Source organism: Salmo salar, chromosome ssa09 (genome assembly GCF_905237065.1).
Source record: "Salmo salar chromosome ssa09, Ssal_v3.1, whole genome shotgun sequence".
NCBI lineage: Eukaryota > Metazoa > Chordata > Actinopteri > Salmoniformes > Salmonidae > Salmo > Salmo salar.
Genome location: NC_059450.1, coordinates 39,862,290 through 39,984,378, shown reverse-complemented (window position 1 = coordinate 39,984,378; position 122,089 = coordinate 39,862,290). Strand labels below are relative to the sequence as shown.

General features: G+C 44.4%; 3 protein-coding genes and 1 long non-coding RNA gene across 9 annotated transcripts; 2 read left to right on the top strand and 2 right to left on the bottom strand.

Annotated features, from left to right (window-relative positions):
- Positions 1-436: 436 nt before the first annotated feature.
- smc6 (structural maintenance of chromosomes 6) lies at positions 437-34,872 on the top strand. 3 transcript variants are annotated; one of them, XM_014211480.2, is made up of 27 exons: positions 437-691; positions 1,839-1,991; positions 2,077-2,194; positions 2,441-2,546; positions 2,706-2,842; positions 3,661-3,722; positions 4,686-4,766; positions 4,959-5,060; positions 5,921-6,040; positions 6,197-6,292; positions 7,892-8,038; positions 8,324-8,412; positions 10,395-10,565; positions 11,463-11,641; positions 11,829-12,030; positions 12,355-12,469; positions 19,715-19,875; positions 26,152-26,287; positions 26,602-26,682; positions 26,820-26,990; positions 27,190-27,327; positions 28,641-28,786; positions 30,656-30,781; positions 31,064-31,169; positions 31,495-31,647; positions 33,559-33,656; positions 33,772-34,872. In XM_014211480.2, exons 2-27 carry the CDS (start codon positions 1,860-1,862, stop codon positions 33,848-33,850), a joined length of 3,252 nt encoding a protein of 1,083 aa, XP_014066955.2. In that variant the 5' UTR covers positions 437-691; positions 1,839-1,859; the 3' UTR covers positions 33,851-34,872. The 3 variants fall into 3 exon arrangements, with proteins under 3 accessions (XP_014066955.2, XP_014066957.2, XP_014066956.2); XM_014211482.2 differs by having other exon boundaries at positions 681-835; XM_014211481.2 differs by lacking the exon at positions 437-691 and adding an exon at positions 704-1,145.
- A 264-nt stretch (positions 34,873-35,136) lies between these two features.
- Positions 35,137-44,081, bottom strand: LOC100196798 (visinin-like 1b). Its single transcript, NM_001141820.1, is given in 4 exon segments — positions 35,137-37,319; positions 40,813-41,028; positions 41,312-41,478; positions 43,971-44,081. Coding segments are annotated over 3 exon segments (576 nt in total). The 5' UTR covers positions 41,474-41,478; positions 43,971-44,081; the 3' UTR covers positions 35,137-37,121.
- Positions 44,082-44,933: 852 nt separating this feature from the next.
- Positions 44,934-62,498, bottom strand: LOC106611342 (sex comb on midleg-like protein 4). 4 transcript variants are annotated; one of them, XM_014211477.2, is made up of 9 exons: positions 62,222-62,475; positions 54,811-55,029; positions 54,413-54,636; positions 52,829-52,958; positions 50,102-50,302; positions 48,249-48,410; positions 47,277-47,495; positions 46,901-47,046; positions 44,934-46,490 (listed from the first exon to the last, which is right to left on the bottom strand). In XM_014211477.2, the coding sequence occupies exons 3-9, from the start codon at positions 54,629-54,631 to the stop codon at positions 46,365-46,367; spliced, it is 1,203 nt and encodes a 400-aa protein (XP_014066952.1). In that variant the 5' UTR covers positions 54,632-54,636; positions 54,811-55,029; positions 62,222-62,475; the 3' UTR covers positions 44,934-46,364. The 4 variants fall into 4 exon arrangements, with proteins under 4 accessions (XP_014066952.1, XP_014066950.1, XP_014066953.1 ...); XM_014211475.2 differs by lacking the exon at positions 62,222-62,475 and adding an exon at positions 55,363-55,524; XM_014211478.2 differs by lacking the exon at positions 54,811-55,029 and having other exon boundaries at positions 62,222-62,498.
- LOC106611343 (uncharacterized) lies at positions 61,837-63,517 on the top strand. The gene is made up of 2 exons (XR_001330092.2): positions 61,837-61,967; positions 62,423-63,517. It is a non-coding gene; the product is annotated as an uncharacterized lncRNA (long non-coding RNA).
- The last annotated feature ends 58,572 nt before the right edge of the window (positions 63,518-122,089 follow it).

The window sequence follows — 122,089 nt, the reverse complement described above, 5'->3', positions numbered from 1 at the left end:
TCGGATATGTCCGGTGCGAGAGAGGCAGGTTGAGGTGGCTAGAGTCAGAGTAGTGCAGAAGGTGTTGTATGCTGAGGTAGTGAAGAAAGTAGAGGAGGATGGGTCAAGGTTGAGGGATTCTGAGAGGATCCTGGGTGAGTAGTAGATCTATGCCTCCATCGAGGGATAGGCCAACGAGTGAAATATGATTCTCTAAGGTTGGCTTCTTAGCGTTCATAGCAATGGTTATCAACTGTACCGCAGAAATGGAATGCAAATCACAGAAAATAAATGTTATGGTGGCAGCTGCAGAGAAAAGTATTTGGGTATATGAGATTTGACGTCAACAGAGTGTGTTGAGTGGTGGTGTCCTGGCCTCCCAGGCTGTTGGCACGGTGCAGGAGTAGATGGGGTACAAAGTATTGGAGTGGGCTAGTGGGTTTTGAATGAGTGTAAGGTTAGTTTGAAGGTTGTGTTTTATTTTAGATTTTTAAATGTTGTTTTTTATTTTCCCCTTTTCCTATTTTGTATTACAAAGTATAATGGATTTATATTATAGTCCAGATGGGGGCGGTAATGCAACATATTTGACGCAAACCGAAGAAGAATGTGTTCCTCTTTGAAAACAGCCTGATACAAAGTTAACACACTCCCACACATTTCTCCTCCTCCGTTTCGCAGTACGTCCACCACACCAGGAAGTCAGAGTCGGGTACGTACGCGCTCTATTTTCGTCTGTTCTTGAAGAACACATAATGCATAATTCAACCTCATAAACGGACATTTAGAAGTTAAGACTATCCGGAACGAAAGGCAGTAGAATAAGACTGCTTGTCTGGACCTGTGACTGACGGGGGTGAACGCTTTTGTCTCTTCAGTTTAAAACTTTAATGCACTGATCTTGCAAACAAAGATAGTCTATGCTTCGCAAAGAAAGTATCGAGTAGGCCTATTGTAGCTGTATTTGTCATATCACCCCCTATATGGAACTTCAGCAGCCCTTATATAGTTGAATACGAAACGTAAAGATGTTAGATTGTATCAGATTGGAACGTTACGGTGTTAGTCTGCACCTGCGCGTTCTTATGGAAGATGTGTCAAGCTTTGTACTTTCATGGCGCCTTCCTGTGTGGTAGTGGTCTACACTGAAGCTTACCCTTCCACCTGTAAGACAAGTACACATTTTGTAATATCTACAATGATTTGTTTTTTCTGAGGATCATTTCAAGCCACCAATTTCAAGACACCAAACGTCAAGTCACTTACTCAAATCAAATGTAATTTTTCACATGCTCCGAATACAACAGGTGTAGGTTGATCTTACCGTGAAATGCTTACTTACAAGCCCTTAACCAACAATGCAGTTCAAGAAATGGAGTTAAGAAAATATTTACTTGTTCAATTTTTTTGGACTTTATTTTATTTAGTAACACAATAAAATGACATAACGAAGCTATATACAGGCGATACCGGTAACAGGTTAGTCGAGGTAATTTGTAAAGTGACTACACATAGATAATAAACAGCGAGTAGCAGCAGTGTAAGAACAAGGGGGGGTCAATGTAAATAGTCCGGGTGAACATTTGATTAATTGTTCAGCAGTCTTACGGCTTGGGGGTAGAAGCACCGTTGGTTAGGAGCCCGTAAAACGGCAGCCTTCCCTTCCGGCGCCATCCAGAGCGACTCAAACGCGATAGCCACATCTGTAGTGTGGCCTACAGCAAGCCAGGCAACATTGGCAACAATCCATTTCAGACCCATATGTCCCTCCAGAATCTTCCCTATGTGCTCTGCCAGTAAACTAACATGAATTCGGCATGTAATTACTAATATTTATGCAGATGTTTTTGTTTCAACAGCGTGGACCCAATGTTACTAAAATGAAGCGGAAAAGCAAAGTACTGAATGATGAAAAATTCACCAAGAAACGTAGATTGGAAGAGGTTAAAGAGGAAGAAGATGGCAGAGAGGATCATGGGACATCATTTAATGACCACTCCACCTCTCCCTCGGTCAGTGCCTCCCATCAATTATCTGATCGATAGATTGATTTATAATGGCTTACGGTTTTCTTCTATTTTTGTTGTCCATTTTTAGGGTTTGGGAGATATTGGAGTTATCGAAAGCATCACCATAAAGAATTTCATGTGTCACCATTTGCTTGGTCCGTTCCAGTTCGGGCCCAATGTGAACTTCATTGTTGGCAACAATGGAAGTAAGAAAGATGTTTAAACTGATGCTTTGTATTGGCTAAAGGACTCCCCATAGACATGTTTTCGATGCTTTCCCTTAACTTTCTAACCCTTCTCCAACAGTCATTATAACTGAATTTGAATGCTGAATTCAAGTTACAGTTTTCCCCTGTCTATAATGGCTTAGTTGCTATTCATTGTACTGTGAGTGGGACCTATTTCTGCTATGTTGTTGTGCCATGGGATTGTCACCTGATTTTGTTTTGCAGGTGGGAAAAGTGCCATACTGACTGCTCTAATAGTGGGCCTTGGTGGAAAGGCCACCATCACAAACAGAGGAGCATCTTTGAAGGGTTTTGTGAAAAATGGTGAAAGGTCAGTTCTAGTTACTTATGGAATGGGAGTCAATATAATATATCTCTTTTTTTATGGACAGTGTAAATTGTCATTACCGCTGAATTTGCAAATAGTTCATTTGAATGTAATGTAAACAATAGACCAATACACTGTCCATGTGGGTGAACTTATTTCCAGCACAGCGGATGTTACAGTGAAACTGAGGAACAGAGGACCAGACGCGTACAAAGGGGATGTCTACGGAGAATGCATTTCTATTGAACAAAGGATTTCTAGTGATGGTGTTCGGACGTGCAGGTTGAAGAGTAAAACAGGTAATAGTTTAAATCTGTCAGGTCTGTCTGGCCGTCAGGTCGTTCTGTCTGGCCGTCAGGTCGTTCTGTCTGGCCGTCAGGTCGTTCTGTCTGGCCGTCAGGTCGTTCTGTCTGGCCGTCAGGTCGGTCTGTCTGGCCGTCAGGTCGGTCTGTCTGGCCGTCAGGTCGGTCTGTGTCCGGCTGGCCGTCAAGTCGGTCTGTCTGTCCGGCTGGCAGGTCAGGTCGGTCTATCTATCTGTCGGTCTGTCTGTCTGTCCGGCAGGCCGTCAGGTCTGTCTGTCTGTGTCTGTCTGGCCGTCAGGTCGTTCTGTCTGGCCGTCAGGTCGGTCTGTCCGGCCGTCAGGTCGTTCTGTCCGGCCGTCAGGTCGGTCTGTCTGGCCGTCAGGTCGTTCTGTCTGGCCGTCAGGTCGTTCTGTCTGGCCGTCAGGTCGTTCTGTCTGGCCGTCAGGTCGTTCTGTCTGGCCGTCAGGTCGGTCTGTCTGGCCGTCAGGTCGGTCTGTCTGGCCGTCAGGTCGTTCTGTCTGGCCGTCAGGTCGGTCTGTCTGGCCGTCAGGTCGTTCTGTCCGGCCGTCAGGTCGTTCTGTCCGGCCGTCAGGTCGTTCTGTCCGGCCGTCAGGTCGTTCTGTCCGGCCGTCAGGTCGTTCTGTCCGGCCGTCAGGTCGTTCTGTCCGGCCGTCAGGTCGTTCTGTCTGGCCGTCAGGTCGTTCTGTCTGGCCGTCAGGTCGTTCTGTCTGTGTCTGTCCTGCCGTCTGGTTGGTCTGTCTGGCCGTTCTCTTTATCTCTTCTCTATTTTAATCAACCTTTACCTTCTATTCCAGGGCACTTGGTTTCAAATAAAAAGGATGAATTGACTGCAATTTTAGATCACTTCAACATCCAGGTAGTGTGTGTGTGTGTGTGTGTGTGTGTGTGTTGGTGTTTTATTGAAAGTAAATGATGTTATTTATTTGTAATTACACTACCGTTCCAAAGTTTGGGGTCACCCGCAAAGTCAACAGTGAAGAGGCGACTCCGGGATGCTGGCCTTCTAGGCAGAGTTCCTCTGTCCAGTGTCTGTGTTCTTTTGCCCATATTAATATTTTGTTTTTATTTGTCAGTCTGAGATGGGGCTTTTTCTTTGCAACTCTGCCTAAAAGGCCAGCATCCCGAAGTCGCCTCTTCACTGTTGACGGTGAGACTGTTGTTTTGTGGGTACTATTTAATGAAGCTGCCAGTTGAGGACTTGTGAGGTGTCTGTTTCTCAAACTAGACAGTAATGTACTTGTCCTCTTGCTCAGTTGTACACCGGGTCCTCCCACTCCTCTTTCTGTTCTGGTTAGAGCCAGTTTGCGCTGTTCTGTGAAGGGAGTAGTACACAGCGTTGTACCAGATCTTCAGTTTCTTGGCAATTTCTCACATGGAATAGCCTTCATTTCTCTAACAAGAATAGACTGACAAATTTCAGAAGAAAGGTCTTTGTTTCTGGCCATTTTAAGCCTTTAATCGAACCCACAAATGTTGATGCTCCAGATACTCAACTAGTCTAAAGAAGGCCAGTTTTATTGCTTCTTTAATTAGAACAACAGCATGCCATTGGAACACAGGAGTGATGGTTGCTGATAATGGTCCTCTGTACACCTATGTAGATATTCCATTAAAAATCAGCCGTTTCCAGCTACAATAGTCATTTACAACATTAACAATGTCTACACTGTATTTCTGATCAATTTGATGTTATTTTAAATGGACCAAAAATGTGCTTTTCTTTCAAAAACAAAGACATTTCTAAGTGACCCCAAACTTTGAAAAGGTAGTGTATGTCCATATTTGAAAAGCCTCTTTTGCTGTTTTCTGTAAATCACAGGTGGATAACCCAGTCTCAATTCTTAACCAAGAAATGAGTAAGCAATTTCTCCATTCAAAAAGCGAAGCAGATAAGTATAAGGTACAGTTGTAATTTAAGCTCTTTGTCCTTGTTTTGTAATTTAAGCTCTGTCATTTTCTTGTCTACATGTTTGTGGTGCTTGTTTTTTTTGTCATCCATTTTTGTCCCATATGCAATTCTAATTCTGTGTCCACTTCATCATGCGCAACCAAAGTTCCTTCTGGGGATTTAAAAAAAATTATATTTATGTAGTTCTTCATGAAAGCGACTCTACTGGAGCAGATGAAGAGAGACTACATCCACATCAAACAGACTAAAGCAGTGACCAGAGAACAGGTTGAGAGGCAAGAGGAGGTAATGCTATCGCATGGAAATGACATTTTGTGGGGGCCCAAAAATAAATGTATTACATTTTTAAAGTGCATTTCATACATGGTCACACATACACTTAACACATTTTTTTTTTTATTAAATAAAAAAAAAGATAACCTGTACATATGTAGTGTTACATTGTTTTCAATTAAATTACCCTGTACAAAAATATAAATGCAACATGCAACAATGTAAAAGATTTTACTGAGTTACAGTTGATATAAGGAAATCAGTCAATTACAATAAATTCATTAGGCCCTAATCTATGGATTTCACATGACTGGGAATACAGATATGCATCTGTTGGTTACAGATACCTTAAAAAAATAAGGTAGGGGCGTGGATTAAAAAAAAAAAAACAGTATCTGGTGTGTCCACCATTTGCCTCATGCAGCGGGACACATTTCCTTACATTTTCTGGTAACTGCTGTGGTGAACATTCCTGCAGTCAGCATGCCAATTGCACACTCCCTCAACTTGAGACATCTGTGGCTTTGTGTTGTGTGACAAAACTTCACATTTTAGTGGCCTTTTATTGTCCCCAGCACAAAGTGCACCTGTGTAATGATCATGCTGTTTAATCAGCTTCTTGATAATCCATCCAGCTGACCGGTGTGGCATATCTTGGCAAGGAGAAATGCTCACTAACAGGGATGTAAACAAATTTGTGCACAACATTTTAGAGAAATAAGCTTTTTGTCCGTATGGAACATTTCTGAGATCTTTTATTTCAACTCAGGAAGCATGGCACCAAGACTTGACATGTTGCATTTCTAATTTTGGTTAGTATATAAATAGGACAGTAAGTTAGACTCTAACCATGTTTTAACTTTTGCTTTTAGTGTCTAAAGGATCTCAAGCAGGAGTTTTTGCAGAAGAAGGAGAGGTATGAAAACCTGTCATCTGTTGGTAAGATGAAGGAGACTCTGGAGGAACTCAAGAAGATGATGGCATGGTGCTTGGTAGGACTTTCCCTGGTTGTTTCTCATTCACCATTTTGTTTAGTTTGGGCTAAGTCAAAGCCATTCAAAAGTGTTGGAAATTCTTCGAAAAACTGCATAAATTATTTTCTGCAAGAAAATAATATGGTCATATCACCTCTGTTTTGTTACTTTCAGGTGAGAGAAAAGGAGCGGTTGGTCCAACAGCTACAGGAACAGATAGACGCAGAGGAACGTAATCACAAACACGAAGAAAACCTTCAACTCTGTCAGGTATATTTGTCTAAGTACACTACATTACCAAAAATATGTGGACACCTGCTCATCGGAACATCTCATTCCAAAATCATGGGTATTAATATGGAGTTGGTCCCCCCTTTGCTCCTTTAACAGCCTCCACTCTTCTGGAAAGGCTTTCCACTAGATGTTGGAACATTGCTGCGGGGACTTTCTTCCATTCAGCCACGAGAGCATTAGTGAGATTGGGCACTGATGTTGGGCGATTAGGCCTGGCTCGCAGTCGGCGTTGCAATTCATCCCAAAGGTGTTCGATGGGGTTGAGGTCAGGGCTTTATGCAGGCCAGTCAAGTTCTTCCACATCGATCTCAACAAACCATTTCTGTATGGACCTTGTTTTTTGCAGCGGGGGCATTCTCATGTTGAAACAGGAAAGGGCCTTCCCCAAACAGTGGCCACAAAGTTGGAAGCACAGAATCGTCTAGAATGTCATTGTGTGCTGAAGCGTTAAGATTTCCCTTCACTGGAACTAAGGGGCCTAGCCCGAACCATGAAAAACAGCCCCATATCATTATTCCTCCTCCATCAAACTTTACAGTCGGCACTATGCATTGGGACAGGTAGCGAACTCCTGGCATCCGCCAAACCGATATTCGTCCATCGGACTGCTAGATGGCGAAACGTGATTCATCACTCCAGACTGTGTTTCTACTGCTCCAGAGTCAAAGGTGGCAAGCTTTACACCACACCAGCTGACACTTGGCATTGCGCATGGTGATCTTAGGCTTGTGTGGGGCTGCTCGGCCATGGAAACCCATTTCATGAATCTCTCGACGAACAGTTCTTGTGCTGACGGGGCAGCTCTAGCAGGGCAGAAATTTTACAAACTGACTTGTTGGATAGGTGTCATCCTATAACGATGCCATGTTGAAAGTCACTGAGCTCTTCAGTAAGTCCATTTTACTACCAATGTTTGTCTATGGAGATTGCATGGATGTGTGCTCAATTTTATATGTCAGCAACGGGTGTGGCTGAAGTAGCCGAATCTACTAATATGAAGGGGTGTCCACATACTTGTGTGTGTATGAATGAATGAATGAATGAGTGTATGTTGTCAGTTGGATCTGTTGAGAAATCCATTGGAGAAACTCTTATGATTTTCTTAGAAATCCTGCCTGTGTTATATCTTAAAGGTCCAATGCAGACAGTTTTATCTCAATATTTAATCATATCTGGGTAACAATTTAATAAGTACCTTGCTGTGAATGTAAAAAAAAGAAATGTAAAAAAGATTCTTAGCTTGTTCTCAAGCAGGAATTTTGCTAGGACTGTCGGAGTGGGGAGGGGAAAACTGAAATGGAAATCTTATTGACAGAGGTTCAGAACTCTTTTTATTATTGGTCTATTAACTCATTTATTGCATGGTGATGTCACCATGGAAGGCCAAAACTCCATCCCACCTAAACATCCTGAAATTTCAGGTGGTCTTTTCAAACAGCTCTTACACTAAAAGGGCATATAATTATTTTCACAGTATTATTTCAACCTCATAGTGTGGAAATGCATATAAAACACATGAAAATCTAGTTTTTCACTGCACTGGGCCTTTAATGTTTTCCTCTCTTTCCCTTCCAGAATAAGGTGACAGTAGCTGAAAAGACATTGCAGGAGATCCAGAGCAGGCTTCACAGTCGGAAAGAAGAGGAGGAGTCACTGTCAGAGGACTGTCGGAAGATAAAGGAAGAAGTAAAGTCAAAGAATAAAGCTCAGAAAGAGCAGGAGGTAAGAGGCTGGGTTGAGGTCAATCCCATTCCAGGAAGTAAATGTAGGCTTACGGCCCAAATGGCACCTGTTACCTATGTAGTGCACTATTGTTGACCAGGGCCCATAGGGCTCTGTTCAAAGTAGTGTACTTCATAGGGGATAGGGTGCTGTTTAGGACTAACATGAAATGTACATTTTCCTCACCAATATCCTTGCTTACCGATACTTTTTCTGCATGTTTGCAGCACTTTGATGAAATGAAATACCTTTGTCTGAGCTGTATTTAATGCTGTTGTATTGTAGGTGGTGTACTTCCGTGCTGTGAACAAACTGAAGCAATCAGAGAAGGAACAGTCCCTTCTTCACGAGAGAATTCACAAAGTGAAAAATATGTGAGAGATTTTTGAGTGATAGTTAGTCAATGTTTGGTAGAGTATACTGTGAAAGGATTAACTGCAAGTGTTGGATAGTAGTAATTGAACTACGTTTTGCAGTAGCTAGGTGGTAGTTAAACTAAATTAAAATCTAGGTAGTGTTTTCAGTAGTTCATTACTTTTTAGCCATGTAGCGGTCTAGCTAACTACTGGAACTTTTTTTTCCCAAAAAGAACTGAAAGTATGGGTATCACATCTTCCTAATTCTGACTCCATCTGTTCTTTCAATTTGTGGTTTATAACATCTCAGATTTAGATAGAAGAATTTATCACGAAGTAGTTTGGATGTAGTGAACTGCTTTTTCAAAGTAACTTAAGTAAACTATATTTTTCTTAACTTCCCTGGGCAGCCAGTGGAATCGCGTGGCGCGAAATACAAATACATCAAAAATGCTGTAACTTCAATTTCTCAAACATATGACTATTTTACACCATTTTAAAGACGAGACTCTCGTTAATCTAACCACATTGTCCGATTTCAAAAAGGCTTTACAGCGAAAGCAAAACAGTAGATTATGTCAGGAGAGTACCCTGCCAAAAATAATCACACAGCCATTTTCAAAGCAAGCATATATGTCACAAAAACCAAAACCACAGCTAAATGCAGCACTAACCTTTGATGATCTTCATCAGATGACACTCCTAGGACATTATGTTATACAATACATGCATGTTTTGTTCAATCAAGTTCATATTTATATCAAAAACCAGCTTTTTACATTAGCATGTGATGTTCAGAACTAGCATACCCACCGCAAACTTCCTGTGAATTTACTAAATTACTCATGAATAACGTTCACAAAATACATAACAATTATTTTAAGAATTATAGATACAGAACTCCTTTATGCAATCGCGGTGTCAGATTTTAAAATAGCTTTTCGGCAAAAGCACATTTTGCAATATTCTGAGTACATATCACGGCTAGCTAATTTGACACACACCAAGTTTGGCCCTCACCAAACTCAGATTTACTATAAGAAAAATTGGATTACCTTTGCTGTTCTTCGTCAGAATGCTCTCCCAGGACTTCTAGTTCAACAACAAATGTTGTTTTGGTTCCAAATAATCCATAGTTATATCCAAATAGCTCCGTTTTGTTCGTGCGTTCAAGTCACTATCCGAAGGGTGACGCGCGAGCGCATTTCGTGACAAAATATTCCATTACCGTACTTCGAAGCATGTCAAACGCTGTTTAAAATCAATTTTTATGCTATTTTTCTCGTAAAATAGCGATAATATTCCAACCGGGCGACGTTATATTCATTCAAAGGCTGAAAAAAAAAATTGAATTCTCGTGAACGCGCCTCTCAGTCTCACTGTTCCCAGGTTGACCACTAACAAATTCTCCTGCTGTTCTTCGCCCAGAGACAGCAGACACCCCATTACACTTTCTGGCGCCTTCTGAGAGCCAATGGAAGCCTTAGAAAATGTCACGTAACAGCACAGATGCTGTATTTTCGATAGAGATGCAACAGAAGGATAACAAATTGTCAGACAGGGCACTTCCTGTATGGAATCTTTTCAGGTTTTGGCCTGCCATATGAGTTCTGTTATACTCACAGACACCATTCAAACAGTTTTTTTAGAAACTTGAGTGTTTTCTATCCAAATCTACTAATTATATGCATATTATCGTTTCTGGGCAAGAGTAGTAACCAGTTTAAATCGGGTACGTTTTTTATCCGGCCGTGCAAATACTGCCCCCTAGCCCCAACAGGTTAACTTCTTCCAGTGTGAAGTAATTGGTAGCTTAATAAACTATGTTTTCAGAGTAGCTTCCTCAACACTGTTAACTGCGCACACTGATTTATGTAAGCATGAATAGTCATTGCATTGTGGTCTGGTCCACATTTTTTTAGTTACATAACTACTGTCGTTTTGATTTCCTTGCATACGTTCAGCTTTTGTTGAAATTATCTTTTGATGTAACCCTGTAGTGGGAGTGAGAACAAGAAGGCCGAGGCAGAGCACACCAAGAGACTGCAGAAGATCTCCAGTCTGAGGACGCAGTTGGAGAAGCATGAGACGCAGTGCACCGCTCTGAATCAGGAGATCAAGGACAGGCAACAGGCGCTGTTCAAAGGGAAGGAGGAGCTGGACAAACTACGGTAATGGAAAACGATTCAAAGCCTATTTTCTTTCTCTTCCAAGAATGTGGTCTTATCATATTGTACAGTATGATAAGATTAGATAAAAACCTGTTATTTTTAAATGATTAAGTCCGATGGATTCTGTTTGCATTCTTCTACCTGTAGCACTCTTCTACCTGTAGCACTCTTCTACCTGTAGCACTCTTCTACAGTATGAAACAAGTACTACAACAAATACCTACGGACCATTAGCAATTTTACACATCCTCACGGTGTTGAGACCTAAGGGGCCATGGTTCCGGTCTAGAAGCACTGTTTCCACTGCTCCTACAGTTTTGCTTCGGTACTGCAGTTTAGTTGACGCCCGGCCCAGAATGACCATTTCCGTACACGACCACATAGAGAAGTCAGATTTGGACATTCCTAATAAGACACTTTAGTCATCAACTTTGTGCACAAAACATCCATAAATTATTCATATAATTGTCACTGAAGCCTTTTTATTTTATCACTCTTTGCCGATGATATTAACATTTTATATTCATCCAATGTGTGCCATGTTTTTGGATGATGTCGTCGCTGCACACTGAGTGCTCGTGCACATGTGATGTTGAACCGTATAAACCGGATGCAACCCGTATATGGACGGTCCATGAATCCGTGTATGCGAACGTGAGTAGATTACCTCAGAAACCACGGTCAGACATCTTTGACACAGTCTCCAGTTCTTATATACATCAGTGGTTGAGACCGAGAAGCTTGGTGTTGGAGTAGGGTGTGGCCTGGAAGACTCACATATAGGCCTCAGCAAAGTGATCACCACCACTTTCTGCATCAACCATTTGCTCTCACGTTCTTCTTTTAGTATGAGTACTCAAACTTCTGTAATGCTCATGTGTTGATTGAATGCTCTAGGTTGGAAGAGAAGAATATTCAGGTGTCGATGGAAGCCAAACTGAAGAGGAAGAACCAGCTCCTGGCCAGTAGATCCAACAAACTGAAGCGCTTTGGAGATAACATGCCTGACCTGCTAGACACCATAGACAAGGCTTACATCCAAGGACGTTTTACCAAGAAACCTCTTGGCCCTATAGGTCAGTGGTTCTCAACCTTCTATGGTTTCATATAGTGGTCTGGCCGAATCGCACGGTCATGTGCAATAGTCTTCCTAATTACCCCCTGCGGGGAAACCTCAGAAAGATGTACTTAACATTAATTAATCTGTTTTTCGTTCATTCATCCATCTACCCATCCATCCATCCATCCATGGTTTCCCCTCAGGGGCATGTATAAACCTGAAGGACCCTGCCTTAGCTGTAGCAGTGGAGAGCTGCTTGAGGAGCTTCATGAAGACCTTCTGCTGTGACAACTACAAGGACGAGGCCGTCCTCCAGGATCTGATGTCACGCTACTTCTCTAAAGGCAACAGACCCCAGATCATCGTCAGCCCCTTCTCTGGCTCCGTCTACAAGGTTCAAGGACGGTGAGACACAGTCGCTCCATCTGAAATGGCAACATATTCCCTACATGGCCCTTGTCAATAGTAGTGCACTATGTAGGGAGTAAGGTGCCATTTGGGACATTACCACATATTGTTTTGTTGTTGAATACCGGTAGCTACTATGGACCGTATTTGATCCTTGACCATATTTAGTTACAGATATTATTAGAGTGCAACTGTGTGGACTTATAAATACATTGTCTCATTGTTACCAAATTGTTTTGTTAGATGTTCATAAAAACTGTATCTATACTTTTTGTTGTTGTCAGTAAAGCTAATTTGTTTTTGTTTTTGGTTGTGTTTCAGGGGAGTCAATCACCCAGACTACCCCTCAGTACTGGACTCTCTGAGCATAGCCAACCCAGTCATCACAAACTGTCTCATCGACATGAGAGGCATAGAATCCATTCTCATAATCAAGGTTAGTTTCTTCCCTGATTTAAGCTCCTAGTTGAATGTGCAATCCAACAAACTGTTTGTTTGAAGGAGTTTGCATTGAGGCATGATACGACAAAGGTAAATTGGAAGATAGAAACAACAGCATTTACCATGTTTCTAACTGTACCGTCATGGAATTGATCAGGCTGTCTTGCATAGAGTGGGAACCAGTGGTGGTTCTAGCTTGTATGGCTCCCTGGGCGAAGGACCCTGCCTTAGCTGCTTGAGGAGCTTCATGAAGACCTTCTGCTGTGACAACTACAAGGACGAGACCGTCCTCCAGGATCTGATGTCACTCTACCTCTCTAAAGGCAACAGACCCCAGATCATCATGGCTCCCTGGGCGAAACCCCCCTTAAAACTATAAAAATGTATACAAAAATAAGATTCATAAATATCAAAAAGAAGTAACAAAGACCAATTGAAACAAATTGTAGCATATAAATACAAATAAAAAAGAGAATCTAATTATTACGCTATTACCCTATTGCTAACAAAAAACAAACAAATAAAACTAAATTGCACAAAGCCTATATCACACAAATACACAATTAGAATAACACACTTATAAAGAAGAGAACCTGATTATTACACTATTGCACTTCAAACAAGAAACACACAAACTAAATTGCACAACTGCCATCTAAACCCTGACCTTTCTTGCCTTCCTTGATGCAAAGTCATCAATGACATCATCATAAGAAATCTGCCCAGCAATTGCATAGTTAATACTGATGACAGCAAGGCCACCAAGGCGTTCCTGTGACATGGTGGACCTCCGGTAGGATTTGATGAGCTTCAGCTTTGAAGAGCTCCGTTCTGCTTCAGCTATGGTCACTGGAAGAGTAAGACCAATTCTGTCTTCGATGGCAAGTTCTTCAGTTCCTGTGCAAGCTCTCTGCCATCCAAGTCTGAGTGTTCTTATATAGTGCAGTGTCATATTAAGGGCCTCACATTGTTCTGTCAGCTCCTCATTTGAGAGACTTAGGAAGGTTGACAGCACTTCAAACTTCTCTCCCACATTTTCCAGTGTGGAAAATCTTTCCTGAAGGGCTGAGGTTGCAGCATCAACAACGACATTTAAAAATGTCATCTCCAGCTTTTTTTAGACCTTTTTTGTTGTAGAACGGCCTCTACATTCATACCCTCGCAAATATCCTTGGCTGACGTTTGTACAGTCATAAAGCCTGTTGCCCTGTAGTTGCTGAGACCTCTCTCTGTCTTTCTGAGAAGACTGACTGCAACATCCACATGCATACTGGGAGACTGTATTAGCTTGATCACATGTTGGATCTGGCTCAAGATGTCATACCACACCACCGTACAGGTGCTGAAGCGGTATGATCCCACCTCCTCTGACAAGGACTGGGTCTCAATCTTTATCATAGGGTCTTTGGTTTGATCCCTCACCTCAATCAGTGCCTCTCACTGCTGCTGCCTGACACCTTAGTGGCTCGACACTTAACTTTACTCTCCCGCCTTGTCTCAGTCCACATCTTCAAAGTGATGTCCACATGTTTTTTCAGGATGGCCCACCGCTGTGTGGAGCCTGAGAACAAGGTGTACAGTTTGTAAGATGCCAAAGTAATGTGTGGCATCGACAGAACTTTTAGCAGCATCAGCCACAACCAGGTTCAAAGTGTGAGCCCCACATGGCACAAATAGAGCTCTTGGATTCATTTCCTGGAGTCTGGCTTGGACCCCTTTGTTTTTGCCTCTCATGTTGGCCCCATTATCATAAGACTGTCCTCAGCAGTCCTCAAAAAGAATTTTTAGCGCCTCCTAATCTTTTGTGAATCAGGGATGCCAAATGTTGGCCCATGGACTCCTCTGCCTCCAAAAACCCCATAAAATGTTCCTTTATGTGGGCTCCTCCTTCAGTGACACAATTCTAATCACAACTGACAACTGTTCAGTGTGGCTGACATCTGAGGTGCAATCTAGAATGATAGAGAAGAATTTTGCCAGCTTGATGTCACTCACCATTATTGAAATGACCTTGCTGCTCAACAAATCAATGAGTTCATTCTGTATTTGCTTGCCAAGGTAGCTGGTGGTGTGACTCGAGGTCCCTTTTTGGACTCGGTTAAGGTGCTCTTTCATGACTGGATCAAATTGTGCCATCAGTTTAACCTCTTTGAGGAAATGTCCATTTTGATGGAGAGTACAGTGTTCCTGTGTGTCCCCTTAGTGCCAGATTTCTAATTGCCAGAGACTACACAATAGCAGTCAGATGGGTCAACACCTCTCCATCTTATCCTCTCAGCCTCCATAAGTGCCATCTCATGCTTATCAATTGTTTCCTCTTTTTTGACCCTCATTGCCAGTTCTTTCCGTGTTTTCATGAAGTTGCAGTTTTGGTGTTCTGGACTTCTGTCATGTGAAGTCAGCAAAGAACTTGCATGTTCCCAGTCTGTCAGTCCTGAGTTTGCTAAATACATTTTCTTCTTAGAAAATAGTTTGAAGCAGAAGAGGCTGTTGTTTCTTTCAGAATACACCAACCAACTTCTAGGGATTTTTTTTCACCACACCAAGGTCTTCCTGAAATTCTGGTGGCGACAACTTCTTCCATCACTCTCATTCCTTAGGAAAACAAAGTTAGGCGGTACCTCACTTGGTCCTCTGCAAACTAGTTGTGTCTTAATTCTGTCAGTCAGAACTGAAGGCCAGTCAGCAGGGTCTGTAGACAGTGGTTCATCCTCAGCAGAAGGATTTGGTGGGGATGCTGCTACAGGTATTTCTAATGGAGAGCACATGGGCATTAGTTTACACATGTTATTCACAGCATTTATACTGGTGGAACAGCCCACACACATACCCAGTAATAATAAAATCATCATTGTTACCCACAATATGGAAACTTTGCAAAAGGAAATTATTTATTTTCTGTTATGCAGGGATGCACACACAAACACATGTGCGTGTACACACACACACACGCGTGTGTGCACAAACACACCTGAAGAATCCTGACGGGGAGAAGTGGAAGCAAATGGGTCTTCATCCTCAGGCTCAGACAACATTTCTGAAGAGGCCTGTGTGGCTGAGGAGGTGGATGGCTCCTCATCCTGAGGCTCTGAGATCATTTCTGAAGAGGTCTGTGTGACTGAGGAGGTGATGGCTCCTCATCCTGAGGCTCCGAGATGGTTTCTAAAGTTTGTGACTGAGATATGGCTCCTCATCCTGAGGCTCCGAATCTGAAGTCTGTGTGACTGAGGAGGTGATGCTCCTCATCCTGAGGCTCCGAGATGGTTTCTGAAGAGGTCTGTGTGACTGAGGAGGTGGATGCTCCTCATCCTGAGGCTCCGAGATGGTTTCTGAAGAGGTCTGTGTGACTGAGGAGGTGGATGGATCCTCATCCTGAGGCTCCGAGATGGTTTCTGAAGAGGTCTGTGTGGCTGAGGAGGTGGATGGATCCTCATCCTGGCCAGTGCCAGAGGGTGTTACAAAATATTTCAGAAGTGCCCCTGAATTTGCATTGAAATACAGTATATGAGCTTAACACCCTAAATACATTTGTTGCACAATTAAATATACATGTCATTATGCACAATGTATCAAACTGTCAGAATAGGAACCAAATGAGCTATTCAACCTCCTTGGCTAATCCTAGGCATAAGACACCCCAAAAGACTCAATATATCACAAAATATACAAAATATCAGCATAATATAGACGTCTTTTAAGTTAGCCTACCACATTAGAAATTCCCCTTATTGAGCTCAGGACCAAGTCAATACAATCACAGAAAACCTTTATGATGTCACCTCAATGAAAGTTAACCAAATCAATAATGTGCTAGTTAGGTTGTAATCATTTAGCTGCAGGCTACACGTTATCATGATGAAACTGTGTGAAATGATATCCAATGTTATGTAAGGTAGTTGGACAGAAAACGGAATATTGTCACCCTGTGTAATAGCATAGCAAGCAACATAGACTAACAAACATACTTTTTTCCCCTCACTGTATTTGATCCCCTTCTGATTGTGTATGTTAGCCCACTGACAAAGAAATGAACAGTCTATAATTTTAATGGTAGGTTTATTTGAACAGTGAGAGACAGAATAACAACAAAAGAATCCAGAAAAACGTATGTCAAAAATGTTATAAATTGATTTGCATTTTAATGAGGGAAATAAGTATTTGACCCCTCTGCAAAACATGACTTAGTACTTGGTGGCAAAACCCTTGTTGGCAATCACAGAGGTCAGACGTTTCTTGTAGTTGGCCACCAGGTTTGCACACATCTCAGGAGGGATTTTGTCCCACTCCTCTTTGCAGATCTTCTCCAAGTTTTTAAGGTTTCGAGGCTGACGTTTGGCAACTCGAACCTTCAGCTCCCTCCACAGATTTTCTATGGGATTAAGGTCTGGAGACTGGCTAGGCCACTCCAGGACCTTAATGTGCTTCTTCTTGAGCCACTCCTTTGTTGCCTTGGCCGTGTGTTTTGGGTCATTGTCATGCTGGAATACCCATCCACAACCCATTTTCAATGCCCTGGCTGAGGGCAGGAGGTACTCACCCAAGATTTGACGGTACATGGCCCCGTCCATCGTCCCTTTGATGCGGTGAAGTTGTCCTGTCCCCTTAGCAGAAAAACACCCCCAAAGCATAATGTTTCCACCTCCATGTTTGATGGTGGGGATGGTGTTCTTGGGGTCATAGGCAGCATTCCTCCTCCAAACACGGCGAGTTGAGTTGATGCCAAAGAGCTCCATTTTGGTCTCATCTGACCACAACACTTTCACCCAGTTGTCCTCTGAATCATTCAGATGTTCATTGGCAAACTTCAGACGGGCATGTATATGTGCTTTCTTGAGCATGGGGACCTTGCGGGCGCTGCAGGATTTCAGTCCTTCACGGCGTAGTGTGTTACCAATTGTTTTCTTGGTGACTATGGTCCCAGCTGCCTTGAGATCATTGACAAGATCCTCCCGTGTAGTTCTGGGCTGATTCCTCACCGTTCTCATGATCATTGCAACTCCACGAGGTGAGATCTTGCATGGAGCCCCAGGCCGAGGGAGATTGACAGTTCTTTTGTGTTTCTTCCATTTGCGAATAATCGCACCAACTGTTGTCACCTTCTCACCAAGCTGCTTGGCGATGGTCTTGTAGCCCATTCCAGCCTTGTGTAGGTCTACAATCTTGTCCCTGACATCCTTGGAGAGCTCTTTGGTCTTGGCCATGGTGGAGAGTTTGGAATCTGATTGATTGATTGCTTCTGTGGACAGGTGTCTTTTATACAGGTAACAAGCTGAGATTAGGAGCACTCCCTTTAAGAGTGTGATTCTAATCTCAGCTCGTTACCTGTATAAAAGACACCTGGGAGCCAGAAATCTTTCTGATTGAGAGGGGGTCAAATACTTATTTCCCTCATTAACATGCAAATCAATTTATAAATGCGTTTTTCTGGATTTATTTGTTGTTCTGTCTCACTGTTCAAATAAACCTACCATTAAAATTATAGACTGATCATTTCTTTGTCAGTGGGCAAACGTACAAAACAGCAGGGGATCAAATACTTTTTTCCCTCACTAAGTGTTATACTAGCCTATTTCATTACATGCATAATACTCAAAGAGATGACATAGCTGCATACCTTTTATCTTTTGTGTGTTTCTCTTCTTTCCTCTTTTTCCTAAACTGGGCACCTGATGGCTTAGACCTTTCCTTATCCATTTGTGATGATTTGGCACTCGAGCATCAATACATTACCCATCCCCCAACACTGTCAACCAAGGGTCAAGACTAAACCAATTCACCTTGGTGGTGTGCAGACTGGTTTTATATTATTCTTAATGATTTCGCACAAACCAGAAAAAAATGCAGCAATACGTCTGTGAAACTATAAATTCGCATTATGAATGAATTGTGGTTTATTTGGTAGCATTTCGCCATGTGACTGATTTTACTAATTGCATTAGTACTGTACAAAGTTAGAGGTGTGCTATTTGATAGATTCCCCTGCTTCCCCTAACTCGGGCTTCCAGTGGGGAGACCGGAGGTCAACCTACCCCCCCTCCCCACTTCGACAAGGTTAATTGACCGACAGTCCCACATGGTGACATGATATCATTGACGTGACATGCAAATTAGCAATAGAAAACCGATCGCGCAAATGTCACCATTCCACATTTTTGGGTGCGGGCGCCCCGGCAAGATGCGCTCTGCCCATGTCGCCCATACCTAAATCCGCCACTGGTGGGAATAGTATGCAGCTGAAGTTTGATGAAGATCGGCAGTAGACTTTGCTGCATGCAAATGTTTCCCATTTCTTGCTGGATAGTAGGGCTGTCCCCGACTAAAAATATATATATAAATAAAAATCTTGGTTGACCAAAAGTTACCTGTTCTTTCGACCAATCGACTGGTTGAAATTTTAAAACGTATTTTTCCGTATAGGCACACTGTGTTTTGACAATCAACTATATGTAGGCTACTGTGCTTGTCCGACGCTTTAAGCACACTGTGATTTAAATAATTAAGACACACAAATGACTCGAGGCAGCCAGAGATCAAGATAGCATAACCAGAGGATTAAAAACCCTGTTCCCGAACCACCACCTCCCGCTGCTGCTGGCCTTCGCAGATTTTGCTGTTACGCTCCCGAATTTACCGGTAATAGGCTACACCAGCGGTCGGCAACCTTTTCCATTTGGAGTGCCAGTTTATCTTGCCATTTCTACCGATCTGCGTGCCAGTTAGGATTTTCATATGCACGTTTTCGTGGAACAGTTTCATAAAGTCTTCGTATCTCAATTCATTGTAATCTGATTTAATAACAATTCTATCTAAATTAAAAATTATACAAATCTAAAAGTAACTTTGTCATCTACAGTTGAAGTAGGAAGTTTAGATACACTTATGTTGGAGTCATTAACTTGTTTTTCAACCACTCCACACATTTCTTGTTAACAAACTATAGTTTTGGCAAGTCGGTTAGGACATCTTACTTTGTGCATAACACAAGTAATTCTTCCAAAAATTGTTTACAGACAGATTATTTCTACTGTATTATTGATTGTATGTTTGTTTATTCCATGTGTAACTCTGTGTTGTTGTATGTGTCGAACTGCTTTGCGTTATCTTGGCCATGTCGCCGTTGCAAATGAGAACTTGTTCTCAACTAGCCTACCTGGTTAAATAAAGGTGAAATAAATAAATAAATAAAAAACATGATAAAGTTCCCAGCTACCAATGTCTCTTGTCCCGGTTGTGATTGCAGGAGAAGGATGCAGCCAGGAGAGTGATGCAACAAGGCCGACCCCCGAGGAACTGCCGTGAGGCCTTCACTGTGGAGGGAGACCAGGTTTACCCTAACCGGTACTACACTCCAGACTTCAGCATGGCCAAATACCTCGGGGGAGATCTGGAAACAGAAATTCGGCAAGTACCTATTTTATTAATCTGGACTCTTATTACATTTATTTTGGTATGGTTGTTGTGGTGTGTTCTTATAAAGTACCTTGCTCCGATACACATCAGCAGTAAATATTTGTTAATTTTATTTAACCAGGAAGTACCAGATTAAGATCACATTATTGGTCAATTGCACACAAGGTCCAACGGAAATCTGACTTCAGCTTTTTACCCTTTTCCCTCCGAAAGACACACATACATATACTACTGTTCAAAAGTTTGGGGCACTTAGAAATGTCCTGGTTTTTCGAAGAAAAGCAATTTTTTTTGTCCATTTTAAAATAACATTAAATTGATCAGAAATACAGTGTAGACATGGCTAATGTTGTAAATGACTATTGTAGCTGGAAACAGCTGATTTTTAATGGAATATCTACATAGGTGTACAGAGGCCCATTATCATCAACCATCACTCCTGTGTTCCAATGGCATGTTGTGTTAGCTAATCCAAGTTTATCATTTTAACTTCTTTGGCATCTGGGGGCAGTATTGAGAAGCTTCGATGAATAATGTGCCCAGAGTAAACTGCCTGCTACTCAGGCCCAGAAGCTAGGATATGCATATTATTAGTAGATTTGGATAGAAATCACTCTGAAGTTTCTAAAACTGTTTGAATGATGTCTGTGAGTATAACAGAACTCATATGGCAGGCAAAAACCTGAGCTAAATCCAACCAGGAAGTGGGAAATCTGAGGTTTGTAGTTTTTCAAGTGATTGCTTATCCAATATACAGTGTCTGTGGGGTCATATTGCACGTTCCTAAGGCTTCCACTAGATGTCAACAGTCTTTAGAACGTTGTTTCATGCTTCTACTGTGAATGGGGAGAGAATAAGAGCTGTTTCAACCAGGTGTCTGGAAAAATGCCATGAGCTCAGTCACGCGTACGGCCGTGAGAGCGAGCTGAGTTCCTTTTCATTTCTAAAGACAAAGGAATTGTCCGGTTGGAATATTATTGAAGATTTATGATGAAAACATCCTAAAGATTGATTCTATACATCGTTTGACATGTTTCTACAAACTGTAATGCAACTTTTTTGACTTTTCGTCTGGACTTAGTGCATGCGCCTTCTGCATTTGGAATAGTGAACTGAACGAGCGGGGGAAAAATGAGGTATTTGGACATAAATATGGACTTTATCAAAACTAACATTTATTGTGGAACTGGGATTCCTGGGAGTGCATTCTGATGAAGATCATCAAAGGTAAGTGAATATTTATAATGCTATTTCTGACCTTTGTTGACTCCACAACATGGCGGGTATCTGAATGGCTTGTTTTGGTGCCTGAGCGCTGTACTCAGATTATCGCATGGTGTGCTTTTGCCGTAAAGCTTTTTTGAAATCTGACACAGCGGTTGCATTAAGGAGAAGTGTATCTTTCATTCTATGTAAAACACTTGTATCTTATATCAACGTTTATGATGAGTATTTCTGTAAATTGATGTGGCTCCCTTGGATATAAATATGAACTTTATCGAACAAAACATACATGTATTGTGTAACAGTCCTATGAGTGCCATCTGATGAAGATCATCAAAGGTTAGTGATTAATTTTATCTCTATTTCTGCTTTTTGTGACTCCTCTCTTTGGCTGGAAAATGTCTGTATGTATTTTTTGTGACTAGGCACTGACCTAACATAATCATATGTTATGCTTCCGCCGTAAAGCCTTTTTGAAATCAGACACTGTGGCTGGATTAACAAGAACTTAAGCTTTAAAATGGTGTATAATACTTGTATGTTTGAGGAATTTTAATTATGAGATTTCTGTTGTTTTGAATTTGGCGCCCTGCAATTTCACTGGCTGTTGTCGAGGTGGGACGCTCCCACATATCCCAGAGAGGTTAAAAGGCTAATTGATCATTAGAAAACCCTTTTTGCAATTATGTTAGCACAGTTGATAACTGTTGTGCTGATTTTTTAAAAGCTATAAAACTGGCCATCTGTAGACTAGTTGAGTATCTGTAGCATCAGCATTTGTGGGTTCGATAACAGGCTCAAAATGGCCAGAAACAAAGACCTTTCTTCTGAAATTTGTCAGTCTATTCTTGTTCTGAGAAATGAAGGCTATTCCATGCGAGAAATTGCCAAGAAACTGAAGATCTCATACAACGCTGTGTACTACTCCCTTCAGAAAACAGCGCAAACTGGCTCTAACCAGAATAGAAAGAGGAGTGGGAGGACCCGGTGCACAACTGAGCAAGAGGACAAGTACATTAGTGTCTAGTTTGAGAAACAGACACCTCACAAGTCCTCAACTGGCAGCTTCATTAAATAGTTCCCGCAAAACACCAGTCTCAACGTCAACTGTGAGGAGGCGACTCCGGGATGCTGGCCTACTATTGTAAAGCCTTTATTACACAATAGAAATGATTAAAAACAACCGAATCTGTGTGTTTGCTTTATCCAACATTTTGCCGTTGCATGAGGCTTGGTGCTCACTGAATCAGTAGGCTATTAAACACTCAAACAGACAACAGAAGCAGCTTCTGTCTTATTTCTGTAGATATATACAGTTGAAGTCGGAAGTTTACATACACTTAGGTAGGGGTCATTAAAACTCATGTTCAACCACTCCACAAATGTCTTCTTAACAAACTATAGTTTTGGCAAGTCGGTTAGGACATCTACTTTGTGCATGACACAAGTAATTCTTCCAACAATTATTTACAGACAGATTATTTCACTTGTAACTCACTGTATCACAATTCCAGTGGGTCAGAAGTTTACATACACTAAGTTGACTGTGCCTTTAAACAGCCTGGAAAATTTCAGAAAATGTCATGGCTTTAGAAGCTTCTGATAGGCTAATTGACATCATTTGAGTCAATTGGAGGTGTAGCTGTGGATGTATTTCAAGGCCTACCTTCAAACTCAGTGCCTCTGCTTGATATCATGGGAAAATCAAAAGAAATAAGCCAAGACCTCAGAAGAACAATTGTAGACCTCCACAAGTCTGGTTCATCCTTGGGAGCAATTTCCAAACGCCTGAAGGTACCACCTTCATCTGTACAAACAATAGTACGCAAGTATAAACACCATGGGTCCACGCAGCTGTCATACCGCTCAGGAAGGAGACGCGTTCTGTCTCCTAGAGATGAACATACTTTGGTGCGAAAATGCAAATCAATCCCAGAACAACAGCAAAGGACCTTGTGAAGATGCTGGAGGAAACGGGTACAAAATGATCTATATCCACAGTAAAACAAGTCCTATATCAACATAACCTGAAAGGCCGCTCAGCAAGGAAGAAGCCACTACTCCAAAACCGCCATAAAAAAGGCAGACTACGGTTTGCAACTGCACATGGGGACAAAGATCATACTTTTTGGAGAAATGTCCTCTGGTCTGATGAAACAAAAACAGAACTGTTTGGCCATAATGATCATCGTTTTGTTTGGAGGAAAAAGGGGGAGGCTTGCAAGCCGAAGAACACCATCCCAACCGTGAAGCACTGGGGTGGCAGCATCATGTTGTGGGTGTGCTTTGCTGCAGGAGGGACTGGAGCACTTCACAAAATAGATGGCATCATAAGGAGGGGAAATTATGTGGATATATTGAAGAAACATTTCAAAACGTCAGTCAGGAAGTTAAAGCTTGGTCGCAAATGGGTTTTCCAAATGGACATTGACCCCAAGAATACTTCCAAAGTTGTGGCAAAATGGCTTAAGGACAACAAAGTCATGGTATTGGAGTGGCCATCGCAAAGCCCTGACCTCAATCCTATAGAAAATTGGTGGGCAGAACTGAAAAAGGCGTGTGCGAGCAAGGAGGTCTACAAACCTGACCTAGATACACCAGCTCTGTCAGGAGGAATGAGTCAAAATTCACCCAACTTATTATGGGAAGCTTGTGGAAGGCCACTCGAAATATTTGACCCAAGTTCAACAATTTAAAGGCAATGCTACCAAATACTAATTGAGTGTATGTAAACTTCTGACCCACTGGGAATGTGATGAAAGAAATAAAAGCTGAAATAAATCATTCTCTCTACTACTATTCTGACATTTCACATTCTTAAAATAAAGTGGTGATCCTAACTGATCTAAAATTGAATTTTTACTAGGATTAAATGTCTGGAATTGTGAAACTGAGTTTAAATGTATTTGGCTAAGGTGTATGTAAACTTCCGACTTCAACTGTGTGTGTGTGTGTGTGTGTGTGTGTATCATTGCGGACTGTGTGAAGTCCATTTATTCCTAACAAAGGCCGTAATTAATTTGCCAGAATTGTACATAATCATGACATAACATTTAAGGTTGTGCAATGTAACAGAAATATTTAGACTTAGGGATGCCACTCGTTAGATAAAATATGGAACGGTTCCGTATTTCACTGAAATGATAGTTTCCTGATTCGACCATATTAATGACCAAAGGCTCGTATTTCTGTGTGTTATTGTGTTATAATTAAGTCTATGATTTGATATTTGATAGAGCAGTCTGACTGAGCGATGGTAGGCAGCAGCAGGCTCGTAAGCATTCATTCAAACAGCACCTTCGTGCGTTTTGCCAGCAGCTCTTCGCAATTCTTCAAGCATTGCGCTGTTTATGACTTCAAGCCTATCAACTCCCAAGATTAGGCTGGTGTAACCAATGTGAAATGGCTAGCTAGTTAGCGTGTGCGCGCTAATAGCGTTTCAAACGTCACTCGCTCTGAGACTTGGAGTAGTTGTTCCCCTTGCTCTACATGGGTAACGCTGTTTTGAGGGTGGCTGTTGTTGATGTGTTCCTGGTTCGAGCCCAGATAGGAGCGAGGAGAGGGACGGAAGCTATACTGTTACACTGGCAATACTAAAGTGCCTATAAGAACATCCAATAGTCAAAGGTATATGAAATACAAATCGTATAGAGAGAGAGAGTCCTATAATAACTACAACCTAAAACTTCTTACCTGGGAATATTGAAGACTCATGTTAAAAGGAACCACCAGCTTTCATATGTTCTGAGCAAGGAACTTAAACGTTAGCTTTTTTATATGGCACATATTGCACTTTTACTTTCTTCTGACACTTTTGTTTTTGCATTATTTAAACCAAATTGAACATGTTTCATTATTTATGAGGGTAAATTGATAGTATTTATGTATTATATTAAGTTAAAATAAGTGTTAATTCAGTATTTTTGTAATTGTCATTATTACAAATAAATATATATTTTTTTAAATCGGTCGATTTTAATCGGTATCGGCTTTTTTTGGTCCTCCAATTATCGGTATCGGCGTTGAAAAATCATAATCGGTCGACCTCTAATATGGGTGTGTGTGTACATACGTGTATGTGTATGTATGTATGTATGTATGTATGTATGTATGTATGTATGTATGTATATATATGTGTATATATATGTGTATATATATGTATATATGTATATATATATATGTATATATGTATGTATATATATATGTATGTTTTTGATTATAGACCTAATTAAGTTGGTTTCCTCTCTCCTCAATTTTCTTGGATAATTAGGCTAAGGCAAGGGCTGTTTCCTCATCTCTGCTGCTGCCTCCGCCGCATTGTTCTCAATCCCAATATGCTGGGTAATTTTGCTATTTTGCACAATAGCAACATAGGGGAAAGTGCCAACTCTACAGTGCGCTGACTATCATGTTTCAGAACCTTGGACAGGGACCATATACAACGCGGTAGAAAGCGAATTTGTCATTATATTAAATGTATTAGTGTTCCACCATTATTTTTTACATGATATAACCATACACAATTTCACTATCACATGTCTTAGAGTGATGGAATGTGCCATCCCTTTGGCCTCTGCCATGGATCAGTATCCTGAGACAGGCATGAATCAGACAGGTGCACCATGTAAAAAAATTAGTCACAATTAATTTGTTACAGTCGACTAAATGGGATCAGCCCTAATATATACATATACAGTGTTTGGAGAGTTATGGGGGGCTGCCACACTGGGCGCACGGGGAACAGTTGTTATGGGGGGCTGCCACACTGGGCGCCCGGGGAGCAGTTGTTTTTGGGGGGTTAAGTGCCTTGCTCGAGGGCACAATAGCAGGCAATGGCATCAAGGATTTGATACCAGCAACCTTTCGGTTGCCAGCTCACGTTCCCCCTCCCCCCACCCACTCAGATTTTTCCAGTCAGTCCCGGGATTTGAACTGGCAAGCCTCTTAAACCGCCAGGCTACCTGCCGCCTTCATCCCATGAGATGATACTATCCTTCAGCATTGTATTGATTTGTAGTTTTATTGTTCTTTGTCATTGCTCAGCATGGTGGAGTCAGAGCTGGAGAACTACAAGGCCCAGCTCTCCCGATTTCAGCTTCACCTGAGCTCAGTCAATGAGGACATCCAGCGCATGGAGGCCAAACTACACAGCACAATCATGACTCTGAAAAAGACTCTGGTAATGTGTTGAACTGTGTTATGTGTTTGTCACTGCTCAGTTTTCTTCCCCAATTGTTCATTTTGAATAGGGACATATGCAATGAAAACATTGACACATTGAACTGACAACAGTCCAATGCATTGCACCATCACTACTCTGAAAAAGACTGGTGTTGTTGTAAACGTAAGCATTGCTGTAGATGTATCTGAAAGATATTGACAAATGTCCTGTATATTAATGCAGGGTGCGATCTGTTGTTGAGCATGTTACACCTCCTATGTAACGTAGGACATGCATGCTGTGTAACGGTCTACCTGTATATTTGAATCCAGGCCACAGTGAATCAGGTCAAGGCCGGTGTGACCGAGCTGGAGAATGTTGAGGAGGAACAGACTGATGACATCAGCACTTTGGTAAAATATAACTTTATTTATCCATGATTCCGAATGATGCCATGATTTCCTGTAGAGATGATCGATGTTGGTTGGATTGATTGAAGTGTTAACACGGTGCATTTCATTTAAACGTTTAACTTCATCAAATGCTACAGGAAGAAGTGGCTCAAGAGAACCAGCAGAGAATCGACAGTGAGAAGGAAACTGTGGAGGAAGCGAAGGAGGAGCTGGAGGAGCATAAGAGAACTACCAAGGAAGTTGATTGCCAGTATGTTGATGTGAGGAACAGGATAGAACAGCTGGCTGAGGAGACAGAACCACTGAAGGTACTGTAGACATGTTTGGAGTGCCTGATGCTGTAAAGATCAAAGCGCTTAGTAATGCCACTTGACAGACACTTTTATCCAGAGTAACTTTTATAGTTGAAATGGTCCCTAATGAAATTGGAGTTATTTGGTACAAACACATGAAACTGTTTGTAATGACGTTGTGCTTTGTGTTATTGTTTTGTTCTTGACTGACCAGGAGGAACAGGGTAAGGCTGAAGCACAGTGCAGTAAACTGGAACGAAACCTGAAGATCTTAGAGAAGAAACTCAAGGATCATCAGGACAACATGCAGGCTATGAGAAGTGATCTGGCTCTGAAAGAAGAGGAGGTCACAGTAAGCGATAATATTTGTCCCAATGTTGGAATCAACCCTAGTGCTGAGCGATTCACCGAAATGTTATATATTTTTTTTTAACAACTAATTAACCAAAGTCGGTTCAGTTATTTGAATTCCATATAGTATATTTTTTCGTATCGTGATCGTGAGGTGATATAGAGAGCAGCTGTTGCTTAGCGACGTATCGTGATCGTGAGGGGATCTAGAGAGCAGCTGTTGCTTAGCGACGTATCGTGATGTAAGGGGATCTAGAGAGCAGCTGTTGCTTAGCGACGTATCGTGATCGTGAGGGGATCTAGAGAGCAGCTGTTGCTTAGCGACGTATCGTGATCGTGAGGGGATCTAGAGAGCAGCTGTTGCTTAGCGACGTATCGTGATCGTGAGGGGATCTAGAGAGCAGCTGTTGCTTAGCGACGTATCGTGATCGTGAGGGGATCTAGAGAGCAGCTGTTGCTTAGCGACGTATCGTGATCGTGAGGGGATCTAGAGAGCAGCTGTTGCTTAGCGACGTATCGTGATGTAAGGGGATCTAGAGAGCAGCTGTTGCTTAGCGACGTTTCGTGATCGTGAGGGGATCTAGAGAGCAGCTGTTGCTTAGCGACGTATCGTGATCGTGAGGGGATCTAGAGAGCAGCTGTTGCTTAGCGACGTATCGTGATCGTATCTAGAGAGCAGCTGTTGCTTAGCAACGTTTCGTGATCGTGAGGGGATCTAGAGAGCAGCTGTTGCTTAGCGACGTATCGTGATCGTGAATCTAGAGAGCAGCTGTTGCTTAGCGTATCACTACCTGAAAATACATTATCTAAGTGATTGATAGCTGGTCTTCAGCAGTCATAAAATTATGCTTTATTTACTTTGAAGAACTACAAAATAGTGATTTAGTCAGACAGGATATACATCAGCTCTATAGAGATGAGATAATGACTTGGAATTAAATAATAGTCATAAAACAAATGTAGCCTAATATACACAACTGAAATATTTTATAAAAGTGATGTGGATAATTGATGGTTAATAAGTAATAATGGACAGTCCCTACCGTCATGGGACTTTTTGTTGTTTTATTCTGTGTTACAGCATTCAACCCAAATAATCTAACCGAAACAGAACCCACCTCAAACACAAATCAACCCATATATGGATATTTATTGGTGAATTACATAAGATGAATTTAAATTATTGTATGCATTTTTTTTGTCATCCCGCATGTTATTTTGATAAATAAAAAACAATGATGGGGCCAAATTGGGGAAAATGAAATGAACATACTGTAAATGGCAGTTGTTAACCTGTTTATAAACTGTTGACAGGAATTTGTGGCCAAAGCCAAAGAGATCAGCCCAGAGCGCCAACAGGTAGAGCGCAGCACCAGGAGTATTGATGTGGAGATCACGAGGTTACGGAGGAAGATCAGCGTTCAGGAGAGTAGCCATGGAGACCACGAGCAGGTGGTTAGGTAGGGTACTCCATCAGTACATATCCAAATGGCATGAATATTTCATAAAACAACTGTCTGTTGTCTTGTAATGTTTCATCTCTCGTGGACAGATTAGGTAAACACCAAATTAGGCAAGATTTTAGTTCTGAGTTATGGAGATTGTGATGTTAGAAGACGTTTCTGCCTGCTCCCACATGCTGTACCTACTGTGTTAAGGCATTTTGAAAATATTACTTTTCAAGGCCAATACTGTACGTTACTTTTGTATGTACAGTTGAAGTCGGAAGTTTACATACACCTTAGCCAAATACATTTAAACTCAGTTTTTCACAATTCCTGACATTTAATCCTAGTAAAAATTCCCTGTCTTCGCTCAGTTAGGATCACCACTTTATTTTAATAATGTGAAATGTCAGAATAATAGTAGTGATTTATTTCAGCTTTTATTTCTTTCATCACATTCCCAGTGGATCAGAAGTTTACATACACTCAATTAGTATTTGGTAGCATTGCCTTTAAATTGTTTAACTTGGGTCAAATGTTTCGGGTAGCCTTCCACAAGCTTCCCACAATAAGTTGGGTGAATTTTGGCCCATTCCTCCTGACAGAGCTGGTGTAACTGAGTCAGGTTTGTAGGCCTCCTTGCTTGCACAGGCTTTTTCCGTTCTGCCCACACATTTTCTATAGGATTGAGGTCAGGGCTTTGTGATGGCCACTCCAATACCTTGACTTTGTTGTCCTTAAGCCATTTTGCCACAACTTTGGAAGTATGCTTGGGGTCATTGTCCATTTGGAAGACCCATTTGCGTCCAAGCTTTAACTTCCTGACTGATGCCTTGATGTTGCTTCAATATATCCACATAATTTTCCGTCCTCATGATGCCATCTATTTTGTGAAGGGCACCAGTCCCTCCTGCAGCAAAGCACCCCCACAACATGATGCTGCCACCCCTGTGCTTCATGGTTGGGATGGTGTTCTTCGGCTTGCAAGCCTCCCCCTTTTTCCTCCAAACATAATGATGGTCATTATGGCCAAACAGTTCTATTTTTGTTTCATCAGACCAGAGGACATTTCTCCAAAAAGTACGATCTTTGTCCCCATGTGCAGTTTATGGCGGTTTGGGAGCAGTGGCTTCTTCCATGCTGAACGGCCTTTCAGGTTATGTCGATATAGGACTCGTTTTACTGTGGATATAAATACTTTTGGACCTGTTTCCTCCAGCATCTTCACACGGTCCTTTGCTGTTGTTCTGGGATTGATTTGCACTTTTCGCACCAAAGTACGTTCATCTCTAGGAGACAGAACGCGTCTCCTTCCTGTGTGGTATGACGGCTGCGTTGTCCCATGGTGTTTATACTTGCGTACTATTGTTTGTACAGATGAACGTGGTACCTTCAGGCGTTTGGAAATTGCTCCCAAGGATGAACCAGACTTGTGGAGGTCTACAATTGTTCTTCTGAGGTCTTGGCTTATTTCTTTTGATTTTCCCATGATGTCAAGCAAATAGGCTCTGAGTTTGAAGGTAGGCCTTGAAATACATCAACAGGTACACCTCCAATTGACTCAAATGATGTCAATTAGCCTATCAGAAGCTTCTAAAGCCATGACATCATTTTCTGGAATTTTCCAAGCTGTTTAAAGGCATAGTCAACTTAGTGTATGTAAACTTCTGACCCACTGGAATTGTGATTAAGTGAAAAAATCTGTCTGTAAACAATTGTTGGAAGAATTACTTGTGTCATGCACAAAGTAGATGTCTTAACCGACTTGCCAAAACTATAGTTTATTAAAAAGAAATTTGCGGAGAGTTTGAAAAACTAGTTTTAATGACTCCAAAGTAAGTCTATGTAAACTTCCGACTTCAACCATCTTTGTCTCTTCACCAGAGAGTATGCAGAGGCCCTGGCTAACTACAGGGACAAATCAAACCAAGTGAGAGATCTGAAGAAGTTCATTGATCGTCTTGACAACATAATGTCCGACAGGCAGACCCGGTACAAAATAATGCGCAGGTAATTCGTGATCATTTGACGCATTTCATAAAGGACAATCCCGCTTTGAAAATGCTCATGACTGTTGTAATTTATTTAAACCGCTCTAAACCCCCAAAATAATACTCTATGGCTCATTTCCCAGATACCGATTAAGCTTAAGCCTGTACAAATGTATGATCTCCATTGAGCATGCTTTTTAGGACACGACTGGCCCTTTTAGTCCACAACTTGCCCTATGAATACTGATTGTTGAATACCGTATGTTGAATATTCCCACACTCTTGACTTTCATGTACCTAGGTCCCTCTCTGTGAGATGCAAGTTGTACTTTAATAATTTCTTGATAAAGATGAATTGCTGTGGGTCCATGATGTTTGATCACAGCAGTGAGACGCTCTCCATCTCGGTATGTGTGCTAATCCACATAGTTTTCAAATGGCCTCCGTAGCTTTTACATAAATAAACTATCTGCATTCGTCAGAATCAATTTGACAAATAGATTTTCATCGTAATTGTTCAGTTCATTTATTTAGCTTTTTACAGGAATATGTTTGGCATTCAAGAGGACTGAGTTTAAGACAGCATTAAATCATCAGTATTTACAGACAACAGGACACACACATAACAACAACCAGATCAAACTAGACACTCAAGCTACAGATGTGAACTCCCAACTCAATGTGTCCTGTTGTCTGTCTGTCCTCTTTAACCTCCTGGGCCTGTGTGTACAGGTGAAGCCGCCAGGCCGTGAGAACGACAGTATGAGTGACATGCGGTCTCTGTCTGGAGGAGAGAGATCCTTCTCTACAGTGTGTTTTATCCTCTCCCTCTGGGAGATCACTGAGTCCCCCTTCAGGTGCCTGGACGAGTTTGACGTCTACATGGTAAGACAGACCTACATGCATGCTTGTTATTTACACACCTGGAGTCACATTGTTTGTAAAATAGTATTTAATCAAAGTTCAAGTTAATGCTCATCTCCAAGACCTTTGTTTGAGCTGACGTGCTGAGACATTTTGAAATCCATGAAATCGTTGAAGATTACAACTTCTATGACTAATTTGAAGGCCCAATGCAGTCATTTTTTTTTATTAATATGAAATAATTTCTGGGTTACAACTAAGTACCTTAATGTAATACACTGAACAAAAATCTAAACTTAACATGCAACAATTTGAAAATATTTTACTGAGTTACATTTCGTATAAGGAAATCAGTCAATTGAAATTAATTCATTAGACCCTAATCTAAGGATTTCACATGACTGGGAATACAGATATGCATCTGTTGGTCACAGATACCTTAAAAAAAAAGGTAGGGGCGTGGATCAGAAAACCAGTCAGTATCTGGTGTGACCACCATTTGCCTCATGCAGCACAACATATCTCCTTCGCACAGCCATTGAAGAGGATTGTGGAATGTTGGCTCGCAATCTGCATTCCAGTTCATCCCAAAGATGTTCGATGGAGTTGAGGTCAGGGCGCTGTGCAGGCCAGTAAAGTTCTTCCCCACCGATCTGGACAAACCATTTCTGTATGGACTTTGCTTTGTGCACAGCTGAAAAGGGCCTTCCCCCAAACGGTTGCCACAAAGTTGGAAGTACAGAATCGTCTAGAATGTCATTGTATGCTGCAGCGATAAGATTTCCCTTCACTGGAAATAAGGGGCCCGAACCATGAAAAACAGCCCCAGACCATTATTCCTCCTCCACTAAACTGTATAGTTGGCACTGCATTGGGGCAGGTAGCGTTCTCCTGGTATCCGCCAAACCCAGATGAATCCGTTGGACTGATTCATCACTTTTTTTTTTATATATCATTTTTTTATTGTTATTTTACCAGGTAAGTTGACTGAGAACACATTCTCATTTACAGCAACGACCTGGGGAATAGTTTCAGGGGAGAGGAGGGGGATGAGTGAGCCAATTGTAAGCTGGGGATGATTCAGGTAACACTGCTCCAGAGTCCAATGGCGGTGAGCTTTACACCACGCAAGCTGGAGCTTGGCATTGCTCATGGTGATCTTAGGCTTGTGTGTGGCTGCTCAGCCATGGAAACCAATTTCATGAAGCTCCCGACGAAAAGTTATTGTGCTGACTTTGCTTCCAGAGGCAGTTTGGAACTCGGTAGTGAGTGTTGCAACTGAGGACAGACTATTTTTACGTGCTACACACGTCATCACTCGGCGGTCCCGTTCTGTGAGCTTGTGTGGCCTACCACTTCGCGGCTGAGCCGATGCTCCTAGATGTTTCCACTTCACAATAACAGCACTTACAGTTGACCGGGGCAGCTAACGCAGGGTGGAAATTGTACAAACTAACTTGTTGGAAAGGTGGCATCCTATGACGGTGCCATGTTGAAAGTCACTCAGCTCTTCAGTAAGGCCATTCTACTGCCAATGTTTGTCAATGGAGATTGCATGGATGTGTGCTCAATTTTATACACCTGTCAACAAACGGGTGTGGCTGAAATAGCCAAATCCACAAATGTTTATATATATATATATATATATATATATATATATATATAGTGCATCTGTGACTAAGATGCATATCTGTATTCCCAGTTAGGGCCTAATGAATTTTATTTCAATTGACTGATTTCCTCAAATGAAAAACTTTGAAATTGTTGCATGTTGCATTCATATTTTTTTTCAGTATATTTTTTTGGTTTTTGTATCCTGTTTTGACCCCAGGAAGAGTAGCCGCTGCTTTGACAGCGGCTAATTGGGGATCCCAACAAAAGTCTTACTGAATCAACGCTGGTAAAAAATTGTCTCCAATTTGTTTTCCAAAGGACATGCACAATCGTCGTATCTCATTGGATCTCCTCCTGGAGCTGTCAGAACGGCAGCACCTTCGTCAGTTCTTCTTCATCACCCCCCTATCTACCAGGTAGGAGATAGGAGGAGGACATTGTACATGTGTATATTGCCCTTATCCCTTATTGATCTTACGCAGAACATTAAAGATGTGGTGTTGGTGTTTCTCTCAAACTTTTTTCTTTCAGCAATTTGCCAAAAAGTGACCACATCAAGATACATCAGCTGCAGGATCCAGAGAGGGACAGGAGGACATACAGGAGATGAAGACCTGGGGTAGTTGATAGATGTCAGTGTTGGGGTCAATTTGGTTAGTAAACCAAATTCCAATTTGTACTTCCTGAATTTACTGGAATTGAAATGGAGTTGACCCCAACCCTGATAGATGGTGGATTAGGCCATCGTCATGCCTAACAAGCCATTAGAACAGTGCAGGATTTTTAAACACATTCTATTCATGTTTGCTAGAAGTGAATACGTAAGCCTCTCTGGGAGACTTAAGACTCTGCTTTATTGTTGTGCGCCATGCAGACGGATGAATTATGAAGAATTCCCCTTATGATACAGTATGTAGGCCTATATACTTTCATAGTGGCTGTGTGGATACATCTTTATTGTATTGTCAACACCGTTACTTTCACATATCTCTATGCATATTTAACATTTTCTACATATTAAAGCTGCAATGTGTAACTTTTTGAGAATGACCCAACCAAATTCGCTTAGAAATGTGTGTTATAGTTCTCATTGAAAGCAAGTCTAAGAAGTGGCAGATCTGTTCTATGTGAGCTATGTCTATGCTTCCCGTTCTTACGTTTTGTCTCTCTTACTTTCGGTTTTGTACACCAGCTTCAAATAGCTGAAAATACAATATTTTTGTTTATGGAAAATATATTTCACAGCTGTTTAGATGGTACAATGATTCTTATTATTGAGCATCTTTAATTGCTTGTAATTTAAATTCTGTAAATTTGGTTTTGGCTGATTTGTTGATTGACTTTTTTCAGCTTACTGTATGTGTACACTCGATGTAGATATCTTTGACTTTGATTACAGTTAGTAATACACTGTATAATTTTGATACATTGGGAATTCTGTTTTGTTTCATTCCTTGTTCAGAAACAATTTGCCAACCCTGCTATTGATTTAACTGTAATATGTTTAGGTTACTGCTGATGATGTGCTTTAAACTACTGTCAATTGAAAGATGTTTTACGCATCAAATTTTTCTAACCTAATTTATATGTTAATTCTTGTTACATTGTTACAATAAAATGGATTAACAAATATTAGCTGATCAATCTGTTATTGGTTGTAATACATAATATTACAGACATTGGGGAAAATAAACAAATGCAAATACCTGTATCTTAAATTAGAGAATCTTGAAAGGCCAATAATTCACCTCGAACAACAACAACAGAATGCTTATGTTTGGAACCTAACAGGTTGCTAAACAGCATCATATTTTTTATGTTGGATAAGCAAGCAAGGAAATATGTACCATCATTGATTGCCTGGATAATGAATAGAATCACACTTACCAGACCATGCCTTTTGTAAAAGCCCATAGATGTTTATTTGATTGCGTTTCTTTAGTACTACATAAAGAATGTAACCATGTCATTTTGGGTGCAACACATGCAACATGTATAAAAAGAACAAAACTAACAAAATACACAACTTTTTTTTAATTGGATTTTTCAAATTTAGTATAAACATTTACTTGACAAAGATTGTTGCCATGGAGATAGGATCACCCTGTTGTAGTAATAATATAGACTAATGATAATAAACAACTATGAGCATTCAAGTCTACATGATGATGTATCCAGAACTATGAAAAACAGGGCCAGATTCCACTGGTACAGTAAGGAGACTGTCTGCTAGTACATGCCTGCATAGCTTCCAAGTGGTAAGTCAGTCTGCTTATGTTCAATAAAAAGTACATTTTCACAATCTCTGTAATCCATATAGGTGTACATTTGATACAGGACTGCAACCTTTAGTTTCAGAAACTATGTTTTCATCCTAGCACTTGTATCTCGTGGAGGATTCTGCATCTGTTAAAGACCATTGTAAACTTAGATTGAGATTAGAAGATGAAACCTTTTGATAATTTTTTTATTTTAATATAAAAGTACCGTTGGTAGTAATGCAGTATGTCCGGTGAACTCATGTAAGGCTTTTCTGCTCTGGAAATAAGCGCTTCATTTACAAGCTCCAGACGCCGTGCTCTGTGTTACGGTAAACCTATTGATATGTATGATGTAACTTTGTATTGTAAATAGTGGGCAAATGTACAGGCTGAGAAATCCAACCTATTAGGATGTTATTATGGTGTATAATGTATCCAGCAATGCTAAGAGTGATGGGTGACTAATATTGAAGCTAGATTAGCATTGGCTTGGTGATTGATTGATTTTGATAGCAACAGAATAATATAATGGATAGATAACCACTGGGCACAGATGTCATTTCAACGTCTAGTTTTGATTTACATTTGGTTGAGTTGTCCACTAATGTGAAATCAACAACAAATGTCACCATGTCATTGGATTTAGGTTCAAAGTTTTTTTTTTTTTTAAATGATGTGGAAATAAGACTCAACCAGTTTCTGCCCAGTGGGTAGTATATTATCAGCAGCAGATTTATTGTCTAGTTTTCAAATTACTGCTCTCCTTTAATTCAATACTACATTTTCAGATTTATCTTCTGTATGTGTGAGAAGTTATAACCAGGGCCCATATTATCTGTCGTTCAAGAACTCAAGTGTCACATTAATTACACATGTATACGTTATTAAATATGAGGGCAACAACAGAATGTTAATCGTGTCGGTGAATCACTACTGTACATCCCATGCAACAATACCAAACGCTTTTTGGAGGGGGGTTCTCCCACTTGCAGATGCAACTATTTAACAAGAGGTTCGATTATAGAGTCTGAACACAAAACACATGCATGCAAAGATTAGAACCTACACATCAGTTCCAGAACTTCAGTTCCAGTCAGTCTGAACAGAACACCTTATTTGGAAAGAACAAGGATCTCCTCTATTTTTCCAAGAGCTCAATAAGTTTGGGTATTATAGAGACAAGTTACAATGATCATAGGAATGATTGTTCATTACCAGCATGTTAAGCATTAGCAGCTAGCTGCAGCAGTGGACATGGATTGTCTAAATACTGCAGGAACAAAATCATTCAATGTATAGCGCTTCACTGATATACAAGCTAGCCACAAAGTGAATGGGTAAGTGGAATAGGATTACTTGTGCACAATTCACATTGGCAGGTCAGGTTCGATAAAATATAAATGTATCATGATACTGTGTAATGTAATATATTAAAAATGATTCCGCTATTTGACATTCTCATGCATACAACCACAAGAAGCAAGTCCATTGAAAAATAGTCCAAGCATAATTTTTTTCCTGTGGAAAAGGCTGAGAAGAAGAAGAACTTAATGAAACATTTAAAACGTGCTGCCTGTCCGCAGAGTGTGCACGTCTGCTTTTATACAGATGAGCACCTCCTCACTTCTGCATATCACACTGCAAGAGGAGCACGATGGACGGATCACTCTTGGCCGCCTCTTTGAACTCATCCAATGAGATCTGGTCATCGTTATTCTTATCCATCTTGCTGAAGATCCTGTCCACCCGTTGCTCCGGTGTTAGGCCATCCTCGTTCATCTTCATCATGATCACAGTGCCCACCATTTTGTATATGGCCTATAGACAACCAGGGTTAATAGGTGAGGCGATACCACAGAAAGGAACAGGAGTGTAATGAATTCAAGAAAGACCTTTCACACAGTCTTGGTTAATCTGTTAACATGTTCAAAGTTTAATCTTGATACTTCTGCAGTTATATACCAATGTTCCCCACTGTAATATATATATATAACATAACACACTGCCCTTACCCACCTGGACAGAAGGAATGCATACGGTGCATTGGGAAAGTATTCAGACCCCTTGACTTTTTCCATGTTTTGTTACGTTACAGCCTTATTCTAAAATGTATTAAATGGTTTTTTCGTTATCAATCTACAGACAATACCCCATAATGACAAAGCAAAACAGGTTTTTAGACATTTTTGCAAATGTAAAAAAAAATAATAATAATAATGAAATCACATTTACATAAGTATTCAGACCCTTTACTCAGTACTATGTTGAAGCAACTTTGGCAGCGATTACAGCCTTCTTGGGTATGACGCTACAAGCCTAGCACATCTGTATTTGGGGAGTTTCTCCCATTCTTCTCTGCAGATCCTCTCAAGGTCTGTCAGGTTGGATGGGGAGAGTTGCTGCACAGCTACTTTCAGGTCTCTCCAGAGATGTTCGATCGGGTTCAAGTCCGGGCTCTGGCTGGGCCACTCAAGGACTTTCAGAAACTTGTCCCGAAGCCACTCCTGTGTTGTCTTGGCTGTGTGCTTAGGGTTGTTGTCCTGTTGGAAGGTAAACCTTCAGCCCAGTCTGAGGTCCTGAGAGCTCTGGAATAGGTTTTCATCAAGGATCTCTCTGTACTAGGCTCCGTTCATCTTTCCCTCGATCCTGACTAGTCTCACAGTCCCTGCTGCTGAAAAACAAACCCCACAGCATGATGCTGCCACCACCGTGCTTCCAGAGGGATGGTGCCAGGTTTCCTCCAGACGTGACACTTGACATTCAGGCAAAGAGTTCAATCTTGGTTTCATCAGACCAGAGAATCTTGTTTCTCATGGTCTGAGTCCTTTAGGTGCCTTTTGGTAAACTCCGAGTGGGCTGTCATGTGCCTTTTACTGAGGAGTGGCTTCCGTCTGTCCACTACCCTGAACAAGGCCCTTCTGCCCCGATGGCTCAGTTTCGCCAGGTGGCCAGCTCTAGGAAGAGTCTTGTTAGTTCTAAACTTCTTCCATTTAAGAATGATGGAGGCCACTGTGTTCTTGTGGACTTTCAATGCTGAAGACATTTTTTTGGTACCCTTCCCCGGATCTGTGCCTCGACACAATCCTGTCTCGGAGCTCTACGAATAATTCCTTTGACGTCATGGCTTGGTTTTTGCTCTGACATGCACTGTCAACTTTGGGACCTTAAATAGACAGATGTGTGCCTTTCCAAATCATGTCCAATCAATTGAATTTACCACAGGTGGACTCCAGTCAAATTGTAGAAACATCTCAAGGTTGATCAATGGAAACAGGATGCACCTGAGCTCAATTTCAGGTCTCATAGCAAAGGGTCTGAATACTTATGTAAGTAAGGTATTTATTTTTTATTTTTAATACATTTTCAAAAGGTCTAAACCTGTTTTCGCTTTGTCATTATGGGGTATTATGTGTAGATAAGGATTTTTTATTTATTTAATCAATTTTAGAATAAGGCTGTAATGGAACAAAATGTGGAAAAAGTCAAGGGGTCTGAATACTTTCCAAATGCACTGTATGTGAGGATGCTGTTTATCGAGTATGGCTCGGCCTTCAATACCATAGTGCTCTATAAGCTCATTACAATCGGCCCTGGGTCTGAACTCCTCCCTATTCAACTGTGTCCTGGACTTGCTGATGGGCAGCCCCCAAGTTGGGAAGGTAGGCAACATTACCACCTCGACACTGATTCTCAACACGTGGGCCCCACAAGGGTGTGTCCTCAGTCCCCTCCTGTACTCCCTGTATACCCACGACTGACTGGCCTCACACAGTTCCAACTCCATCATCAAGTTAGCTGATGACGCGACAGTAGTAGGCCTGATTACCAACAACAACGATACGGCCTACAGGGAGGAGGTAGGCACTCTGACGGCGTGGCGCCAGGTAACCAACCTCTCCCTCAACGTTAGCAAAACAAAGGAGCTGACTGTGGACTTCAGGTGGAACCAGGCTGGACACTCCCATCCTCATCAACAGGGCGGCCGTGGAGACAGTCAATAACTTCAAATTCCTCTGCGTACACATCTAAAAGAAGCTGAAATGGTCAAACCACTCGGAGACCATGGGGAAGAAGAAACGACAGCAACTCTTCAACCTCAGGATGCTGCCCCCGAGGCCCCTCAGTGTTCTACGGGAGCACCATCGAGAGCATACTGTCAGTCTGCATCACAGCCTGGTACGGCAATTCCACCACCGCAGACAGCAATGCACTTCAGAGGTTGATACGTGCAGCCGAACGCACCATTTGGGTGCACACTTCCTGCCCTACAGGACACCTACACCACCAAGTGTCACAGGAAGGCCAAGATGATCATCAGGGACCCAAGCCACCCAAGACACGCCCTGTTCTCCCTGCTTCAATCACTCAGATGTGGGTAGTACAGGAGCATCATGGCAAAAACTGGAAGACTGGCCAATAGTTTCTACCCTCAGACCATCAGGGTGTTGAACAGTCAGCAACCTACTCCGCCAATTGACATTTTCTCCCCACACCCCCTCAACGGTCACTTACCTGCTGCTCCCCCGAGGGACATCCGACCCCTCTCAACGGTCACTTACCTTACCTGCTGCTCCCCCTAGGGACATCCCACCCCCGTCAACGGTCACTTACCTGCTGCTATCCCTAGGGACATCCCACCCCCCTCAACGGTCACTTACCTGCTGCTATCCCTAGGGACATCCCACCCCCCTCAACGGTCACTTACCTGCTGCTATCCCTAGGGATATCCCACCCCCCTCAACGGTCACTTACCTGCTGCTATCCCTAGGGATATCCCACCCCCCTCAACGGTCACTTACCTGCTGCTATCCCTAGGGATATCCCACCCCCCTCAACGGTCACTTACCTGCTGCTATCCCTAGGGATATCCCACCCCCCTCAACGGTCACTTACCTGCTGCTATCCCTAGGGATATCCCACCCCCCTCAACGGTCACTTACCTGCTGCTATCCCTAGGGATATCCCACCCCCCTCAACGGTCACTTACCTGCTGCTATCCCTAGGGACACACGTTCTCCTGATTTATCTAGCGGCTAAACTCGATCGTCCTCTGTCTCAATGTTTCTTTTAGTCATGTTTGTCTTTGTAGCATACATTCAAATAACATGCACTGCTGATTAATTAAAACTGGATAAACAACTTAAACAGCTAGTATAAGCTTCATGGGTACAAGTAAATCAACAAACATATAGGGCTGGTTCCCGGACACGGATTAAACCTAGTAATGGACTAAAACGGCTTAATCTGTGTCCGGGAAGTCAAGTAGGCTTAATCTGTGTCCGGGAAGCCAGCCATCAGTGTTATTCCTTACCTCGATGATCTCTAACATCTCCACCCTGGTGATCTTGCCGTCTCCATCCAGATCGTACATGTTGAAGGCCCAGTTGAGCTTCTGCTCGAAGCTGCCACGCGATGTGATGGACAGGGCACAGATGAACTCTCGGAAGTCGATGGTGCCGTCGCTGTTCTTGTCGAAGGTCCTGAAGGCATGCTGTGCAAACTTCGACGCATCGCCGTACGGGAAGAACTGCAAAGTTGAAACATTTATTGAGAGACAGCTGTGATATCCAACTATTTAAAAACATCTATTTTTAACTAGCATTATGATTGGTTAATATGACGGGGAAAACATGAACAACAGTGCAGTTCTAATATAGAGAAATCAAACCCTGATTCTGTCTGTTCTAGCTTCACAAAGGTTTCTTACAATCACATTATATAATCAGGATATCAATCATTTCCCTAGCTAGAAGTTATAACACCATATACATCATTTCTCCAGCATCGGGTGTACCACACCTCATACACACCTTGATATAGAGTTGTTGAAACTCGTCCAGGTTCAGTCTACCACTGGGGCAGTCTTTGAGGAAGCCTTTGTACCACTGCTTCAGCTCATGTTCGTTAAACTCTGTGCTCTTCACCAGGTCCTCCATCACCTCAGGGGTCAGCTTGCTGTTCTGTTTTCCCATGATGCCTGTGGTGCAGGAAGGATTTATTTTGAATAGAAAGGAAACTCCAGCACACATTTAATAGATCATAGACCAGCGTTTCAGTCTCAATAAACCTTCATCAAGGAGTTGTTCTACTAACATGTAGTACAATATAGCACAGTATGTAAAACATGCCTTTATTTTATTTCTATCATGGTTATAGATAAAGCCTATCACACATTCAAATGTATGCTGTGCATTGTAGTGCGTTATGCATAGCGCATAAGATGTTATAAACATGCTTATAATGCATTATGATGGGAGGGTTTTCATAGGAAGTTTTACCAACAATTTTGCTCTCAAACCTGTTTTGTGTCAAACAGTCCTTTTGTAAAACAAAAATTTAAACCCGAAAAAACAATAATAAATTGCTTGGTTGATTTCAATGAGGTTGATTTTGACATGCACAGATGCTTTCCCTGCCTGACGCCAGTGTTCTATTTGTGTTCTCTAAATCTGTTGGCTCCACATCACATCTGGCCTGACATCACAGTGTCGGACAGGACCACTGCCGTCAGCACGACCACTTCATCAAGCATTCGATCATCACCTATCAGGTTAACCGTCTGCATTTGACCTGTAGACTGTGGTCTTGTGTGACAGACTGTCATACGCCACTTTTGGTTCCATGATTACCTGTAGCCTGACACATGGGATGCTTCACAAATGACACCCTATTCCCTTTATAGGGCTCTGCTCAAAAGTAGTGCACTATATAGGGAATAGAGTGCCATTTGGGACATACACCTGGACTTTTAATTGCAGTTTATGTTTAATAACCTCGATGTAGAAACCTCCAGAGGAATCTATTCATGAATGGAAACAGAGTGAGTGATAAGGTATCCATCACATAGTGGAGGGATTAGATGAAGTCAGTGTGTAGCCCATAGGGTGTATGGGCAACAGGCTATCGTTAGTACTTCGGTGATCCTATAAAGCCTTTTGACTAATGAATAAACAAGGGAATCAGCCCATCTGGTGAGCTGCTCTCTGATCCTCTTCAATAATAAAAACGTGCAATTCTGACAGCCTGGATTAACATTAGCTGCTGCTGACACCTGTCTTGCAAATATGTTGACCACAGTATATTATGTAAACTATATGGGTGTTCATATTGTAGCCTATATGCGAAATGTCAGATGTTATCCTGACCTGTCCTAGAAAACATAATCCAAATCAAATTAACTCTGACTATTTATAAATTGACAATTGAGGGAGATCACGATAACTGGAACAACCATCATATGATAAAAACAAGTTGATGGCCTTGGGTGTAGGCTATGCAGTAGGATAGGCATACAGTATATTGTCATGTAGTCATGGACAGCGAGCACTGTGCTTGAACCAACAACCATGTGTTAAGGTCACAATTTAGTAAGGAACTCCCCTCACCTGGTTGTCTAGGGCTTAATTGAAAGGAAAAACTAAAACCAGCAGACAGTTGGGCCTCCATGGAAGGAGTTTAACACCCCTGATCTACATAACCATTACACAGGCACACTATATTGACATGAGCTTGGCTTATTTGCAATGTAGGCTATGTTGCATACCCAACATTTTGCGCAAACTATATTTTTCATTCAAAAATGACATATATTTAGATGACGCAACCAAAAAGGCTTGTGTTTAAATAATTTAGATGTTACATAACATAAAATGAGCCTAAGTCAATACGCTACTATGCATCGAATGACCTTGAGGAGAAACATATTGAGCGAAGATAGGAGAGAGAAATGATCAGGGGGCAAGGTGAAAATGGGTTTGGCTCCTACGGTCTATTTGTTCATCTAAGATTAACGTCGTTAGACATTTAACAAGGTATAGGTGTCCACCTCACATGTACGCGCAAAACTAACATGTGATGTGGATAGAAATAGGCTATTTATTTGCAGACAGAACATGTCGTTTCAGTTATCCAGTTCATGGTATGAGTCTGCTCGGAGAGAGAGCGAGAGAGAGGTATGCAAGTGCATTCCGATAGAAACGACGCAGTGGTGAGCGAATTAAACCTCGTAAGTGATAACCCGCCTGAAATCACACCACTCTATTTCTCGTGTCATTTTTCAGCCTGCGCATAATCTTAAAATATGACAAAAACTGACAATCAACCCATAAAATGACATGATTGTTTGGACATTCTCATGAAATGTGAATAGAACAACGAGAAAAACACGATTTTGATATTATTTTCTAAATATAATGAATTAACTCAGGATGTTTTTAAAACGTTATGTATTAATTTTAATGATGGATGCGCAGGTGACAATTCCTCCCCCGAATAAAACGCAAAATCTCTCCCCAAATCTCATTAATCAAATGTGTTTTTGAGGGCAGGATACCCCCATTATGAGATACATCGTGAATGGAAATGATTAGCCTATGTCTCTAGACAATCATACAAAATAATAAAAAAAAACATGATATGACAACATAAAAACAACATTCACTGTGTCTGCTGCAGACAAATGATTCTTACCTTATTTTGGAGATGCTACCGCTAATGGCAGTCTGTACTGTCGTCTGTTAGACACTGTAAAAACCTCCCGATGATCAAGAATGCCCAAATGGGACTATCCCTGAAATTGGCCTCTTCAGGACGCAGAGAAAAAAATTACGGGTTTCCGTGCTATTCCAAATGAGGCAGGCAGCAGCGGCAGTATAGGGACCGATCCCACGCTCGTCTCGTCGTTGGTGGTTATGCGACTCTAGACATACGGCGTCTGTTGCCCCTGCTCCGTGCATTGCTCCATTGCTTGATTTTATACATTTGCATCGATAAAATAAGTATAGGCTTGTCTATGACTTAAAAGTATTGTTCCCTTTCAGCACAAACAATGATATTATTGGATAAGTTTATGGATAAATTAAGAATGGGGTGACCAAAACCAGTCAATAAACACATCGTGGGTTAACTAAACATTTATTTTACCTGGTGGATTGCATGCTGTTTTGTTGAAAGGCTATGCTTCAAATGGGATATACAATAAATAATTCAATTCGAACAGTTATATTCATTCAGATTGAAATGTACATGCAACTGCAAAGCCTACTGCAGTAAGGCCTAGTCTACGTGCACCTGTTTCTGCATATAGCCTAACCTAGAAAGGTCAATCCCAAAGCAAACATGACTGAAAGGATAGACCATGAGCCAAACAAAGGACAGGCCATACTGTTTAACTAATTCAAATCTACTGAAATAAGCCTGTAGGCTAATACATTATTCTGCATCAGGACAAAACATAACTATCTGAATTGACACGTGATTGTGTCACATTTGGTAACATTTCATTATTATTTTCACATGAGTCCCAAGCTTGATTTCATTCTGAAAGATGCTTGATATCAACAAGAAAGACGCTTGATATCAACAAGAAAGATGCTTGATTTCATTCTGAAAGATGCTTGATATCAACAAGAAAGATGCTTGACAGACCACACCTTGTTTCCTTAATATTTTCTTAATTTTATTACTTAGATAGGATACACAGCCAGGTTAAATACACACATTGATTGATTTCCATTTAAGTCTCACAACACAAAAGCAAACATGAGATATTCAATACATTGAGAACTTCTTTAGCACCAGTACAAATTAATTAATCCATACAGTGGTTATTCTCTGATTTACAGTATAGATCTTTCCAATATTATTTTCAAAATAAAAGACCTAGTCCCAGGTTGATTTGACTTGGTATGAATTACATGTAATTGTATACAGCAGCATTGACGTACACAGGTTACTAAAAAGTACACATACTGCCAAACTGGCGTACACAAGCAATGCTATATGGCCTAATAACCCAATACTGTAGGTCAATTGAAGTTATGCAGTGAGTGTTCTCATCCATTGCTCTCCAACTCTGTTTCGATAATGATATGTAGTAAAAAATGTCCATAGTAAATATGTTGTGAGGAGGCAAGATCGAATCCCCGAGCTAACAAGGTAAAAATCTGTCGTTCTGCCCCTAAACAAGGCAGTTAACCCACTGTTCCTAGGCAGTCATTGAAAATAAGAATTTATTCTTAACTGACTTGCCTAGTTAAATAAAGGTAAAATAAAGTTTAAAAAAATGTTTAAAGAGTCTGGAGATCATTATTTTATTAAACTATAGAAATGTCTCGTTGTTATGTGTTGTAGCACAAACATGATCTTTTTGGCAATTTTATCAAAACAATATGTAAAACAATATGTAAAACAATATGCAAAACCATTTTAGTTTACATTATTTCGTGTAAATAACAAAACCAAGTATAGTAATGTTTAACATCACTGTAGCTTCCTGTTTTTAATGACATGCATTGATGTGTTAAGAACTTCATCAACAGCTTCAACCCACATTTGTGGAGACCCCCCTTTTTTATATCCATTAAAACAAAGTTATACCGCAGATTTGAGACCAAGTATAAATAACAGTTTATCTAAAATAATTCCCCCTTCTCAACAGATCATAAACGTGACTTGGTATGTTTTACCAGGGCGCCTGGGTGCCTTAATAAGCTCATTTATAGGACAGCTGTATCCCTCTCCCAGGTATTGTCAACCAGTGTATCAGTTATGCATTCCACAATTTGCATATTTTGTCATCTGTATAAACCAAAACCTTGCTTCAACAGAAAAACTAGAATATCCAAAAACGTATTCTGTCACGATCACATATCACATTCTTTTCTTTAGATACATGATATATGAAAATGCAAAAATAATCAGTAAAATATAGCATCTCAAATGGCACCCTATTCCCTATATATTGTACTAGTTTTAACCAGGGCCAATAGGGCTACGGTCAAAACGAGTGGGTTATGGGTACCATTTGGAACGCATCCACAAAGTTGGGTCCCACAGATTGATGACGTGAAAAAATGTTCAGATTCAGAACTTGTTTTGTTTTAGTTTGTCGATGTGATAGCAGAGCTTCAGGGCTGGCCCCAGCTTCAGTCCTAGGTACTTCATCATCATGTCACTCTTTAGAAGTAACAGCGCATTGCCGTCTATCTCCTGTGGGATAGAAACAGAAGCTCAGGTTATATTAAATCTCCACTAAAAGTAAAGTGGACACATGTATCAGGGTTGTTTACTGAACTGGGAGTGACCCCAATCCTGGTAAGTATTTCACAAAACATCACATCCAGATATAATCCAACCACTCAAATTAAAACATCACATGAAACATAACAACTGAAAAAGAAAAGGGGTTTCCCCCAACTGTTGCAGATCCAGGCCTCAATCTCAATTTGTCTTTCAGTGATTCCTCACATCCTTGTCTCATCCTCAACTGGATTGGAAGAGAAGGTCCGAGGTCCCTCCCCAAGGACCTTCTCCTCCAAGGCGTTTTGAGAAGGTTCGTAGAGAGAGGATACGAGGTATCAAGGAAATATTTATTATGAGTGAGCCCAGGGGTAGCCTACATGCTTCCTGAAGACGTCCGCGTGAGGGCCCAGGGACTGCGGGTCGGCGTCTCTGATGAACCACACCACATCCTCTACACTCCAGGTGGAAGGGTCCTTACTGGGGGGCGGCTTGGACTCCTGGGAGTCCTGAGATGGATTGTACGCTGCATGAGAAAAGAGAAAGAGGTCAAGAAGGATTTCTATGCTGGTCTATTTTACCTGGTTAGGGCATTGTGATTATAGCAAGAAACACATTTTCCCCAAATCCCCAGGTTTTCCAGAAATCCCGGTTGGAAGATTCCCGGAATCGGGAGGGAATATTCCGGAAAACCTGGACATTTTGGGAAAGTTACCAGAATTTTGCAAGCCTAGTCTCCACTCTCCTATCTCTTACCTATCCTGTTGCCTTCCAGGAAGGTGTTAGGGCTGGACGTCTGTCTACACATGCCCAAGGGGGAGGAGCCGTTGGGGAACTGCTGCGAGGAGCGGAACCCATAGGATGGTTTGGATGAGTAGGAGGAGCTTATGGCACTGAAGGCGGAGTCACCTGGGTCCATTGAGTAGCGTTTGTCTGACGGGTCCAGAAGATACTCCTCTGGCATGGAGGTTTCAGCTGTGATATGAATGGAAAGAGATTACATAAGTAAAACATATTGGCAATACTTTGAATAACGTTCGATAGAAGCTGAAGCCTTTAAAGATGTCTATGAAATGTCCTTCTGTGCTTTTATGGTCCAATCGGAAGAAACAAGCACTGTTTGGAGAATTGAGTGTAGGGTTTCCCTGGTGCTCTTGTTTAGGTACAAGAGAATGTTCTAGGTAGTGTTCTGGCATAGAGGTCTCATTTGTTTAGGTTGGAATACAGGGATTTGGATAATGGATTAGGATTACCAGGGATTACACAAGTAAAACACCAATTGATGTGTATTTGACAAAATGTAATTCTGTGCTTTCATGTGCAATCTGACGCCATATAGCACAATATTTGAGGAACTGAGCCCACAAAATGTCTGAGGGGCGATATCTTCAAAAGCACCTGTTAAGGCACAGGATTGTTCTAAAAAGTATTATAAACCTGGTGGTTCGAGCCCTGAATACTGACTGGCTGAAAGCCGTGGTATATCAGACCGTATACCAACGGGTATCACAAAACATTCATTTTTACTGGTCTAATTATGTTGGTAACCAGTTTATAATAGCAATAAGGCACCTCGGGGGTTTCTGGTATATGGCTAATATACCACACCACCTTGGGCCTTATTGCTTAAACGTTTAATGCATCATATCTGGACCTCTGCCTACACCATTTCCCTTGTGGGATAAAGAAAGCATTTTGAATTAAATTGAATACAAGACAGTGCATTACCCTCTGATTGGTAGGAGGCATTATTATGCTGGGGGATTGGTTGGTCGCTGAAGAGGTTTTCACAGTGCAAGCTGCGACAGAGCTTCTTGAGAAAGCGTAGAACGTAGCCCATGCTGTTGACCACAGGAAGACTCAGAAGGTGCTGCTTCCCATCGAAAGTGGCTGGAACACAAAGGAACACTTGATTAACCCCTTGGGTTGCGTCCCAGATGGGACCCTATTCCAGAGCCAATGGCATCTATGCATAGTCACTTCAATAACTCTACCTACATGTACATACTACTTCAACTAACCAGTGCCAACGCACATTGACTCTGTACCGGTACCCCCCTGTATACAGTCTCCACATTGACTCTGTACCGGTACCCCCCTGTATATAGTCTCCACATTGACTCTGTACCGGTACCCCCCTGTATATAGTCTCCACATTGACTCTGTACCGGTACCCCCCTGTATATAGTCTCCACATTGACTCTGTACCGGTACCCCCCTGTATATAGTCTCCACATTGACTCTGTACCGGTACCCCCCTGCATATAGTCTCCACATTGACTCTTTACCGGTACCCCCCTGTATATAGTCTCCACATTGACTCTGTACCGGTACCCCCCTGTATATAGTCTCCACATTGACTCTGTACCGGTACCCCCCTGTATATAGTCTCCACATTGACTCTGTACCGGTACCCCCCTGTATATAGTCTCCACATTGACTCTGTACCGGTACCCCCCTGTATATAGTCTCCACATTGACTCTGTACCGGTACCCCCCTGTATATAGTCTCCACATTGACTCTGTACCGGTACCCCCCTGTATATAGTCTCCACATTGACTCTGTACCGGTACCCCCCTGTATATAGTCTCCACATTGACTCTGTACCGGTACCCCCCCTGTATATAGTCTCCACATTGACTCTGTACCGGTACCCCCCTGTATATAGTCTCCACATTGACTCTGTACCGGTACCCCCCTGTATATAGTCTCCACATTGACTCTGTACCGGTACCCCCTGTATATAGTCTCCACATTGACTCTGTACTGGTATCCCCTGTATATAGTCTCCACATTGACTCTGTACTGGTACCCCCCTGTATATAGTCTTGCTATTGTTGTTTTACTGCTGCTCTTCAATTACTTGTTACTTTTATCTCTTATTCTTATCTGTATTTTTTGAAACTGCATTGTTGGTTAAGGGCTTGTAAGTAAGCATTTCACTGTAAGGTCTACACCTGTTGTATTTGTCTCTTGTGACTAATAACATTTGATTTGAAGTGTTGCTCTGTGAATAGGGTGCTATTTGGGACGCAACGCCGGAATATATTTGAATTTCCCATTGCAGTAAATCTTGTTGCAGTTAACTTTGCTCTAGGGGACACATCTCTACAGCCATGTCTCAAAGCAACAGTTACAACCAATGCATTTCATCCACTGACATTCAAAGATGGAAATGGCCAATAACCCCGGGGTAACAGATCCGGATGTTCTCAGATGTTCTCATGGTTACTAGATTATCTAATCAGTGTATGTCAATTTCTATCATTTCCCTCAGGCCAGTTGCTACGAATAAAATGTATAAATATAAAACCAAAATCTCAGTGACACTGTACAATAGGTGGGTCTGTGGTATTTTCCTAGTGGCCTGTGTTATGGTTAATCATGTCATTTTCTAACCTTTATTCAAAGCTTTTTCATCCAACTGTCCCTTTTTATTTGTATGTCAGATGGTCCAGCACCATTCTCAGAGAAATGCTTTCATTTTTGGTCTAATTCTCATTTCTGGAAAAGGCTTAACATAAAAGGTTAAAATCCAGGTCGTGACATGATTAACCAAGGCACACGGCCCTAGTTATACCTGATATTTTCTCCCCTCCGTAGCCCTGTGTGAGGAGAGTGAACACAGCTTTCTGCTGGAAGGCGCTGTCGATGCATCCCTGGACGGCCTGCTGCAGCACCACCGAGGGCCTGTCAGGCCCAAAATGATCTGGGAGCTGCTGCAGCTTCTTCCTGTCCAGGTTAGGGCCCATGTTGACATGCTTGTTGATGTAGATACACACTGCAGGATACACAAGAGTGGAGAGAGCGAGGGTTAGTAACCATGTTCGCTTACTTGATGATGTACGAGCGAGGGTTAGTAACCATGTTCGCTTACTTGATGATGTACGAGCAAGGGTTAGTAACCATGTTCGCTTACTTGATGATGTACGAACGAGGGTTAGTAACCATGTTCGCTTACTTGATGCTGTACGAGCGAGGGTTAGTAACCATGTTCGCTTACTTGATGATGTACGAGCGAGGGTTAGTAACCATGTTCGCTTACTTGATGATGTACGAGCGAGGGTTAGTAACCATGTTCTCTTACTTGATGATGTACGAGCGAGGGTTAGTAACCATGTTCGCTTAATTGATGATGTACGAGCGAGGGTTAGTAACCATGTTCGCTTACTTGATGATGTACGAGCGAGGGTTAGTAACCATGTTCGCTTACTTGATTATGTACGAGCGAGGGTTAGTAACCATGTTCGCTTACTTGATGATGTACGAGCGAGGGTTAGTAACCATGTCCACCTGCTTGATGATGTACGAGCGAGGGTTAGTAACCATGTTCGCTTACTTGAAGATGTACGAGCGAGGGTTAGTAACCATGTCCACCTGCTTGATGATGTACGAGCGAGGGTTAGTAACCATGTTCGCTTACTTGATGATGTACGAGCGAGGGTTAGTAACCATGTTCGCTTACTTGATGATGTACGAGCGAGGGTTAGTAACCATGTTCGCTTACTTGATGATGTACGAGCGAGGGTTAGTAACCATGTCCACCTGCTTGATGATGTACGAGCGAGGGTTAGTAACCATGTTCGCTTACTTGATGATGTACGAGCGAGGGTTAGTAACCATGTTCGCTTACTTGATGATGTACGAGCGAGGGTTAGTAACCATGTCCACCTGCTTGATGATGTACGAGCGAGGGTTAGTAACCATGTCCACCTGCTTGATGATGTACGTAGTTACACACTGCAGGACACACAGCAGGAGGGACAGAGGAGACAAAGATATTTAGGTCGGCTACTTTGGTGACGTTGCTTTCCTTAAATTAACGAGTACAGTATGCTTATAACTAACAGAATACAAATTACATTTGAAATGTGATTACCAACATGACTTTTCATAACACCCAAGATGTTTCACCAGACAAAGCATTATGGAGGGAGACATTGGAAAATGAGGCAAACTCTGTGAGCCTAGGGCCTTGTTTATCAGATGTGCCTAAGCACAAAGAAGACAACCTTGCGTGCACCACTTTTCCCGCAAAGGTTGGTATTTATCAAATTAGAATTTGACAGGAAAGTGTGCATATGTCAGACCATGCGTACTCACAACTTCTAGTGGTTGAAGAATTGTATTACAAGTCAATACTGTTGTTTTGAGTGTTTGACACAAGGGAATTATAATAAAGCGTTGCAAGGAAAAACATTAAAACGTAGCCTAACGGTAAGAAGGTCACATAGCGCCTTCGTAGGAGCGCAACATCATTGTCTATTTCATCTCAGAGACTATACCAAGACAGGAGATATAAACACAATCATCTATTGACAAAGAAGTGTGGGCTGTAGCATTTCTTTTTCTATTGTTTGAACAGTCAGTCAATCATCCAGAATGTGAGGCCAGTGTTTGGCACTCGCTATTGGCGACATGCATTCTTAGTTTGAAAAAGGTCACTGCAAAAGATGAAAACATTCTGCCCACACCTGTATAGAAATGTGATAAAATTAGCTATTGTGCTTTCTTTTAGAAACTGTCATCACCCAGTTCCAACATTTCCAGGGTGTTTTTGTTACCATAAAAGGTGAATGGAGAGCGTTTTCCAGGCGGGGTTGTAATACAAATATAGTATGGCTCTGATTTATCAATGAAAACATGTTTATATGTTGCGTGCGACCGTTTGATAAATCCCAATAATTTGTTGTGCATGCGAATCTAGAATCTCCACATACGCCAGAAATTTGTACGAAATGTACGCACGGTTGAAAAATGAGGGCCCAGGGGCGTGGCAGAGTAGGGGTGGGGCCTACCTGTGAGCACCTGGGGCCTGGCGGGGTGGGTATAGTTAACTGTGAGCACCTGGAGCCTGGCGGAGTGGGTTATAGTTAACTGTGAGCACCTGGAGCCTGGCGGAGTGGGTATAGTTAACTGTGAGCACCTGGAGCCTGACGGAGTGGGGTATAGTTAACTGTGAGCACCTGGAGCCTGGCAGAGTGGGTATAGTTAACTGTGAGCACCTGGAGCCTGGCAGAGTGGGTATAGTTAACTGTGAGCACCTGGAGCCTGGCGGAGTGGGTATAGTTAACTGTGAGCACCTGGAGCCTGGCGGAGTGGGTATAGTTAACTGTGAGCACCTGGAGCCTGGCGGAGTGGGTATAGTTAACTGTGAGCACCTGGAGCCTGGCGGAGTGGGTATAGTTAACTGTGAGCACCTGGAGCATGGCGGAGTGGGTATAGTTAACTGTGAGCACCTGGAGCCTGGCAGAGTGGGTATAGTTAACTGTGAGCACCTGGGGTGTGGCGGGGTGGGTATAGTTACCTGTGAGCACCTGGGGTGTGGCAGAGTGGGGGATGGTAGCAGCATCCTGGGGGATGGAGCTCATGTCTGGTTCTGGGGTGCTGCTGGGAGGAGAGATGGCCAGGGGATTCAGCACCATCCTGGGCTTCAGCTGCAGGAAGACAGGGGGTTGGATCTCAGTATCTAATTGTAAATAATACATGCAATTTAGCATACGCGTTTGTCCAAAGCGACTGATAGTCACGCGTGCATACATTTTTACATATCGGTGGCCCCCGGGAATCGAACCCACAACATTCTTGTTGCAAGCGCCATGCCATACAGTCTGAGATAGCAACAATAGACTAAAAGATAACGGTTCTCAATTGGCATTAGTAAACACTCAACAGAAATCTATACATTGATATTTTTACACAGAAACTTGTAAATAAAATAACCTCTCCTCTTCGTATTGAAATATTTACCAAGCATTTCATTTTGCTAGGCATATACAGGGCCAATCAGAATATCAATTAAAACAGTGTTCAATTAAACAAACAAAGGCTACCTCATGTTATATATTACTCCCACTAAATCTAAATGAAGTTAGGTCTGTCAAGCTACATCATCATAAGCATTTTGTTAACATCCTGCATCCCCATTGGCCCCTCTCCTTTCCCTCTCCTCCAATCCCATCCCCTCTCCTTTCCCTCTCCTCCAATCCCATCCCCTCTCCTTTCCCTCTCCTCCAATCCCATCCCCTCTCCTTTCCCTCTCCTCCAATCCCATCCCCTCCCCTTTCCCTCTCCTCCAATCCCATCGCCTTTCCCTCTCCTCCAATCCCATCCCCTTTCCCTCTCCTCCAATTCCATCCCCTTTCCCTCTCCTCCAATCCCATCCCCTCCACTTTCTCTCACTTCCCATCCCATCCCCTCTTTACCTCTCTTCCCATCCCATCCCCTCTTTCCCTCTCCTCCAATCCCATCCCCTTTCCCTCTCCTCCAATCCCATCCCCTCCTCTTTCTCTCTCCTTCCCTCCCATCCCCTCCTCTTTCTCTCTCCTCCAATCCCATCCCCTACCCTCTTTCTCTCTCTTCCCATCCCATCCCCTTTCCCTCTCCTCCAATCCCATCCCCTTTCCCTCTCCTCCAATCCCATCCCCTCCTCTTTCTCTGACTTCCCATCCCATCCCCTCCCCCTCTCCTCCCATCCCCTCTTTCCCTCTCTCTCCCATCCCCTCCTCTTTCCCTCTCCTCCCATCCCCTCCTCTTTCCCTCTCCTCCCATCCCCTCCTCTTTCCCTCTCCTCCCATCCCCTCCTCTTTCCCTCTCCTCCCATCCCCTCCTCTTTCCCTCTCCTCCCATCCCCTCCTCTTTCCCTCTCCTCCCATCCCCTCCTCTTTCTCTCTCCTCCCATCCCCTCCTCTTTCCCTCTCCTCCCATCCCCTCCTCTTTCTCTCTCCTCCCATCCCCTCCTCTTTCTCTCTCCTCCCATCCCCTCCTCTTTCTCTCTCCTCCCATCCCCTCCTCTTTCCCTCTCCTCCATTCCCATCCCCTCCCCTTTCTCTCTCCTCCAATCCCCTCCAATCCCCTCTTCTTTCTCTCTCCTCCCATCCCTGACACTGACCTTGAAGCCAGGTTTTCTCCCCCTCTTCTTGGGCACTTTGAGGGGAGGGAGGGATTCAGGGTAGCGGGTTGGAAAATCCATCTTGCGATGTAGTGGGGGTCTCCCCCTCTTCCTGCCTGGAATCTTTCCTGGCTGGCTGGGGAGGAAGGAGGGAGACACTGCAGGCGACTGCATTTCACTGTTGCTGTCTGCTTTCTGTGCTGCTGCAGGTACACTCATTGGAGCTGGAGGGAGACATACAGGAAGGAGGGAAACACAAAGGGAGAAATAATTATATTAATTGAAGACTGCATGGCACATAATAAAAAACAGTGGCAGTTCCACCATCCAGTCCATCCTATCCTCAATGTGCATGAACCCCAGCATTCTGTCTGCTTGTTTCCCAGAGCTTCCATTACCTGATCTCCTCTGATCTAGAATGCTTGAGAACCAAGCGCTTCCCTTCTTAGATCCCGGTTAGATTCCAGAATAGCAGAAGAAGGTTCTAAACCCTGCACACTGCCTCAGCAGGCTGTTGAAGCCATCTTGCCTTTAGATGCTGTATGTTTTCTCTCTGCTCCTCTCGTCTCTGCTGCTGCACGGCACACAGGCTGGCTGGCTGCAGACTCCTCATTACACTAATGCATTCAGCAGTGGCAGAGGAAGGGGGGGGGGGGGGGGGGGAATTGACTTCACCATGGCTACACAGCTATGAATTACCATTATGATGACAGTGCTCACCATAATCTTAAAAAAGCAGCAGCCTCAAGAGCCAGCCTAGCCTACTGATGAAAACAACATCAACATGCATGTCTCATACATAGAGCGCAGAAGACTAGACACACAGGCAATGCTGAATTATTACAGTGGTTAAAATATAGCATTAGCATGCAGCATGCTTCATCCTTCCTTTGTGCAGACAAAGACAACAGAAAATAAAGGGAGATAAAACAGAGCCAGTATGCACACACCATCAGAATGAATGAGGATTGGAGAGTATATTCCTTTTCAGTTGTTCTCCTATTGAATCACCCTCTGTCCTGTCTGTGTCTTTGCCTGCTTCTAAATGTCTTCAACTGCTCCGTAGAGCGGAATCTCCAAGCAAGGCGGATTCCACTGTAATAGTGTGTGTGTGTGTGTGTGTGTGTGTGTGTGTGTGTGTGTGTGTGTGTGTGTCTGCCAGTGCTGGGAAACATTCTCCTGTTGTCATGGCAACAAGCCTGTGACACCCTGCCGGCTGTATCTCCCATGTCTTGCTGCTTGATACTCAGGCCCAAAACTGGGTGGATGTATAATTAGTATAGAAGACACCCTCAAACCAAACGCTAATTACAATAGGAATTCATTTGAAAGTGTTGAGGGTGTACATAGATATGGTGTGTGTGTGTGTGTGTGTGTGTGTGTGTGTGTGTGTGTGTGTGTGTGTGTGTGGTGGTGTCCCGCAATTAGTGCTTTGAGGTCGGTTCGGTTTCAATTATTTTTTTTAAACATTAAATGCACTATGCATTATGTGGGTTGAATGCTGTAACAACACAGAATAAAATAATGAATAAAGTCCCATGATGGTAGTGACTGCCCATTACTGCTTATCACTTATTAATCATCCTTTATTCACATTACTTTAATAAAATATTTCAGTTGTTGTGTATACTGAGTGTACAAAACATTAAGAACACCTGATCTTTCCATGACAGACTGACCAGTTGAATCCAGGTGAAAGCTATGATCACTTATTGATGTCACTTGTTAAATCCTCTTCAGTCAGTGCAGATGAAGGGGAAGAGACAGGTGAAAGAAGGATTTTTAAGCCTTGAGACAATTGAGACATGGATTGTGTATGTGTGCCATTCAGAGGGTGAATGTACAAGACAAAATATTTAGGTGCCTTTGAACGGGGTATGATAGTAGGTGCCAGGCACACCGGTTTGTGTCAAGAACTGCAAAGCTGCTGGGTTTTTCACGCTCAACAGTTTCCCATGTGTATCAAGATTGGTCCACCACCCAAAGGACATTCAGCCAACTTGACACAACTGTGGGAAGCATTGGAGTCAACATGGGCCAGCATCCCTGTGGAACGCTTGACACTTTGTAGAGTCCATGTCCTGATGAATTGAGGATGTTCTGAGGGCGAAAGGGGGGGGGTGCAACTCAATATTAGGAAGGTGTCCTTAATGTTTGGTATACTTATGTATATTAGATTTGTTTTATTTGATTACTTTATTATTTCATTCCAAGTCATCATCTCATCTCTATAGAGCTGCTGTCTGACAAAATCACAATTTTAGTAGTTGTTGAAAGTAAATAAGGCATACTTTTATGACTCCTGAATACCAATTATCAATCACTTAGATGTATTTTCAGTTAGAGATACATGTACAGTACCTTGAAGCAACTGCTCTATATCCCTCTTGATCGCGCATTGTTCAGTCGCTCTCTCTAACATAGCAGGCATAAAATAAACACACAGACCAGACAAGTAGGTGCACTATGGATTACGGTCATTGTAGTTCATTTCCACTTTTTCTGCACTTAACTATAACTATGTAGACTATTGGCCTGTTGAAAACTACAACTCTATCACACAGTTCGGGCTTGATCTGATTTAGCCTATCTGTAGAGAAACTGCACTGAGCTCATAGAAAAACACAGAATGAAATGTAATTCAAACGTAAAAAAATATGAAAAAAATATCTTTTTTTTTTTTTTACAATTTGTGATATACAATTGGTAGTTACAGTCTTGTCCCATCGCTGCATCTCCCATACGGACTCAGGAGAGGCGAAGGTCGACAAGCCATACTGCTTCTTAACACACTGCACACTTAACCCGGAAGCCAGCTGCACCAATGTGTCGGAGGAAACACTGTACAGCTGCCGACCGAAGTCAGTGTGCATGCGCTGGACCGCCACAAGGAGTCGCTGGAGCGCGATTGGACAAGGACATCCCAGCCGCCCAAACCCTCCCCTAACCCGGACGACGCTGGACCAATTGTCTGCCGCTTCATGGGTCTCCCGGTAGCGGCCGGCTGTGACACAGCCCGGGATCGAACTCGGATCTGTAGTGACGCCGATGCAGTGCCTTAGACCGCTGCGGCACTCCGGAGGCCTTAATTAAAATAATTTAACCGTCATTGGTCAATTAGTTGTTTAAAAAGTGAAAAATAACCTACTTTCCGGTTAATCGCTCAGCACTAGTGTGTGTTGGTGTGAATGTGGTGTGAATGTGTTTCAGAATGCAGTCACTGAGGTGATTTCACCCCAAGAACAGTGTTTAAAGTCATTGTCAATCTATTGCTTGTGTCCATTTCTAGAGTGGTAGGCTTCAGAAATCAGCGATTTGTACAGTGTTTTGGGCACAGTCTTACCACAATTATGTGAATAATGAAACATCTTAATATAGCTGGCACACCTGGTTGTGTATTCTACATCCCTATGAACATGTTAAGATATTATTGGGCATACTACCATTATATTTCATATAGGTATGGTCATGCGAAATTGATCCATTGAGTTGTTTGGCGGCCATATTGGCCTTGTATATACAAATCTTTTTAAAACCCTGTTCTAGCTGTGTGTGTGCAATTTGGTGCTTCTATCACTAAATTTACAATCCAAAAACATAGCTTCCCCACTACATTTTTCAGGAAAACTAAAATCCGTCTTACCTTATTTCTACCAGCATGTCACGTGTGCAACTAGAGGTGTCACACCCTGATCTGTTTCATCTGTCCTATTGATTGTCTCCACCCCCTCCAGGTGTCGCTAATTTTCCCTGGTGTATATATTCCTTTTTCCTGTCTCTCTGTGCCAGTTCGTCTGGTATGTTTTTCAAGACAACCAGCATGTTTTCCCGTATTCCTGCTTCTAGTCGCTTTTTGCTAGTCCTCCCGGTTTTGACCCTTGCCTATTTTCTGGAGTCCATACCCACCTGCCTGACCATTCTGCCTGCCACTCTGTACCTCCTGGACTCTGAACTGGTTTTGACCTTTTTCCTGTCCATGACCATTCTCTTGCCTACTTTTTTTGGAATGTTAATAAATATCAACGACTCAATCCATCTGCCTCGTGTGTCTGCATCTAGGTCTCGCCTTGTGCCCTTATAAGAGGTATATAAAAATCACCTTTACTCCACACACAGAAACGCATACAAAGCTCTCCTTCACCCTCCATTTGGCAAATCTGACCATAACTCTATCCTCCTGATTTCTGCTTATTAGCAAAAACTCAAACAGGAAGTACCAGCTCAATATGGAAGTGGTCCGATGAAGTGGATGCTAAGCTACAGGACTGTTTCACTAGCACAGACTGGAATATGTTCCGGGATTCATCCGATCGATGGCATTGAGGAGTTTACCACATCCGTCACCGGCTTCATTAATAAGTGCATTGGCGACGTTGTCCCCACAGTGACCGTACGTACACTGTACATATCCCAACCAGAAGCCACGGATTACAGGCGACATCCGCACTGAGCTAGAGGCTAGAGCTGTAGCTTTCAAGGAGTGGGACACTAATCCGGATGCTTATAAGAAATCCTGCTACGCCGTCTGACAAACCATCAAACAGGCAAAGTGTCAATACAGGACTAAGATCAACTTCTACTACACCGGCTTTGACGGTCGTTAGATATGGCAGGGCATGCGCACTAGCACGGTTTACAAAGAGAAACCCAGCCGCGAGCTACCCAGTGATGCGAGCCCACCAGATGAGCTAAATGCCTTCTATGCTCACTTCAAGGCAAGCAACACTGAACCATACATGAGAGCACCAGTGGTTCCGGACGACTGTGTAATCACGCTCTCTGTAGCCGATGTGAGTAAGACCTTGAAACAGGTTAACATTCACCAGACAAATTACCAGGATGTGTAGTCAGAGCATGCGCTGACCAGCTTGCGAGTGTCTTCACTGACATTTTAAACCTCTCCCTTATCCAGTCTATAATACCTACATGTTTCAAGCAGACCACTATAGTCCCTGTGCCCAAGAACTCCAAGGTAACCTGTCTAAATGACTATCGCCACGTAGCACTCACATCTGTAACCATGAAATGCTTTGAAAGGCTGGTCATGGCTCACATCAACACCATCATCCCAGACACCCTGGACCCACTCCTATTCGTACTCCACACTGCCCTTTCCCACTTGGACAAGAAGAACACCTATGTGAGAATGCAGTTCATTGACTACAGCTCAGAATTCAACACCATAGTGCCCTCAAAGATCATCACTAAGCTAAGGACCCTGTGACTGAACAACTCCCTCTGCAACTGGATCCTGAACTTCCTGACGGGCCGCCCCCAGGTGGTGAGGGTAGGTGACAACGCATCTACCACGCTGACCCTCGACACGGGGGCCCCTCAGAGGGCGTGCTTAGTCTCCAACCTGTACTCCCTGTTCACCCACGACTGCGTGGCCGCGCACGACTCCAACACCATCATTAAATTTGCAGATGACACAACAGTGGTAGGCCTGATCACCGACGACGATGAGACAGCCTATAGGGAAGAGGTCAGAGACCTGGTAGTGTGTTGGCAGAATAACAACCTCTCCCTCAACGTCAGCAAGACAAAGGAGCTGATCGTGGACTACAGGAAACGGAGAGGGCCGAGCACGCCACTATTCACATCGACGGAGCTGTAGTGGAGTGTGTCGAGAGCTTCAAGTTCCTCTGTGTCCACATCACTAAGGATCTATCATGGTCCACACACACCAACACAGTCGTGAAGAGGGCACGACAATGCCTATTCGCCCTCAGAAGGCTGAAAAAGTTTGGCATGCACCATTGAGAGCATCTTGACTGGCTGCATCACCGCTTGGTATAGCACCGCTTGGTATAGCAACTGCTTGGCATCCGTCCGCAAAGTGCTACAGAGAGTAGTGCGTACAGCCCAGTTCATCACTGGGACCGAGCACTCTGCCATCCAGGACCGCTATACCAGGTGGTGTCAGAGAAAGGCCCTAAAAATTGTCAAAGACTCCAGCCACCCAAGTCACGGCAAGCAGTACCGATATACCAAATCTGGAACCAACAGAACCCTGAACAGCTTCTTCCTCCAAGCCATAAGACTGCTAAATACTGTAGTTAGTTAAATAGTTAACCAAATACTGTAGCTACCAGGACTATCTGCATTGACCCTTTTGGTAACACTTTATTGGACACCTAGCGTCATAACACGGTCATAACCATGTCATAGCATTGTCATAACACTGTAATGACACATATGTTGTGACATACAGTATATTGCAATATTTTATGGTTGGTTATGACACCTACATAAGAAGGTCAAAGCCCACAAATCCTAACACAAAAGGCAAACCATTCTACTTATAAATAGTATGTTAAGTAACATTTCCTAAAATTGACCATATCATTACCATTGTAAATGTACACACATTGATGACAAATATGTGCCTAACCCAATGCTATATCGCTGATTTTTTTATTTAACCTTTATTTAACTAGGCAAGTCAGTTAAGAACAAATTCTTATTTACAGTGACGTCCTTCACCGGCCAAACCCGGACGACGCTGGGCCAATTGTGCGCCGCCCTATGGGACTCCCAATCACGGCCGGTTGTGATACAGCCTGGATTTGAACAAGGGTGTCTGTAGTGACGCCTCAAACACTGAGATGTAGTGCCTTAGACTGCTGTGCCACTCGGGAGACTGGTACTGATGACTTGGAAGAATGCACCAGCAAGACAAAACACCCTCTTTGAGACTTATGACTGACATATGGTTTTTCAGGATAAAAATAAACAGAATGGAGCTAGGCACAGGCAAAATAAGTAAATGGGTACGAATACTTTCTGAAGGCACAGTTGAAACATTTCATGAACTTTCAAAACCACTTGTCAAACAAAGTTTAACATTATCAGGGTTTCCTTTTTAAAGCAATTTATACAGGTTATTCTGATATGTACACTAGAGGTCAAATGTAAAAGTTCTGTTGACCTAACATTCCCGAAATTGTATCTGATGGATAGCTGTTAATCTAAGCTTTGCAATTATATCTGATTAATGGGTATATGTGGGAAATAACTTGTATACTGACATTGTTTGTCATAGTAAAATCCTTATGGGAAAAATGAATGAGATGGAGGGATGAAATAAAGAGTGATAGCACAGAGAAAGCTGCCATTGCTGCACTGCTATCACACATGTTCCAACTAGGGACATAGACCTACAAGAAAATCACTATGAGGCATCTTCACGAATTTGCGGGTCTGGCCCATAGACTATTACTGCCAATGCCATTCATTGCCAATTGAGATCAAATAAACCAACACTGCAACAACATGTGCATATTTAGTAAGCTACTTTATTCTCTATTCATGGAAAAAAATAAGCATAATGTGAACTGCAGTCCTTAATTAAATGAGAAATACAGCCCTCTCCTGGCTCACTTAAGGATAATTTTGTGCATTTTTGCCTGATTCAATAAAGTTGCATTTGAAGCCAAAATGGCGACGTACATGTTGTCGTCAAAGATGTCGCCCATCATTAGACTTCTATTGAAAGAGCAGTCCTATTCCTCGAGAACGATATGTAACGGTATGACTGAAATTTCCAGACGAGGTGAGAATATTATTTTGGTATCAATTTGTTATTTTGGTGTGTCGTTTCAAATGAGTATCAACTGACAGCTAGTTTACTGTAGCGTGTTAGCATAGCTAAAGTTAACTAGTTACCTTAACCTGTCAAACTTCATTCCATTCCGGACTTGTCTAGTCAGGCTGGCTAGCTAATTAACTGGCAACAAGCACATAAATCAGCCATTATTATAATGACATTAATAGCTAGCTACATTGTTGCGGTGCTGACAAACGTACCTTTTTGAGACGAGGGGATAACGAATCGCTGACAAATCAATCTTTGGACAGCTTGCTCGCTAACTTCGTAACGTTAACTGGATAACAGTTTTTGCTCCTCTAAACACGTAACTTTAAACCTCCACAGGGGTCTAGCTATATATCTTACTACCACAGCATCAGGATGTTAATGTTTATTCCGTGATCTTGTCTGCTGGTCAGGCTACTCGACAGATGGAGATGCTCTCCAGCCTGCTGCAGAAGTAAGCAATGCCGCCGCAGCGTACAGCGGACCGCTGGAGCACTACACCAATCTGGACATGGACTGGGCGCTGCGAGAGGACCCGCATCACAAAGCCGTGGTTCAGACCTCGGATAAAATGCACAAAACCCTACGAGGTTACAGCAACCAGCCTCGGTTCTCGAAAAACATTGTCCTTGTCAGCCACTTACTTAGTATTATTGGGAATCTATTTACGCTGAGAGAATTGATGGAAAGATACAACTTTGAGGTTTCAAGCAAGGAATATGACACTGTTATAAAATCTATACCTTGTGGGGTAAAATATTTACTTCAGAATAATGCATATTTTGGAACATATATTGTAAGCGATATCCAGAGGAATGGCGTAGGTTTACTAGATAAGAAATTCAACAATCTTTTATTAAAGGATATTTTCTACAGGAAGTCTATTCCCTCTGCGATATTTTGTTGGGCTTCATCGTTTGATGTAAACTGGCGCCGTGCTTGGCTCATTCCACACATTTATGGTGACCAATAAAGTAAAGGAGATCTCCTTTAAGATTATCCATAGATTCTGTCTGTGTAATAGCTTGATTTCTAAATATATACCTTATGTTACCAGTGAATGCAGTTTTTGTCAACTAGAAACTGAATCTATTGAACACTTATTCTGTAATTGTTTACATAGTGGGGTGTTCTGGACTGATGTAAAACTATATCTTGGAAACAAAATGCATTCAACGGTTGAAATATCTAAGTTTGACATATGGTTTTACTACAGTGATTCCACAATTTGTGGGTCAGTATGTTTATAAATCTCTTTATTTTATCAGGAACATTTTTCATACACAAATCATTTTATGAAGAAAAAGCCTGTTAATTTTTGTATCTGATTTGGAAAACTATTTAGAATCATTCAAACGTCTAAAAAATGTATTCGCTACATGTCTGTTTTTGATATCATGTGGATTTGTATTTCGTTTTCTTCTATGTCTTTGTGTAATTTCTCTGGCTGTTCTGTTTTGCATGTTACTGTTTAATAAAATAAATAAATACAGCAACCAGCCTACGTCCATCTTTTTCCAAGGTAATTGGATTTTTATGCATGCACTGATTTTAGAAACTGGTGTGCAGACTAACAAAACACATTCAATAATGTACAGGGGCGTCAGGCAGAGGCATGTCTTAACAAATGGGATTTGGGATTATGGGATTTACTATAAAGATATGTCATTTAACTGTAACATTTTATTGCCTTTTAATGTGCCATGAACACAACCATGCTGTTTTCATCAGATTTTGAAACAAATCACTTCAAAAAGTATGTTCCCTTCAAATCAAACTTTATTTGTCACCTGTGCCGAATACAACAGGTGTAGTCCTTACCGTGAAATGCTTATTTACAAGCCCTTAACCAACAGTGCAGTTCAAGAAAGAGAGAAGAAAATATTTACCAAATAAACTAAAGTAAAAAATTATTAAAAAGTAAGACAAAACAACGAGGCTATATACAGTGGGTACCGGTACCGAGTCAATGTGTGGGGGTACAGGTTAGTCGAGGTAATTTGTACATGTAGGTGGGGGTGAAGTGACTGCATAGATAATAAACAGCGAGTGGGGGTGTCAATGTAAATAATCCGGTGGCCATTTGATTAATTGTTCAGGAGTCTTATGGCTTGGGGGTAGAAGCTGTTAAGGAGCCTTTTGGTCCTAGACTTGGCGTTCCGGTACCGCTTGCCGTGCGGTAGCAGAGAAACATTCTATGCTTGGGTGACTGGAGTCTTTAACAATTTTATGGCTTTTCCTCTGACACCTCCTATTATATAGGTCCTGGATGGCAGGAAGCTTGGTCCCAGTGAAGTACTTGGCGGTACGGGCTACCCTCTAGCGCCTTACAGTCAGATGCCGAGCAGTTACCACACCAGGTGGTGATGCAACCAGTTAGGATGCTCTCGATGGTACAGGTGTAGAACTTTTTGAGGATCTGGGGTACCATGCCAGGTATTTTCAGTCTCCTGAGGGGGGAAAAGGTGTTGTCGTACCCTCTTTACGACTGTCTTGGTGTGTTTGGACCATGATCGTTTGTCGATGTTAATGGGGTCCTGTTCAGCCCGCCTTTTCTTGTAGTCCACAATCAGCTCCTTTGTCTTGCTCACATTGAGGGAGAGGTTATCCTGGCACCACACTGCCAGTTCTCTGACCTCCTCCCTATAGGATGTCTCATCGTTGTCGGTGATCAGGCCTACCACTGTTTTGTCGTCAGTAAACTTAATGAGGGTGTTGGAGTTGTTTGGCCATGCAGTTGTGGGTGAACAGAGAGTACAGGAGGGGTCTAAGCAAATACCCTTGAGGGGCCCCAGTGTTGAGGATCAGCGTGGCAGACGTGTTGTTGCCTACCCTTACCACCTGGGGGTGGCCCGTCAGGAAGTCCAGGATCCAGTTGCAGAGGGAGGTGTTTAGTCCCAAGGTCCTTAGCTTCGCAGGTTCATCCAAAATAATTCCAGCATCCGATCAGTGCACTGTGCACTCGCCAACTTTCCTTCAATTCACAAGTGGCTGAAACTATCTAACAGAAGAAAGCATCAGAGCAAGCAAAACAGTGCCCCTCTGTCTTTTCTATATGTAGCCCATTGTATCTGATGCTGTCTGGCCAAAAATAGTATGACATCCCATAATGTTTTTGGCCAGACAGCATCAAATACAGCGCTTATACAAAGTCAACACCCCCCTGGATTTCTTCACACTTTGTTATAAAGTGGGATTCAAATGGATTTAATTATCATTTGTTGTCAATGATCTACACAAAATACTCTAATGTGAAATATTTGTATTTTATTTTTTTATATTAATGAAAATTAAAACACTAATATACCTTGATTAGATAAGTATTCATCCCTCTGAGTCAATCCATGTTAGAAACACCTTTGGCAGCGATTACAGCTGTGAGTCTTCTTGGGTAAGTCTCATAAGAGCTTCACACACCTGTATTGAGCAAAATTTGCCTGTTATTCCTTTCAAAATTCTTCAGGCTTTGTAGTCCCGGACAAGCACACCTGATTGTCAACTTGTCAACCAATCATCAAGCCTCCAGACGAGCTTCAATGCCTTCCGTGGCCTCTGCAAGTAAAACTAAAATCTGTAAATAGCCCATCCAACCAACCACCTACCTCATCCCCATATTTGTTTTAGTTTTTCTGCTCTTTTGCACACCAGTATTTCTACTTGCACATCCTCATCTGCACATGTATCACTCCAGTGTAAATTGCTAAATTGTAATTACTTCGCCACTATGGCCTATTTATTGCCTTACCTCCTTACTTCATTTGTACACACTGTATAGAGATTTTTCTATTGTGTTATTGACTGTACGGTTGTTTATCCCATGAAAAACTCTGTGTTGTTGTTTTTGTCGCACTGCTTTGCTTTATCTTGGCCAGGTTGCAGTTGTAAATGAGAACTTGTTCTCAACTGGCCTACCTGGTTAAATAAAGGTGAAATAAAATACATATAACTCAAAGCACTGCTTTTTAAATGTAAAATTGTTTATTTAGGGGCAAAGTTTTGCTAATTCTAAAATTGCAATTAATTGCAATTAACTCATGCCATTGATTAAATTATTATTATTTTATATTATTTTAATAATTTGACAGCCCTACACAGGATAGAGCAATATCTAAGTGTATTGGTTGTCACTTCACTTCACAGGTGACGGATATCCCAGATGCCATGATTCTGAAACAGGTCTTTGGAAACCTCTTTAGGAATTGGGTTGTTGTAGTGGACACGTCCAACCGGCCCCCAGAGGGTAAGTAGAATATCTTTATTGAGCTGGGTTCAGTACAATCCATAGAAGACAATCTACACTGATATAACCAGGTATATTCCTCTCTAGTGATCTAGCCAGGCCTATTCCTCTCTAGTGATCTAGACAGGTCTATTCCTCTCTAGTGATCTAGACAGGTCTATTCCTCTCTTGTGATCTAGACAGGTCTATTCCTCTCTAGTGATCTAGACAGGTCTATTCCTCTCTTGTGATCTAGACAGGTCTATTCCTCTCTTGTGATCTAGACAGGTATATTCCTCTCTTGTGATCTAGACAGGTATATTCCTCTCTTGTGATCTAGACAGGTCTATTCCTCTCTTGTGATCTAGACAGGTCTATTCCTATCTTGTGATCTAGACAGGTCTATTCCTCTCTAGTGATCTAGACAGGTCTATTCCTATCTTGTGATCTAGACAGGTCTATTCCTCTCTAGTGATCTAGACAGGTCTATTCCTATCTTGTGATCTAGACAGGTCTATTCCTCTCTAGTGATCTAGACAGGTCTATTCCTCTTTACTGATCTAGCCAGTTCTATTCCTCTCTAGTGATCTAGACAGGTATATTCCTCTCTAGTGATCTAGACATGTCTATTCATCTATACTGATCTAGACAGGTCTAGTCCTATTTTCTAGATTTGTTCAAGAATGGAATACAGAGGGTCAACTTTGTGCCATTCATTGCTGTGTTGAAGGTAATAAATACATTTCTGATTTGTTTCTTTGGTATATTAGACAAAGCATACAGCAGACAAGGGTTGTCTTACAGTAGTCTGCCCCTCTTCTCTCATGCAGAACTATTGCCATGAGCTTCGGCTAGACTCTGGGATAGACTACCGCAGGAGAAACAGATCCTCGGGTGGATAACTGTACTTCCTGTAATGACTGCATGGTGCAAACCATGGATACAACCATGAAGCATTTCAATGCCCCACTCACTGTATTGGGGATTAGTAAGGTAGTATTTATTTTAACATGGACAACTTTCTTTCAAGCCTATTGTGTTTAATAAGTATAGTTTCGTGTTGTTTCAAATAATATAGTTAATCATATTTTGTGATGTGACCCTTTTTTCACACATCTCAAGTGAACCTGGTGTGAGGCAACATTAGACAAGATTTCTGACAAACTGAACTTCAAACGGAACGACAGTAAGAGGGTAATATTGTCCGTGAGTGTAAATGAAGAGGGGTTGGTTTGAGCTATCCATACATTATTGATTTATGATATGAACATAAAATTCTGTATTGATGGTTTACTTAAAAATACCATGAGACTCATCGTGATCATCATGTAGAGTTTTATTACTTGTCATTTAGCTAAACCATTGAAAAGAAAAAGGCACAATTCACGCTTACCATTACAAACTCAGTGTTTTCTTTAAGCAAAGTTCAATCTAAATCTTTTAACTTTTGCTTAAATAAAACAATGAGTTTTTAATGGTGAGCGAGTATTATGCCTTTTCAATGATCACATTTTCTGGTTGCACCTCGACTCGTGTTGGTTGAGCGCCCTCCACTTCTTCCCAAATCAAAATGAAATCAAAGTTTGTTGGTTGCGTACACAGATTATTCTTTTTTTTATTTCACCTTTATTTAACCAGGTGGCCAGTTGAGAACAAGTTCTCATTTACAACTGCGACCTGGCCAAGATAAAGCAAAGCAGTGCGACAAAAACAACAACACAGAGTTACATATAAACAAACGTACAGTCAATAACACAATAGAAAAATCTCTATACAGTGTGTGCAAATGTATAACAGTAGGGAGGTAAGGCAATAAATATGCCATAGAGGCGAAATAATTACAATTTAGCAATAACACTGGAGTGATAGATGATGATGTGCAAGTAGTGAAACTGGGGTGCAAAAGAGCAAGAGGATAAATAACAATATGGGGATGAGGTAGTTGGGTGTGCTATTTACAGATTGGCTGTGTACAGGTACAGTGATTGGTAAGCTGCTCTGAAAGCTGATGCTTAAAGTTAGAGAGGGATATATAAAACTCCAGCTTCAGAGATTTTTGCAATTCGTTCCAGTCATTGGCAGCAGAGAACTGGAAGGAAAGGTGGCCAAATGAAGTGTTGGCTTTGGGGATGACCAGTGAAATATACCTGCTGGAGTGCATGCTACGGGTGGGTGTTGCTATGGTGACCAGTGAGCTGAGATAAGGTGGGGATTTTACCGAGCAAGGACTTACAGATGACCTGGAGCCAGTGGGTTTGGCGACGGATATGTAGTGAGGGCCAGTCAACGAGAGCGTACAGGTCGCAGTGGTGGGTAGTATATGGGGCTTTGGTGACAAAACGGATGGCACTGTGATAGACTACATCCAGTTTGCTGAGAAGAGTGCTGGAGGCTATTTTGTAAATGACATCGCCAAAGTCAAGGATCGGTAGGATAGTCAGTTTTACGAGATTGGCAGATGTTACAGCAGGTGCTGCGAAATGCTTATGTTTCTAGCTCCAGCAGTGCAGTAAGTGTCAAGGTAGATTAACAACAAATTGCTTTACTTTATCTAGTAACACGGCGAAGGACACTGAAACTTCTGGCCAGGGAGGTCAATCTAATGAAAGCCTGTGGGACCATAGCAGACTATGTTGGAGGAGCTGTGAGATAGTGACCATAGCAGACTGTATGTTGGAGGAGCTGTGTGATAGTTACCATAGCAGACTGTATGTTGGAGGAGCTGTGTGATAGTAACCATAGCAGACTGTATGTTGGAGGAGCTGTGTGATAGTAACCATAGCAGACTGTATGTTGGAGGAGCTGTGTGATAGTGACCATAGCAGACTGTATGTTGGAGGAGCTGTGTGATAGTTACCATAGCAGACTGTATGTTGGAGGAGCTGTGTGATAGTAACCATAGCAGACTGTATGTTGGAGGAGCTGTCTGATAGTGACCATAGCAGACTGTATGTTGGAGGATCTGTCTGATAGTGACCATAGCAGATTATGTTGGAGGAGCTGTGTGATAGTTACCATAGCAGACTGTATGTTGGAGGAGCTGTGTGATAGTGACCATAGCAGACATTATGTTGGAGGAGCTGTGTGATAGTGACCATAGCAGACAGTATGTTGGAAGAGCTGTCTGATAGTGACCATAGCAGACAGTATGTTGGAGGAGCTGTCTGATATTGACCATAGCAGACTGTATGTTGGAGGAGCTGTCTGATAGTGACCATAGCAGACTGTATGTTGGAGGAGCTGTGTGATAGTGACCATAGCAGACAGTATGTTGGAGGAGCTGTGTGATAGTGACCATAGCAGACAGTATGTTGGAGGAGCTGTGTGATAGTGACCATAGCAGACAGTATGTTGGAGGAGCTGTCTGATAGTGACCATAGCAGACAGTATGTTGGAGGAGCTGTCTGATAGTGACCATAGCAGACTGTATGTTGGAGGAGCTGTGTGATAGTGACCATAGCAGACAGTATGTTGGAGGAGCTGTCTGATAGTGACCATAGCAGACAGTATGTTGGAGGAGCTGTCTGATAGTGACCATAGCAGACAGTATGTTGGAGGAGCTGTGTGATAGGGACCATAGCAGAGAGTATGTTGGAAGAGCTCTGTGATAGTTACCATAGCAGACAGTATGTTGGAGGAGCTGTCTGATAGTGACCATAGCAGAGAGTATGTTGGAGGAGCTGTGTGATAGTGACCATAGCAGACAGTATGTTGGAGGAGCTGTGTGATAGTTACCATAGCAGACAGTCGTTGGAGGAGCTGTGTGAAAGTGACCATAGCAGACAGTATGTTGGAGGAGCTGTGTGATAGTGACCATAGCAGACAGTATGTTGGAGGAGCTGTGTGATAGTGACCATAGCAGACAGTATGTTGGAGGAGCTGTGTGATAGTGACCATAGCAGACAGTATGTTGGAGGAGCTGTCTGATAGTGACCATAGCAGACTGTATGTTGGAGGAGCTGTCTGATAGTGACCATAGCAGACTGTATGTTGGAGGAGCTGTGTGATAGTGACCATAGCAGACTGTATGTTGGAGGAGCTGTGTGAAAGTGACCATAGCAGACAGTATGTTGGAGGAGCTGTGTGATAGTGACCATTGCAGACTGTATGTTGGAGGAGCTGTGAGATAGTGACCATAGCAGACAGTATGTTGGAGGAGCTGTCTGATAGTGACCATAGCAGACAGTATGTTGGAGGAGCTGTCTTATAGTGACCATAGCAGACTGTATGTTGGAGGAGCTGTGTGATAGTGACCATAGCAGACTGTATGTTGGAGGAGCTGTCTGATAGTGACCATAGCAGACTGTATGTTGGAGGAGCTGTGTGATAGTGACCATAGCAGACTGTATGTTGGAGGAGCTGTGTGATAGTGACCATAGCAGACTGTATGTTGGAGGAGCTGTCTGATAGTGACCATAGCAGACTGTATGTTGGAGGAGCTGTGTGATAGTGACCATAGCAGACTGTATGTTGGAGGAGCTGTGTGATAGTGACCATAGCAGGCTGTATGTTGGAGGAGCTGTCTGATAGTGACCATAGCAGACTGTATGTTGGAGGAGCTGTGTGATAGTGACCATAGCAGACTGTATGTTGGAGGAGCTGTGTGATAGTGACCATAGCAGACTGTATGTTGGAGGAGCTGTCTGATAGTGACCATAGCAGACTGTATGTTGGAGGAGCTGTGTGATAGTGACCATAGCAGACTGTATGTTGGAGGAGCTGTCTGATAGTGACCATAGCAGACTGTATGTTGGAGGAGCTGTGTGATAGTGACCATAGCAGACTGTATGTTGGAGGAGCTGTGTGATAGTGACCATAGCAGACTGTATGTTGGAGGAGCTGTGTGATAGTGACCATAGCAGACTGTATGTTGGAGGAGCTGTGTGATAGTGACCATAGCAGACTGTATGTTGGAGGAGCTGTGTGATAGTGACCATAGCAGACTGTATGTTGGAGGAGCTGTCTGATAGTGACCATAGCAGACAGTATGTTGGAGGAGCTGTGTGATAGTGACCATAGCAGACTGTATGTTGGAGGAGCTGTGTGATAGTGACCATAGCAGACTGTATGTTGGAGGAGCTGTGTGATAGTGACCATAGCAGACTGTATGTTGGAGGAGCTGTGTGATAGTGACCATAGCAGACTGTATGTTGGAGGAGCTGTGTGATAGTGACCATAGCAGACTGTATGTTGGAGGAGCTGTGTGATAGTGACCATAGCAGACTGTATGTTGGAGGAGCTGTGTGATAGTGACCATAGCAGACTGTATGTTGGAGGAGCTGTGTGATAGTGACCATAGCAGACTGTATGTTGGAGGAGCTGTGTGATAGTGACCATAGCAGACTGTATGTTGGAGGAGCTGTGTGATAGTGACCATAGCAGACTGTATGTTGGAGGAGCTGTGTGATAGTGACCATAGCAGACTGTATGTTGGAGGAGCTGTGTGATAGTGACCATAGCAGACTGTATGTTGGAGGAGCTGTGTGATAGTGACCATAGCAGACTGTATGTTGGAGGAGCTGTGTGATAGTGACCATAGCAGACTGTATGTTGGAGGAGCTGTGTGATAGTGACCATAGCAGACTGTATGTTGGAGGAGCTGTGTGATAGTGACCATAGCAGACTGTATGTTGGAGGAGCTGTGTGATAGTGACCATAGCAGACTGTATGTTGGAGGAGCTGTGTGATAGTGACCATAGCAGACTGTATGTTGGAGGAGCTGTCTGATAGTGACCATAGCAGACTGTATGTTGGAGGAGCTGTGTGATAGTGACCATAGCAGACTGTATGTTGGAGGAGCTGTCTGATAGTGACCATAGCAGACTGTATGTTGGAGGAGCTGTCTGATAGTGACCATAGCAGACTGTATGTTGGAGGAGCTGTCTGATAGTGACCATAGCAGACTGTATGTTGGAGGAGCTGTGTGATAGTGACCATAGCAGACTGTATGTTGGAGGAGCTGTCTGATAGTGACCATAGCAGACTGTATGTTGGAGGAGCTGTGTGATAGTGACCATAGCAGACTGTATGTTGGAGGAGCTGTGTGATAGTGACCATAGCAGACTGTATGTTGGAGGAGCTGTGTGATAGTGACCATAGCAGACTGTATGTTGGAGGAGCTGTGTGATAGTGACCATAGCAGACATTATGTTGGAGGAGCTGTGTGATAGTGACCATAGCAGACTGTATGTTGGAGGAGCTGTGTGATAGTGACCATAGCAGACTGTATGTTGGAGGAGCTGTCTGATAGTGACCATAGCAGACTGTATGTTGGAGGAGCTGTGTGATAGTGACCATAGCAGACTGTATGTTGGAGGAGCTGTGTGATAGTGACCATAGCAGACTGTATGTTGGAGGAGCTGTGTGATAGTGACCATAGCAGACTGTATGTTGGAGGAGCTGTGTGATAGTGACCATAGCAGACTGTTGTTGGAGGAGCTGTGTGATAGTGACCATAGCAGACTGTATGTTGGAGGAGCTGTGTGATAGTGACCATAGCAGACTGTATGTTGGAGGAGCTGTGTGATAGTGACCATAGCAGACTGTATGTTGGAGGAGCTGTGTGATAGTGACCATAGCAGACTGTATGTTGGAGGAGCTGTCTGATAGTGACCATAGCAGACTGTATGTTGGAGGAGCTGTGTGATAGTGACCATAGCAGACTGTATGTTGGAGGAGCTGTGTGATAGTGACCATAGCAGACTGTATGTTGGAGGAGCTGTGTGATAGTGACCATAGCAGACATATGTTGGAGGAGCTGTGTGATAGTGACCATAGCAGACTGTATGTTGGAGGAGCTGTCTGATAGTGACCATAGCAGACTGTATGTTGGAGGAGCTGTCTGATAGTGACCATAGCAGACTGTATGTTGGAGGAGCTGTGTGATAGTGACCATAGCAGACTGTATGTTGGAGGAGCTGTGTGATAGTGACCATAGCAGACTGTATGTTGGAGGAGCTGTGTGATAGTGACCATAGCAGACTATGTTGGATGAGCTGTGTGATAGTGACCATAGCAGACTGTATGTTGGAGGAGCTGTCTGATAGTGACCATAGCAGACTGTATGTTGGAGGAGCTGTGTGATAGTGACCATAGCAGACTGTATGTTGGAGGAGCTGTCTGATAGTGACCATAGCAGACTGTATGTTGGAGGAGCTGTCTGATAGTGACCATAGCAGACTGTATGTTGGAGGAGCTGTGTGATAGTGACCATAGCAGACAGTATGTTGGAGGAGCTGTGTGATAGTGACCATAGCAGACAGTATGTTGGAGGAGCTGTCTGATAGTGACCATAGCAGACTGTATGTTGGAGGAGCTGTGTGATAGTGACCATAGCAGACAGTATGTTGGAGGAGCTGTCTGATAGTGACCATAGCAGACTGTATGTTGGAGGAGCTGTGTGATAGTGACCATAGCAGACTGTATGTTGGAGGAGCTGTCTGATAGTGACCATAGCAGACTGTATGTTGGAGGAGCTGTCTGATAGTGACCATAGCAGACTGTATGTTGGAGGAGCTGTGTGATAGTGACCATAGCAGACAGTATGTTGGAGGAGCTGTGTGATAGTGACCATAGCAGACTGTATGTTGGAGGAGCTGTCTGATAGTGACCATAGCAGACAGTATGTTGGAGGAGCTGTGTGATAGTGACCATAGCAGACAGTATGTTGGAGGAGCTGTGTGATAGTGACCATAGCAGACAGTATGTTGGAGGAGCTGTCTGATAGTGACCATAGCAGACTGTATGTTGGAGGAGCTGTGTGATAGTGACCATAGCAGACTGTATGTTGGAGGAGCTGTGTGATAGTGACCATAGCAGACTGTATGTTGGAGGAGCTGTGTGATAGTGACCATAGCAGACTGTATGTTGGAGGAGCTGTGTGATAGTGACCATAGCAGACTGTATGTTGGAGGAGCTGTGTGATAGTGACCATAGCAGACTGTATGTTGGAGGAGCTGTCTGATAGTGACCATAGCAGACTGTATGTTGGAGGAGCTGTGTGATAGTGACCATAGCAGACTGTATGTTGGAGGAGCTGTGTGATAGTGACCATAGCAGACTGTATGTTGGAGGAGCTGTGTGATAGTGACCATAGCAGACTGTATGTTGGAGGAGCTGTGTGATAGTGACCATAGCAGACTGTATGTTGGAGGAGCTGTCTGATAGTGACCATAGCAGACTGTATGTTGGAGGAGCTGTGTGATAGTGACCATAGCAGACTGTATGTTGGAGGAGCTGTGTGATAGTGACCATAGCAGACTGTATGTTGGAGGAGCTGTGTGATAGTGACCATAGCAGACTGTATGTTGGAGGAGCTGTGTGATAGTGACCATAGCAGACTGTATGTTGGAGGAGCTGTGTGATAGTGACCATAGCAGACTGTATGTTGGAGGAGCTGTCTGATAGTGACCATAGCAGACTGTATGTTGGAGGAGCTGTGTGATAGTGACCATAGCAGACTGTTTGTTGGAGGAGCTGTGTGATAGTGACCATAGCAGACTGTATGTTGGAGGAGCTGTGTGATAGTGACCATAGCAGACTGTATGTTGGAGGAGCTGTGTGATAGTGACCATAGCAGACTGTATGTTGGAAGAGCTGTGTGATAGTGACCATAGCAGACTGTATGTTGGAGGAGCTGTGTGATAGTGACCATAGCAGACTAAGTGTTGGAGGAGCTGTGTGATAGTGACCATAGCAGACTGTATGTTGGAGGAGCTGTGTGATAGTGACCATAGCAGACTGTATGTTGGAGGAGCTGTGTGATAGTGACCATAGCACACTGTATGTTGGAGGAGCTGTGTGATAGTGACCATAGCAGACTGTATGTTGGAGGAGCTGTGTGATAGTGACCATAGCAGACTATGTTGGAGGAGCTGTGTGATAGTGACCATAGCAGACTGTATGTTGGAGGAGCTGTGTGATAGTGACCATAGCAGACTGTATGTTGCAGGAGCTGTGTGATAGTGACCATAGCAGACTAAGTGTTGGAGGAGCTGTGTGATAGTGACCATAGCAGACTGTATGTTGGAGGAGCTGTGTGATAGTGACCATAGCAGACTGTATGTTGGAGGAGCTGTGTGATAGTGACCATAGCAGACTGTATGTTGGAGGAGCTGTGTGATAGTGACCATAGCAGACTATGTTGGAGGAGCTGTGTGATAGTGACCATAGCAGACTGTATGTTGGAGGAGCTGTGTGATAGTGACCATAGCAGACTGTATGTTGGAGGAGCTGTGTGATAGTGACCATAGCAGACTGTATGTTGGAGGAGCTGTGTGATAGTGACCATAGCAGACTGTATGTTGGAGGAGCTGTGTGATAGTGACCATAGCAGACTGTATGTTGGAGGATCTGTCTGATAGTGACCATAGCAGACTGTATGTTGGAGGAGCTGTGTGATAGTGACCATAGCAGACTGTATGTTGGAGGAGCTGTGTGATAGTGACCATAGCAGACTGTATGTTGGAGGAGCTGTCTGATAGTGACCATAGCAGACTGTATGTTGGAGGAGCTGTGTGATAGTGACCATAGCAGACTGTATGTTGGAGGAGCTGTGTGATAGTGACCATAGCAGACTGTATGTTGGAGGAGCTGTGTGATAGTGACCATAGCAGACTGTATGTTGGAGGAGCTGTGTGATAGTGACCATAGCAGACTGTATGTTGGAGGAGCTGTGTGATAGTGACCATAGCAGACTGTATGTTGGAGGAGCTGTGTGATAGTGACCATAGCAGACTGTATGTTGGAGGAGCTGTCTGATAGTGACCATAGCAGACTGTATGTTGGAGGAGCTGTGTGATAGTGACCATAGCAGACTGTATGTTGGAGGAGCTGTGTGATAGTGACCATAGCAGACTGTATGTTGGAGGAGCTGTGTGATAGTGACCATAGCAGAATGTATGTTGGAGGAGCTGTCTGATAGTGACCATAGCAGACTGTATGTTGGAGGAGCTGTGTGACAGTGACCATAGCAGACTGTATGTTGAGGAGCTGTGTGATAGTGACCATAGCAGACTGTATGTTGGAGGAGCTGTGTGATAGTGACCATAGCAGACTGTATGTTGGAGGAGCTGTGTGATAGTGACCATAGCAGACTGTATGTTGGAGGAGCTGTCTGATAGTGACCATAGCAGACTGTATGTTGGAGGAGCTGTCTGATAGTGACCATAGCAGACTGTATGTTGGAGGAGCTGTGTGATAGTGACCATAGCAGACAGTATGTTGGAGGAGCTGTGTGATAGTGACCATAGCAGACTGTATGTTGGAGGAGCTGTGTGATAGTGACCATAGCAGACTGTATGTTGGAGGAGCTGTGTGATAGTGACCATAGCAGACTGTATGTTGGAGGAGCTGTGTGATAGTGACCATAGCAGACTGTATGTTGGAGTAGCTGTCTGATAGTGACCATAGCAGACTTTATGTTGGAGGAGCTGTGTGATAGTGACCATAGCAGACTGTATGTTGGAGGAGCTGTGTGATAGTGACCATAGCAGACTGTATGTTGGAGGAGCTGTCTGATAGTGACCATAGCAGACTGTATGTTGGAGGAGCTGTGTGATAGCGACCATAGCAGACTGTATGTTGGAGGAGCTGTCTGATAGTGACCATAGCAGACTGTCTGTTGGAGGAGCTGTGTGATAGTGACCATAGCAGACTGTATGTTGGAGGAGCTGTGTGATAGTGACCATAGCAGACTGTATGTTGGAGGAGCTGTGTGATAGTGACCATAGCAGACTGTATGTTGGAGGAGCTGTGTGATAGTGACCATAGCAGACTGTATGTTGGAGGAGCTGTGTGATAGTGACCATAGCAGACTGTCTGTTGGAGGAGCTGTGTGATAGTGACCATAGCAGACTGTATGTTGGAGGAGCTGTGTGATAGTGACCATAGCAGACTGTATGTTGGAGGAGCTGTCTGATAGTGACCATAGCAGACTGTATGTTGGAGGAGCTGTGTGATAGTGACCATAGCAGACTGTATGTTGGAGGAGCTGTGTGATAGTGACCATAGCAGACTGTATGTTGGAGGAGCTGTGTGATAGTGACCATAGCAGACTGTATGTTCGAGGAGCTGTGTGATAGTGACCATAGCAGACTGTATGTTGGAGGAGCTGTGTGATAGTGACCATAGCAGACTGTATGTTGGAGGAGCTGTGTGATAGTGACCATAGCAGACTGTATGTTGGAGGAGCTGTGTGATAGTGACCATAGCAGACTGTATGTTGGAGGAGCTGTCTGATAGTGACCATGGCAGACTGTATGTTGGAGGAGCTGTGTGATAGTGACCATAGCAGACTGTATGTTGGAGGAGCTGTGTGATAGTGACCATAGCAGACTGTATGTTGGAGGAGCTGTGTGATAGTGACCATAGCAGACTGTATGTTGGAGGAGCTGTGTGATAGTGACCATAGCAGACTGTATGTTGGAGGAGCTGTGTGATAGTGACCATAGCAGACTGTTTGTTGGAGGAGCTGTGTGATAGTGACCATAGCAGACTGTATGTTGGAGGAGCTGTGTGATAGTGACCATAGCAGACTGTATGTTGGAGGAGCTGTCTGATAGTGACCATAGCAGACTATGTTGGAGGAGCTGTGTGATAGTGACCATAGCAGACTGTATGTTGGAGGAGCTGTGTGATAGTGACCATAGCAGACTATGTTGGAGGAGCTGTGTGATAGTGACCATAGCAGACTGTATGTTGGAGGAGCTGTGTGATAGTGACCATAGCAGACTGTATGTTGGAGGAGCTGTGTGATAGTGACCATAGCAGACTGTATGTTGGAGGAGCTGTCTGATAGTGACCATAGCAGACTGTATGTTGGAGGAGCTGTGTGATAGTGACCATAGCAGACAGTATGTTGGAGGAGCTGTGTGATAGTGACCATAGCAGACTGTATGTTGGAGGAGCTGTGTGATAGTGACCATAGCAGACTATGTTGGAGGAGCTGTGTGATAGTGACCATAGCAGACTGTATGTTGGAGGAGCTGTGTGATAGTGACCATAGCAGACTGTATTTTGGAGGAGCTGTCTGATAGTGACCATAGCAGACTATGTTGGAGGAGCTGTGTGATAGTGACCATAGCAGACTGTATGTTGGAGGAGCTGTGTGATAGTGACCATAGCAGACTGTATGTTTGAGGAGCTGTGTGATAGTGACCATAGCAGACAGTATGTTGGAGTAGCTGTGTGATAGTGACCATAGCAGACTATGTTGGAGGAGCTGTGTGATAGTGACCATAGCAGACAGTATGTTGGAGTAGCTGTGTGATAGTGACCATAGCAGACTGTATGTTGGAGGAGCTGTGTGATAGTGACCATAGCAGACTGTATGTTGGAGGAGCTGTGTGATAGTGACCATAGCAGACTGTCTGTTGGAGGAGCTGTGTGATAGTGACCATAGCAGACTGTATGTTGGAGGAGCTGTGTGATAGTGACCATAGCAGACTGTATGTTGGAGGAGCTGTGTGATAGTGACCATAGCAGACAGTATGTTGGAGGAGCTGTGTGATAGTGACCATAGCAGACTGTATGTTGGAGGAGCTGTGTGATAGTGACCATAGCAGACTGTATGTTGGAGGAGCTGTGTGATAGTGACCATAGCAGACTGTATGTTGGAGGAGCTGTGTGATAGTGACCATAGCAGACTGTATGTTGGAGGAGCTGTGTGATAGTGACCATAGCAGACTGTATGTTGGAGGAGCTGTGTGATAGTGACCATAGCAGACTGTATGTTGGAGGAGCTGTGTGATAGTGACCATAGCAGACTGTATGTTGGAGGAGCTGTGTGATAGTGACCATAGCAGACTGTATGTTGGAGGAGCTGTGTGATAGTGACCATAGCAGACAGTATGTTGGAGGAGCTGTGTGATAGTGACCATAGCAGACTGTATGTTGGAGGAGCTGTGTGATAGTGACCATAGCAGACTGTATGTTGGAGGAGCTGTGTGATAGTGACCATAGCAGACTGTATGTTGGAGGAGCTGTGTGATAGTGACCATAGCAGACTGTTTGTTGGAGGAGCTGTGTGATAGTGACCATAGCAGACTGTATGTTGGAGGAGCTGTGTGATAGTGACCATAGCAGACTGTATGTTGGAGGAGCTGTCTGATAGTGACCATAGCAGACTATGTTGGAGGAGCTGTGTGATAGTGACCATAGCAGACTGTATGTTGGAGGAGCTGTCTGATAGTGACCATAGCAGACTATGTTGGAGGAGCTGTGTGATAGTGACCATAGCAGACTGTATGTTGGAGGAACTGTGTGATAGTGACCATAGCAGACTGTATGTTGGAGGAGCTGTGTGATAGTGACCATAGCAGACTGTATGTTGGAGGAGCTGTGTGATAGTGACCATAGCAGACTGTATGTTGGAGGAGCTGTGTGATAGTGACCATAGCACACTGTATGTTGGAGGAGCTGTGTGATAGTGACCATAGCAGACTGTATGTTGGAGGAGCTGTGTGATAGTGACCATAGCAGACTGTATGTTGGAGGAGCTGTGTGATAGTGACCATAGCAGACTGTATGTTGGAGGAGCTGTGTGATAGTGACCATAGCAGACTGTATTTTGCAGGAGCTGTCTGATAGTGACCATAGCAGACTATGTTGGAGGAGCTGTGTGATAGTGACCATAGCAGACTGTATGTTGGAGGAGCTGTGTGATAGTGACCATAGCAGACTGTATGTTGGAGGAGCTGTGTGATAGTGACCATAGCAGACTGTATGTTGGAGTAGCTGTGTGAGAGTGACCATAGCAGACTATGTTGGAGGAGCTGTGTGATAGTGACCATAGCAGACAGTATGTTGGAGGAGCTGTGTGATAGTGACCATAGCAGACAGTATGTTGGAGGAGCTGTGTGACAGTGACCATAGCAGACTGTATGTTGGAGGGGCTGTCTGATAGTGACCATAGCAGACTGTATGTTGGAGGAGCTGTGTGATAGTGACCATAGCAGACTGTATGTTGGAGGAGCTGTGTGATAGTGACCATAGCAGACTGTATGTTGGAGGAGCTGTGTGATAGTGACCATAGCACACTGTATGTTGGAGGAGCTGTGTGATAGTGACCATAGCAGACTGTATGTTGGAGGAGCTGTGTGATAGTGACCATAGCAGACTATGTTGGAGGAGCTGTGTGATAGTGACCATAGCAGACTGTATGTTGGAGGAGCTGTGTGATAGTGACCATAGCAGACTGTATTTTGCAGGAGCTGTGTGATAGTGACCATAGCAGACTTGTTGTTGGAGAGCTGTGTGATAGTGACCATAGCAGACTGTATGTTGGAGGAGCTGTGTGATAGTGACCATAGCAGACTGTATGTTGGAGGAGCTGTGTGATAGTGACCATAGCAGACTGTATGTTGGAGTAGCTGTGTGATAGTGACCATAGCAGACTATGTTGGAGGAGCTGTGTGATAGTGACCATAGCAGACTGTATGTTGGAGGAGCTGTGTGATAGTGACCATAGCAGACTGTATGTTGGAGGAGCTGTGTGACAGTGACCATAGCAGACTGTATGTTGGAGGGGCTGTCTGATAGTGACCATAGCAGACTGTATGTTGGAGGAGCTGTGTGATAGTGACCATAGCAGACTGTATGTTGGAGGAGCTGTCTGATAGTGACCATAGCAGACTGTATGTTGGAGGAGCTGTGTGATAGTGACCATAGCAGACTGTATGTTGGAGGAGCTGTGTGATAGTGACCATAGCAGACTGTATGTTGGAGGAGCTGTCTGATAGTGACCATAGCAGACTGTATGTTGGAGGAGCTGTGTGATAGTGACCATAGCAGACTGTATGTTGGAGGAGCTGTGTGATAGTGACCATAGCAGACTGTATGTTGGAGGAGCTGTGTGATAGTGACCATAGCAGACTGTATGTTGGAGGAGCTGTGTGATAGTGACCATAGCAGACTGTATGTTGGAGGAGCTGTGTGATAGTGACCATAGCAGACTGTATGTTGGAGGAGCTGTGTGATAGTGACCATAGCAGACTGTATGTTGGAGGAGCTGTCTGATAGTGACCATAGCAGACTGTATGTTGGAGGAGCTGTCTGATAGTGACCATAGCAGACTGTATGTTGGAGGAGCTGTGTGATAGTGACCATAGCAGACTGTATGTTGGAGGAGCTGTGTGATAGTGACCATAGCAGACTGTATGTTGGAGGAGCTGTCTGATAGTGACCATAGCAGACTGTATGTTGGAGGAGCTGTGTGATAGTGACCATAGCAGACTGTATGTTGGAGGAGCTGTGTGATAGTGACCATAGCAGACTGTATGTTGGAGGAGCTGTGTGATAGTGACCATAGCAGACTGTCGTTGGAGGAGCTGTGTGATAGTGACCATAGCAGACTGTATGTTGGAGGAGCTGTGTGATAGTGACCATAGCAGACTGTTTGTTGGAGGAGCTGTGTGATAGTGACCATAGCAGACTGTATGCTGGAGGAGCTGTGTGATAGTGACCATAGCAGACAGTATGTTGGAGGAGCTGTGTGATAGTGACCATAGCAGACAGTCGTTGGAGGAGCTGTGTGATAGTGACCATAGCAGACTGTATGTTGGAGGAGCTGTGTGATAGTGACCATAGCAGACTGTATGTTGGAGGAGCTGTGTGATAGTGACCATAGCAGACTATGTTGGAGGAGCTGTGTGATAGTGACCATAGCAGACAGTATGTTGGAGGAGCTGTGTGATAGTGACCATAGCAGACTGTATGTTGGAGGAGCTGTGTGATAGTGACCATAGCAGACTGTATGTTGGAGGAGCTGTGTGATAGTGACCATAGCAGACTGTATGTTGGAGGAGCTGTGTGATAGTGACCATAGCAGACAGTATGTTGGAGGAGCTGTGTGATAGTGACCATAGCAGACTGTATGTTGGAGGAGCTGTGTGATAGTGACCATAGCAGACTGTATGTTGGAGGAGCTGTCTGATAGTGACCATAGCAGACTGTATGTTGGAGGAGCTGTCTGATAGTGACCATAGCAGACTGTATGTTGGAGGAGCTGTGTGATAGTGACCATAGCAGACTGTATGTTGGAGGAGCTGTGTGATAGTGACCATAGCAGACTGTATGTTGGAGGAGCTGTCTGATAGTGACCATAGCAGACTGTATGTTGGAGGAGCTGTGTGATAGTGACCATAGCAGACTGTATGTTGGAGTAGCTGTGTGATAGTGACCATAGCAGACTGTATGTTGGAGGAGCTGTGTGATAGTGACCATAGCAGACTGTTTGTTGGAGGAGCTGTGTGATAGTGACCATAGCAGACTGTATGTTGGAGGAGCTGTGTGATAGTGACCATAGCAGACTGTATGTTGGAGGAGCTGTGTGATAGTGACCATAGCAGACTGTCTGTTGGAGGAGCTGTGTGATAGTGACCATAGCAGACTGTATGTTGGAGGAGCTGTGTGATAGTGACCATAGCAGACTGTATGTTGGAGTAGCTGTGTGATAGTGACCATAGCAGACTGTATGTTGGAGGAGCTGTGTGATAGTGACCATAGCAGACTGTATGTTGGAGGAGCTGTGTGATAGTGACCATAGCAGACTGTATGTTGGAGGAGCTGTGTGATAGTGACCATAGCAGACTGTATGTTGGAGGAGCTGTGTGAGAGTGACCATAGCAGACTGTATGTTGGAGGAGCTGTGTGATAGTGACCATAGCAGACTGTATGTTGGAGGAGCTGTCTGATAGTGACCATAGCAGACTGTATGTTGGAGGAGCTGTGTGATAGTGACCATAGCAGACTGTATGTTGGAGGAGCTGTGTGATAGTGACCATAGCAGACTATGTTGGATGAGCTGTGTGATAGTGACCATAGCAGACTGTATGTTGGAGGAGCTGTCTGATAGTGACCATAGCAGACTGTATGTTGGAGGAGCTGTGTGATAGTGACCATAGCAGACTGTATGTTGGAGGAGCTGTGTGATAGTGACCATAGCAGACTGTATGTTGGAGGAGCTGTCTGATAGTGACCATAGCAGACTGTATGTTGGAGGAGCTGTGTGATAGTGACCATAGCAGACTGTATGTTGGAGGAGCTGTGTGATAGTGACCATAGCAGACTGTATGTTGGAGGAGCTGTGTGATAGTGACCATAGCAGACTGTCTGTTGGAGGAGCTGTGTGATAGTGACCATAGCAGACTGTATGTTGGAGGAGCTGTGTGATAGTGACCATAGCAGACAGTATGTTGGAGTAGCTGTGTGATAGTGACCATAGCAGACTGTATGTTGGAGGAGCTGTGTGATAGTGACCATAGCAGACTGTATGTTGGAGGAGCTGTGTGATAGTGACCATAGCAGACTGTATGTTGGAGGAGCTGTGTGATAGTGACCATAGCAGACTGTATGTTGGAGGAGCTGTGAGATAGTGACCATAGCAGACTGTATGTTGGAGGAGCTGTCTGATAGTGACCATAGCAGACAGTCTGTTGGAGGAGCTGTGTGATAGTGACCATAGCAGACTGTATGTTGGAGGAGCTGTGTGATAGTGACCATAGCAGACTGTATGTTGGAGTAGCTGTGTGATAGTGACCATAGCAGACTGTATGTTGGAGGAGCTGTGTGATAGTGACCATAGCAGACTGTATGTTGGAGGAGCTGTGTGATAGTGACCATAGCAGACAGTCTGTTGGAGGAGCTGTGTGATAGTGACCATAGCAGACTGTATGTTGGAGGAGCTGTGTGATAGTGACCATAGCAGACAGTATGTTGGAGGAGCTGTGTGATAGTGACCATAGCAGACTGTATGTTGGAGGAGCTGTGTGATAGTGACCATAGCAGACTGTAGGTTGGAGGAGCTGTGTGATAGTGACCATAGCAGACAGTATGTTGGAGGAGCTGTGTGATAGTGACCATAGCAGACAGTATGTTCGAGGAGCTGTGTGATAGTGACCATAGCAGACAGTATGTTGGAGGAGCTGTGTGATAGTGACCATAGCAGACAGTATGTTGGAGGAGCTGTGTGATAGTGACCATAGCAGACTGTATGTTGGAGGAGCTGTGTGATAGTGACCATAGCAGACTGTATGTTGGAGGAGCTGTGTGATAGTGACCATGGCAGACTGTATGTTGGAGGAGCTGTGTGATAGTTACCATAGCAGACTGTATGTTGGAGGAGCTGTGTGATAGTGACCATAGCAGACTGTATGTTGGAGGAGCTGTGTGATAGTGACCATAGCAGACTGTATGTTGGAGGAGCTGTGTGATAGTGACCATAGCAGACTGTATGTTGGAGTAGCTGTGTGATAGTGACCATAGCAGACAGTATGTTGGAGGAGCTGTGTGATAGTGACCATAGCAGACTGTATGTTGGAGGAGCTGTGTGATAGTGACCATAGCAGACTGTATGTTGGAGGAGCTGTGTGATAGTGACCATAGCAGACTGTATGTTGGAGGAGCTGTGTGATAGTGACCATAGCAGACTGTATGTTGGAGGAGCTGTCTGATAGTGACCATAGCAGACTGTCGTTGGAGGAGCTGTGTGATAGTGACCATAGCAGACTGTATGTTGGAGGAGCTGTGTGATAGTGACCATAGCAGACTGTATGTTGGAGTAGCTGTGTGATAGTGACCATAGCAGACTGTATGTTGGAGGAGCTGTGTGATAGTGACCATAGCAGACTGTATGTTGGAGGAGCTGTGTGATAGTGACCATAGCAGACAGTCTGTTGGAGGAGCTGTGTGATAGTGACCATAGCAGACTGTATGTTGGAGGAGCTGTGTGATAGTGACCATAGCAGACAGTATGTTGGAGGAGCTGTGTGATAGTGACCATAGCAGACTGTATGTTGGAGGAGCTGTGTGATAGTGACCATAGCAGACTGTATGTTGGAGGAGCTGTGTGATAGTGACCATAGCAGACAGTATGTTGGAGGAGCTGTGTGATAGTGACCATAGCAGACAGTATGTTGGAGGAGCTGTGTGATAGTGACCATAGCAGACTGTATGTTGGAGGAGCTGTGTGATAGTGACCATAGCAGACTGTATGTTGGAGGATCTGTGTGATAGTGACCATAGCAGACTGTATGTTGGAGGAGCTGTGTGATAGTGACCATAGCAGACTGTATGTTGGAGGAGCTGTGAGATAGTGACCATAGCAGACTGTATGTTGGAGGAGCTGTGTGATAGTGACCATAGCAGACTGTATGTTGGAGTAGCTGTGTGATAGTGACCATAGCAGACTGTATGTTGGAGGAGCTGTGTGATAGTGACCATAGCAGACTGTATGTTGGAGGAGCTGTGTGATAGTGACCATAGCAGACTGTATGTTGGAGGAGCTGTGTGATAGTGACCATAGCAGACTGTATGTTGGAGGAGCTGTGTGATAGTGACCATAGCAGACTGTATGTTGGAGGAGCTGTCTGATAGTGACCATAGCAGACTGTCGTTGGAGGAGCTGTGTGATAGTGACCATAGCAGACTGTATGTTGGAGGAGCTGTGTGATAGTGACCATAGCAGACTGTATGTTGGAGTAGCTGTGTGATAGTGACCATAGCAGACAGTATGTTGGAGGAGCTGTGTGATAGTGACCATAGCAGACTGTATGTTGGAGGAGCTGTGTGATAGTGACCATAGCAGACAGTCGTTGGAGGAGCTGTGTGATAGTGACCATAGCAGACTGTATGTTGGAGGAGCTTTGTGATAGTGACCATAGCAGACTGTATGTTGGAGGAGCTGTGTGATAGTGACCATAGCAGACAGTATGTTGGAGGAGCTGTGTGATAGTGACCATAGCAGACTGTATGTTGGAGGAGCTGTGTGATAGTGACCATAGCAGACAGTATGTTGGAGGAGCTGTGTGATAGTGACCATAGCAGACTGTATGTTCGAGGAGCTGTGTGATAGTGACCATAGCAGACTGTATGTTGGAGGAGCTGTGTGATAGTGACCATAGCAGACAGTATGTTGGAGGATCTGTGTGATAGTGACCATAGCAGACTGTATGTTGGAGGAGCTGTGTGATAGTGACCATAGCAGACAGTATGTTGGAGGAGCTGTGTGATAGTGACCATGGCAGACTGTATGTTGGAGGAGCTGTGTGATAGTTACCATAGCAGACAGTATGTTGGAGGAGCTGTGTGATAGTGACCATAGCAGACTGTATGTTGGAGGAGCTGTGAGATAGTGACCATAGCAGACTGTATGTTGGAGGAGCTGTGTGATAGTGACCATAGCAGACTGTATGTTGGAGGAGCTGTGTGATAGTGACCATAGCAGACTGTATGTGGGAGGAGCTGTGTGATAGTGACCATAGCAGACTGTATGTTGGAGGAGCTGTGTGATAGTGACCATAGCAGACTGTATGTTGGAGGAGCTGTCTGATAGTGACCATAGCAGACTATGTTGGAGGAGCTGTGAGATAGTGACCATAGCAGACAGTATGTTGGAGGAGCTGTCAGATAGTGACCATAGCAGACTGTATGTTGGAGGAGCTGTGAGATAGTGACCATAGCAGACTGTATGTTGGAGGAGCTGTCTGATAGTGACCATAGCAGACTGTATGTTGAAGGAGCTGTGTGATAGTGACCATAGCAGACTGTATGTTGGAGGAGCTGTGTGATAGTGACCATAGCAGACTGTATGATGGAGGAGCTGTGTGATAGTGACCATAGCAGACTATGATGGATGAGCTGTGGGATAGTGACCATAGCAGACTGTATGTTGGAGGAGCTGTCTGATAGTGACCATAGCAGACTGTATGTTGAGGAGCTGTGTGATAGTGACCATAGCAGACAGTATGTTGGAGGAGCTGTCAGATAGTGACCATAGCAGACTGTATGTTGGAGGAGCTGTGAGATAGTGACCATAGCAGACTGTATGTTGGAGGAGCTGTCTGATAGTGACCATAGCAGACTGTATGTTGAAGGAGCTGTGTGATAGTGACCATAGCAGACTGTATGTTGGAGGAGCTGTGTGATAGTGACCATAGCAGACTGTATGATGGAGGAGCTGTGTGATAGTGACCATAGCAGACTATGTTGGATGAGCTGTGTGATAGTGACCATAGCAGACTGTATGTTGGAGGAGCTGTCTGATAGTGACCATAGCAGACTGTATGTTGAGGAGCTGTGTGATAGTGACCATAGCAGACTGTATGTTGGAGGAGCTGTGTGATAGTGACCATAGCAGACTGTATGTTGGAGGAGCTGTCTGATAGTGACCATAGCAGACTGTATGTTGGAGGAGCTGTGTGATAGTGACCATAGCAGACTGTATGTTGGAGGAGCTGTGTGATAGTGACCATAGCAGACTGTATGTTGGAGGAGCTGTGTGATAGTGACCATAGCAGACTGTCGTTGGAGGAGCTGTGTGATAGTGACCATAGCAGACTGTATGTTGGAGGAGCTGTGTGATAGTGACCATAGCAGACAGTATGTTGGAGGAGCTGTGTGATAGTGACCATAGCAGACTGTATGTTGGAGGAGCTGTGTGATAGTGACCATAGCAGACAGTATGTTGGAGGAGCTGTGTGATAGTGACCATAGCAGACTGTATGTTGGAGGAGCTGTGTGATAGTGACCATAGCAGACTGTATGTTGGAGGAGCTGTGAGATAGTGACCATAGCAGACTGTATGTTGGAGGAGCTGTCTGATAGTGACAATAGCAGACAGTCGTTGGAGGAGCTGTGTGATAGTGACCATAGCAGACTGTATGTTGGAGGAGCTGTGTGATAGTGACCATAGCAGACAGTATGTTGGAGTAGCTGTGTGATAGTGACCATAGCAGACAGTATGTTGGAGGAGCTGTGTGATAGTGACCATAGCAGACTGTATGTTGGAGGAGCTGTGTGATAGTGACCATAGCAGACAGTCGTTGGAGGAGCTGTGTGATAGTGACCATAGCAGACTGTATGTTGGAGGAGCTGTGTGATAGTGACCATAGCAGACAGTATGTTGGAGGAGCTGTGTGATAGTGACCATAGCAGACAGTATGTTGGAGGAGCTGTGTGATAGTGACCATAGCAGACAGTAGGTTGGAGGAGCTGTGTGATAGTGACCATAGCAGACAGTATGTTGGAGGAGCTGTGTGATAGTGACCATAGCAGACAGTATGTTCGAGGAGCTGTGTGATAGTGACCATAGCAGACAGTATGTTGGAGGAGCTGTGTGATAGTGACCATAGCAGACAGTATGTTGGAGGATCTGTGTGATAGTGACCATAGCAGACAGTAGGTTGGAGGAGCTGTGTTAGTGACCAGAGCAGACAGTATGTTGGAGGAGCTGTGTGATAGTGACCATGGCAGACTGTATGTTGGAGGAGCTGTGTGATAGTTACCATAGCAGACAGTATGTTGGAGGAGCTGTGTGATAGTGACCATAGCAGACTGTATGTTGGAGGAGCTGTGAGATAGTGACCATAGCAGACAGTATGTTGGAGGAGCTGTGTGATAGTGACCATAGCAGACTGTATGTTGGAGGAGCTGTGAGATAGTGACAATAGCAGACAGTATGTTGGAGGAGCTGTGTGATAGTGACCATAGCAGACTGTATGTTGGAGGAGCTGTGAGATAGTGACCATAGCAGACAGTATGTTGGAGGAGCTGTCAGATAGTGACCATAGCAGACTATGTTGGAGGAGCTGTGTGATAGTGACCATAGCAGACTCTATGTTGGAGGTGCTGTGTGATAGTGACCATAGCAGACAGTATGTTGGAGGAGCTGTGTGATAGTGACCATAGCAGACTGTATGTTGGAGGAGCTGTGTGATAGTGACCATAGCAGACTGTATGTTGGAGGAGCTGTGAGATAGTGACCATAGCAGACAGTATGTTGGAGGAGCTGTGTGATAGTGACCATAGCAGACTGTATGTTGGAGGAGCTGTGAGATAGTGACAATAGCAGACAGTTTGTTGGAGGAGCTGTGTGATAGTGACCATAGCAGACTGTATGTTGGAGGAGCTGTGAGATAGTGACCATAGCAGACAGTATGTTGGAGGAGCTGTCTGATAGTGACCATAGCAGACTATGTTGGAAGAGCTGTGAGATAGTGACCATAGCAGACAGTATGTTGGAGGAGCTGTGTGATAGTGACCATAGCAGACTGTATGTTGGAGGAGCTGTGAGATAGTGACCATAGCAGACAGTATTTTGGAGGAGCTGTCAGATAGTGACCATAGCAGACTATGTTGGAGGAGCTGTGTGATAGTGACCATAGCAGACTGTATGTTGGAGGTGCTGTGTGATAGTGACCATAGCAGACAGTATGTTGGAGGAGCTGTCAGATAGTGACCATAGCAGACTATGTTGGAGGAGCTGTGTGATAGTGACCATAGCAGACTGTATGTTGGAGGTGCTGTGTGATAGTGACCATAGCAGACAGTATGTTGGAGGAGCTGTGTGATAGTGACCATAGCAGACTGTATGTTGGAGGAGCTGTGTGATAGTGACCATAGCAGACTGTATGTTGGAGGAGCTGTGTGATAGTGACCATAGCACACAGTATGTTGGAGGAGCTGTGAGATAGTGACCATAGCAGACTGTATGTTGGAGGAGCTGTGTGATAGTGACCATAGCAGACTATGTTGGAGGAGCTGTGTGATAGTGACCATAGCAGACTGTATGTTGGAGGAGCTGTGAGATAGTGACCATAGCAGACAGTATTTTGCAGGAGCTGTCAGATAGTGACCATAGCAGACTATGTTGGAGGAGCTGTGTGATAGTGACCATAGCAGACTGTATGTTGGAGGAGCTGTGTGATAGTGACCATAGCAGACTGTATGTTGGAGGAGCTGTGTGATAGTGACCATAGCAGACAGTATGTTGGAGTAGCTGTGTGATAGTGACCATAGCAGACTATGTTGGAGGAGCTGTGTGATAGTGACCATAGCAGACAGTATGTTGGAGGAGCTGTGTGATAGTGACCATAGCAGACAGTATGTTGGAGGAGCTGTGTGACAGTGACCATAGCAGACAGTATGTTGGAGGGGCTGTCAGATAGTGACCATAGCAGACTGTATGTTGGAGGAGCTGTGAGATAGTGACCATAGCAGACTGTATGTTGGAGGATCTGTCTGATAGTGACCATAGCAGACTGTATGTTGGAGGAGCTGTGTGATAGTGACCATAGCAGACTGTATGTTGGAGGAGCTGTGTGATAGTGACCATAGCAGACTGTATGTTGGAGGAGCTGTCTGATAGTGACCATAGCAGACTGTATGTTGGAGGAGCTGTGTGATAGTGACCATAGCAGACTGTATGTTGGAGGAGCTGTGTGATAGTGACCATAGCAGACTGTATGTTGGAGGAGCTGTGAGATAGTGACCATAGCAGACTGTATGTTGGAGGAGCTGTGTGATAGTGACCATAGCAGACAGTATGTTGGAGGAGCTGTGTGATAGTGACCATAGCAGACTGTATGTTGGAGGAGCTGTGTGATAGTGACCATAGCAGACTGTATGTTGGAGGAGCTGTCTGATAGTGACCATAGCAGACTGTATGTTGGAGGAGCTGTCTGATAGTGACCATAGCAGACAGTATGTTGGAGGAGCTGTGTGATAGTGACCATAGCAGACTGTATGTTGGAGGAGCTGTGTGATAGTGACCATAGCAGACTGTATGTTGGACTAGCTGTGTGATAGTGACCATAGCAGACTGTATGTTGGAGGAGCTGTGTGATAGTGACCATAGCAGACTGTTTGTTGGAGGAGCTGTGTGATAGTGACCATAGCAGACTGTATGTTGGAGGAGCTGTGTGATAGTGACCATAGCAGACAGTATGTTGGAGGAGCTGTGTGATAGTGACCATAGCAGACAGTCGTTGGAGGAGCTGTGTGATAGTGACCATAGCAGACTGTATGTTGGAGGAGCTGTGTGATAGTGACCATAGCAGACAGTATGTTGGAGTAGCTGTGTGATAGTGACCATAGCAGACTATGTTGGAGGAGCTGTGTGATAGTGACCATAGCAGACAGTATGTTGGAGGAGCTGTGTGATAGTGACCATAGCAGACAGTATGTTGGAGGAGCTGTGTGATAGTGACCATAGCAGACAGTATGTTGGAGGAGCTGTCAGATAGTGACCATAGCAGACTGTATGTTGGAGGAGCTGTGAGATAGTGACCATAGCAGACTGTATGTTGGAGGAGCTGTCTGATAGTGACCATAGCAGACTGTATGTTGGAGGAGCTGTGTGATAGTGACCATAGCAGACTGTATGTTGGAGGAGCTGTGTGATAGTGACCATAGCAGACTGTATGATGGAGGAGCTGTGTGATAGTGACCATAGCAGACTATGATGGATGAGCTGTGGGATAGTGACCATAGCAGACTGTATGTTGGAGGAGCTGTGTGATAGTGACCATAGCAGACTGTATGTTGGAGGAGCTGTGTGATAGTGACCATAGCAGACTGTATGTTGGAGGAGCTGTGAGATAGTGACCATAGCAGACTGTATGTTGGAGGAGCTGTCTGATAGTGACCATAGCAGACTGTATGTTGGAGGAGCTGTGTGATAGTGACCATAGCAGACAGTATGTTGGAGGAGCTGTGTGATAGTGACCATAGCAGACTGTATGTTGGAGGAGCTGTGTGATAGTGACCATAGCAGACAGTCGTTGGAGGAGCTGTGTGATAGTGACCATAGCAGACTGTATGTTGGAGGAGCTGTGTGATAGTGACCATAGCAGACAGTATGTTGGAGTAGCTGTGTGATAGTGACCATAGCAGACAGTATGTTGGAGGAGCTGTGTGATAGTGACCATAGCAGACAGTATGTTGGAGGAGCTGTGTGATAGTGACCATAGCAGACTGTATGTTGGAGGAGCTGTGTGATAGTGACCATAGCAGACTGTATGTTGGAGGAGCTGTGAGATAGTGACCATAGCAGACTGTATGTTGGAGGAGCTGTCTGATAGTGACAATAGCAGACAGTCGTTGGAGGAGCTGTGTGATAGTGACCATAGCAGACTGTATGTTGGAGGAGCTGTGTGATAGTGACCATAGCAGACAGTATGTTGGAGTAGCTGTGTGATAGTGACCATAGCAGACAGTATGTTGGAGGAGCTGTGTGATAGTGACCATAGCAGACTGTATGTTGGAGGAGCTGTGTGATAGTGACCATAGCAGACAGTCGTTGGAGGAGCTGTGTGATAGTGACCATAGCAGACTGTATGTTGGAGGAGCTGTGTGATAGTGACCATAGCAGACAGTATGTTGGAGGAGCTGTGTGATAGTGACCATAGCAGACAGTATGTTGGAGGAGCTGTGTGATAGTGACCATAGCAGACAGTAGGTTGGAGGAGCTGTGTGATAGTGACCATAGCAGACAGTATGTTGGAGGAGCTGTGTGATAGTGACCATAGCAGACAATATGTTCGAGGAGCTGTGTGATAGTGACCATAGCAGACAGTATGTTGGAGGAGCTGTGTGATAGTGACCATAGCAGACAGTATGTTGGAGGATCTGTGTGATAGTGACCATAGCAGACAGTAGGTTGGAGGAGCTGTGTTAGTGACCATAGCAGACAGTATGTTGGAGGAGCTGTGTGATAGTGACCATGGCAGACTGTATGTTGGAGGAGCTGTGTGATAGTTACCATAGCAGACTGTATGTTGGAGGAGCTGTGTGATAGTGACCATAGCAGACTGTATGTTGGAGGAGCTGTGAGATAGTGACCATAGCAGACTGTATGTTGGAGGAGCTGTGTGATAGTGACCATAGCAGACTGTATGTTGGAGGAGCTGTGAGATAGTGACAATAGCAGACAGTTTGTGGGAGGAGCTGTGTGATAGTGACCATAGCAGACTGTATGTTGGAGGAGCTGTGAGATAGTGACCATAGCAGACAGTATGTTGGAGGAGCTGTCTGATAGTGACCATAGCAGACTATGTTGGAAGAGCTGTGAGATAGTGACCATAGCAGACAGTATGTTGGAGGAGCTGTGTGATAGTGACCATAGCAGACTGTATGTTGGAGGAGCTGTGAGATAGTGACCATAGCAGACAGTATTTTGGAGGAGCTGTCAGATAGTGACCATAGCAGACTATGTTGGAGGAGCTGTGTGATAGTGACCATAGCAGACTCTATGTTGGAGGAGCTGTGTGATAGTGACCATAGCAGACAGTATGTTGGAGGAGCTGTGTGATAGTGACCATAGCAGACTGTATGTTGGAGGAGCTGTGTGATAGTGACCATAGCAGACTGTATGTTGGAGGAGCTGTGTGATAGTGACCATAGCACACAGTATGTTGGAGGAGCTGTGAGATAGTGACCATAGCAGACTGTATGTTGGAGGAGCTGTGTGATAGTGACCATAGCAGACAGTATGTTGGAGGAGCTGTGTGATAGTGACCATAGCAGACTGTATGTTGGAGGAGCTGTGAGATAGTGACCATAGCAGACAGTATGTTGGAGGAGCTGTGTGATAGTGACCATAGCAGACTGTAGGTTGGAGGAGCAGTGAGATAGTGACAATAGCAGACAGTTTGTTGGAGGAGCTGTGTGATAGTGACCCTAGCAGACTGTATGTTGGAGGAGCTGTGAGATAGTGACCATAGCAGACAGTATGTTGGAGGAGCTGTGTGGTAGTGACCATAGCAGACTGTATGTTGGAGGAGCTGTGAGATAGTGACCATAGCAGACAGTATGTTGGAGGAGCTGTGTGATAGTGACCATAGCAGACTGTATGTTGGAGGAGCTGTGAGATAGTGACCATAGCAGACAGTATGTTGGAGGAGCTGTGTGATAGTGACCATAGCAGACTGTAGGTTGGAGGAGCAGTGAGATAGTGACAATAGCAGACAGTTTGTTGGAGGAGCTGTGTGATAGTGACCATAGCAGACTGTATGTTGGAGGAGCTGTGAGATAGTGACCATAGCAGACAGTATGTTGGAGGAGCTGTCTGATAGTGACCATAGCAGACTATGTTGGAAGAGCTGTGAGATAGTGACCATAGCAGACAGTATGTTGGAGGAGCTGTGTGATAGTGACCATAGCAGACTGTATGTTGGAGGAGCTGTGAGATAGTGACCATAGCAGACAGTATTTTGGAGGAGCTGTCAGATAGTGACCATAGCAGACTATGTTGGAGGAGCTGTGTGATAGTGACCATAGCAGACTGTATGTTGGAGGTGCTGTGTGATAGTGACCATAGCAGACAGTATGTTGGAGGAGCTGTGTGATAGTGACCATAGCAGACTGTATGTTGGAGGAGCTGTGTGATAGTGACCATAGCAGACTGTATGTTGGAGGAGCTGTGTGATAGTGACCATAGCACACAGTATGTTGGAGGAGCTGTGAGATAGTGACCATAGCAGACTGTATGTTGGAGGAGCTGTGTGATAGTGACCATAGCAGACTATGTTGGAGGAGCTGTGTGATAGTGACCATAGCAGACTGTATGTTGGAGGAGCTGTGAGATAGTGACCATAGCAGACAGTATTTTGGAGGAGCTGTCAGATAGTGACCATAGCAGACTATGTTGGAGGAGCTGTGTGATAGTGACCATAGCAGACTGTATGTTGGAGGAGCTGTGTGATAGTGACCATAGCAGACTGTATGTTGGAGGAGCTGTGTGATAGTGACCATAGCAGACAGTATGTTGGAGTAGCTGTGTGATAGTGACCATAGCAGACTATGTTGGAGGAGCTGTGTGATAGTGACCATAGCAGACAGTATGTTGGAGGAGCTGTGTGATAGTGACCATAGCAGACAGTATGTTGGAGGAGCTGTGTGACAGTGACCATAGCAGACAGTATGTTGGAGGAGCTGTCAGATAGTGACCATAGCAGACTGTATGTTGGAGGAGCTGTGAGATATTGACCATAGCAGACTGTATGTTGGAGGATCTGTCTGATTGTGACCATAGCAGACTGTATGTTGGAGGAGCTGTGTGATAGTGACCATAGCAGACAGTCGTTGGAGGAGCTGTGTGATAGTGACCATAGCAGACTGTATGTTGGAGGAGCTGTGTGATAGTGACCATAGCAGACAGTATGTTGGAGGAGCTGTGTGATAGTGACCATAGCAGACAGTATGTTGGAGGAGCTGTGTGATAGTGACCATAGCAGACAGTAGGTTGGAGGAGCTGTGTGATAGTGACCATAGCAGACAGTATGTTGGAGGAGCTGTGTGATAGTGACCATAGCAGACAGTATGTTCGAGGAGCTGTGTGATAGTGACCATAGCAGACAGTATGTTGGAGGAGCTGTGTGATAGTGACCATAGCAGACAGTATGTTGGAGGATCTGTGTGATAGTGACCATAGCAGACAGTAGGTTGGAGGAGCTGTGTGATAGTGACCATAGCAGACAGTATGTTGGAGGAGCTGTGTGATTGTGACCATGGCAGACTGTATGTTGGAGGAGCTGTGTGATAGTGACCATAGCAGACAGTATGTTGGAGGAGCTGTGTGATAGTGACCATAGCAGACTGTATGTTGGAGGAGCTGTGAGATAGTGACCATAGCAGACAGTATGTTGGAGGAGCTGTGTGATAGTGACCATAGCAGACTGTATGTTGGAGGAGCTGTGAGATAGTGACAATAGCAGACTGTATGTTGGAGGTGCTGTGTGATAGTGACCATAGCAGACAGTATGTTGGAGGAGCTGTGTGATAGTGACCATAGCAGACTGTATGTTGGAGGAGCTGTGTGATAGTGACCATAGCAGACAGTATTTTGCAGGAGCTGTCAGATAGTGACCATAGCAGACTGTGTGTTGGAGGAGCTGTGAGATAGTGACCATAGCAGACTGTATGTTGGAGGATCTGTCTGATAGTGACCATAGCAGACTGTATGTTGGAGGAGCTGTGTGATAGTGACCATAGCAGACTGTATGTTGGAGGAGCTGTGTGATAGTGACCATAGCAGACTGTATGTTGGAGGAGCTGTCTGATAGTGACCATAGCAGACTGTATGTTGGAGGAGCTGTGTGATAGTGACCATAGCAGACTGTATGTTGGAGGAGCTGTGTGATAGTGACCATAGCAGACTGTATGTTGGAGGAGCTGTGAGATAGTGACCATAGCAGACTGTATGTTGGAGGAGCTGTGTGATAGTGACCATAGCAGACAGTATGTTGGAGGAGCTGTGTGATAGTGACCATAGCAGACTGTATGTTGGAGGAGCTGTGTGATAGTGACCATAGCAGACTGTATGTTGGAAGAGCTGTCTGATAGTGACCATAGCAGACTGTATGTTGGAGGAGCTGTCTGATAGTGACCATAGCAGACAGTATGTTGGAGGAGCTGTGTGATAGTGACCATAGCAGACTGTATGTTGGAGGAGCTGTGAGATAGTGACCATAGCAGACTGTATGTTGGAGGAGCTGTCTGATAGTGACCATAGCAGACAGTATGTTGGAGGAGCTGTGTGATAGTGACCATAGCAGACAGTATGTTGGAGGAGCTGTGTGATAGTGACCAAAGCAGACTGTATGTTGGAGGAGCTGTGTGATAGTGACCATAGCAGACAGTCGTTGGAGGAGCTGTGTGATAGTGACCATAGCAGACTGTATGTTGGAGGAGCTGTGTGATAGTGACCATAGCAGACTGTTTGTTGGAGGAGCTGTGTGATAGTGACCATAGCAGACTGTATGCTGGAGGAGCTGTGTGATAGTGACCATAGCAGACAGTATGTTGGAGGAGCTGTGTGATAGTGACCATAGCAGACAGTCGTTGGAGGAGCTGTGTGATAGTGACCATAGCAGACTGTATGTTGGAGGAGCTGTGTGATAGTGACCATAGCAGACAGTATGTTGGAGTAGCTGTGTGATAGTGACCATAGCAGACTATGTTGGAGGAGCTGTGTGATAGTGACCATAGCAGACAGTATGTTGGAGGAGCTGTGTGATAGTGACCATAGCAGACTGTATGTTGGAGGAGCTGTGTGATAGTGACCATAGCAGACTGTATGTTGGAGGAGCTGTGTGATAGTGACCATAGCAGACTGTATGTTGGAGGAGCTGTCTGATAGTGACCATAGCAGACTGTATGTTGGAGGAGCTGTGTGATAGTGACCATAGCAGACTGTATGTTGGAGGAGCTGTGAGATAGTGACCATAGCAGACTGTATGTTGGAGGAGCTGTGTGATAGTGACCATAGCAGACAGTATGTTGGAGGAGCTGTGTGATAGTGACCATAGCAGACTGTATGTTGGAGGAGCTGTGTGATAGTGACCATAGCAGACTGTATGTTGGAAGAGCTGTCTGATAGTGACCATAGCAGACTGTATGTTGGAGGAGCTGTCTGATAGTGACCATAGCAGACAGTATGTTGGAGGAGCTGTGTGATAGTGACCATAGCAGACTGTATGTTGGAGGAGCTGTGAGATAGTGACCATAGCAGACTGTATGTTGGAGGAGCTGTCTGATAGTGACCATAGCAGACAGTATGTTGGAGGAGCTGTGTGATAGTGACCAAAGCAGACTGTATGTTGGACTAGCTGTGTGATAGTGACCATAGCAGACTGTATGTTGGAGGAGCTGTGTGATAGTGACCATAGCAGACTGTTTGTTGGAGGAGCTGTGTGATAGTGACCATAGCAGACTGTATGTTGGAGGAGCTGTGTGATAGTGACCATAGCAGACTGTATGTTGGAGGAGCTGTGTGATAGTGACCATAGCAGACAGTCGTTGGAGGAGCTGTGTGATAGTGACCATAGCAGACTGTATGTTGGAGGAGCTGTGTGATAGTGACCATAGCAGACAGTATGTTGGAGTAGCTGTGTGATAGTGACCATAGCAGACTATGTTGGAGGAGCTGTGTGATAGTGACCATAGCAGACAGTATGTTGGAGGAGCTGTGTGATAGTGACCATAGCAGACAGTATGTTGGAGGAGCTGTGTGATAGTGACCATAGCAGACAGTATGTTGGAGGAGCTGTCAGATAGTGACCATAGCAGACTGTATGTTGGAGGAGCTGTGTGATAGTGACCATAGCAGACTGTATGTTGGAGGAGCTGTCTGATAGTGACCATAGCAGACTGTATGTTGAAGGAGCTGTGTGATAGTGACCATAGCAGACTGTATGTTGGAGGAGCTGTGTGATAGTGACCATAGCAGACTGTATGATGGAGGAGCTGTGTGATAGTGACCATAGCAGACTATGATGGATGAGCTGTGGGATAGTGACCATAGCAGACTGTATGTTGGAGGAGCTGTCTGATAGTGACCATAGCAGACTGTATGTTGAGGAGCTGTGTGATAGTGACCATAGCAGACTGTATGTTGGAGGAGCTGTGAGATAGTGACCATAGCAGACTGTATGTTGGAGGAGCTGTCTGATAGTGACCATAGCAGACTGTATGTTGGAGGAGCTGTGTGATAGTGACCATAGCAGACAGTATGTTGGAGGAGCTGTGTGATAGTGACCATAGCAGACTGTATGTTGGAGGAGCTGTGTGATAGTGACCATAGCAGACAGTCGTTGGAGGAGCTGTGTGATAGTGACCATAGCAGACTGTATGTTGGAGGAGCTGTGTGATAGTGACCATAGCAGACTGTATGTTGGAGGAGCTGTGAGATAGTGACCATAGCAGACTGTATGTTGGAGGAGCTGTCTGATAGTGACAATAGCAGACAGTCGTTGGAGGAGCTGTGTGATAGTGACCATAGCAGACTGTATGTTGGAGGAGCTGTGTGATAGTGACCATAGCAGACTGTATGTTGGAGGAGCTGTGTGATAGTGACCATAGCAGACAGTCGTTGGAGGAGCTGTGTGATAGTGACCATAGCAGACTGTATGTTGGAGTAGCTGTGTGATAGTGACCATAGCAGACAGTATGTTGGAGGAGCTGTGTGATAGTGACCATAGCAGACTGTATGTTGGAGGAGCTGTGTGATAGTGACCATAGCAGACTGTATGTTGGAGGAGCTGTGTGATAGTGACCATAGCAGACTGTATGTTGGAGGAGCTGTGTGATAGTGACCATAGCAGACTGTATGTTGGAGGAGCTGTCTGATAGTGACCATAGCAGACAGTCGTTGGAGGAGCTGTGTGATAGTGACCATAGCAGACTGTATGTTGGAGGAGCTGTGTGATAGTGACCATAGCAGACAGTATGTTGGAGTAGCTGTGTGATAGTGACCATAGCAGACAGTATGTTGGAGGAGCTGTGTGATAGTGACCATAGCAGACTGTATGTTGGAGGAGCTGTGTGATAGTGACCATAGCAGACAGTCGTTGGAGGAGCTGTGTGATAGTGACCATAGCAGACTGTATGTTGGAGGAGCTGTGTGATAGTGACCATAGCAGACAGTATGTTGGAGGAGCTGTGTGATAGTGACCATAGCAGACAGTATGTTCGAGGAGCTGTGTGATAGTGACCATAGCAGACAGTATGTTGGAGGAGCTGTGTGATAGTGACCATAGCAGACAGTATGTTGGAGGATCTGTGTGATAGTGACCATAGCAGACAGTAGGTTGGAGGAGCTGTGTTAGTGACCAGAGCAGACAGTATGTTGGAGGAGCTGTGTGATAGTGACCATGGCAGACTGTATGTTGGAGGAGCTGTGTGATAGTTACCATAGCAGACAGTATGTTGGAGGAGCTGTGTGATAGTGACCATAGCAGACTGTATGTTGGAGGAGCTGTGAGATATTGACCATAGCAGACAGTATGTTGGAGGAGCTGTGTGATAGTGACCATAGCAGACTGTATGTTGGAGGAGCTGTGAGATAGTGACAATAGCAGACAGTTTGTGGGAGGAGCTGTGTGATAGTGACCATAGCAGACTGTATGTTGGAGGAGCTGTGAGATAGTGACCATAGCAGACAGTATGTTGGAGGAGCTGTCTGATAGTGACCATAGCAGACTATGTTGGAAGAGCTGTGAGATAGTGACCATAGCAGACAGTATGTTGGAGGAGCTGTGTGATAGTGACCATAGCAGACTGTATGTTGGAGGAGCTGTGAGATAGTGACCATAGCAGACAGTATTTTGGAGGAGCTGTCAGATAGTGACCATAGCAGACTATGTTGGAGGAGCTGTGTGATAGTGACCATAGCAGACTCTATGTTGGAGGTGCTGTGTGATAGTGACCATAGCAGACAGTATGTTGGAGGAGCTGTGTGATAGTGACCATAGCAGACTGTATGTTGGAGGAGCTGTGTGATAGTGACCATAGCAGACTGTATGTTGGAGGAGCTGTGTGATAGTGACCATAGCACACAGTATGTTGGAGGAGCTGTGAGATAGTGACCATAGCAGACTGTATGTTGGAGGAGCTGTGTGATAGTGACCATAGCAGACAGTATGTTGGAGGAGCTGTGTGATAGTGACCATAGCAGACTGTATGTTGGAGGAGCTGTGAGATAGTGACCATAGCAGACAGTATGTTGGAGGAGCTGTGTGATAGTGACCATAGCAGACTGTAGGTTGGAGGAGCAGTGAGATAGTGACAATAGCAGACAGTTTGTTGGAGGAGCTGTGTGATAGTGACCATAGCAGACTGTATGTTGGAGGAGCTGTGAGATAGTGACCATAGCAGACAGTATGTTGGAGGAGCTGTGTGATAGTGACCATAGCAGACTGTATGTTGGAGGAGCTGTGAGATAGTGACCATAGCAGACAGTATGTTGGAGGAGCTGTGTGATAGTGACCATAGCAGACTGTATGTTGGAGGAGCTGTGAGATAGTGACCATAGCAGACAGTATGTTGGAGGAGCTGTGTGATAGTGACCATAGCAGACTGTAGGTTGGAGGAGCAGTGAGATAGTGACAATAGCAGACAGTTTGTTGGAAGAGCTGTGTGATAGTGACCATAGCAGACTGTATGTTGGAAGAGCTGTGAGATAGTGACCATAGCAGACAGTATGTTGGAGGAGCTGTCTGATAGTGACCATAGCAGACTATGTTGGAAGAGCTGTGAGATAGTGACCATAGCAGACAGTATGTTGGAGGAGCTGTGTGATAGTGACCATAGCAGACTGTATGTTGGAGGAGCTGTGAGATAGTGACCATAGCAGACAGTATTTTGGAGGAGCTGTCAGATAGTGACCATAGCAGACTATGTTGGAGGAGCTGTGTGATAGTGACCATAGCAGACTGTATGTTGGAGGTGCTGTGTGATAGTGACCATAGCAGACAGTATGTTGGAGGAGCTGTGTGATAGTGACCATAGCAGACTGTATGTTGGAGGAGCTGTGTGATAGTGACCATAGCACACAGTATGTTGGAGGAGCTGTGAGATAGTGACCATAGCAGACTGTATGTTGGAGGAGCTGTGTGATAGTGACCATAGCAGACTATGTTGGAGGAGCTGTGTGATAGTGACCATAGCAGACTGTATGTTGGAGGAGCTGTGAGATAGTGACCATAGCAGACAGTATTTTGCAGGAGCTGTCAGATAGTGACCATAGCAGACTATGTTGGAGGAGCTGTGTGATAGTGACCATAGCAGACTGTATGTTGGAGGAGCTGTGTGATAGTGACCATAGCAGACTGTATGTTGGAGGAGCTGTGTGATAGTGACCATAGCAGACAGTATGTTGGAGTAGCTGTGTGATAGTGACCATAGCAGACTATGTTGGAGGAGCTGTGTGATAGTGACCATAGCAGACAGTATGTTGGAGGAGCTGTGTGATAGTGACCATAGCAGACAGTATGTTGGAGGAGCTGTGTGACAGTGACCATAGCAGACAGTATGTTGGAGGAGCTGTCAGATAGTGACCATAGCAGACTGTATGTTGGAGGAGCTGTGAGATAGTGACCATAGCAGACTGTATGTTGGAGGATCTGTCTGATAGTGACCATAGCAGACTGTATGTTGGAGGAGCTGTGTGATAGTGACCATAGCAGACAGTCGTTGGAGGAGCTGTGTGATAGTGACCATAGCATACTGTATGTTGGAGGAGCTGTGTGATAGTGACCATAGCAGACAGTATGTTGGAGGAGCTGTGTGATAGTGACCATAGCAGACAGTATGTTGGAGGAGCTGTGTGATAGTGACCATAGCAGACAGTAGGTTGGAGGAGCTGTGTGATAGTGACCATAGCAGACAGTATGTTGGAGGAGCTGTGTGATAGTGACCATAGCAGACAGTATGTTCGAGGAGCTGTGTGATAGTGACCATAGCAGACAGTATGTTGGAGGAGCTGTGTGATAGTGACCATAGCAGACAGTATGTTGGAGGATCTGTGTGATAGTGACCATAGCAGACAGTAGGTTGGAGGAGCTGTGTGATAGTGACCAGAGCAGACAGTATGTTGGAGGAGCTGTGTGATAGTGACCATGGCAGACTGTATGTTGGAGGAGCTGTGTGATAGTGACCATAGCAGACAGTATGTTGGAGGAGCTGTCAGATAGTGACCATAGCAGACTGTATGTTGGAGGAGCTGTGAGATAGTGACCATAGCAGACAGTATGTTGGAGGAGCTGTGTGATAGTGACCATAGCAGACTGTATGTTGGAGGAGCTGTGAGATAGTGACAATAGCAGACAGTTTGTTGGAGGAGCTGTGTGATAGTGACCATAGCAGACTGTATGTTGGAGGAGCTGTGAGATAGTGACCATAGCAGACAGTATGTTGGAGGAGCTGTCTGATAGTGACCATAGCAGACTATGTTGGAAGAGCTGTGAGATAGTGACCATAGCAGACAGTATGTTGGAGGAGCTGTGTGATAGTGACCATAGCAGACTGTATGTTGGAGGAGCTGTGAGATAGTGACCATAGCAGACAGTATTTTGGAGGAGCTGTCAGATAGTGACCATAGCAGACTATGTTGGAGGAGCTGTGTGATAGTGACCATAGCAGACTGTATGTTGGAGGAGCTGTGTGATAGTGACCATAGCAGACAGTATGTTGGAGGAGCTGTGTGATAGTGACCATAGCAGACTGTATGTTGGAGGAGCTGTGTGATAGTGACCATAGCAGACTGTATGTTGGAGGAGCTGTGTGATAGTGACCATAGCACACAGTATGTTGGAGGAGCTGTGTGATAGTGACCATAGCAGACTGTATGTTGGAGGAGCTGTGTGATAGTGACCATAGCAGACAGTATGTTGGAGGAGCTGTGTGATAGTGACCATAGCAGACTGTATGTTGGAGGAGCTGTGAGATAGTGACAATAGCAGACAGGTTGTTGGAGGAGCTGTGTGATAGTGACCATAGCAGACTGTATGTTGGAGGAGCTGTGAGATAGTGACCATAGCAGACAGTATGTTGGAGGAGCTGTCTGATAGTGACCATAGCAGACTATGTTGGAGGAGCTGTGAGATAGTGACCATAGCAGACAGTATGTTGGAGGAGCTGTGTGATAGTGACCATAGCAGACTGTATGTTGGAGGAGCTGTGAGATAGTGACCATAGCAGACAGTATTTTGGAGGAGCTGTCAGATAGTGACCATAGCAGACTATGTTGGAGGAGCTGTGTGATAGTGACCATAGCAGACTGTATTTTGGAGGAGCTGTCAGATAGTGACCATAGCAGACTATGTTGGAGGAGCTGTGTGATAGTGACCATAGCAGACTGTATGTTGGAGGTGCTGTGTGATAGTGACCATAGCAGACAGTATGTTGGAGGAGCTGTGTGATAGTGACCATAGCAGACTGTATGTTGGAGGAGCTGTGTGATAGTGACCATAGCACACAGTATGTTGGAGGAGCTGTGAGATAGTGACCATAGCAGACTGTATGTTGGAGGAGCTGTGTGATAGTGACCATAGCAGACTATGTTGGAGGAGCTGTGTGATAGTGACCATAGCAGACTGTATGTTGGAGGAGCTGTGTGATAGTGACCAAAGCAGACTGTATGTTGGACTAGCTGTGTGATAGTGACCATAGTAGACTGTATGTTGGAGGATGCTGTGTGATAGTGACCATAGCAGACTGTTTGTTGGAGGAGCTGTGTGATAGTGACCATAGCAGACTGTATGTTGGAGGAGCTGTGTGATAGTGACCATAGCAGACAGTATGTTGGAGGAGCTGTGTGATAGTGACCATAGCAGACAGTCGTTGGAGGAGCTGTGTGATAGTGACCATAGCAGACTGTATGTTGGAGGAGCTGTGTGATAGTGACCATAGCAGACAGTATGTTGGAGTAGCTGTGTGATAGTGACCATAGCAGACTATGTTGGAGGAGCTGTGTGATAGTGACCATAGCAGACAGTATGTTGGAGGAGCTGTGTGATAGTGACCATAGCAGACAGTATGTTGGAGGAGCTGTGTGATAGTGACCATAGCAGACAGTATGTTGGAGGAGCTGTCAGATAGTGACCATAGAAGACTGTATGTTGGAGGAGCTGTGAGATAGTGACCATAGCAGACTGTATGTTGGAGGAGCTGTCTGATAGTGACCATAGCAGACTGTATGTTGAAGGAGCTGTGTGATAGTGACCATAGCAGACTGTATGTTGGAGGAGCTGTGTGATAGTGACCATAGCAGACTGTATGATGGAGGAGCTGTGTGATAGTGACCATAGCAGACTATGATGGATGAGCTGTGGGATAGTGACCATAGCAGACTGTATGTTGGAGGAGCTGTCTGATAGTGACCATAGCAGACTGTATGTTGAGGAGCTGTGTGATAGTGACCATAGCAGACTGTATGTTGGAGGAGCTGTGAGATAGTGACCATAGCAGACTGTAAGTTGGAGGAGCTGTCTGATAGTGACCATAGCAGACTGTATGTTGGAGGAGCTGTGTGATAGTGACCATAGCAGACAGTATGTTGGAGGAGCTGTGTGATAGTGACCATAGCAGACTGTATGTTGGAGGAGCTGTGTGATAGTGACCATAGCAGACAGTCGTTGGAGGAGCTGTGTGATAGTGACCATAGCAGACTGTATGTTGGAGGAGCTGTGTGATAGTGACCATAGCAGACAGTATGTTGGAGTAGCTGTGTGATAGTGACCATAGCAGACAGTATGTTGGAGGAGCTGTGTGATAGTGACCATAGCAGACAGTATGTTGGAGGAGCTGTGTGATAGTGACCATAGCAGACTGTATGTTGGAGGAGCTGTGTGATAGTGACCATAGCAGACTGTATGTTGGAGGAGCTGTGAGATAGTGACCATAGCAGACTGTATGTTGGAGGAGCTGTCTGATAGTGACAATAGCAGACAGTCGTTGGAGGAGCTGTGTGATAGTGACCATAGCAGACTGTATGTTGGAGGAGCTGTGTGATAGTGACCATAGCAGACAGTATGTTGGAGTAGCTGTGTGATAGTGACCATAGCAGACAGTATGTTGGAGGAGCTGTGTGATAGTGACCATAGCAGACTGTATGTTGGAGGAGCTGTGTGATAGTGACCATAGCAGACAGTCGTTGGAGGAGCTGTGTGATAGTGACCATAGCAGACTGTATGTTGGAGGAGCTGTGTGATAGTGACCATAGCAGACAGTATGTTGGAGGAGCTGTGTGATAGTGACCATAGCAGACAGTATGTTGGAGGAGCTGTGTGATAGTGACCATAGCAGACAGTAGGTTGGAGGAGCTGTGTGATAGTTACCATAGCAGACAGTATGTTGGAGGAGCTGTGTGATAGTGACCATAGCAGACTGTATGTTGGAGGAGCTGTGAGATAGTGACCATAGCAGACAGTATGTTGGAGGAGCTGTGTGATAGTGACCATAGCAGACTGTATGTTGGAGGAGCTGTGAGATAGTGACAATAGCAGACAGTTTGTGGGAGGAGCTGTGTGATAGTGACCATAGCAGACTGTATGTTGGAGGAGCTGTGAGATAGTGACCATAGCAGACAGTATGTTGGAGGAGCTGTCTGATAGTGACCATAGCAGACTATGTTGGAAGAGCTGTGAGATAGTGACCATAGCAGACAGTATGTTGGAGGAGCTGTGTGATAGTGACCATAGCAGACTGTATGTTGGAGGAGCTGTGAGATAGTGACCATAGCAGACAGTATTTTGGAGGAGCTGTCAGATAGTGACCATAGCAGACTATGTTGGAGGAGCTGTGTGATAGTGACCATAGCAGACTCTATGTTGGAGGTGCTGTGTGATAGTGACCATAGCAGACAGTATGTTGGAGGAGCTGTGTGATAGTGACCATAGCAGACTGTATGTTGGAGGAGCTGTGTGATAGTGACCATAGCAGACTGTATGTTGGAGGAGCTGTGTGATAGTGACCATAGCACACAGTATGTTGGAGGAGCTGTGAGATAGTGACCATAGCAGACTGTATGTTGGAGGAGCTGTGTGATAGTGACCATAGCAGACAGTATGTTGGAGGAGCTGTGTGATAGTGACCATAGCAGACTGTATGTTGGAGGAGCTGTGAGATAGTGACCATAGCAGACAGTATGTTGGAGGAGCTGTGTGATAGTGACCATAGCAGACTGTAGGTTGGAGGAGCAGTGAGATAGTGACAATAGCAGACAGTTTGTTGGAGGAGCTGTGTGATAGTGACCATAGCAGACTGTATGTTGGAGGAGCTGTGAGATAGTGACCATAGCAGACAGTATGTTGGAGGAGCTGTCTGATAGTGACCATAGCAGACTATGTTGGAAGAGCTGTGAGATAGTGACCATAGCAGACAGTATGTTGGAGGAGCTGTGTGATAGTGACCATAGCAGACTGTATGTTGGAGGAGCTGTGAGATAGTGACCATAGCAGACAGTATTTTGGAGGAGCTGTCAGATAGTGACCATAGCAGACTATGTTGGAGGAGCTGTGTGATAGTGACCATAGCAGACTGTATGTTGGAGGTGCTGTGTGATAGTGACCATAGCAGACAGTATGTTGGAGGAGCTGTGTGATAGTGACCATAGCAGACTGTATGTTGGAGGAGCTGTGTGATAGTGACCATAGCAGACTGTATGTTGGAGGAGCTGTGTGATAGTGACCATAGCACACAGTATGTTGGAGGAGCTGTGAGATAGTGACCATAGCAGACTGTATGTTGGAGGAGCTGTGTGATAGTGACCATAGCAGACTATGTTGGAGGAGCTGTGTGATAGTGACCATAGCAGACTGTATGTTGGAGGAGCTGTGAGATAGTGACCATAGCAGACAGTATTTTGCAGGAGCTGTCAGATAGTGACCATAGCAGACTATGTTGGAGGAGCTGTGTGATAGTGACCATAGCAGACTGTATGTTGGAGGAGCTGTGTGATAGTGACCATAGCAGACTGTATGTTGGAGGAGCTGTGTGATAGTGACCATAGCAGACAGTATGTTGGAGTAGCTGTGTGATAGTGACCATAGCAGACTATGTTGGAGGAGCTGTGTGATAGTGACCATAGCAGACAGTATGTTGGAGGAGCTGTGTGATAGTGACCATAGCAGACAGTATGTTGGAGGAGCTGTGTGACAGTGACCATAGCAGACAGTATGTTGGAGGAGCTGTCAGATAGTGACCATAGCAGACTGTATGTTGGAGGAGCTGTGAGATAGTGACCATAGCAGACTGTATGTTGGAGGATCTGTCTGATAGTGACCATAGCAGACTGTATGTTGGAGGAGCTGTGTGATAGTGACCATAGCAGACAGTCGTTGGAGGAGCTGTGTGATAGTGACCATAGCAGACTGTATGTTGGAGGAGCTGTGTGATAGTGACCATAGCAGACAGTATGTTGGAGGAGCTGTGTGATAGTGACCATAGCAGACAGTATGTTGGAGGAGCTGTGTGATAGTGACCATAGCAGACAGTAGGTTGGAGGAGCTGTGTGATAGTGACCATAGCAGACAGTATGTTGGAGGAGCTGTGTGATAGTGACCATAGCAGACAGTATGTTCGAGGAGCTGTGTGATAGTGACCATAGCAGACAGTATGTTGGAGGAGCTGTGTGATAGTGACCATAGCAGACAGTATGTTGGAGGAGCTGTGTGATAGTGACCATAGCAGACAGTAGGTTGGAGGAGCTGTGTGATAGTGACCAGAGCAGACAGTATGTTGGAGGAGCTGTGTGATAGTGACCATGGCAGACTGTATGTTGGAGGAGCTGTGTGATAGTGACCATAGCAGACTGTATGTTGGAGGAGCTGTGAGATAGTGACCATAGCAGACAGTATGTTGGAGGAGCTGTGTGATAGTGACCATAGCAGACTGTATGTTGGAGGAGCTGTGAGATAGTGACAATAGCAGACAGTTTGTGGGAGGAGCTGTGTGATAGTGACCATAGCAGACTGTATGTTGGAGGAGCTGTGAGATAGTGACCATAGCAGACAGTATGTTGGAGGAGCTGTCTGATAGTGACCATAGCAGACTATGTTGGAAGAGCTGTGAGATAGTGACCATAGCAGACAGTATGTTGGAGGAGCTGTGTGATAGTGACCATAGCAGACTGTATGTTGGAGGAGCTGTGAGATAGTGACCATAGCAGACAGTATTTTGGAGGAGCTGTCAGATAGTGACCATAGCAGACTATGTTGGAGGAGCTGTGTGATAGTGACCATAGCAGACTCTATGTTGGAGGTGCTGTGTGATAGTGACCATAGCAGACAGTATGTTGGAGGAGCTGTGTGATAGTGACCATAGCAGACTGTATGTTGGAGGAGCTGTGTGATAGTGACCATAGCAGACTGTATGTTGGAGGAGCTGTGTGATAGTGACCATAGCACACAGTATGTTGGAGGAGCTGTGAGATAGTGACCATAGCAGACTGTATGTTGGAGGAGCTGTGTGATAGTGACCATAGCAGACAGTATGTTGGAGGAGCTGTGTGATAGTGACCATAGCAGACTGTATGTTGGAGGAGCTGTGAGATAGTGACCATAGCAGACAGTATGTTGGAGGAGCTGTGTGATAGTGACCATAGCAGACTGTAGGTTGGAGGAGCAGTGAGATAGTGACAATAGCAGACAGTTTGTTGGAGGAGCTGTGTGATAGTGACCATAGCAGACTGTATGTTGGAGGAGCTGTGAGATAGTGACCATAGCAGACAGTATGTTGGAGGAGCTGTCTGATAGTGACCATAGCAGACTATGTTGGAAGAGCTGTGAGATAGTGACCATAGCAGACAGTATGTTGGAGGAGCTGTGTGATAGTGACCATAGCAGACTGTATGTTGGAGGAGCTGTGAGATAGTGACCATAGCAGACAGTATTTTGGAGGAGCTGTCAGATAGTGACCATAGCAGACTATGTTGGAGGAGCTGTGTGATAGTGACCATAGCAGACTGTATGTTGGAGGTGCTGTGTGATAGTGACCATAGCAGACAGTATGTTGGAGGAGCTGTGTGATAGTGACCATAGCAGACTGTATGTTGGAGGAGCTGTGTGATAGTGACCATAGCAGACTGTATGTTGGAGGAGCTGTGTGATAGTGACCATAGCACACAGTATGTTGGAGGAGCTGTGAGATAGTGACCATAGCAGACTGTATGTTGGAGGAGCTGTGTGATAGTGACCATAGCAGACTATGTTGGAGGAGCTGTGTGATAGTGACCATAGCAGACTGTATGTTGGAGGAGCTGTGAGATAGTGACCATAGCAGACAGTATTTTGCAGGAGCTGTCAGATAGTGACCATAGCAGACTATGTTGGAGGAGCTGTGTGATAGTGACCATAGCAGACTGTATGTTGGAGGAGCTGTGTGATAGTGACCATAGCAGACTGTATGTTGGAGGAGCTGTGTGATAGTGACCATAGCAGACAGTATGTTGGAGTAGCTGTGTGATAGTGACCATAGCAGACTATGTTGGAGGAGCTGTGTGATAGTGACCATAGCAGACAGTATGTTGGAGGAGCTGTGTGATAGTGACCATAGCAGACAGTATGTTGGAGGAGCTGTGTGACAGTGACCATAGCAGACAGTATGTTGGAGGAGCTGTCAGATAGTGACCATAGCAGACTGTATGTTGGAGGAGCTGTGAGATAGTGACCATAGCAGACTGTATGTTGGAGGATCTGTCTGATAGTGACCATAGCAGACTGTATGTTGGAGGAGCTGTGTGATAGTGACCATAGCAGACAGTCGTTGGAGGAGCTGTGTGATAGTGACCATAGCAGACTGTATGTTGGAGGAGCTGTGTGATAGTGACCATAGCAGACAGTATGTTGGAGGAGCTGTGTGATAGTGACCATAGCAGACAGTATGTTGGAGGAGCTGTGTGATAGTGACCATAGCAGACAGTAGGTTGGAGGAGCTGTGTGATAGTGACCATAGCAGACAGTATGTTGGAGGAGCTGTGTGATAGTGACCATAGCAGACAGTATGTTCGAGGAGCTGTGTGATAGTGACCATAGCAGACAGTATGTTGGAGGAGCTGTGTGATAGTGACCATAGCAGACAGTATGTTGGAGGATCTGTGTGATAGTGACCATAGCAGACAGTAGGTTGGAGGAGCTGTGTGATAGTGACCAGAGCAGACAGTATGTTGGAGGAGCTGTGTGATAGTGACCATGGCAGACTGTATGTTGGAGGAGCTGTGTGATAGTGACCATAGCAGACAGTATGTTGGAGGAGCTGTGTGATAGTGACCATAGCAGACTGTATGTTGGAGGAGCTGTGAGATAGTGACCATAGCAGACAGTATGTTGGAGGAGCTGTGTGATAGTGACCATAGCAGACTGTATGTTGGAGGAGCTGTGAGATAGTGACAATAGCAGACAGTTTGTTGGAGGAGCTGTGTGATAGTGACCATAGCAGACTGTATGTTGGAGGAGCTGTGAGATAGTGACCATAGCAGACAGTATGTTGGAGGAGCTGTCTGATAGTGACCATAGCAGACTATGTTGGAAGAGCTGTGAGATAGTGACCATAGCAGACAGTATGTTGGAGGAGCTGTGTGATAGTGACCATAGCAGACTGTATGTTGGAGGAGCTGTGAGATAGTGACCATAGCAGACAGTATTTTGGAGGAGCTGTCAGATAGTGACCATAGCAGACTATGTTGGAGGAGCTGTGTGATAGTGACCATAGCAGACTGTATGTTGGAGGTGCTGTGTGATAGTGACCATAGCAGACAGTATGTTGGAGGAGCTGTGTGATAGTGACCATAGCAGACTGTATGTTGGAGGAGCTTTGTGATAGTGACCATAGCAGACTGTATGTTGGAGGAGCTGTGTGATAGTGACCATAGCACACAGTATGTTGGAGGAGCTGTGAGATAGTGACCATAGCAGACTGTATGTTGGAGGAGCTGTGTGATAGTGACCATAGCAGACAGTATGTTGGAGGAGCTGTGTGATAGTGACCATAGCAGACTGTATGTTGGAGGAGCTGTGAGATAGTGACCATAGCAGACAGTATGTTGGAGGAGCTGTGTGATAGTGACCATAGCAGACTGTATGTTGGAGGAGCTGTGAGATAGTGACCATAGCAGACAGTTTGTTGGAGGAGCTGTGTGATAGTGACCATAGCAGACTGTATGTTGGAGGAGCTGTGAGATAGTGACCATAGCAGACAGTATGTTGGAGGAGCTGTCTGATAGTGACCATAGCAGACTATGTTGGAAGAGCTGTGAGATAGTGACCATAGCAGACAGTATGTTGGAGGAGCTGTGTGATAGTGACCATAGCAGACTGTATGTTGGAGGAGCTGTGAGATAGTGACCATAGCAGACAGTATTTTGGAGGAGCTGTCAGATAGTGACCATAGCAGACTATGTTGGAGGAGCTGTGTGATAGTGACCATAGCAGACTGTATTTTGGAGGAGCTTTCAGATAGTGACCATAGCAGACTATGTTGGAGGAGCTGTGTGATAGTGACCATAGCAGACTGTATGTTGGAGGAGCTGTGTGATAGTGACCATAGCAGACAGTATGTTGGAGGAGCTGTGTGATAGTGACCATAGCAGACTGTATGTTGGAGGAGCTGTGTGATAGTGACCATAGCACACAGTATGTTGGAGGAGCTGTGAGATAGTGACCATAGCAGACTGTATGTTGGAGGAGCTGTGTGATAGTGACCATAGCAGACTATGTTGGAGGAGCTGTGTGATAGTGACCATAGCAGACTGTATGTTGGAGGAGCTGTGAGATAGTGACCATAGCAGACAGTATTTTGCAGGAGCTGTCAGATAGTGACCATAGCAGACTATGTTGGAGGAGCTGTGTGATAGTGACCATAGCAGACTGTATGTTGGAGGAGCTGTGTGATAGTGACCATAGCAGACTGTATGTTGGAGGAGCTGTGTGATAGTGACCATAGCAGACAGTATGTTGGAGTAGCTGTGTGATAGTGACCATAGCAGACTATGTTGGAGGAGCTGTGTGATAGTGACCATAGCAGACAGTATGTTGGAGGAGCTGTGTGATAGTGACCATAGCAGACAGTATGTTGGAGGAGCTGTGTGACAGTGACCATAGCAGACAGTATGTTGGAGGAGCTGTGAGATAGTGACCATAGCAGACTGTATGTTGGAGGAGCTGTGAGATAGTGACCATAGCAGACTGTATGTTTGAGGATCTGTCTGATAGTGACCATAGCAGACTGTATGTTGGAGGAGCTGTGTGATAGTGACCATAGCAGACTGTATGTTGGAGGAGCTGTGTGATAGTGACCATAGCAGACTGTATGTTGGAGGAGCTGTCTGATAGTGACCATAGCAGACTGTATGTTGGAGGAGCTGTCTGATAGTGACCATAGCAGACAGTATGTTGGAGGAGCTGTGTGATAGTGACCATAGCAGACTGTATGTTGGAGGAGCTGTGAGATAGTGACCATAGCAGACTGTATGTTGGAGGAGCTGTGTGATAGTGACCATAGCAGACTGTATGTTGGAGGAGCTGTGAGATAGTGACCATAGCAGACAGTATGTTGGAGGAGCTGTGTGATAGTGACCATAGCAGACTGTATGTTGGAGGAGCTGTGAGATAGTGACAATAGCAGACAGTTTGTGGGAGGAGCTGTGTGATAGTGACCATAGCAGACTGTATGTTGGAGGAGCTGTGAGATAGTGACCATAGCAGACAGTATGTTGGAGGAGCTGTCTGATAGTGACCATAGCAGACTATGTTGGAAGAGCTGTGAGATAGTGACCATAGCAGACAGTATGTTGGAGGAGCTTTGTGATAGTGACCATAGCAGACTGTATGTTGGAGGAGCTGTGTGATAGTGACCATAGCACACAGTATGTTGGAGGAGCTGTGAGATAGTGACCATAGCAGACTGTATGTTGGAGGAGCTGTGTGATAGTGACCATAGCAGACAGTATGTTGGAGGAGCTGTGTGATAGTGACCATAGCAGACTGTATGTTGGAGGAGCTGTGAGATAGTGACCATAGCAGACAGTATGTTGGAGGAGCTGTGTGATAGTGACCATAGCAGACTGTATGTTGGAGGAGCTGTGAGATAGTGACAATAGCAGACAGTTTGTTGGAGGAGCTGTGTGATAGTGACCATAGCAGACTGTATGTTGGAGGAGCTGTGAGATAGTGACCATAGCAGACAGTATGTTGGAGGAGCTGTCTGATAGTGACCATAGCAGACTATGTTGGAGGAGCTGTGAGATAGTGACCATAGCAGACAGTATGTTGGAGGAGCTGTGTGATAGTGACCATAGCAGACTGTATGTTGGAGGAGCTGTGAGATAGTGACCATAGCAGACAGTATTTTGGAGGAGCTGTCAGATAGTGACCATAGCAGACTATGTTGGAGGAGCTGTGTGATAGTGACCATAGCAGACTGTATTTTGGAGGAGCTTTCAGATAGTGACCATAGCAGACTATGTTGGAGGAGCTGTGTGATAGTGACCATAGCAGACTGTATGTTGGAGGAGCTGTGTGATAGTGACCATAGCAGACAGTATGTTGGAGGAGCTGTGTGATAGTGACCATAGCAGACTGTATGTTGGAGGAGCTGTGTGATAGTGACCATAGCACACAGTATGTTGGAGGAGCTGTGAGATAGTGACCATAGCAGACTGTATGTTGGAGGAGCTGTGTGATAGTGACCATAGCAGACTATGTTGGAGGAGCTGTGTGATAGTGACCATAGCAGACTGTATGTTGGAGGAGCTGTGAGATAGTGACCATAGCAGACAGTATTTTGCAGGAGCTGTCAGATAGTGACCATAGCAGACTATGTTGGAGGAGCTGTGTGATAGTGACCATAGCAGACTGTATGTTGGAGGAGCTGTGTGATAGTGACCATAGCAGACTGTATGTTGGAGGAGCTGTGTGATAGTGACCATAGCAGACAGTATGTTGGAGTAGCTGTGTGATAGTGACCATAGCAGACTATGTTGGAGGAGCTGTGTGATAGTGACCATAGCAGACAGTATGTTGGAGGAGCTGTGTGATAGTGACCATAGCAGACAGTATGTTGGAGGAGCTGTGTGACAGTGACCATAGCAGACAGTATGTTGGAGGAGCTGTGAGATAGTGACCATAGCAGACTGTATGTTGGAGGAGCTGTGAGATAGTGACCATAGCAGACTGTATGTTTGAGGATCTGTCTGATAGTGACCATAGCAGACTGTATGTTGGAGGAGCTGTGTGATAGTGACCATAGCAGACTGTATGTTGGAGGAGCTGTGTGATAGTGACCATAGCAGACTGTATGTTGGAGGAGCTGTCTGATAGTGACCATAGCAGACTGTATGTTGGAGGAGCTGTCTGATAGTGACCATAGCAGACAGTATGTTGGAGGAGCTGTGTGATAGTGACCATAGCAGACTGTATGTTGGAGGAGCTGTGAGATAGTGACCATAGCAGACTGTATGTTGGAGGAGCTGTGTGATAGTGACCATAGCAGACTGTATGTTGGAGGAGCTGTGAGATAGTGACCATAGCAGACAGTATGTTGGAGGAGCTGTGTGATAGTGACCATAGCAGACTGTATGTTGGAGGAGCTGTGAGATAGTGACAATAGCAGACAGTTTGTGGGAGGAGCTGTGTGATAGTGACCATAGCAGACTGTATGTTGGAGGAGCTGTGAGATAGTGACCATAGCAGACAGTATGTTGGAGGAGCTGTCTGATAGTGACCATAGCAGACTATGTTGGAAGAGCTGTGAGATAGTGACCATAGCAGACAGTATGTTGGAGGAGCTGTGTGATAGTGACCATAGCAGACTGTATGTTGGAGGAGCTGTGAGATAGTGACCATAGCAGACAGTATTTTGGAGGAGCTGTCAGATAGTGACCATAGCAGACTATGTTGGAGGAGCTGTGTGATAGTGACCATAGCAGACTCTATGTTGGAGGTGCTGTGTGATAGTGACCATAGCAGACAGTATGTTGGAGGAGCTGTGTGATAGTGACCATAGCAGACTGTATGTTGGAGGAGCTGTGTGATAGTGACCATAGCAGACTGTATGTTGGAGGAGCTGTGTGATAGTGACCATAGCACACAGTATGTTGGAGGAGCTGTGAGATAGTGACCATAGCAGACTGTATGTTGGAGGAGCTGTGTGATAGTGACCATAGCAGACAGTATGTTGGAGGAGCTGTGTGATAGTGACCATAGCAGACTGTATGTTGGAGGAGCTGTGAGATAGTGACCATAGCAGACAGTATGTTGGAGGAGCTGTGTGATAGTGAACATAGCAGACTGTAGGTTGGAGGAGCAGTGAGATAGTGACAATAGCAGACAGTTTGTTGGAGGAGCTGTGTGATAGTGACCATAGCAGACTGTATGTTGGAGGAGCTGTGAGATAGTGACCATAGCAGACAGTATGTTGGAGGAGCTGTCTGATAGTGACCATAGCAGACTATGTTGGAAGAGCTGTGAGATAGTGACCATAGCAGACAGTATGTTGGAGGAGCTGTGTGATAGTGACCATAGCAGACTGTATGTTGGAGGAGCTGTGAGATAGTGACCATAGCAGACAGTATTTTGGAGGAGCTGTCAGATAGTGACCATAGCAGACTATGTTGGAGGAGCTGTGTGATAGTGACCATAGCAGACTGTATGTTGGAGGTGCTGTGTGATAGTGACCATAGCAGACAGTATGTTGGAGGAGCTGTGTGATAGTGACCATAGCAGACTGTATGTTGGAGGAGCTGTGTGATAGTGACCATAGCAGACTGTATGTTGGAGGAGCTGTGTGATAGTGACCATAGCACACAGTATGTTGGAGGAGCTGTGAGATAGTGACCATAGCAGACTGTATGTTGGAGGAGCTGTGTGATAGTGACCATAGCAGACTATGTTGGAGGAGCTGTGTGATAGTGACCATAGCAGACTGTATGTTGGAGGAGCTGTGAGATAGTGACCATAGCAGACAGTATTTTGCAGGAGCTGTCAGATAGTGACCATAGCAGACGATGTTGGAGGAGCTGTGTGATAGTGACCATAGCAGACTGTATGTTGGAGGAGCTTTGTGATAGTGACCATAGCAGACTGTATGTTGGAGGAGCTGTGTGATAGTGACCATAGCAGACAGTATGTTGGAGTAGCTGTGTGATAGTGACCATAGCAGACTATGTTGGAGGAGCTGTGTGATAGTGACCATAGCAGACAGTATGTTGGAGGAGCTGTGTGATAGTGACCATAGCAGACAGTATGTTGGAGGAGCTGTGTGACAGTGACCATAGCAGACAGTATGTTGGAGGAGCTGTCAGATAGTGACCATAGCAGACTGTATGTTGGAAGAGCTGTGAGATAGTGACCATAGCAGACTGTATGTTGGAGGAGCTGTGTGATAGTGACCATAGCAGACTGTATGTTGGAGGAGCTGTGTGATAGTGACCATAGCAGACAGTATGTTGGAGGAGCTGTGTGATAGTGACCATAGCAGACAGTATGTTGGAGGAGCTGTGTGATAGTGACCATAGCAGACAGTAGGTTGGAGGAGCTGTGTGATAGTGACCATAGCAGACAGTATGTTGGAGGAGCTGTGTGATAGTGACCATAGCAGACAGTATGTTCGAGGAGCTGTGTGATAGTGACCATAGCAGACAGTATGTTCGAGGAGCTGTGTGATAGTGACCATAGCAGACAGTATGTTGGAGGATCTGTGTGATAGTGACCATAGCAGACAGTAGGTTGGAGGAGCTGTGTGATAGTGACCAGAGCAGACAGTATGTTGGAGGAGCTGTGTGATAGTGACCATGGCAGACTGTATGTTGGAGGAGCTGTGTGATAGTGACCATAGCAGACAGTATGTTGGAGGAGCTGTGTGATAGTGACCATAGCAGACTGTATGTTGGAGGAGCTGTGAGATAGTGACCATAGCAGACAGTATGTTGGAGGAGCTGTGTGATAGTGACCATAGCAGACTGTATGTTGGAGGAGCTGTGAGATAGTGACAATAGCAGACAGTTTGTTGGAGGAGCTGTGTGATAGTGACCATAGCAGACTGTATGTTGGAGGAGCTGTGAGATAGTGACCATAGCAGACAGTATGTTGGAGGAGCTGTCTGATAGTGACCATAGCAGACTATGTTGGAAGAGCTGTGAGATAGTGACCATAGCAGACAGTATGTTGGAGGAGCTGTGTGATAGTGACCATAGCAGACTGTATGTTGGAGGAGCTGTGAGATAGTGACCATAGCAGACAGTATTTTGGAGGAGCTGTCAGATAGTGACCATAGCAGACTATGTTGGAGGAGCTGTGTGATAGTGACCATAGCAGACTGTATGTTGGAGGTGCTGTGTGATAGTGACCATAGCAGACAGTATGTTGGAGGAGCTGTGTGATAGTGACCATAGCAGACTGTATGTTGGAGGAGCTGTGTGATAGTGACCATAGCAGACTGTATGTTGGAGGAGCTGTGTGATAGTGACCATAGCACACAGTATGTTGGAGGAGCTGTGAGATAGTGACCATAGCAGACTGTATGTTGGAGGAGCTGTGTGATAGTGACCATAGCAGACAGTATGTTGGAGGAGCTGTGTGATAGTGACCATAGCAGACTGTATGTTGGAGGAGCTGTGAGATAGTGACCATAGCAGACAGTATGTTGGAGGAGCTGTGTGATAGTGACCATAGCAGACTGTATGTTGGAGGAGCTGTGAGATAGTGACAATAGCAGACAGTTTGTTGGAGGAGCTGTGTGATAGTGACCATAGCAGACTGTATGTTGGAGGAGCTGTGAGATAGTGACCATAGCAGACAGTATGTTGGAGGAGCTGTCTGATAGTGACCATAGCAGACTATGTTGGAAGAGCTGTGAGATAGTGACCATAGCAGACAGTATGTTGGAGGAGCTGTGTGATAGTGACCATAGCAGACTGTATGTTGGAGGAGCTGTGAGATAGTGACCATAGCAGACAGTATTTTGGAGGAGCTGTCAGATAGTGACCATAGCAGACTATGTTGGAGGAGCTGTGTGATAGTGACCATAGCAGACTGTATTTTGGAGGAGCTGTCAGATAGTGACCATAGCAGACTATGTTGGAGGAGCTGTGTGATAGTGACCATAGCAGACTGTATGTTGGAGGAGCTGTCTGATAGTGACCATAGCAGACAGTATGTTGGAGGAGCTGTGTGATAGTGACCATAGCAGACTGTATGTTGGAGGAGCTGTGAGATAGTGACCATAGCAGACTGTATGTTGGAGGAGCTGTGTGATAGTGACCATAGCAGACTGTATGTTGGAGGAGCTGTGAGATAGTGACCATAGCAGACAGTATGTTGGAGGAGCTGTGTGATAGTGACCATAGCAGACTGTATGTTGGAGGAGCTGTGAGATAGTGACCATAGCAGACAGTTTGTTGGAGGAGCTGTGTGATAGTGACCATAGCAGACTGTATGTTGGAGGAGCTGTGAGATAGTGACCATAGCAGACTGTATGTTGGAGGAGCTGTCTGATAGTGACCATAGCAGACTATGTTGGAAGAGCTGTGAGATAGTGACCATAGCAGACAGTATGTTGGAGGAGCTTTGTGATAGTGACCATAGCAGACTGTATGTTGGAGGAGCTGTGTGATAGTGACCATAGCACACAGTATGTTGGAGGAGCTGTGAGATAGTGACCATAGCAGACTGTATGTTGGAGGAGCTGTGTGATAGTGACCATAGCAGACAGTATGTTGGAGGAGCTGTGTGATAGTGACCATAGCAGACTGTATGTTGGAGGAGCTGTGAGATAGTGACCATAGCAGACAGTATGTTGGAGGAGCTGTGTGATAGTGACCATAGCAGACTGTATGTTGGAGGAGCTGTGAGATAGTGACCATAGCAGACAGTTTGTTGGAGGAGCTGTGTGATAGTGACCATAGCAGACTGTATGTTGGAGGAGCTGTGAGATAGTGACCATAGCAGACAGTATGTTGGAGGAGCTGTCTGATAGTGACCATAGCAGACTATGTTGGAAGAGCTGTGAGATAGTGACCATAGCATACAGTATGTTGGAGGAGCTGTGTGATAGTGACCATAGCAGACTGTATGTTGGAGGAGCTGTGAGATAGTGACCATAGCAGACAGTATTTTGGAGGAGCTGTCAGATAGTGACCATAGCAGACTATGTTGGAGGAGCTGTGTGATAGTGACCATAGCAGACTGTATTTTGGAGGAGCTTTCAGATAGTGACCATAGCAGACTATGTTGGAGGAGCTGTGTGATAGTGACCATAGCAGACTGTATGTTGGAGGTGCTGTGTGATAGTGACCATAGCAGACAGTATGTTGGAGGAGCTGTGTGATAGTGACCATAGCAGACTGTATGTTGGAGGAGCTGTGTGATAGTGACCATAGCACACAGTATGTTGGAGGAGCTGTGAGATAGTGACCATAGCAGACTGTATGTTGGAGGAGCTGTGTGATAGTGACCATAGCAGACTATGTTGGAGGAGCTGTGTGATAGTGACCATAGCAGACTGTATGTTGGAGGAGCTGTGAGATAGTGACCATAGCAGACAGTATTTTGCAGGAGCTGTCAGATAGTGACCATAGCAGACTATGTTGGAGGAGCTGTGTGATAGTGACCATAGCAGACTGTATGTTGGAGGAGCTGTGTGATAGTGACCATAGCAGACTGTATGTTGGAGGAGCTGTGTGATAGTGACCATAGCAGACAGTATGTTGGAGTAGCTGTGTGATAGTGACCATAGCAGACTATGTTGGAGGAGCTGTGTGATAGTGACCATAGCAGACAGTATGTTGGAGGAGCTGTGTGATAGTGACCATAGCAGACAGTATGTTGGAGGAGCTGTGTGACAGTGACCATAGCAGACAGTATGTTGGAGGAGCTGTGAGATAGTGACCATAGCAGACTGTATGTTGGAGGAGCTGTGAGATAGTGACCATAGCAGACTGTATGTTTGAGGATCTGTCTGATAGTGACCATAGCAGACTGTATGTTGGAGGAGCTGTGTGATAGTGACCATAGCAGACTGTATGTTGGAGGAGCTGTGTGATAGTGACCATAGCAGACTGTATGTTGGAGGAGCTGTCTGATAGTGACCATAGCAGACTGTATGTTGGAGGAGCTGTCTGATAGTGACCATAGCAGACAGTATGTTGGAGGAGCTGTGTGATAGTGACCATAGCAGACTGTATGTTGGAGGAGCTGTGAGATAGTGACCATAGCAGACTGTATGTTGGAGGAGCTGTGTGATAGTGACCATAGCAGACTGTATGTTGGAGGAGCTGTGTGATAGTGACCATAGCAGACAGTATGTTGGAGGAGCTGTGTGATAGTGACCATAGCAGACTGTATGTTGGAGGAGCTGTGAGATAGTGACCATAGCAGACAGTTTGTGGGAGGAGCTGTGTGATAGTGACCATAGCAGACTGTATGTTGGAGGAGCTGTGAGATAGTGACCATAGCAGACAGTATGTTGGAGGAGCTGTCTGATAGTGACCATAGCAGACTATGTTGGAGGAGCTGTGAGATAGTGACCATAGCAGACAGTATGTTGGAGGAGCTGTGTGATAGTGACCATAGCAGACTGTATGTTGGAGGAGCTGTGAGATAGTGACCATAGCAGACAGTATTTTGGAGGAGCTGTCTGATAGTGACCATAGCAGACTATGTTGGAGGAGCTGTGTGATAGTGACCATAGCAGACTCTATGTTGGAGGTGCTGTGTGATAGTGACCATAGCAGACTGTATGTTGGAGGAGCTGTGTGATAGTGACCATAGCAGACTGTATGTTGGAGGAGCTGTGTGATAGTGACCATAGCAGACTGTATGTTGGAGGAGCTGTGTGATAGTGACCATAGCACACAGTATGTTGGAGGAGCTGTGAGATAGTGACCATAGCAGACTGTATGTTGGAGGAGCTGTGTGATAGTGACCATAGCAGACAGTATGTTGGAGGAGCTGTGTGATAGTGACCATAGCAGACTGTATGTTGGAGGAGCTGTGAGATAGTGACCATAGCAGACTGTATGTTGGAGGAGCTGTGTGATAGTGAACATAGCAGACTGTATGTTGGAGGAGCTGTGAGATAGTGACCATAGCAGACAGTATGTTGGAGGAGCTGTGTGATAGTGACCATAGCAGACTGTATGTTGGAGGAGCTGTGTGATAGTGACCATAGCAGACTGTATGTTGGAGGAGCTGTCTGATAGTGACCATAGCAGACTATGTTGGAGGAGCTGTGTGATAGTGACCATAGCAGACAGTATGTTGGAGGAGCTGTGTGATAGTAACCATAGCAGACTGTATGTTGGAGGAGCTGTGAGATAGTGACCATAGCAGACTGTATTTTGGAGGAGCTGTCAGATAGTGACCATAGCAGACTATGTTGGAGGAGCTGTGTGATAGTGACCATAGCAGACTGTATGTTGGAGGTGCTGTGTGATAGTGACCATAGCAGACTGTATGTTGGAGGAGCTGTGTGATAGTGACCATAGCAGACTGTATGTTGGAGGAGCTGTGTGATAGTGACCATAGCAGACTGTATGTTGGAGGAGCTGTGTGATAGTGACCATAGCACACAGTATGTTGGAGGAGCTGTGTGATAGTGACCATAGCAGACTGTATGTTGGAGGAGCTGTGTGATAGTGACCATAGCAGACTATGTTGGAGGAGCTGTGTGATAGTGACCATAGCAGACTGTATGTTGGAGGAGCTGTGAGATAGTGACCATAGCAGACAGTATTTTGCAGGAGCTGTCTGATAGTGACCATAGCAGACGATGTTGGAGGAGCTGTGTGATAGTGACCATAGCAGACTGTATGTTGGAG

What these genes read in the sequence shown, in the direction of transcription:
- smc6 (XM_014211480.2), top strand. Translation starts at nt 1,860, where the DNA reads ATGAAGCGGAAAAGCAAAGTACTGAATGATGAAAAATTCACCAAGAAA. An exon ending in CAGGTTGAAGAGTAAAACAG is followed by an intron (nt 2,843 to 3,660) that starts GTAATAGTTTAA and finishes CTTCTATTCCAG; the next exon opens with GGCACTTGGTTTCAAATAAA. An exon ending in ATCACCCCCCTATCTACCAG is followed by an intron (nt 33,657 to 33,771) that starts GTAGGAGATAGG and finishes TTTTTCTTTCAG; the next exon opens with CAATTTGCCAAAAAGTGACC.
- LOC106611342 (XM_014211478.2), bottom strand. Translation starts at nt 54,631, where the DNA reads ATGAGTGTACCTGCAGCAGCACAGAAAGCAGACAGCAACAGTGAAATG. An exon ending in CCTGGAAGGCAACAGGATAG is followed by an intron (nt 47,047 to 47,276) that starts GTAAGAGATAGG and finishes TTTCTCATGCAG; the next exon opens with CGTACAATCCATCTCAGGAC. An exon ending in CGGACGTCTTCAGGAAGCAT is followed by an intron (nt 46,491 to 46,900) that starts GTAGGCTACCCC and finishes TCTATCCCACAG; the next exon opens with GAGATAGACGGCAATGCGCT.